Source organism: Mustela erminea, chromosome X (genome assembly GCF_009829155.1).
Source record: "Mustela erminea isolate mMusErm1 chromosome X, mMusErm1.Pri, whole genome shotgun sequence".
Lineage (NCBI taxonomy): Eukaryota > Metazoa > Chordata > Mammalia > Carnivora > Mustelidae > Mustela > Mustela erminea.
The window spans coordinates 19,491,132-19,635,310 of NC_045635.1; the positions used below are offsets into that span (position 1 = coordinate 19,491,132).

At 39.6% G+C, this 144,179-nt stretch overlaps 1 protein-coding gene and 2 non-coding genes across 13 annotated transcripts; 1 reads left to right on the forward strand and 2 right to left on the reverse strand.

The window, feature by feature from the left end:
• Window positions 1–37,116: 37,116 nt before the first annotated feature.
• LOC116583778 lies at window positions 37,117–37,224 on the reverse strand. The gene has a single exon (XR_004282890.1). It is a non-coding gene; the product is annotated as a U6 spliceosomal RNA (small nuclear RNA).
• Window positions 37,225–43,354: 6,130 nt separating this feature from the next.
• On the reverse strand, window positions 43,355–43,456 carry LOC116583781. The gene has a single exon (XR_004282892.1). It is a non-coding gene; the product is annotated as a U6 spliceosomal RNA (small nuclear RNA).
• Window positions 43,457–53,056: 9,600 nt separating this feature from the next.
• Window positions 53,057–109,110, forward strand: ZFX (zinc finger protein X-linked). Of its 11 annotated transcripts, XM_032329775.1 has the most exons (10): window positions 53,206–53,724; window positions 54,902–55,198; window positions 69,230–69,255; window positions 76,722–76,810; window positions 79,729–80,298; window positions 102,575–102,724; window positions 102,944–103,087; window positions 103,462–103,614; window positions 104,148–104,288; window positions 105,150–106,333. In XM_032329775.1, the coding sequence occupies exons 4-10, from the start codon at window positions 76,750–76,752 to the stop codon at window positions 106,331–106,333; spliced, it is 2,403 nt and encodes an 800-aa protein (XP_032185666.1). In that variant the 5' UTR covers window positions 53,206–53,724; window positions 54,902–55,198; window positions 69,230–69,255; window positions 76,722–76,749. The 11 variants fall into 11 exon arrangements, with proteins under 11 accessions (XP_032185670.1, XP_032185674.1, XP_032185666.1 ...); XM_032329774.1 differs by lacking the exon at window positions 69,230–69,255; XM_032329776.1 differs by lacking the exon at window positions 54,902–55,198.
• The last annotated feature ends 35,069 nt before the right edge of the window (window positions 109,111–144,179 follow it).

The following is a 144,179-nucleotide window of genomic DNA, read 5'->3' on the forward strand; positions in this document are numbered from 1 at the left end:
CAGTGCATTGATTCTTAGCAACAGCTGTACCTGCTTGAGAATCTGCCTGTAATGCAGTGTTACTGATGAAAGTACATTGTATGGATACTTCCTCTTGACTCACCTGTCAAGATATTTTTGGACTCTGACCAGTTCTCATCCCTTCTACTGTTAATGATAGAGTTGACACCACCATGGGCTATCACCTACAACAGCAGTGCACACATAACTCTTCTGTGCTTCCACACTTGCCCCACTGCAGTCTCTTGTCAACACAGCCAGTGTTACTCTTTTTATAAGAGAATGCTTTTTGTACCACTGTATGGTAAGTTTTAAAGTCTCACAGAAATGGGGGTTATGAGAGCAATCTAGCTCTGACATGCAAATGATTTCTAGGTTGCCATAGAAAGTTCTCTCTGTTACATAACCTCCAAAAATTATGTGTGTGTGTTTGGGTTTTGCAGAGGAAAAATAATTTTCTTTGATAAGAGTACATATAGCTGCACTCTTAAGATTTTGTTTTTATTTGACAGAGACCACAAGTAGGAAGAGAGGCAGGCAGAGAGAGAGGGAAGCAGTCTCCCCGCTGAGCAGAGAGCCCGATGTGGGGATCGATCCCAGGACCCTGGGATCATGACGTGAGCCGAAGGCAGAGGCTTTAACCCACTGAGCCACCCAGGTGCCCCCTATAGCTGCATTCTTAATAAAACTTCTGAAATCTTATTTCTAGAAAAATTTAATATGGAGGAGCATTCATTGAAATGGATGCTTTTCTAGAAATACATTAATTTTTTTTTAATATTTTATTTATTTGTCAGAGAGAAGGAGAGCGAGAGAGAGCACACAAGCAGGCAGAGAGGCAGGCAGAGGCGGAGAGAGAAGCAGGCTCCCTGCCCAGCAAGGAGCCCATGCGGGACTCGATCCCAGGACTCTGGGATCATGACCTGAGCCGAAGGCAGCGGCTTAACCCACTGAGCCACGCAGGCGTCCCTAGAAATACATTAATTTTTAAGGAATTAAAAGAAATGAAGCCAGTACCCTTAATATACTTATAATCAAGAAACTTGGCTTACTAAAAAATTACCCCTGCAAGGATGCCTGGGTGGCTCAGTTGGTTAAGCTTCTGCCTTCAGCTTGGATCATGATCCCGGGGTCTTAGGATCGAGTCCTGGATCCACCTCTTTGCTCAGTGGGGAGTCTTTCTACCTCTGCCACTCCTCCCACTCATTCTCTCTCACTCTCTTGCTCTCTTGCACACTCCGTTAGATTAATAAATCAAATTTTTGAAAAAACCATTACCTCTGCAGAAGTTTCCACAAACAATATACATTCTGCCAAATTTCAAAGATTAGGTAATTTCTGTTTAAGCTGTTTCAGAATATGGGAAATGAAAAGACAAAAAAGGAGACCTCATAACTCATTGTTCAAAGTTCTATCCCTGCTGCTAAACTTGGAGAAAATACTACCAAAAGCAAAAAACCAAATCACTGAAACGTATTTTCACCAAGTTACAAAATCCATGCTAAAATAGTAAATGCCGGCAAAATTATATTAAAAGAATAATGCATTCTTTTTTTTTTTTTAAGATTTTATTTATTTATTTGACAGGCAGAGATCACAAGTAGGCAGAGAGGCAGGCAGAGAGAGGAGGAAGCAGGCTCCCTGCTGAGCAGAGAGCCCGATGCGGGGCTTGATCCCAGGACCCTGGGATCATGACCTGAGCCGAAGGCAGAGGATTTAACCCACTGAGCCACCCAGGCGCCTTTGCCATTTTTTTTTTTTTTTTTTTTTTTTTTTTTTTTGCTAATCTGAGTAGGTTTCAATAAAACTTAAAAGAACTTGTCCAGCTGATAAAGATTTGGAAAAGTAAATTCACAAGAATAGTAAACTTTCGGAAAAGAGTTACAGGAGAGTCGACTCACCATGTTTTAGATCATGGAGAGCCACAGTATAAGAAGTATGGTATTGATGCAAAAATAGATCATTGGAACAAACATAACCATATATAAAAATTTAATAATAAATGCTATAGGCTGCGTTTTATGTCTGTGAAGAAAAGGAAAGACTTTTTTAGTCCAAATGACTAGCCATTTGGAGGTAAAAGATCTTTTATTTAAAGTCTTATTTAACGGGTTCCTGGGTGGCTCAGTTGATTAAGCGTCTGCCTTTGGCTCAGGTCATGGTCCTGGGATTGAGTCGTGTGTTGGATTCCTTGCGCAGTGAGGAGTCTGCTTCTCACTCTCCTCCCCACCCCTGCTCTCTCTCATGATCTCTGTCTCAAGTAAATAGATAAAATCTTTAAAAAAAAAAAATGTCTTATTTAAGGTTTCATTTTATTGAGACAAAATTTGGAACAAAGAAAAAGACTGGTTTAATAATTTGGGTGAGGAATGCAAAACAAACCCAAAAACCGTAAAGGAGAGGTTGGCAGATCTAATATCTAAAAAGTTCGGAACAGGGCCGAAGATGTCACATATGTAAAAGATGATAGATTGAGAGAAAATACTTAAGACTTACATGACATGTGAAAGATTAATATTCCTAAAACAAATCCATAAGATAAAAAACAGAAATGGGACAAAATATTTATTGCAACCCTTTCAGTGAACTAAAGACAGGAAGAGAGGTGGTGTTGACTCGGGAGCATGCTGATTGGACTTGGGCGAAGACCTCTGTTAGTGGCAGTCAAGTGATCCCTCAGGCAGGAGCAGAATGTGACATCTCCATGGAGTTTTCTCCATGCCTCAGACTTAACAGGGAGGGGCTCTACTGCTGCCAGTGACCTCCTTGTAAGGTCAGTTCTTGCTGAATCAGAGAAAATGAGTATTGTCCTGAGCCATTGTGCCGTTGTGTTTTTTTCTTTTTTTCTTTTTAAAGATTTTATTTATTTATTTGACAGACAGAGATCACAAGTAGGCAGAGAGGCAGGCAGAGAGAGAGAGAGAAGCAGGCTCCCTGCTGAACAGAGAGCCCGACGTGGGGCTCGATCCCAGAACTCTGGGATCATGACCTGAGCCGAAGGCAGAGGCTTTAACCCACTGAGCCACCCAGGCGCCCCTCTTTTTTCTTTTTAAGATTTGTTTATTTTAAAGCATGTGAGTACAGGAGGGAGGGGCAGAGGGAAAAGAGAATCTGAAGTAGACTTCGTGTTGAGCTTGGAGCCCAGTGCAGACCTTGATATGGACCTCAATCTCATGATGCTAAGATCATGACCTGAGCCAAAACCAAAAGTCAGAGGCTTAACCAGCTGAGCCACTCAGGTGCTCCCTGGGCCAGTGTACTTTTATACTCTGGGATTGTATCACTGTTGAGGAAGAACTTAGACAAATACTTAATGCTTTCATTTAAGGGAATGTTCACAAACATTGGGCTTCAGGGAAATAACTGCATTCTGGGAGATAGAGCACTGCTGTTGAACAGTGTGTCTAACTGAAGCTTTTGGCAACAGGGGAAGTCCATCTTGCAAATGTGTATGGGCTAAATTTATATACAAGAAATAATATAATACCCAATACACGTTTGTAAAGTGCTGAGCCCATCGAGTAATAAGAAACGTGTAAACAATGTGATTCATTTTCACTGATTAAAATTTGCGAAAATTGTGTCACCTATACTCAAAAAAATTGGCAAAAATTGAAAAGATTTATAGCAGTCAGTGTTGGTGAGGATACATTATTGGTGGGAAGTATAAACTGGAATGTTTTTTGAAGAGGACAGTTTGATTATATCTATCCAGATTTAAAATATCTCAGCTTTTGACCCAGAATTCCTTATTTGGGAATGCATCTTAAATAAGTATCTGCTCATGTTCACAAAGATCTACATAGAATGTTTATTCCAGCACTGTTTATTATGGTAACGGTTGTAAGACACCTAAATGTTAGAAGGGAGTGATTAAATACATTTGGTGGTACATTTATTCTATTATGAAAACTATAATAAAACTATAAGCCACCCCTGATTCAGCCTTGGTTAAAATTAAAGGTGAAACTATTGGTCCTACATGTTTCATGAAAACCCTTGAGAGGAAGTAATGTCTTTGACTTAAAGTGCTTTGAGAATTCATAATGCACTATTGGTTGTTGTTCCCTTCAGCAGAAAGAATGAATGTCAAAGGAATAAGCTCTATGTCAGTGTTAGCGTTGACTCTTAGAATCACAGGGTCTTTTTCTCTAACAAGTTTATGGGGAGAAAGCCAAGGCCAGCAAGTGAATTCATGCCACTTACACAGTAGTAAAATTACACATTCAAGTTGATTACTGTCGTACTGGTATATTTATTACTATCTATATTCCTACAATAAATATTAATAAATATGATTTCCTATTACAATCATACAGTGAGTAATTCTCACAACAAATGTATAAAAATTTACCAGGAATCATAACTTTAAGTATCATACTCCAAAAGAGTCAACAATAAATCCTGTATAGATAATATGTATGTCAAGAATGTCACAGCGGACAGGAACCAGGAACACATTTTAGAGATGGCAAGATACTGAATATAGCTGGAACTCAAGACCTTTATTCCTTGAGAATAAACTTTAACTTTCTCCAAAAGGATTGTAAAACTGCAAGAAAACCCATTAGCCCAGTGGTTTGTATTCTCAAACTCATTCAACAGTCTTTTGCACTATCAGTCTTTTGTCTTAAAGTTTCTCATCAACTACTGTTGTGATTCATAGCCTTTCTTTTTTTTTTTCAAAAGACCATTTCTTGGGGCGCCTGGGTAGCTCAGTGGGTTAAAGCCTCTGCCTTCGGTTCAGGCCATGATCCCAGGGTCCTGGGATAGAGCCCGGGATCGGGCTCTCTGCTCAGTGGGGAGCCTGCTTCCTCCTCTCTCTCTGCCTGCTTCTCTGCCTACTTGTGATCTCTGTCTGTCAAATAAATAAATAAAATCCTAAAAAAAAAAAAGACCATATCTTGGCTTTCTGAGTCTCTTGTTTTTATTTCATTGATTTCGTACATTTATTATTTTCTTTATTTTACTTTCTTTGGCTTTATTTTTTTGTTTTGTTTTTACTAAGTGCTTAATTTTCTTTCTGCCTTTCTCATTTCTAATATAAATACTGAAGGCTCCCACTTGGGACTTTAACAGCAGAATCAAACAAGGGGTTACTCATTTATTTAGATATAATCTGCATTCAGCAAAATGCACAAATCTTGTGTGTTCAGTTTGATGAGTTGTAGTTATTCTGTATACCCGTGTATCTATCAGCCCAAATAAGATATAGGACATTCCCATCACTCCAGAAAAGTCCTTCTTGCCCCTATAATACGTAGTCTTTCACCAACTGAATTCTTCCACATAAGATGTTTTTGAGATTCATTCATGTTGTAACATGTATCAATGGTTTGTTTTTATTGCTGAATAATAATCTGTAAAGGTACACCACGTTTTGTTTATCCATTCACCAGTTGACGGACATTTGGATTGTTTCCACTTTTTGGCTATTAAGAATAATGGTGCTGTGAACATTAGCATTCGGGTTTGTGTAGACACGTTTTCATTTCTCTCAAGTAGATTCCTAGGAGTGCAATGAATGTTTGGTTGTACGATAAGCCTATGTTCCACTTTTTAAGAACCTTCTACCTGTTTTCCAAAGGGGCTGTGCCATTTTATATTCCCATCAACAATGTGGGAGGATTCCAGTTTTTCCACATCCTTCTCAACACTTGGTACTGTCTCTTTTTATAACAGTCATTTTAGTGGATATAGAGGGCTATCTCATATGGTTTTTTTTTTTTTTAAAGATTTTATTTATTTATTTGACAGACAGAGATCACAAGTAGGCAGAGAGGCAGGCAGAGAGGAGGAAGCAGGCTCCCCGCAGAGCAGAGAGCCCGATGCGGGGCTTGATCCCAGGACCCTGAGATCATGACCTGAGCCGAAGGCAGCGGCTTAACCCACTGAGCCACCCAGGCGCCCCCTCTCATATGGTTTTAATTTGCATTTTCCTAATGACTAATGATGTTAAGCATCTTTTCACATGCTTATTAACCATATTTCTTTGGTGAAATGGTATTCAAGTTTTTTTACCCATTTTTTGAACTGGGTTATTTGTTCTATTACTGAGTTGTAGGAGTTCTGTATATATTCTCAGTATAAGCCTCTTAACAGATATATGATTTGCAGATATTTTCTCCTGTTATGTGGCTTGTGTTTTTATTTTCTCAGTGATATCTTTTGAAATGCAATCTTTATGGTAAAGTCCAATCTATCTTTTTTCTTGTTTATGGATTATGCTTTTGGAGTTCTGTCTCAGAACTCTGCCTACTCCAGGGTCACAAAGGTTTTCTCCTTTGTTCTAGAAGTTGTATAGTTTTAGCTCCTACATTTAGACCTATGATCTATTTTGAGTTAATAATTTTGTTCCAGAAACTTTTATTTTTATTTTTTAAAATTTTAATTCCAGTATAGTTAACATATGGTATAATATTAGTTTCAGGGATATAGTACAGTGATTCGACACTTCCAAACATCACCTGGTGCTTATCACAAGTGCTCTCCTTAATCCTCTTCACCTGTTTCACCCCCCCCCCATCTCCCCTCTGATAGCCATTAGTTTGTTCTCAAACCATTTTTGGTTTGCCTCTCTCTCCCTCTTTCCCTTTGCTCATTTGTTTTGTTTCTTATTCCGTATATGAGTGAAATCATATGGTATTTGTCTTTCCTTACCTTATTTTGTGTAGCATAAAACTGTCTAGCTCCATCTGTGGTGTTGCAAATGGTAAGATTTCATTCTTTTTTATGGCTGAATAATATTCCATTTTGTATATACACCACATTTTATCCACTCATCTATCAGTGGACACTTAGACTGCTTCCATAATTTGGCTATTGTAAATAATGCTGCAATAAACATAGGGATGCATGTATCCCTTTAAATTAGTGTTTTTGTATTTTGGGGGTAAGTATCCAGTAGTACGATTACTGGGTTGTAGAGTAGTTCTCCTTTTAGCTTTTTAAGAAATCACCATACTGTTTTCCAGAGTGGCTGCACAATTTTGCCTTCCCACCAATGGTGCAGGAGGGTTCCTTTTTTTCCACAGTATCGCCAAAACTTGTTTCTTGTGTTTTTGATTTACCTGTTCTGACCAGTGTGAGGTGATAGCTCATTGTGGCTTGATTTGCGTTTCTCTGATGATGAATGATGTGGAGCATCTTTTCATGTGTCTGTTGGCCATTTATCTTCTTTGGAGAAATGTCTATTCATGTCTTCTGCGTGTTTTTGAATTGGATTATTTGTTTTTTGGATTGTATTTTTTTAGTTAACTTTTTATGGTGTAGGTAAAGGCCTAATTTTTTTTCCTATATCGATATCCACTTGTCCCAAACCATTTGTTGAAAAGACTATCCTTTTTCCAGTGAATTGTGTTGGCACTTTAAAACAAAATTTCATTTATTTAAAAAAAAAGATTTATTTATTTGACAGAGAGAGTGAAAGAGCACGAGTTGCGGGGGCAAAGAGAGAGGGAGAAGTAGGCTGGAATATATCTATAACAAGAAATTGAACTAGTATTTTAAAATCTTCCCCCAAAAGATTCCTGGAAGCAGGAATCCAGACATGGGGCTTGATCCCAGGACCTTGAGATCGTGACCTGAGCTGAAGGCAGATGCCTAAGTGACTGGGCCACCCAGGCACCACCCCTGTCTTGGCACTTTTCTTGAAAATCAGCTGTCACAAGTGTGAAAATTAATGTATTGAATTCTTTCTATTGATCTTTATGCCACACTGTCTTGATTACTGTGGCTTTACAGTACTTTTAAATAGGGAAAAAAATACTCCAACTTTTTTTTTCCTCAAAATTGTTTTGACTATTCTAAAGTCCTTTGAATTTCCATAAAAGTTTTAGGTTCAGCTTGTCAATTTCCCCAAAAAAAGCCTACTGAAATTTTGATAGAAATTGTATTTGTAAATGCAGTGTGGAGGAAATAACTTTTTGACAATATTGATGCTTCCAGTTCATAAATATGGAATGTCTTTGCATTTATTTAGATTTTCTTTAATTTCTTTCAGTAATGTTGGTTTCCAGTGTATAAATCTTACCCTTTTTTGTTAATTTTTTTCTAATTATTTAGTTATTTTTGATGCTACTGTGAATAGAATTGTTTTCTTAATTTTAGTTTTGGATTGTTTGTTGCTCCTATGTAAAAGTGTAATTGATTTTCATATATTGGTCTTATGTCCTATGGCCTTGACAAACTAATTTATTTCTTCTAGTCATTTTTCTGTGTGTGAATTCCTTGGTATTTTCTATATATAAGATCATGTCATCTGCAAATAAAGACAGTTTTACATTTGGCTTTCTAATTTGGCTGCCTTTAACTTTTCTATTCTTTTTTTTTTAAGATTTTGTTTATTTATTTGACAGAGAGAAATCACAAGCAGGCAGAGAGGCAGGCGGGGGGGGGGGGGAGCAGGCTCCCCGCTGAGCAGAGAGCCCGATGTGGGGCTCGATCCCAGGACTCTGAGATCATGACCTGAGCCGAAGGCTGTGGCTTAACCCACTGAGCCACCCAGGCGCCCCTAACTTTTCTATTCTTTATTATACTGGATAAAAACCTCCAGAACAGTGGAGACTAGAAGTGGCAATAGCAGACATCTTTGCTTTGTTCCTAATTTTAAGAAAGCATTCAGTCTATTACTATGAAGTATGATGTTAACTTTGGGATTTTTAGGTTAAGTCCCCTTCAGTTCCTTGTTTGTTGAGAGTTTTTATAATGGGTGGCTGATGGATTTTGTGAAACTTTTTTTCCTGCATCTATAGAAATGAACATGGTTTTTTTTCATTTATTCTTTATAAACACAGTATATTACATTAATTGATTTTGGGGATGTTATATCAACCCTATATTCCCAGAATAAATCATAGCATATGATCCTTTTTAATATATTACTTAATTCAGTTAGTTTATACTTTGTTAAGGATTCCAAGGATATTTATGTTTAGTTTTCTTGTGTTGGCTTTGTCTGGTAGTGGTATGAGATAATACTAGTCTCAAAGAATTATTTGGGCAGTGTTCTATCTTACTTTATTTTCTGAAAGATTTGTGAAGGATTGGTAATATTTCTTTAAGTGTTTGATAGACTTTACCAGTTTACCAATGAAGCCACCTGGACCTGAGCTATTCTTTTGGGGAAGATTTTAAAATACTAGTTCAATTTCTTGTTATAGATATATTCAGATTTTTTGTTGCTTATTGGCTTAATTTTTATAATTTCTGTTTTTTCAGGAATTTGTCCATTTCCATCTAAGTTATCTAATGTGTGGGCATAAAATTGTTAATATAATCCCTTCTAATCCTTTTAATTTCTGTAGCATGGGTAATAATGTCTTCTCTTTAATTCCTGATTTTGGTTATTTGTAACCTCCCTCTCTCTCTTTCCCTCTCTCTATCTCTCTCTCTTTTTTTCTTTATGGTCAATCCAGCTAAAGACTTGTCTGTTTTATTGATCTTTTCAAAGAACCAACTTTTACTTTCTTTGATTTTCTCTATTGTTTTTCTGTTTTCTGTTCCACTGATTTCAGTTCTAATTTTTATTATTTCTTTTACTTGCTTTGGGTATAGTTTTCTCTTCTTTTTCTAGTTTCTTAAAATAGAAGTGTAGGTTATTGATTTTTTTCAATCTTTTTTCTTATATAAATATTTAAAGCTACAAATTTCCTTCCATGCACCATTTTCTCTGTATCCCATCCTGTTGGTTTTTTTTTTATTTTAAATGATTTTACTTACTGATTTATTTGGGAAAGAGAGAGTGTGCACCCATGCACAGAAGGAAGGGCAGAGAGGGAGGGAAAGATAGAATTTCAAGTGGACTCTGTGCTGAGCCTGAATGGGGCTCAGTCTCGTGACCCTGGGATCATGGCTTGAGCCAAAGCGAGAGTCAGATGCTTAACTGGCTGAGCCACCCAGGCGCCCGTCCCACCCTGTTTTTAAAATTAAACTTTTTAATTTTCATTTTATTGTTTTTTTAAGATTTTATTTATTTGTCAGAGAGAGAGAGTGCGCACAAGCAGGGGGAGTAGCAGGCAGAGGGAGAAGCAGGCTCCCAGCTGAGCAAGGAGCCCAATGCAGGACTTGATCCCAGGACCCTGGGATCATAACCTGAGGTAAAGGCAGACACTTAACACTTAACCAACTGACCCACCAAAGCATCCCCAAACTAAACTTTTTTGAGAAAGATTTATTTAAGGGCGCCTGGGTGGCTCAGTTGGTTGGGCGACTGCCTTTGGCTCAGGTCATAATCCCAGGGTCCTGGGATTGAGCCCCGCATAAGTCTCCCTGCTCAGCGGGGAGCCTGCTTCTCCTTCTCCCTCTGCTGCTCTGCCTGCTTGTGCTCTCTCGCTCTCTCTGTCACATAAATAAATAAAAATCTTCTAAAATTTTTAAAAAGACTTATTTATTTATTACAGAGAGCACAAGCAAGGGTGGTGGGCAGGAGGAGAGAGAGAAAAAGTCCCAAGCAGATCTGTGCTGAGCACAGAGCCCTGTGTAGGGCTTGATCTCAATCCTGAGATCATGACCTGAGCTGAAACCCAGAGTCGAATGCTTAACCAACTTCACCACCCAGGCACTGCAAAATTAAACTTTTATTATGAGATAATTGTGAATTCACACGCTGTCATTCCTAGGAAATGACACACAGAAATCCCATGTATCCTTTATGCAGTGTCCCCCACTAGTAATATCTTATAAAAATATAGTAGCATGTCACAACCAAGATACGGACATTGATACAGTCAAGATACAGGACTTTCCCATCACCAAGGATCCCTTTTGTTGCCCTCATATAGCTACACCTGCTTTCCTCCTGCCCACCCCTCACCCTCGCTTCCCCTCAGTCTTTAACCCCTAGCAACTGCCAATCATTTCTCCATTTCCATAATTGTGTCATTTCAAGAATATTATATAAATGAATCAATTTTTGGCCTATGAATATTCAATTGACCCAGCACCATTTGACAGAAAGTCTCTCCTTCCTCCATTGAATTACGTTTTGCACCTTTGTCAGAAGTCAGTTGGGCATATTTGTGTGAGTCTGTTTCTGGGTTCTCTAATCTCTTCATTAATCTACATAGATTTCCCTGCAAATATCACATAATCTGATTTACTATAGCTATATAATTAATCATGAAATCAGGTGCAGTGATTCTTTGCACTTTATTCTTTTTTTCAAAATTACTTTAGAAAATCTAGTTCCTTTTTCTTTCCATATAAATTTTAGGATAAGCTTATCTATATCTGTAAAAAATATTGCTGGGATTTTGATAGGAATTTGATTAAACCTGTATTTGAATTGGAGGAGAATTGATATCTTTTTATGTTGAGTCTTCCAGTTAATGAGCACAGAATATCTCTCCATTTATTTAGAAATTCTTGTATTTCTTTCATCATTGTTTTGGAGTTTCTAGCAAATAATTCCTATACATGTTTTGTTAGATTTACATTTAAGTATTTCTCTTTTTTTTTTTTTAAGATTATTTATTTGACAGAGAGAGATGACAAGCAGGCAGAGAGGCAGGCAGAGAGAGAGGAGGAAGCAGGCTCCCTGCTAAGCAGAGAGCCCGATGCGGGGCTCGATCCCACAACCCTGGGATCATGACCCATGACCCGAGCCAAAGGCAGCGGCTTAACCCACTAAGCCACCCAGGCGCCCCTAGTATTTCTCTTTTTTTGACTGATAGTAAATGGTATTGTATTTTAAAATTTGATGTCCTCATGCTCGCTTCAGCAGCACATATACTAATATTGGAACGATAAAATTTGATGTCCTTGTGTTCACACAGTCGATTGCATATGTTTATCTTATATCCTGCAGCCTTGCTGAAATAACATAGTAGTTCTAGTTCTTTTATGGATTTTTTACATATACATTCATTTCATTCAAAAATAGGAACAGTTTTATTTCTTTTTTTCCAGTCAAGATACCTTTTATTTCCTTTTTTTTTTGGCCTTGTTTCACTGGCTATGACATCCACTACCATGTTTATTATTATTTTTTGAAGATTTTATTTATTTATTTTTTGACAGAGACACAGCAAGAAAGGGAACAGAAGTAGGGTGAGTGGGAGAGGGAGAACAGGCTTCCTGCTGAGCAGGGAGCCTGATTCGGGGCTTGATCCCAGGACTCTGGGATCATGACCGGAGCCAAAGGCAGACACTTGATAACTGAGCCACCCAGGTGCCACTCCCCTACTATGTTTAATAAGGTGATGAGAGTAGACATCATTGCCTTGTTCCTGTTTTTAGGAGGAAAGTAGTCTTTCACCAATAAGTATAATGTTGGCTGTAAAGTTTTTCTGTAGATTTTATTTATTTTTTATTTTTTTAAAAGATTTTATTTGAGGGGCACCTAGGTGGCTCAGTGGGTAAAGCCTCTGCCTTCGGCTTGGGTCATGATCCCAGGGTCTTGGGATCGAGCCCCGCATCGGGCTCTCTGCTCCGCAGGGAGCCTGCTTCCCCCCTCCCTTCTCTCTGCCTGCTTCTCAGCCTCCTTGTGATCTCTGTCTGTGAAATAAATAAATAAATAAAATCTTAAAAAAAAAAAAGATTTTATTTATTTGAGAGAGAGAGACAGAGATAGCGAGAGAGAGCACAAATGAGGGAGGAGAGGGGGAAGCAGACTCTGCGCTGAGCAGGGAGCCTGATGTGAGGCTCAGTCCCAGGACCCCAGGATCATGACCTGAGTAGGAGGCAGATGCTTAACTGACGGAACCACCCAGGCATCTTTTTCTTACAGATTTAAAAAATCAAGTTAAAGTAACCTTCTATCCCTAGTTTTCTGAGAATTTTTATTGGGCATGGGTGTTGAATTTCGTCAAATGCTTTATCTGCATCTGTTTGATATGATTATGTGATTTTTTTTTTCTTTAGTCGATGGGAGTTTTGAATATTTAACTAGATTTTTATCCAGAGGAAAAAACCTCATTTGGCCCTGGTGTATGATTCTTTTAAGAAAAATTTATTGTGGTAAAATACACATAGCATAAAATTGACCATTTTAGCCTTTTGAAAATGTACAATTGTCACTAAGTACATTCACAGTGTTGTGCAACCATAACCACTAATTCCAGAACATTTTCATCACCCCAGAAGGGAACCTCATACTCATTAAGCAATCATTCCACATTCCCATTCCCCTCAGCCCCTGTCAACCACTAATCTGTTTTTTGTTTCTTTGGATTTGCCAATTCTGCATATTTCATATAAATGGAATTATACACTGTGTGGCCTTTTGTGTCTGGTTTCTTTCACTTAGCATAATGTTTTCAAGGTTCATCCATGTCATAGCATGTGTCAGTGCTTCTTTCCTTTCTATGACTAAATAATATGCCATATTTTGTTTATGCATTCATCTGTTGCTAGACATTTGGGTTGTTTCCTCTTTTTTTCACGATTGTGAACATACAAGTTTTGGTTTAAGCACCTGTTTTCAATTCTTTTGTGTATATACCTAGAAGTGGAATTAATGGGTCATACGGCAATTCAGTGTTTTAACTTAAAAAAAAATTTTTTTAAGAGAGGAAGTGGAGAGAGAATGGGGAACGGAAGAGGGAGAGGGAGAAAGAAAATAAGCAGGCTCCATGCCCGCGCAGAGCCTGACATGGGGCTCAATCTCACAACCCTGAGATCATAACCTGAGCCAAAATTAAGAATCAGATGCTTAACCTACTGAGCCATGCAGGCGCCCCGCAGCGTTTTAACTTTTTGAAGAACCGCCAAACTCTTTTCCAAAGTAGCTAAGCCAGCGGGTATAGCTCAGTGGTAAGAGCATTTGACTGCAAAGTAGCTATGCCATTTTACATTCCCACCAGTTTCTTCATATCTTCGTCAATACTTATATTTTACATTTTTTTTCAGATGCATCTTCTCTCTATTTCCGCAAGTCTACACACTTGTATACGCTTACATGACCAATCAGTGAGCATATATTTTACATTTTGTTGATGTTGTTATGGCCATCCAAGTGGGTGTAAAGTGGTATCTCATTGTGGTCTTGATCCGCAAGTCCGTAATGATTGATGATGTTGAGAATCTTTTCATGTGCTTGTTGGCCATCCATATATCTTCTTTGCAGAAAGGTCTATTCATGTCTTTGCTCATTTTTAAAGTGGGTTGTTTGCCTTTTGTTACTGAGTTGTAGACTATAATACACACACACACACACACACACAGATATATATATGTAAATAATACTGGAATTCTTTTTACTGAATTTTACTGGAATTCTTTTTAATAATTCTTTTTACATACTGTTGAATTATATTTGCTAAGCATTTTACATGCACTAGGGATATTGGCTGTAATTTTCATTTTTTTCTATTGCCTTTGGTTTTAGTCAGGGAAATGCTAGCTTCAAAATGAATTGGGAAGTGTTCCCTCTTCTCTTTTCTGGAAAAGATTGTAATTCTCCACTGGAAGCCTTGTGGACCTGGAGATTTCTTTTTGGGAGAATTTTAAAAATAAAAATTCAATTTCCTTAAGAGTTAGAGGGCTATTTGAATTATGTATTTCATATTGGATGCATTGTGGGAGTTTGTGGCCGAAGGCAGAGGCTTTAACCCACTGAGCCACCCAGGCGCCCCAAGGGAGTTTGTGTTTTTTAAAGAATTGGTGTATTCATCTTAGTTTTCAAGTTTTCATGTGTAGAGTTGTTTGTAATATTCCTTTATTATCCTTACTATTTCTATAGGGTCCATAGTGATATGTCCTGTTCCATTCATGGGAGTGGTAGTTTGTGTTCTCTTTCTCCTCACCTCAGTTGATTTCTAGAACACCGACATGGTTGTTTTTGTCACTTTTATCCAAATTTATAATTACTTTTTAGGGACATAATTTGTCTTCCATTTTCCCGGAAAGTCTTGCCTCCTCAGTGTGGTTTTTTTAATGACTCTTTTTTTCAAGGCTAAGGAAGTGTCCCTTTAAGTCTAATTATCTTAAGGGTTTTACTCTTTTTTGTCTTGTTTTAAATAATGAATAAATGATCATCATCTTTTCTGTATCTTGTGTGATGATTATATTTTTTCCTTTAATCTATAAAATGTTAGATTGCTAGATTTTCTAATGTTGAACTCGGTGCATTCTTCAGAAAGTCCTACTTGGTTGTATCACATTATTCTTTTTAAATACCCTGCTTAAGTTAGGGTTATTATTTTATTTAGAAGATTTGCATGCATATTAATAAGTGAGATTGATCTAAAATGTTACTTTCTTTTGCCTCTTAGTGAGTTTGTTTTGAAGTTTATATTAGCCCGAAAATGGGCTGAGTAACTTTTACACTTCTTCTATTTTTTGAAAGATATTGTTTAATAAAGAAAGATTATCTTTCTTTGCAAGACTTGATCAAACTCTTTTTTTAAAAAAAAATTTATTTATTTATTTGACAGAGACAGAGAAATCACAAGTAGGCAGAGAGGCAGGCAGAGAGAGAGAGGGGGAAGCAGGCTCCCCACTGAGCAGAGAGCCTGATGTGAGGCTCCATCCCAGGATCCTGAGATCATGACCTGAGCCAAAGGCAGAGGCTTAATCCACTGAGCCACCCAGGCACCTATTGATCAAACTCTTTAGTAGACAATGGACTTTTTTTTTTTTATCATGAGCAACATTTGATTATCAGTTCCTATTTTGGTAATTTGTACTTCACTTGAAATCTTTCCGTGTGTTCTGGGTTTTCAGATGTCCTGGAATAAACTTGTTCATAGTATTCTCACATGTTATTAAAAATTTCTGCTCTTATTGTTTATTATATTTCCTTTTCTGTTTCTAATGTTCTCTTTCTCTGTCTCTCTTGCTTCCTCTCTCTCTCTCTCTCTTATGCTCTCTCTTTTTTCCTTTATTTTTCTAACAGACTTGATGGAGTTTTTTTTTTCTGTTTTAATAGTTTTGTCATGGAACACCATTTTGGTTTTGTTGATTATTGTTTTGTTTTGTTTTCTGTCACTAATTTATGTGCTTTTCTATTTTAACACCTGTATTTCTACCTCTTTGGGGTTTACCTTTTTCACCTTAGGGTCCTGAACTGAATATGTAACTCATTTATTTTCAACCTTTCCTATTTTTGTTTTTGCAACTTTTTTTTTTTTAAATCAAGCCCTTTTTCCAGAAGCAGCTGCTGGGCCCATCTGTTTCTTGAAGCTCAGGATGTTGTTTACTTTATTTTTTATTGAGGTATAATTCATATATTGTTAAGTTCACCAATTTAACATACATGATTCAGTGGGTTTTAGTATATTCATAAAGTTGTGCAACCATCACCCCACTAATTCCAAAACCTGAAACCCCCATACCCATTAAGCAGTCATTTCCAGCCCCAGCCCCTGGCAAGCATTAACCTGATTCGTGTCTCTATGGATTTGCCTATTTTAAACATTTAATAGATATGGAATCATACAACATATGGCCTTTTGCCCTTGGCTTCTTTTATTTAGCATGCTTTCAAGGTTCATTGATGTTGTAGCATCTATTAATACTTCATTCCTCTTTATTGCTGAAAAATATTGTATGAATAGACCACATTTTGTTTATTCATTTGTTCCTTGATGGGCATTTATGTTTTCACCTTTTGGTTACTGTGAATAATGCTGTTATAAACATTTGTGTGCAAGTTTTTGTGTGGACATATGTTTCATTTCTCTTCAGTATATATCTAAGAGGAGAATCACTGGATCTTATGTTAACTTTATATTTGATCATTTGAAGAAATGCCAGACTGAGTTTCAAAGTGGCTGTGTCATTTTAATTCCCACCAGCAATATGTTAGGGTCCTGTTTCTTCACATCTCACCAACACCTGTTGCTATGGCTTTTTTTTCTCCTTTGGCTATGTTCTTTTTTAGCTGATATTGTTTACAACAGGTGTGTGTTCTTTTTTAAACTAGAGTTCATGATTTACATTAGGATTGACTCTTTATGTTGTACCTTCTCTAGGCTTTGATAGTTGTATAATTACATATATTCACCATTACACTATCATACAAAATAGTTTCAATGCCCTAAAAGTCCCCTTGCTCTACCTACTCATATCTTTCTTTCTTCCTACCATTAAACTCCTGACAACCACTATTCTTTTTTACTGTCTCCATAGTTTTGCCTTCCCCAGAATGTCATACCATTGGAATCACACTATATGTAGCTTTTTCAGGTTGGCTTCTTTCACTCAATGATATGCATTTAAAGTCCCTCAGGGTCTTTCTGGCTTGAGAGCTCATTTATTTTTACCACTGAGTAATATTCCATTTATGAATGTACCACCGTTTGCTTTTCAGGAAAAAAAAAAAAACCAGTTTGATTGTTTCTAATTCTGGTGGTTAAGAATAAAGCTGTAATAAACATCTGTGTGCAGATTTTTGTGTGGACGTAACTTTTCAATTCATTTGAGTAAATACCAAGGACAGTGATTGTAAGATCATATGGTAAGAGAGTATGTTTAGTTTTGTATGAAACTGCCAAACTGTTTTCCAAAGTGGCTGTACATTTTGCATTTTCATCAGTAACGAGTGACGGTTCCTGTTGCTTATTATGACTTTTTGATTCTAGTCATCCTAGTGTGTGTGAAGTGGTGTCTCATTATCCTTTTGATTTGCATTTTCCTGATGGCTAATGGTGCTGAATGTTGTTTCATGTGCTTACTGGCTATTTGTACATCTTCCTTGGAGAAATGTGTATTCAGATCCTTTACTCATTTTTACAGCTGGTTTGTCTTTCTATTATTGTGGTGTAAGAATTTTTTGTATATTCTAAATACAAATCTCTTATTGGATTTATGTTTGGCAAATGTGTTCTCCCACTCTGTGGGTCTTCTGTGCACTTTCTTGATGGTGTCTTTTGAAGCCCAAGAGTTTTTCATTTTGATGAAATCCAGTATATCTGTTTTCTTTTGTTGCTGGTGCTTTGGGTATCATATTTCAGAATGCTTTGCAAAATCATGATTTGCAAAAAAAAAAAAAAAATCACGATTTGCTCTTAAATCCATAAGTTATTTAGTAGCATTTTTATTGTTCCTTTTTTTTTTAAAGATTTTATTTATTTATTTATTTGTTTGTTTGTCAGAGAGAGAGAGAGAGGGAGAAAGAGAGTGCAAGCAGGCAGAGTGGCAGGCAGAGGCAGAGAAAAGCAGGCTCCCTGCTGAACAAGGAACCTGATGTGGGACTTGATCCCAGGACCCTGGGATCATGACCTGAGCGGAAGGCAGCAGCTTAACTGACTGAGCCACCCAGGCATCCCTGTTCTTTTCTTTTTCTTTTTTTTTTTTCTTATTAAAGATTTTATTTATTTGAGAGAGTGAGAGAGAGCATGAGCAGTGGGGGTGTGGAGGTGGGGGGAGATGCAGAGGTAGAGGGAGATGGAGAAGCAGACTCCCCACTGAGCAGGGAGCCCAGTGCACAGCTTGATCCCAGGACCCCAAGATCATGACCTGAGGCAAAGGCAGATGCTTAGCCAACTGAGCCACCCAGGGGCCTTGCATTTTATTGTTCTAAACATTTTTCAGCTTTACTGAAGTATAATTAGCTAAACATTTATTTTTTAAAAAATATTTTTATTCTTTTCTCTCAGAGACTGATGTCTGGTTAATACTGATTTTTTAATATTTATTGAAACTGTCACTTATGTTTGGTCAGTTTTTATTATTGCATCATATGTAATTGAGAAGAATGAACAAATTTTTCTTGTTGGTGAGCTTATCTTGTTTTGAGTTTGCTGATCTTGACTATAGAGACATAACTTTCTCCAAATTTGGAAAATTTGCAGTCATGATTTCTTCAAATTTTTTTTTCTGCACTACTCTCTGATTTCCTGGGACTCTAATGGCACAAATGGTTGATGTTTTCATATTTTTTCATAGACCTGAAGTTCTGTTAAATTTATTCACTCTCTTTTCTTTCTATTCTTTAGATTGAATAATTTCCATTGATCTGTCTTCAAGCTTACTCTTTCCCTGTCATCTGTGATGGTTACTTTTCTTTGTCAACTTGGCTTAGGTTATGATCCCTAGTGTTTCATCAAACAGTGGCCTATATATTGCTGTGAAGGTATTTTTTAGATGTGATTAGCATGTGAATCAGTAGATTTTGAGGATCTTCTATAATGTGGGTATGCCTTATTTAATCATTATAGGGCTTAAGAAAAAAAGATTGACCTGCTGTGAGGAAGAAAAATTTCTGCTTCCAGACCGCCTTTAGACTCAAGACTGCAACATCAGTTTTTCCCTGGGTTTCCAGCCAACTGGCCTGCCCTGAGGATTTTAAGTTTTCCATCCCCTACAATCACATTAGACAAATCCTTACTCTCTCCCATTCTCCCTGCCTTCCTTTGTATGTATATTCTCTTTATCATTGGTAATTTGCAGTTCCATTCCAATGTGTCCCAAAAAAGTACACACACGAACTTCCAATATGCTCCCTAGAGGGCACTGTTGTTTCTTTTACACCATAACACTTGAGAGACTATTGCCACCTCTCTTGAGTAAGCTTGCTGTTTGGCCAGAGACCGGCTGTGTTGTGAGACCTGGGGTGTAGATCTCCAACTTCTCATGATCTTCAAGGCTAGACTAATCCCCTTTCTAGAGACAAAATGACATGGATTCCAAAGTTTTAAAGTAGGAGTTGTGACTGCAGTCCTCATAATCCTCATATTTACCTACCATATATGGTTATATATCATATAAAATGATGGCTTTCAATACATTATACATACATGTTACATGTATACTTCTGCTATTGAGCTCTTCTAGTGAATTTTTTATTTCATATATTACAGTTTTATCCTCTAAAATCTCCCATTTGGTTATTTTTTTATAGTTTCTTTTTACTCTGCTGAGAAGTATCTTTTCACTTATTTAAAGGGTATGTTTAACTCACAGGGTGTAATTATAGAAGCCTTGAAGTTTTTGTCTATAAATTTCAGTAGCTGAGTCATCTTGGGTTTGGCATCTGTTGAATGTCTTTTCCCTTGGGAATTAGTCACATTTTCTTGATTCTTTGTATGTCAAGTAATTTTGGATTCTATACTGGATATTTAAAATCTTATGTTGTAAGAATCTGAGTCCTGTCATAAAGTCCTCTGGCGGATGTGATTTTTTAAAAAGCAGGTAGGCCATCAACCTGGTTGGGTTCAGACTATAAATTCCCAGCTCACTTTCTGTATGCATTAGTCCCAATATCAGTTCCCTTTTCAAAGCCTTTGCTCTGATACTTTGGGCTTATCCCACATACTGTCTACTCAGGGGCTAGTTTGAATGGTGTTTTGTATCACCGTTCAGTTCTCAAAGTCTTTGTTTGCTATATTGCTTTGGGTGTGTCCCATGCATGCTCATCAGAGGTGAGCTTGGGATTGTGCTGGTTCATACACGGAATTAAAGGATCGTCTTCTCCAGTTCTCTTCTTTAAAATGTACTCATTCTAATAGCAACATTTTGAATAATTTTTGTAAAAGAAAAATTGCACCAGACCAGTTGAAAAGTCAAGGAAAACTATTCAAAACTACTGCAGGGGCACCTGGGTGGCTCAGTCAGTTGAATATCTGACTCTTGATTTTGGCTCAGGTCATGAACTCAAGGCTGTGAGACTAAGCTCTGCATCAGACTCTGTGCTCAGTAGGGAGTCTGCTTGAGAGTCTTTCTCTCCCTCTCCTTCTGTCCCTCCCCACGCTGGGTTGCATGCTGTCTCTCAAACAAATAAATAATCTTTTTTTTTCCTTAAAATAATCTTTAAAAAAAATAACTATTGCAATGGGGGAGTGATTGAACTCACCTCTAAAATTTAAGCATTGAGGTGAGCTAGTGCAAAAGTACTGGAGAACTGGGGGCACCTGGGTGGCTCAGTGGGTTAAAGCCTCTGCCTTCGGCTCAGGTCATGATCCCAGGGTCCTGGGATCGAGCCCCGCATCGGGCTCTCTGCTCAGCGGGGAGCCTGCTTCCCCCTCTCTCTCTGCCTTCCTCTCTGTCTGTTTGTGATCTCTGTCAAATAAATAAATAAAATCTTTAAAAAAAAGTACTGGAGGACATTAGGGGAAGGTTGGTCTATGTGATGAGGCTGGCTGTACTTGCTAATTGGTGCTTATCAAAGTTAGGCTTCAACTCTTTCACTGAGACTGGGAAATAGGGGTGATATCTTTCTTGATAGTTACATTTCTTTTCTAGAGCATAAAACACTAAGTTAAGTAAGTCAGAGAGGGACAAATACTATATGATTTCAGTCATATGTCAAATTTAAGAAACAATACAAAGATACAAAGCAAAAAGACAACCCCAAAAGCAGAGTCTTAAGTATAGAGAACAAACTGATGGTTACCAGAGGAGTGGCGGTTGGGGAATGGGGGGAAATAGGTAATGGGGATTAAGAGGAAACTTATCATGATGAGCACTGGGCAATGCATGGAAGTGTGGAATCACTATAATGTACACCTGAAACTAATGTAACTATAATTCCAGTAACTATACTGGAATTAAAAATTTTAAAACACAGTATTTCTTTTCATAAGGTCTGTGAGTGGGAAACTACTTTTCTTTCTGTGAATGTCCCTATTTTGTTTTACTCTAGAATGGTAATTTAACCTGGGTATAAAATTCTATGTTGCTAATAATTTCTCTTTTTTACTGGAAAATATTATTCCACTGTCTTTTGGTATCAGTTGATGCAAAGTCTGATGACAGTCTAATTTTCATTTTTTAATGGTAGTGCCTTTTCTTCTTGTGGCCTTAAAGACTCCCTTTATCATTGATGTTTTTTGCAGTTTCACTCCAGCATGTCCAAAAAAGTGCACAAACTTCCCAAAGTACTCCATAGAGGACAATTTTGTCCCTATTACTTCAAGGCAATTGCTGTCTATTTTGGCTTGAGGTTGCCCTTTGGCCAAAGCCTGGCAGATTGTGAGGTCTGTGCCATAGCTCTCTAAGAGCAGACTAATTCCACTGCCCCCTACCCTTTTTGTAAAAAGATTTTATTTATTTGAGAGAGAGACAGAGACAGAGAGAGAGACAGAGAGCCTGCATGTGTGGATGAGTGGGAGGAGGGGCACAGGGAGAGGGAGAAGCAAACTCCCCAGAGCAGGGAGCCTGGTGTGGGCCTCGATCCCAGAACCCCAAGATCATGACCTAAACTGAAGGCAGATGCTTAACCAACTGAGCCACCCAGGTGCCCCTAAACCCCTTTTTAGACAAAATGACATGGATTCCAAAACTTAAAGTAGGGATTGTACCTGCTATCCACATAATCCTCATTTCTGGGTTTATAGCCTATTAATATGCATTTATTGGATTTTTAAAAATTATTACTATTATTAATTTTTATTTTTAATAGAAGTACAGTTGACATACAATATATTAATGTTTTAAGTGTACTATATCTTGATTTAACACATAAGTATTACAAAATGCTCACTATAATAACTATAGTTACCGTCTGTTGCCATACTAAGTTATTACACTATTATCAATTCAGGCTGTACTTTTCATCTCCATGACTTATTTATTTTATAATTGTAAGTTTATACCTCTTAATCCCCTGCACTAGTTCATCCATCCTTCCAGCCCTCCCCTTTGGCAACCAGCAGTTTGTTCTCTGTATTTATGAATCTCTTTCTGGCTTTGTTTTTTAGATTTCAGTTATAGGTGAAATCATAGTATTTGTCTTTCTCTGTATGACTCATTTCACTTAGCATAATACCTTCTAGGTCCATTCATGTTGTGGTGAGTGGCAAGCTTTCATTCCTTTTCATGGCTGGGTAATAAATATGGATATAATACATATCCATTGCATATGTATACTATGTCTTCTTGATCCATTCATCTATTGTTGGACACTAAAGTTGCTTTAGTCAATATATTGACTATTATAAATAATGCTGCAGGGCACTTGGGTGGCTCAGTGGGTTAAAGCCTCTGCCTTCGGCTCAGGTCATGATCCCAGGGTCCTGGGATCGAGCCCCACATTGGGCTCTCTGCTCAGCAGGGGGCCTGCTTCCCCCTCTCTGCCTGCCTCTCTGCCTACATGTGATCTCTGTCAAATAAATAAATAAAAATCTTTAAGAAAAATTTTTTTAAATGCTGCAATAAACACAGGGGTACATACATCTTTTCGGGTTAATGTTTTCTTTTTCTTTGCATAAATACCCCCAAGTGGAATTACTGAATTGTATGGTATTAAAAATAGAAATACCATACAGTACATTACACTACATACTGTTGCCGCAGTGGTTGCACCTATTTACATTCCCACCAACAGTGCATGAGGGTCCCCTTTTCTCTACATTTTCACCAACACTTAATTCTTTTCTTTTTGATTCTAGCCATTCTGAGTGGTGTGAGGTGATATCTCATTTTCATTTTGATTTGCATTTCCCTGATGATTAGTGATCTGGAACATGTTTTCTTGTGTCTTTTGGCTCTCTGTATGTCTTCTTTTTTTTTTTAAGATTTTATTTATTTACTTATTTGACAGAGAGAATGAGAGAGAGAGCACAGGCAGTCATAGTAACAGGCAGAGGCAGAGGGAGAAGCAGGCTCCCTGCGGAGCAAGGAGCCCAACGCGGGACTCAATCCCAGGACGCTGGGATCATGACCCAAGCCGAAGGCAGCTGCTTAACCAACTGAGCCACCCAGGCATCCCTCTGTATGTCTTCTTTGGGAAAGTGTCTATTCACTTGCTCTGTCCATTTTTTATTGGATTTTTGTTTTTTTTTTATGTTGAGTTGTACAAGTTCTTCATATATTTTGGTTATTAACCCCTTATCAGATATATCATTTATAAATATCTTATCCCACTCAGTAGGTTGCCTTTCCATTTTGTTGATGGTTTCCTTCACTGTGCAAAAGTTTTTTTAGTTTGGGGTGCTTGACTGGCTCAGTTGGTAGAGCATTCGACTCTTGATCTCGAGGTTTTAAGTTTGAGCTCCATATTGAGTGTAGAGATTACTTAAAACAATTTTTAAAAATCTTAAAAAAAATTTTTTTGGTTGATGTAGTCCCAGTGATTTATTTTTGCTGTTGTTTCTCTTACTTGCAGAGATAGATTAAAAATAATTATTGCTAAGGCCGATATCGAAGAGTTTACTGTCTATATTTTCTTTAGGAGTTTATGGTTTCAGAGCTCAAATTTAGGTCTTTAATCCATTTTGAATCTATTTTGTGTAGGGTATAAAAGAGTGGTCTACTTTCATTCTTTTGCAAGTAGCTATACAGTTTTCCACACCATTTATTAAAGAGGTTGTCTTTTCCCCATTTTATATGCTTGCTTCCTTTGTCATAAATTAATTAACAATAAAAGTGTGAGTTTACTTTTGGGCTCTCTATCCTCTTCTATTGATCTATGTGTCTTTTTTTGTGCCAATACCATACCATTTTGATTACTATAGCTTTGTAGTGTAGTTTGATCCTGAGATTGTGATACCTCCTGCTTTGTTATTCTTTCTCAAGCTTTCGTTGGCTATCCACAGTCTTTGGTGGTTCCATTTTAATTTTAGGATTATTTGTTCTAGTTTTATGAAAAATGTGGTTATTTTGCTAGAGATTGCACTGAATCTATAGATTGCTTTGGGTAGTATGGACATATTAATTCTAACCCATGAGCATGATATATCTTTCCATTTGTTTGTGTCATCTTCAATTCCTTTCATCAGTATCTTATAGTTTTCACTGTATAGGTCTTCTACCTCTCTGTTTTTGTTTTTGTTTCAATTTTTATTTAAATTCTAGGGGCACCTGGGTGGCTCAGTGGGTTAAGCCTTTGCCTTTGGCTTGGATCATGATCTCAGGGTCCTGGGATCAAAGCCTGCATCAGGCTCTCTGCTTGGTGGGGAGGCTGCTTTCCCCTCTCTCTCTGCCTGCCTCTCTGCCTACTTGTGATCTCTCTCTGTCAAATAAATAAATAAAATCTTTTTAAAAAATTATAAATTCTAGTTATTTTACATACAGTGCAATATTTATTTCAGGAGTAGAATTCAGTGGTTCATCACTTACATACAACACCCAGTACTCATCATAACAAGTGCCCTCCTTAATACCCATCACCCATCTAGCCCATCCCCCACTCTTCTCCCTCCATCAACCTTCAGTTTGTTATCTGTCCTTAAGTCTCTTATGGTTTGTTTCCCTCTCCCCCCACTAACCATATGTTCATCTGTTCTGTTTCTTAAATTCCACATATGAATGAAATCCTATGGTATTTGTCTTCTCTGACTGACTTATTTCACTTAGCATAATACACTCTAACTCCATCCACATCATTGCAAATGACAAGATTTCATTCTTTTTGATGGCTGAGTAATATTATATATATATATATGTATATATATATATTAATTCTTCTTTAAGAATATGTATATACACATACATACATATCAAATCTTCTTTATCCATTCATCAGTCAGTGGACATTTGGGCTCTTTCCATAGTTTGGCTGTTGTTCATAATGCTGCTATCAACATCAGAATACATGTACCACTTCGAATCTATATTTTTATATCCTTTGGGTAAATACCTAGTGGTACAATTGCTGGGTTGTAGGGTAGTTCCATTTTTAACTTTTTGAGAAACCTCCTTATCATTTTTCAGAGTGGCTGCACCAGTTTGCATTCCCCTTTTTGTCATATACTTGCCAACACCTGTTGTTTCTTGTGTTGTTACTTTTAGCTGTTCTGACAGGTGTGAGGTGGCATCTCATTGTGGTTTTGATTTGTATTTCCCTGATGATAAATGATCTTATCTTTCATGTGTCTGTTAGCCATCTGGAAGTCTTCTTTGGGAAAATGTCGATTCATGCCTTCTGCCATTCCTTAACTGGATTATTTGTTTTTTGGGTGTTGAGTTTGATAAGTTATTTGTAAATTTTGGATACTAACCCTTTATCAGTTCTGTCATTTGCAAATATCTTCTCCCTTTCCGTAGGCTGCCTTTTAGTTGTGTTGATTATTTCCTTTGCTGTGCAGAAACTTTTTATTTTGATGAAGTCCCAATAGTTCATTTTTGCTTTTGTTTCCCTTGCCTCCAGAGCCATGTTGAGTAAGAATTTGCCATGGCTGAAGTCAAAGAAGCTGCTGGCTCTGCTCTCCTCTAGGATTTTGATGGTTTCCTGTCTCACATTTAGGTCTTTCATCCATTTTTAATTTATTTTTGTGTATGGTATAAGAAAATGGTCATTTCCTTCTCCTGCATGTTGCTGCCCAGTTTTCCCAACGTCATTTGTTGAAGAGACTGTCATTTTTCCATTGGATATTCTTTCCTGGTTTGTTGATTAGTTGACCATGTAGTTCGGTCCATTTCTGGGTTTTCTGTTCTGTTCCATTGATCTCTATGTCTGTTTTTGTGCCTGTACCATACTGTCTTAATGACTATAGCTTTGTAATGCAGCTCAAAGTCTGGAATAGTGATGCCTCTAGCTTTGCTTTTCTTTTTTAGGGTTGTTTTGGCTATTTTGTGGTTCCATACAAATTTTAGGATTTTTTTTTCTAGCTTTGTGAACAATGTTGTTGATATTTTGATAGGGATTACATTAAATATGTAGATTGCTTTGGGTAGTATAGATGTTTTAACAATGTTTGTGCTTCCAACCCATGAACATGGAATGTATTTTCATTTCTTTGTGTGCTCTTCAGTTTTTTTCATAAGTGTTTTATAGTTCACAAGATATAGATCATTTACCTCTTTGGTTAAGTTTATTCCTAGGTATCTTACGTTTTTTGGTGCAGTTGTAAATGGGACTGATTCCTTCATTTCTTTTCCAGTTGCTTCATTATTGGTGTCTAGAAATGCAACAGATCTCTCTATGTTGATTTTATATCCCATGCCTTTGCTGAATTCATGTATTAGTTCTGCCGCTTTTTTTTGGTGGAGTCTTTAGGGTTTTCTACATAGAGTAACAGGTGGTCTGCAAAGAGTGAAAGTTTGACTTCTTTCTTGCCAATATGTATGCCTTTTATTTCTTCTTGTTGTCTGATTGGTGAGGCTAAGACTTCCAGTACTATGTTAAAAAGTAACGGTGGTCTCCCGCCTCTTTGGTTAAATTCATTCGTAGGCATTTTATTCTTCTTTTTGTAAGATTTTATTTATTTATTTGACAGGCAGAGATCACAAGTAGGCAGAGAGGCCGGCAGAGAGAGAGGGGAAGGCAGGCTCCCCGCGGAGCAGAGTACCCAATGCGGGGCTCTATCCCAGGGCCCTGAGATCATGACCTGAGCTGTAGGCAGAGGCTTTAACCCACTGAGCCACCCAAGCACCCCTCATTTCTTTTTCTTGTCTGATTTCTGTGGCTAGAATTTCCAGTACTATGTTAAATAAAAATGGGGAGAGTGGACAACCTTGTCTTTTTCCTGATTTTAGAGGAAAAACTTTTTGCTTTTCATCATAGAGTATGACGTTAGCTGTAGCTTTGTCATATGTGACCTTTATTTTGTTTAGGTGTGTTCCCTCTATACCTACTTTGTTGAAAGCTTTTATTGGCATAGATGTTAAATTTTGTCAAATGATTTTTCTACATCTATTGAGTTGGTTATTATTTTTATCCTTAATTTTTTTAAATGTGGTATATCATGTGGATTGAGTTGTAGATATTGAGTCATCCTTGCATCCTGGAATAAACCCCCTCTGGATCATGGTGAATGATTCTTTTAGTGTATTGTTGAATTTGATTTGCTAATATTTTGTTGAGGATTTTTGCATCTGTGTTCATTAGGGATATTCTTCAATCTTTTTCTCTTCTTTTTTATTGTCTTTGTCCAGTTAGGCTATCAGGGTAATAGTAGCCTCATAGAATGAATTTTGAAATATTCCTTCTTCTGTTTTTTAGAATAGTTTGAGAAGGATAGATATTAATTCTTCTTTAAACTTTTTATAGAATTCACCTGTGAATCCATCTGGTCCTGAACTTTTGTTTGTTGGGAGTTTTCTGATTATTAACCCAATTTTGTTACTAATAATCAGTCTGTTTAGATTTTTCTATTTCTTCCGATTCAGGTTGTTCAATTTGTTAGTATATAATTTTTCATAGTAGTCTGTTATAATCCTTTGTATTTCTGTAGTATCAGTTGTAACTTTTTCTTTTCTGGTTTGATTTATTTGAGTCCTCTCCCTTTTTTCTTGAGTCTGGCTAATGGTTTATCAATTTTGTTTATCTTTTCAAAGAACCAGGTCTTAATTTCATTGATTTGTTTTTTTTAAATTTCTATTTCACTTATTTCCACTCTGATCTTTATTATTTTCTTCTATCAACTTTAGGCTTTGTTTGTTCTTCTTTTTCTAATTCCTTTAGGTGTAAAGTTAGAGTGTGTATTTAAGGTTTTTCTTGTTTCTCACTTATGGCTATAAATTCTGTTAGAACTGCTTTCGCTATGTCCCGAGATTTTGAACCATTGTGCTTTTGTTTTCATTTGTCTCCAGGTATTCTTATATTTCTTTCATTGACCCATTGGTTGTTAAGTACCGTGTTGTTTAGGTTCCATTTGTTTGTATTTTTTCCAATTTTCTTCTTGTAATTGATTTCTAGTTTCATAGCATTGTAGTTGGAAAAGATGCTTGATATGATTTCATTTTTCTTAAATTTATTGAAACTTATTTTGTGGCGTAATATGCGATCTATCCTGGAAAATGTTCTATGTGCACTTGAAAAGAATGTGAATTTTGCTGTTTTGGGATGGAATGTTCTGTAATATATTTCTTAAGTCTATCTGGTCTGATATGTCATTCAAAGCCACTGTTTACTTATGATTTTCTCCCTGGATGATCTATCCATTGGTGTAAGTGGAGTGTTAAAGTCCCCACTATTATCGTATTACTGTCAGTTTCTCCCTTTGTATCTGTTAATTTTTTTTATGTACTTAGGTTGTGCTGTGTTGTGTGTATAGATATTTACAATTGTTAGCCTCTTGTTGGATTGATCCCTTTATCAGTATGTAATAACCTTCTTTGTCTCTTGTTACATTCTGTTTTAATGTCTATTTTGCCCTATTTAAGTATTTCTGCCCCAGCCTTTTTTTTTTTGCCTTCATTTGCATGGAATATGTTTTTCCATCCCTTCATTTTCAGTCTGTATGTCTCTTTAAGTCTGAAGTGAGTTTCTTGTAGGCAGCATACATATATATATACATACATATATATATATATACACATACATATATATGTATGTATATATATATGTATGCTGCCTACAAGAAACTCATATATGTATGTGTATATATATATATATGGGTCTTGTTGTTGTTATTATTTTTATCCATTCATTCACTCTCTGTCTTTTAATGGCATCATTTAGTCCACTTACATTTAAAGTAATTATTGATAGAAATGTACTTACTGACCTTTTGTTAATTGTTTTCTGGTTGTTTTGTAGTTCTCTATTCTTCTCTTGTTCACTTCCCTTATGACTATGTAACTTTCTTTAGTATTATGCTTGGCTTTCTTTCTCTTTATTTTTTGTGTATTATAGGTTTTTGATCTGTGGCTCTATAAGATTCATATATAACATCCAATGTATATAGCAATCTCTATTAGGTGGATGGCTGCTTAAATTTGAACACATTCTAAAAGCACAGCATTTCTACTCCCCCATCCACATTTTAGGTATATAATGTCATATTTCACATCTTTATATTTTGTCTATCTCTTAAAAATCTTTGTAGATAGAATTGATTGTACTTATTTTGTCTTTTAACCTTTACATTAACTTTATAACTGATTGATCTACTACCTTTACTATATATTTGCTTTTACCAGTGAAATTGTGTTCTTTCATTAGTCTATCACTTCTAGTTTTATGGCCTTTTCTTTTCTTCTCTTTTTAAAATTTTTAAAATATTTATTTATTTGAGAGAGAGTGAGTGAGAGAGCACAAGCAGGGGAGCGACAGAGGGAGAGGAAGAAACAGGCTCCCCATTGATCAGGGAGCCCACTGCAGGGCTTGTTCCCAGGACCCCAAGATCATGACCTGAGCTGAGGATAGACACTTAACCGACTGAGCCACTCAGGCACCCCTGACCTTTTCTGCTTTACCGTTTCTTCTAAGTCCAGTTGAATGGTGATGAACTCCTTTAACTTTTATTTATCTAGGAAACTCTTGATCTCTCCTGCATTTCTGAATGATAACCTTGCTGGTTGTATGTTTTTTGCCTTTTAGGACTTTGAATATATCACGCCCCTCCCTTTTGGCCTACAAAGTTTCTGCTGAAAAAAAATCAGCTGATAACCCTATAGGGTTTTTCTTGTACATAACTATTTGCTTTTTTCTTGCTGCTTTTGAGATTATCTTTAATTTTTGAGATATTAATTATGTGTCTTGGTGTGGACCTCCTCAGGTTCATCTTGTTTGGGGTTTTCTGTGCTTCCTGGACCTGGAGGTCTGTTTCCTTTCCCAGGTTAGGGAATTTTTCAGCTATTATTTCTTCAAATAATTTTTTTACCTCTGTATCTCTCGTCTTCTGGGGCCCCTGTAATGTGAATGTTAGCACACTTGATGATGTTGTGGAGATCCCTTAATCTATCATCATTTTTAAAAAAGATTTTACTTTTTTATTTGAGACAGAGAGATTGCAAGCACAAGCTGGGGAAGGGACAGAAGGAGAAGGACAAGCAAACACCCTGCTGAGAGCAGACCCTGACTCAAGGTGGAGGGGGATCGATCCCAGGACCCTGAGATCGTGACTCGAGCCAAAGTCAGATGCTTAACTGACTGAGCCACCCAGGTGGCATCATTATTAAAAATTACCTCTTCTTTTTGCTATTCAGCTTAGATGCTTTCCATTGCCTTATCTTCCAGAGCGCTGATCTGTTCCTCTGCATACCATAATCTGCTGTTGATTCCCTGTACTGTGTTTTTCATTTCAGTTGCTGTATTCTTCAGTTTTGATTGGTTCTATTTTATATTTCCTATCACTTTTTTGAAGCTCTCACTCTTCTGTCAAGCCCAGTGAATATCTTTATGACCATTACTTTGAACACTTTATAAGGTAGCTTGCTTATCTCTATTTTGTTTAGCTCTTTTTCTGAGATTTTTGTCTTGTTCCTTTGTTTGGAAAATATTCCTCTGTCTCCTCATTTTGTCTCACTCTTTGTATTTCTTTCTATGTATTAAGTAAGTAGGTCAGCTACGTCTCCTAGTCTTGAAGGTAGTGGCCTTATTTAGAAGTTGTCCTGTAGGGCCTACTAATCCAGTCTCCCCTGGTTACCAGAACCAGGCTACAACTGCTATGATTGTGCTAGTGGGCAGGACTGACACCCCCTCTCTGATTTCTCAAGGCAGGAGTCATTTTGGAGGGGTGGAGTACCACCAGGGCTGCCTGCCAGGTGTAGTTGGCTGATAGCTGCTTTGGGGGGATTCCAGTCCCAGCTGGGGGTGCCCACCAGATATGGAAGGACAGAAGTTGCCTTGGAGAGGCACCTGTCATGGCAGGTCTGCAGGTGAATGCCATTGTGGGGTAATAGGTGCTTGCAAGGTAGGTGGAGAGTATCAGAACTGACTCCCAAAAGCTTCTTGCTAGCTACACTGAGGGAGGGTAAGACAAATAGTGCCTCCCAAAACTTCCATTTCCAGAGAAATTTCCTAAAGATCCTTTCTCCTCGAAAACATCCCCTAAAATAAATCTTTATGTATAACCCATGTGCTTGTCACACGTTGCATCCTTGCTGGGTCTTGACCAAGTGTCACAGTGTACTGGCTCTTTAAGAGTGGAGACTCAGTTTCCTATAGTCTTCTACTCTCACAGAGGTAAGCCCTGCTGATTTTCAAAGTCAGACATTCTGGGGGCTCATATTCCCAGTGCAGGTCCCCAGGGCTGGAAGTGCCCAATGTGGGTCTTGGTCCCTTGCTCCTCAGAGATAACTTCTGTGTCTGTAATGTCTCTCGCTCTTGTGGGTCACCATGTCAAATATCTGATTCTCAGTTGTGTCTCTGCCCCTCCTACTCTTCTTGATGTGGTCTTCTTTTTTTGGTCTTTAGCTATGGAAGATCTGTTCTTCCAAACTTCAGGTGATTTTCAGAGTGAGTTGCATTATATGTATTTATGGCTTTGTTGTATCTGTGGGAAGAGGGGAGCTGAGAATCCTACTCTCCCATCTTCTGGGGATCCTCCTACTAATACCTATTTCTTTCATTGATTCATGGAAATCTGCAGCTTTCACTAAGGTTTTGGTTAACTTTTTTCAGTTTTTCATAATTTTATATTTCTTTATTCATTTAAAAACATTTAAATATATTTCACAGTAACTTAAAGGCATTAAGGCCATCTCACTTGATGCTTCACACCCTTTCCTTCCTTCCTCCAATTACTCATTCACTTATTTAACATTAATTGAGTTAATATGCCAGGTTTTATACTAGACCCGAGGACAGAAAAAGAAATAAAACCTAGACCTATTTCTCAAGATTCCTTCAATCTCTTTAATACTTTACTAATCTAGAAAAAAGAGTTTCATGACATGGAACAGAGTTTTAAAGAATGTGTGAAGCTGTGCCAGAAAAGTCTTTGAATTAAGTAACTTAATTTCTTTTTTAGTGGATATGCTAATTTTGGTCAAGAGAACCTACCTATTGTCCTCAAGCTTCTGTAAGGCCAGCCTTGCTGCCTTCTATAAAATACATTATAGTATACTTGTTGACTCATGAGCAGGGTGATTGTAAGAAACATTACAATATTTATTGTCAAGTCTCATTCAAAAGAGAAATTGTTACTGGAAGTAGTACTTTTGAGAAATGGTTTTTGTCTGGCTGAATTATTTGTTCTATAACATCTTGTGCTAAACCTGAAAGTAATAGATTAGTATTCAAAGTGAATCTAAGTATTTTTTTCTTTTATCAATATTAATGACATTACTCCCTGTGGGTATTTGAAAACATTTAACTTTTTACCATAAATAATAGAAATATAGATTTATTTATATAATTTAAAAAACTGTGGGGTGCCTGGGTGGCTCAATGGGTTAAAGCCTCTGCCTTCAGCTCAGGTCATGATCTCAGGGTCCTGGGATCAAGTCCCATGTCTGGCTTTCTGCTCAGCGGGGAGCCTGCTTCCTCCTCTCTCTCTGCCTGCCTCTCTATCTACTTATGATCTTTGTCTGTCAAATAAATAAATAAATAAAATAAAAAATAAAAAACTAGATAAATGTTCGTTACTAAATATTAAAAGAAGGAAGTAGTTATTTTAATTAGGGACATCTTTGTTCACCATAAGTGGTTGTCCAGAGCTTGCACTTTGAATTTCTATTTCATATGAATATGAAGAAGGAAACTATGTATTCTTTTCAAAAAAACATTTAAAAAGCATAGATATGCCTTGTTCAGGGAAATAAGCATAGTTAGTGAAAAGCAAGTAATTTGTGTGATAATTGTGTCTAAACTTCTGTTAATTGAACTCCATTCCAAAATTTATTAGAGAAACTTTGACATGAAAAAAAATTAGTTTTAAACCATGGAATACTATATTAATAGGAAATGTTATACTTCATAATAACAATTTAAGGAATTTTAGGGCTAAAATTATTATAAAGTGATTTCCTGACTTAGTTAACTTAAATGAGCAAGACTGTAAATGAAAAAATATGAATGAATAAATGCTGTCCTTCAAAGAGAGGAAGAATGGAAAAACAGAAAGAAAAGATCCCTCATTTTCAGTTTTTTCTTACCATTTGGTGTGCAGTCCTCTGGGGGCTAGGATCAATAGTCCCATTATTTTAATGAGATTATTAATATAAAATTCTGGGAAATTAAGAAAAACACTGTAATGTTAAAACTGAATTTAAAAATTCATATATGCCCATGATTAAATAGTGTATTAGTTATCTATTGCTACATGATATTACCACGTAGTTAGAGGCTTAATACAGGACACATTTATTATTTCACATTTTCTGTGGGTCAGGAGTCTGGGCGTGGCTTAGCTAAATGCTCTGCTTTAGGGACTCACAGAGGTTCCATCAATGTGTCACTCAAGGCTGTGCTCGCATCTGTTCCCAAGCGCTGTGGTTATTGGCAGTTTTTCATTCCTTGCAGGCTGCTGGACTGAGGGTCTCAGTTTCTTGCTGGCTATTAGCCAGAGGCTGCCCTTAGTTCTTTTTCAAGTGGCTCTCTCCATAAGTGGTTCCCAGCCTGGCAGCTGGCTTCTTTAGAGCTAGCAAGGGTGATACTCTAAGACTGGCATCAGTCATACATACATATGCATCCTGTTGTCTTTGCCATACACTACTGACTAGAAGCATGTCATGATTCCTTCCACTTTCAGGAGGGGAGCACACAGGGACACGAACACCAGGAGGTAAGGATCATGGGGGCCACCCTAGAGCCTGTCTGCCTCAATATGTATATTTTTATAGCTCTATCCATTGAAATGGCCTAAAAGCAGTGTCACCTCAGTTATGATGAATGCCCCTGAGTGCTCAGGTTGTGGTCTGGAAACCATTCCCCATTAAAGTGCAACTGGGCCTTTTGGAGAAATAGCTTATTCCAAGGCTGCAACAGGGAAAATACAAGGAAAGCCAGGGAAATTTTGTTGTGCTGGAAATAAATGAAGTTTTTAAAGATTACTGGGGTTACGTTCCACTGGCCATTATCATGACATTTAGAGCATTATAAAGACTATGGTGACAATGAGTTCAAACAGATGGACTCGAAAAGGCACCATTTGAGAAAACTGTTGAATCAACTACCTACTATGAAAATTGGTAATTATGGGGCACCTTGGTAGCTCAGTTGTTAAGTGTCTGCCTTGGGCTCAGGTCATGATCCTGGGGTTCTGGGATCGAGCCCTGCATTGGGCTCCTTGCTCGACGGGAAGCCTGCTTTTCCTTCTTCCACTCCCCCTGCTTATGTTCCCTCTCTTGCTCTCTCTGTCAAAATAAATAAATAAAATCTTTTAAAAAAGGAAATTGGTAATTAGTGGTAAAAAAAAAAAAAGCATTTTATCCTGCCTTTCCAGTAGAATTTGTATTTCATGTAACCAAATATCTCCCCAAATGAAGGAAAGATTTACTTCACAGGTGAATGCTAATTAGTAAATGTAGAAGAGGTGATAGATTTTGAAAAGTATCACAATCTTGAATGAAATTACCGTGATACTTATAATGATCATAACACCACACCTATAGGTATTAAAATGATTAATGGGAACTGGATTTTTTTAAAACAGATTTTATTTTTAAGTAATCTCTATACCTAGTGTAGGACTTGAACTTACATCCCCAACATCAAAAGTCACATACTCTACCAACTGAACCAGCCAAGTACCCTGGAACTGGATATTTTTAAAATGCAAAAAGAACAATGGTCACTTCTAGTTTCAGGGCAAAAATATAACTGTAAAATGGAATGAATAGGCAATCATCACCGTAATCCTTTGGTCAGTCTTAACATCATTAATGGATTAACCATATATTACATGTTTTCTGATATGATTCGGCCTGAATGCCCATCACCTACAGAGAATTCTAGCCAAAAATGTTTAGGAAAAATGTTACAGCAAATACAGGGATAAAAGGACAAACTAAAAAGCACCAGAGGTAGAAATTAAATGAACCAAAAGGTGGCACATTCTTCAAAGCAGCTGTAGAACTGCCTCTTTAATAGTCAACATCGTAACAAAAGGGACCTAAAAATCAGATGCTATGTGTGGTCCTCAAACAGATTCTGTTATGGACCAAACAACTGTTCGGGGCATTTTGTGTCATTTGGGAAATTTTTAATGTAGTCTAGAGATTTGATGAAATGGACATATGGAGTTTGTAGACTTAAAAAAGCAGGTTATAAAATAGCGTGTGATCCAACTGTAATTCATTTTTGTAAGAAGTACGCACACATGCACAGACACATATAACGGTATAGGAAAAGATCCCGACGTACAGGTACCAAGGTGTTAACAATGGTGGATATCTCAGTGGGGGCAGGGGTAGGAATGTTTATGAGCTTCCTATTGTTGTTGTAACAAATTACAACAAATGTGGTGCCCTAAAACACCACCAATTTGTTCTCTTACAGTTTTGAAGGTCAGAAATAGGAAGAGGCTTGTGGGACTAAAATCAAGGCATCTTCAGGGTTGGTTCCTTTTGGAAGTTCTAAGAGAGAATGCATTGCTTGTGTCTTCCGTTTTTTGAAGCTGAGGCTGCCTTAATTCCTTGACTCTGGTTGCATTACTCCAATATATGTTCTTATTGTCACATCACTCTCTCTGTCTTCTGACCCTTCTGTTTCCCTTTCCTAAGGACTCCTGTGATTATATTGGGCCCACTTGGATAATCCAGGATAATCTACCCATTTCAAGAACCTTCACTTAGTCACATCTGCAAAGTCCCCTTTGCCGTGTAAGTTAACATTCACAGGTTCCAGGAAATCAGGTCGTGGACATATCTGAGGGGAGCCATTATTCTGTCTACTATAGAATGTGATGTTTTTATTCTTTACTTTTGTTTATATTTTAAAATATATTTTGTTTTTATGTATTTTATTTTATATATATTTTGTTTATATTTTATATTTAGTATTTTTATGTCATGTGGATGTATTACTTAAAATATATTAGTTAAAAGTAAAAAAAGTTATAGTTTAGTATCAGGTGATATGAAATGTGGTTATTTATAAACTTTAATCTGGCTCCATGTGAAGTTTGAGCTTCATGTTCAGTTATTTTCTTACTTTGTATTTATACAAAATCAGAAAATTTAAATTCACAAGTATACATTGCCAGAAATGGCAGCAAGTCTTTGGTAACTGGGTGAGAGACTTTTGTATGTTGGATTGAACAAGAATCCATAAATTGAGAAGTAATTTCTTCTGTTGAGTGTTGCCTCCAGATGCTAAGTGGATGAAATATCAAACTCAGATTCTACAAGGATGAATGTTTCACCTTAGTAGAGTATCACAAGGGGCAGTACCATCCAAGGGTATGCTTTGAAAACACGTGGGGCTACTATGGTTGTTGCAGTGATTGATGGGAACCCCCTGGCTGGGGATTAGTTAGTTGGGCAGAAGCCAAGAATGTCATATGTCCTTCAATGCATGTGACTTTCTTACAAGGATGAATTTTCCTACATCTTATGTAATTTTCAAACACCCCCTAGGCATTCATGTATATGAAAAGCTTATTTGTAATTATCTGAACCTAAACCTGACTTTATTTTGCATATAAACTCAATGTACTTTTTTCTCTTTCTGAAATTTATTTTTGAAAATATGGGGTGCTTTTTACAAATCTGCATGTCATTCCAGTAGTGCAGGGGCCACACTAATCTTCTCTGTATAATTTCAACTTTAGTATATTGCTGCTGAAGTGAGCATAACTCAAAGTATTTTTTGCATGGTTTTAATATCCTGGAATTTTCCAGGAACGGAACTACTGTGTAAATTGAAAAGAGCGTGCTGTTTCATTTGGAACTTTCCCAAGAATGGCTTAATGTTTTAGAAAATCGTGCCACTGACATCAATGCCATTTATGGGCTGGGCTAGATATCTTCCATTTGCCCTTCCAGATTCACTCCACCCCCTCTACCTGCTCTGTGCCATGGGAAGGGGCCGTATCAATTGTTTTCTTTGCACTCCAGCTTCTGGATAGTTTCAATCCATGGAAATCTGGAAGGTTAAAGAGTAAGTTGTGCTGTGTGAAATGACCATCAGGAAGTGAGTGTCATCTGATCCATGGAAACACTAAAACTGGATGTGACAACAGTATTCCAGTAGAAAATGGTAACACTGTACATACATGACTGAGTCCAAACGGGTCAGAAGGCACAAGTAAAGTGCATGAAGCGATGTTTTAAACTCCCATGGTACTGGCTTCTACTGATTTACATCTCCCTTAACCCACATTTATGACTTCCCAGAGAGTTCTCTATGATTGGTTAACAGAGAAAAAGCACAGGCCTGGTTACCTAAGCACGGTTTGTTGGCACCAGCTTTAAAAATGGTTACATTCTAGTCCCTGAAAGATGGTGGTGAAGGAAAATATTCTGGGAGCAAAACTTTGGGCAGGACCTCTTATTTTCCGCTTCATGTGGAAGGATAGAGAGCCTGCTTTCTCTCTGGGCGTGCTGTTGTTGGAAGATGCTGTCCGTCGCAGCCCAGAGCCACACTGCCTGTTCTTCCATGTGCCTGGAACACGAGACCCAGACTGCTCTTTACCTGAGCCCTTTGCCAGGGCTTTGTTTGTAGGGAGCTGCCTTGAAGGATGAAGTGATTATCTCCTTCTGAACAAATAGGAGGCTTGCTCTAAAAGATGTGAATCCCCACAAGGCCAGCGTTCCTTGGCTGTAATGCAAAAGTACATGAAACACACAGTTTGTCCCCTGGGTCCCTCTGCATGGCCCCTGTGGGACTTGGGTAGGGGGGAAACCACACAAATATACTGCTTACCATGCTGCTGGCATCCAGGAAATGGTCACAGGCTAATTTGTTAGCATGTAAGCAGGAGAAAAAAAAAATTCTCAAACCCTAGCAAATACTTATTAAACACTTTGCAGTTAGTTCTATAAACCTTTTGGATAGTATGTGACTTGTACCTGATTTTGCATTGAAGGGTACAACTCCGAATTATTCCTGTGTAGTTGGGTCCCTTAGAGAAAAATTTTGTGACTTTTATGTTTGAATGACTTATTTTTTGTTTCGTTCAGGCAAAACTCCCCTGACAGAGGTGTCACAGCGTATCTGTTGGAAAAAACAGGTACGTTTTAATGACTTCATGAAATTATTTGAAAAAGTTTCATGGCAACAGTGCTAAAGACTAGAGGCAAATGGATTGTCAATATAATAAATCAGAAATTCAGATATTGTCAGTTTTTGCTGTTCACACTGTAGGATGGATAACATTCCATGCGAATATTCCAATTGTTTATAATTCTATTTAGCCCTTTTCCTTTCCATCGTTAAGTGTTAATCTTCCTAGATCTGTCTTTAATTCTTTTCATTTCTAAATAATGGAATTTCAGCATTTGGTCTGGAAAACCGCAGGCTGTCCTAACTGCCAGTATAAGAAATCTCTGCAACAGAATAAGACAATTTTCTGGTTTCTTAATATGTCCTTGAAAATGTTATTACTAACAAAGAGGTCTTGTAAGATATCTGGAACTCAAAACTTCTGGCTTGTTTTGTGAACGTAACTTTGGCCTTAAAAATCCCATAATTCTTTTTTTTTAAGATTTTATTTATTTATTTGAGAGAGAGCATGAGAGGGGAGAGGGTTAGAGGGAGAAGCAGACTCCCCGCCAAGCAGGGAGCCTGATGTGGGGCTCTATCTGAGGACTCCAGGATCACGACCTGAGCTGAAGGGAGTTGCTTAACCACCTGAGCCACCCAGGCACCCGTCTTTTTGTTTGTATTACTTAATAATGTGTTTCCCTGGTAATGATATTTAAATTGCCATCCTCATGTCCTAAAAGCTCTGAATACCTATGAGTTTTCTTTAATAGCTAAGTTAATGGAAAATTTGTGTGCACACACGAACTTGTATGCAAATGTTCATAGCGGCTCTATTCAGAAACTAACAGATGTCCTTCAACAGGTGAATGGATAACAAACTGGCACATGCGTACAGTGGAGTATTAGTCAGTGATAAGAAGGAAAAAATCTATTGATTCACTCGACATGAATGAATCTCTTTTCTTAGTGGTGAAATATATATAACATCAACATGGATGGATTGTAAATGCATTTTGCCAAGTGAAGGAAGCCAGGTTCTAAGACCCAAAAGTATTGTATAGTGCCATTCATAGGACATTCTGGAAAAGGCGAAACTATAGGGGGATGTATTAGTTTCCTACTGTTTCTGTAAAACAATAATACAAACTTGGTGGCTGACAACAACACAGATTTATTCTCTTACAGTTCTGGCGGCCAGAAGTAAAAAATTTGTTTCACTATGCTAAAGTCAAGGTGCTACAGGACTGGTTCCTTCAGGAGGCTCTAAGGGAGAATGCATTTCCTTGACTTTCCTGGCTTCTGGAGGCTGCCGGGATTACTTAGTTTGTAATCCCTTCCTCACATCACTCCAACCTCTTGCTTCCATCCTTATGGCTCCTACTACCTACTTTGACTGTCCTGCTGCTCCCTTGTGATTCCATTTAGGGCTCACCTGGATAATCCAGGATAATCTCCCCATCACCAAATTCTTAATCCCATCTGCAAAGTCCCTTTTGCCATGTAATGTAACATTCACAGGTTGGAGGGATTAGGACTTGCATATTTTTTCAGGTGGTTATTCAGTCTACCACAGGATGGAAAGCAGAGCAGTGGTTACCAGGGATTGTGAGAGAGGGAAGGGTCGAGTACATCATGGGCTGTACCAGGGCAGGGTGGCTATATATGACTCTACAGTTGTCAAAAACCCATAGACTGTTACACCACCAAGAATGAACTTTACTGTTAGCAATTTTTAAAAAATCCATCTGATTGTCAGTGAGCCTAGGATGGAATGCAGCCTGTGACAAAAGAATCTAATTGTATTAAAATTGTAGGGCATAACCTTGCTAAAGAGGGCAAGGGGAAATGTTAAATAACTTTGAAACACTGTTTTTAAGTTTATGGACACAGAGAATAGATTGGTGGTAGCCAAAGGATAGGGGTGAAATGTGGGTAAAAGGGAGTCAAAAAGTGCAAACTTCCAGTTATAAAATAAATAAGTCATGGGGATATCATGTGCAGCATGGTGACTATAGTTAATAAATACTATATTGCATATTTGAATGTTGCCAAGATAGGAAGTCTTTTAAGTTCTCATTACAAGAAATGGGTATATGGGGCACCTGGGTGGCTCAGTGGGTTAAGCCTCTGCCTTCGGTTCGGGTCATGATCTCAGGGTCCTGGGATCGAGCCCCACATTGGGCTCTATGCTCAGCGGGGAGCCTGCTTCCCCCTCCCCCTCTCCCTCCCCCTCTGCCTGCCTCTTGGCCTACTTGTGATCTCTCTCTCTCTCTCTCTGTTAAATAAATAAATAAAATCTTTAAAAAAATAAATGGGTATATGGTAATAAATGTTAACTGGACTTATTGGGGTAATCATTTTGCATCATGTACAAATATTGAATTTTATGTTGTACACCCGTAACTAAAAAATGTTGTATGTCAACTATACTTCAATTTTAAAAAAGAAGAAAATGGTGTTTTGACTAGATATTGTAAGGCTAACAATAAAAAGAACTGTAACATAAGTGTATGTACCAAGTCTAGTTGGTAGATATATACAGAAATATAGACATATACATATATACCTAGGGTGGTATACTTAGATATATTTTCTGGCTCTGGCTTCTGAAATGGTCTAGAAGCCATGTTACCCCAGCAGCAATGAGCACACCTAGCACCCAGATCTGTGTTCCTAAATATCATTCTTCAATAAACGGAACCAGGGCTCCTTAAAGAAATGGCTGATTCTAGGGTTGGGGCAGGGAAGATATAAGATGAGCGCAGAACATCTCTTAGGACCCGAAGAAGAGGACAATAGGAGCCTGCACCTGGCCTCTCCAGACCTCTGCTATGACTCATATGCTGTGATGTATATTCTGACTTTTGTGCTGTTTCTATAGCATGTCCTTTTCCTATAATAGACTACATTTGTAAGCCATGTCCTCTTGGGTCCTGTGTGTCTTCTTTAGCATTTGAACCCTACTTACATGCCACTGTTAGTAGAGCTATATATTCAGTTTTTGTAAAGGCTACATGACACTAGGAAAAAAAAAGTATATTATTGGGGCACCTAGGTGGCTCAGTCGGTTAAGCAGCTGCCTTCAGCTCAGGTCATGATCCCACGGTTCTGGGATGGAGGCCTGCCTTGGGCTCCCTGCTGGGAGAAAAGCCTGCTTCTCCCTCTCCCTGCCACTTGCCTACTTGTGCTCTCTCTCTCTCTCCATCTCTCTGTCAAGTAAATAAATACAATTTTAAAAAAAAAAACCCAGCATATTATCTAGTATTCAATACCTGTTTCTTTCCAGGAAGCTGTTAAGGAAGACTTAAGCTGTTAAGGAAGAACATCAGTAAGTTGTATTAAGTGATATTATATCCTTCTTCATATTTTGGCTTTATAAATTCCAATGTCATTTTTTAAATGTCAAATTGTGCTAATGTTTTTCATCTTTGATTTCTTTTCATTTGCATTTCTTTTATGTATTTCCTCTTCTTTTACATTAATCTTTTTGATTCATTTTGTGTTTCATTTAAATAACATAAAATAGAATTCTTTTTTTTAAAATTTATTTATTTGACAGATAGAGATCACAAGCAGGCAGGGAGGCAAGCAAAGAGAGAGAGGGGTGGGGAAGGAGGCTCTCCACTGAGCAGAGAGCCCAATGTGGGGCTCAATCCCAAGACCCTGGGATCATGACCTGAGCCAAAGGCAGAGGCTTTAACCCACTGAGCCACCCAGGTACCCCCATAAAACAGAATTCTTAATCCAATTTGTGAATCCTAATTTTTATATTTTTTAAGATTTTATTTTTTTAAAAGATTTTATTTATTTATTTGACAGAGAGAGATCACAAGTAGGCAGAGAGTCAGGCAGAGAGAGGGAGGGGGAAGGGCCCTTAGATCATGACTGCTTAACCCACTGAGCCACACAGGTGCCCCAAGATTTTATTTTTAAGTAATTTCTACACCCCATGCAGGGGTTCAACTTATAACCCCAAGACCAAGAGTCACATGCTCTACCAACTTTGTCAGCCAGGCACCCCTGTGAATCTTAATTGTTTTACTTTTGAATCTTAATTTTTTTTTAAGATTTTATTTATTTATTTGACAGAGAGTGATCACAAGTAGGTAGAGAGGCAGGCAGAGAAAGAGAGAGAGAGGGAAGCAGGCTCCCTGCCGAATGGAGAGCCGGATACGGGACTCGATCCCAGGACCCTGAGACCACGCCCCGAGCCGAAGGCAGCGGCCCAACCCACTGAGCCACCCAGGCGCCCCTTGAATCTTAATTTTTAATAGGGGTGTGGATTCCAATATATTTATCATGATGACTAATACATTTTTTATTATTCATGTCCTATTTTTTATGCTTTCTTTAAAAAAAAAAGATTTATTTGAGCGAAAGAGAGAGCATGAGCAGGAGGAACAGAGAGAATCTCAAGCAGACTCCATGCTGAACGTGAAGCCCAACCTGGGGCTTGATCTCAGGGCTCTGAGATCACCACCTGAGCCAAAACCCAGTCAGACACTTAACCAACTGGGCCACCCAGGCATCCCTTTTTATTCTATCTTTAATGTTTCCTTATTTTTTAAATTTCTGTACATTATTGAGTACTTATTAAGATAAGTGTACTCTTAATCCCCTTCACCTATTTAACCCATGTCCCTCTCACCTCCCCTCTAGTAGCCATCCGTATGTTCTCTATTGTTAAAAGGCTGGTTTTTGGCTTGTCTCTTTTTTTTCCTTGTTCATTTCTTTCATTTCTTAAGTCTTACACATGAGTGAAATCATACGGCATCTAAAAATATGGAACGCTGCATGAATCTGTGTCATCCTTGCACAGGGACCGTGCTAATCTCTGTATCATTCCAATTTTAGTATTTGTACTGCTGAAGCAAGTAGAATGTACACAGTATTTTAACAGCAAGGAAGCTTTCAACAACTGCTAAGAACATGCCAAAAGGACTTAGGAACCAACCTAGAGAAGTTTCCCCTAGTCCCATTTGGGATAATTTGAACATCAGTAAGAATAACTGCAGTGGATTGAAACACGTGGAGTATATTTTTGAATCATGAGTTTATAATACTATAAAACAAACTTATTTTTCACCTTTAAAAAAAAAACCTGATTGAAATATGGACTTCCAAAATGGTGGGGTAAGGTCGGTAGACATCCTCCCCAGTGAAACAACCATTTAACTGACAAAAATTATTTAAAAAACCCAACCATTTAAAGTCTCTGGGATTGTCCCAAGAACATACAGCAAATAGAGAAACATTTATCCAAGAAAATCTACTAGTAAACCTTAATAAGAACCATGAACTTGTTACTTAAATGGGAGACTGTGACATTTGAGCCATGAACTGCTTCCCACTGCGCAGCTGAGTCTGATGGATTCCATTTCCTCCCGGCACCCAGTCGAGGGCTATGGTTTCACTCCAGGAAGGGCAGGCCATCAGCATCTCTCAGTCCCCCAACTCTGGGTTGCAGAAGCCATACCCGGGTAGGTTCAAGGCAGAGGACTGGAGGTCCCATTCCTGTCCAGCCTCCACTGTGGGACAGAAGTTCTACTGCATGAGCAGTAGGCTGCAGTACAGGGACCTGATCTCTCCTGCTCCAGCTTGCTCACAGGCAGAGGTTCCACGGCCGGAGGAGCAGGACAAGAAGGCTAGGGGCCACTGTCCCCAGAAGAGAGACTCTCTCTTTCTTCCGGAGGGGACTGGGCTGCGATGCCGTGAGCGCGGAGCTGCGTGTGCCCATGTGGAAGGAGGCCGTCCGCTACAGCGTGGGATGCAAGAGAGCTGAGGCCGCTGGAGGGTAAAGGCGGCCTGGCCACATCCATGGAGTTCCTGAACGCAGTCAAGCCCAAGGCCCGCACCATGGCTTTCCCGGGAGCGCCGTGAACTTCAGATGAGAGCGCTCACGGGAAGCACCAAGCAGCGTGCAGAGCACAAGGGGAGCCCTCAAGAATGGACGGGTTTGCTCCTGTCGTCACGACTGCAGGGCTTTCTGCCGTGGAGAGTGGTCGTTCGAAACTGTCGCCCAGCTGTGTCGGTGCCTTGGGAGGTAATTCTCCCCGAGGTGTGGGGAGCTCTTCCAGTTTGCAGGTAGAGATGTGCCTCAGGCTTCAAAACCTTTTCTGCAGAAGCTCCTTCCTGAGCGCCTCTCTGGGCTGGGAGCAGCGGGTACCTGTCCGCCTCGGCGCCGGCCGTCCGATCTCTGCGGCCCCGTCCCTCTCCTCCACCTGCGCACGTCGGGTCCCCGGGGGGCGCGGGCGCGGGGGCCGGTCCTCCCCTCCCCCGCGGTTGCCCCCCTGCCCTTCCCTCAGCCCTCCTGGGCCGCGTGTGAGGCTCGGGGGGAATAAAGGACTCTGAGCCCCCGGCTGCCCCCCGCCCGGCGGCGCAGGCCGTGGGTTCCCGCCCCTTCCCGCTGCCACCGTCCTTCTAGCGGCAGCGCGGGCGGCTGCGTGCGTGTGCTGCGTGGCTTGCAGGCCACCGGCTGGAAGCCGAGCCCGCGGGAGGAGCCCCCGCGCGGCCCCGGGATCCCGGGAACCCCCGCTGCTCGGCGCCGAGGCCTGGCCCGGGAGCTGGTTGGAAATGCAGAGTCTCGGGCCGTCCTGGCCCCCGCCGCTACCGCAGAAGAGCCTGTTCACAGCACCCCCGGGGGTCGGGGGCCGGGGTTGTGTGCGCTTGAAGTTCCAGAAGCTCTGCTCCAGAGCCCGGCTCACCGCCCTGTAGCCCTTGTATAACGAATCCGTCGGTTGTGGCTGCTCACGGCGCCATTCTTTACAGCGAAGGGCGTCCCAGACTCCTCACCAGACCACCTCGTGCCAGGCCCCGGCTTGACCTCTCACTTCATTTTCATGTGAATTTTTCCTCGACGTCGTGTCTTCACCGTCGAGTGGGGACCGCATTGCCGGCCACCTGAGTTCTTACGCGCACACCTCACACTTGAAACCTGAATTTCACTCGATCAGATTCCTGCTGTGTCCTTGGCTTACTTCACCTTTTCAAGAATTACGAAACTTTCCACATTTCTGCCAGCTGCTCCTTCCTGTTTTGTTCTCAATTTGGGGTGTTTGTTTCTATTTGCTTTATGTCTGTGTGCAAAAACAAGCAAAACACATTTGTGGTTCATGTAAACATAGAGCACAATTCAAACTTGTTCCATATGAGATTCTCTGATGAGAATTTCTTATATTCTGTAATTGGTGAGAATATGTTGCTTTAAACTGTAATGTTGAATTATCACTTCTTTTGTCATATTTATTTAATGTATTTTGAGGTGAAAAGTCATTATGTCGTGAAAAAGGAGTCTTTGTTCAAAATGTGGCAGATTTTTCAAGAGCTGCTTTAGCAAATGTTGCTAACTGAAAGATCATTCTGTAAGGTAGTTAGTTATGTTCTTGGCAAAAGTTAAAAAGTATGAGCACATCAAGAGTTAGCCAAGAAATGAGGATTTGGGAATTCTCGTCTTCTGCTGGAAGGAATATATATTAGCATAGTCATTTTGGAGAGTAATATTGAAAATGTGCCATATCCAGCAACGCCTTTTCCAGCAATTTTACTTCTTTATACTCCAAGAGAAACTCTTATAAATGTGGGCAAAGAGACATTTACCGGGGTGTACTAATGTTTCTTAAAGTGTATTGCTGTGTGGCCAGGTTGTCTATATATCACCTGGGCCTCTGGTTAAACTGCAGATTCCTTAGCTCTAGTGCCTAGCTACTAAAAATTAGTATTTCTCGGAAGTGAGAGCCAGCAGCCTGCCTCTTTAGCAAGATATTCCCTTGCAAATTTGTAAACCATTGCTGTTTTCTTAATCATAAGTGGTCTGGTTTTATTTATTCCATTTTTAATTATGCTAATTCTTTTAAAAATAAGTGCTATTATATTGTTCAGAGGGAAGTGAGAGGGAGGCAATCGAGTGTCTGTAATTCTTGCCCCACTCCAAAGATTCTGGGAAATGTAAAGGTAATGTTTTCTTCGTATGTTTATTTTTGTTTGTTTTTTAAACTTGCTATGGAAAATTTCAAATATATACACAATGAAAATAATGCATCCAACCCCAACGTGCCCATCGTCCAGAATCAATATTTGTCCTTTCATGGCCAATTCTGTTTCATTTATATCCCCCACCCACTTCACCCTCAACCTCCCTCATTAGTTTGAAGGTCATCTCTGATAGCATATCATTCTCTTTATGAAGTATAGTCGACATACAGTATTACACTAGTTTTAGGTGTACAACATAGTGTTTCAGTGGTTCTATACATTATGAAGTGCTCATGACCACAGTAAGCGTAGTCTGTACCTGTCACCTTGTCATGTTATTACGTTATTATTGACTATATCCCCTGTGTTGTACTTTTCATCTCTGTGACTTATTTATTTTATAACTGGAAGTTTTACCTCTTAATCCCCTTCACCTACTATGCCCATGCCCCCACCCACTTTCTTTCTGGCAACTACCAGTTTGTTCTCTGTTACTTATGAGTCTCTTTTTGCTTTTTGTTTGTTCATTTCTTTTGTTTTTTAGATTCCGCCTGTAAGTGAAATCATGTGATATTTATTTCTCTCTGTCTGACTTATTTCACTTAACACAATACCCTCTAGGTCCCATCCATGTTGCTGCAATGGCAAAAAAATCTCATTCTTTTTTATGGCTGAGTAATATTCCATAATAGATACATACTCTATCTATCTATCTATCTATCTATCTATCTATCTCCTGCATCTTCTTTACACTTTGATCTATCAGTGGACACTTAGGTTGCTTCCATACCTTGACTATTATAAATAATGCTGCAGGGGCTCCTGACTGGCTCAATCAGCAGAGCATGTGACTCTTGATCTCAGGGCCATGAGTTTGCGTCCCCATATTGGGTGTAGAGCTTGCTTAAAATAAATAAACAAAATTTTTTTAAAAAAAATAAATAATGCTGCATTAAACATAGAGGTGCATATATCTTTTCAAACTAGTGTTTTCATTTCCTTTAGGTAAATACCCAAAAGTGGTATTACTGGATCATATGCGATTTGTATTTTTAATTTTTTGAGCAACCTCCATACTCTCCGTCACAGGGGTTGCACTAATTCACAGTCCCACCAACAGGGCACAAAAGGGTTCCCTTTTCTTCACGTCCTTGCCAACATTTGTTGTTTTTTGTCTTTTGGGTACTAGCCATTCTGATAGATATAAGGTATCTCATTGTGGTTTTGATTTGCATTTCTCTGATGATCAGTAATGTGGAGCATCTTTTCATGTGGCTGTTGGCCATCTATAAGTCTTCTTTGGGAAAATGTTTGTTCAGGTCCTCTGTTCATTTTTTAATGGGATTGTTTATTTTGTTGGTCTTGAGTTTATATAAGTTCTTTATATAATTTGGATAAGAACCTTTTATCAGATATATCATTTGCAAATATCTTCTTCTATTCATTTGGATGCCTTCTTGACTTGTTGAAGGTTTCTTTTGCTGTGCAAAATCTTTTTATTTTGTTGTAGTCCCAATAGTTTATTTTTTTATTTTGCTTCCCTTACCTCAGGAAATACTATCTATAAATATGTTGCTTAGGTTAATGTTGAAGAGATTATTGCCTATATTTTCTTTTAAGAGTTTTATTGGTTTAGGTCTTACGTTTAAGTCTTTGGTCCATTTTGAGTTTATTTTTGTATATGGCATAAAAAAGTGGTCCAGTTTCATTCTTTCACATGTCGCTGTCTAGTTTTCCCAACACCATTTATTGAAGAAATTGTCTTTTTCCCATTATTTATTGTGCTTTTATGTGCTTGCCTCCTTTGTCTTAGATTAATTGACCATGTAAGCACGGGTTTATTTCTGGGCTCTCTATCCTGTTCCATTAATCTATGTGTCTTTTTTGGGTGCCAGTATCATACTGTTTTGATTACTGTAGTTTTGTAGTACAGTCTGAAATCTGGGATTATGATACCTCCAGGTTTGTTCTTTTCAAAACTGGTTTGGCTACTTAGGATATTTTGTTGTTCCATACAAATTTTAGGATTATTTTTTCTGTTCTCTGAAAAATGCTATTGGTATTTTGATTGAGAATGCATTGAATCTGTACATTGCTTTGGGTAGTATCAACATTTTAACAATATTAACTCTTCCAACCCATAAGTACAATATATCTTTCCATTTGTTTGTGTCATCTTCAGTTTCTTTAATCAGTGTCTTACAGCTTTCTGAGTATAGGTCTTTCATCAGTACTATATCATTTTATCGAAAACATTTTGATAATGTATCTCTAAAAGATAAGGTATCTTTTAAGATTTAATCACATCAGGGGCATCTGGGTGTCTCAGTGGGTTAAGCCTCTGCCTTCAGCTCAGGTCATGATCTCAGGGTCCTGGGATCAAGCCCCGCATTGGGCTCTCTGCTCAGCGGGGAGCCTGCTTCCACCCTCTCTCTCTCTGCCTGCCTCTCTGCCTACTTGTGATTTCTGTCTGTCAAATAAATAAATAAAATCTTAAAAAAAAAGATTTAATCACATCGTCATTACACCTAAACCAAATTGACAATAAATTGTTTATATCCAGTTCATGTTGACAACAATTCGGTGTTCACATTTCTCTTACTTTTTTTTTTACACTTGTTTGTTTGAATCAAGATCGAAATAAAATTCATACAGTGCATTTTATTAATAATGTCGTTTAAGTCTTTTCTTATCTATTGGTTTCCCCTCGAATTTTTTGGTATAGTTTATTTGTTGAAGAAAGCAGGTCCTATAGTGTTTCCCACCATCTGAATTTTGTTGATTGCATCCCTGTGGTTCGTCGGTATGTTTCTCTGTTCCCTGTATTTCCTGTAAATTGGCAGTTAGAGCTAAAGAGTTGATCAGGTTCAGGTTTGATTTTTTTTAGTTGATGGCTCTGTGTACTTTTGTCACGAGGTATATGTCTAGTTGTCGTTCTGGTTAGCAGCCATTTCTGTTCGTTGCCTAGATCCATTAATTCACTTGGGGTTGCAAAATGGTTCTATTCTAATTCCATCAAGTCTTCTTCATGTATTTATAGAATTATTAAAAGAAAATCACCCCATCAGCTGTTTGTCTAGCCTGAGGAACATATCATACAGGATCAGTGCTTCATCTTTCCTTTTACTAGTTTTCAAAACAATAATTTGGTTCTCTACCATTCTGCAAAGGTGATCATTTTTTAAAAATTCAAAATATAAAACACATGCTATAAAATTCACTCTTTTAAATTGTACGATTTACCAGTCTCTAGTACATTCACAAAGCTGTGCAATAGATCATTTTTAAAAGTCTCATTATAAACTCACAAACATACTTGATGTGTTTCATTCCACAGCAGTTAATCCTTTGACATCCAAATTTTTTCATCTTTAGCCAACTAGAGCCTCTATAAACTGGTCCCTGAGACTCTCTGACACACCCCTAGTAAGCTTTGACATTTTTTTTTCTTGCTTTCTGTTATGAGGAGATATTCCTCGTTTGCTATGTACTTTTCTGCCTCAGCCCAGGAATCCGTCATTTCTTCCAGAAACCCTGGTTCCTTTAGTGGAAAATTGTACATAGAGGCCCAAGGCTGGGGACCTGGCAGGTCATTGTTTCTAGGCCTCACATATCGATTTTCACCTTTTTAGTGGAGGAATTTGTTTGTTGTGTTCTGTGATTTATAATCCATGAGAATTTGGCTATTGGTGACTTTCAGGAACTAAACAATGTCTTATTCAACTAATGACTTGTGTGAAAAAATACTGTTTGAAAATCACCTAATTGTCAGTCACTGTTTATTTAAAAATTATTTCCCTTGGGGAGGGTGTGTGGCTTAAAGGCTCAGATTAAAAATTCTTACTTGACGTTAATTATAGCCAGCTGAATTCCAACATGATGCAACTTGCTCATGTTAAGATAAGTATAACTTAAGTATCAAGTATCAGATAAATAGTTCATTTTTATAGGGCATGCTTAGTTCAACAAAACTAGGGCCTTTCTAGGGGAAAGTGAATAATTTTCAACCTTACGGATATAAAATAATGAATTACCACAACTTTATTCAAGAAGGTCTCTGTTTTCTAAGGCAATAATTTACTGTTTCCCATTTGGATTTCCATCAGTCAGTGACGTGGAATGAAAATCAACAGCTTCTTTTCTTCTTGTTGTTCTTTTCTTTTCTTTCTTTCTTTCTTTTTTTTTTTTTCTAACAGCTTCTTTTCTGACTAATCTTTCTCTGGAAAAGTGATTGAAAGGCCTGGTATTATTTCTGGCTCAAGGACCTATAAACATGTCAGGGATTTTAGTTAAGTTATTAAAACACTGTCAAAACCTTGAGTAGAAGCTTTTAACTATCTGATATACATTAACAGCTCTGAAGGAACAAATAAATTTTAGCACATAACCAAAATCCATTTGACTGCATTGAAAACATCTATTCTGTATTCACAGCATATGCCTCTGAAATATTCCGCTCTCCATGTACCTAAATAAAATTTCCTTTTACTGTGTGCTTATTTAAGCGAGAAAATGAAAGCACTTAAGAATGTTTTTATTCTACCACACACAGCCTCCTTATTTGCAGTTCCCCAAGGGCAAGCACCACATCTTTTTACTCTCTGTGCCCAGAATTCTATAGGTCCCAAATACCAAAACATTGAACAAAAGCAGCAATGCAAGATAGGCTGTCGTTCAGGGTAAGGTGTCAGGTCCTTAATCACTCACCGCTTGGTTACCAAATGCTTTCATTGATCTTAGGTGTCCTCCAGGTCCCAGTGTGAATATTTTCATAAACTATGTTTTGTGTGTTACTATAGGATTGAACAATTTCTGATCTCCGTTGCTTATACTTTCTTTGTTCCTTTATTTTATAATGAGTATTTTATATTGAGTGTACTGCTAGTAAAATGATCTTCATCATACACTGTTGTTTATGGCCTTCCATAAATGGATTTAAAGTACAAATTACTTTCCCTTTCTTGACAACTTACAGTTGAGCTCATCTGTATGATCAGCTATAGAATATTTGTTGTACCGCAAAAAAGTTTTATCTAATATAATCAATAGAACCAGGGCATTGTTTCCTTGTTTCCCAACGAAGTTAATAGTCTCTTATGTATGAAAAGTAATGGTAAAGGGCTTTTGAAAAATCTAAAGACCTAAACTACTTCCGGACTTCTAAATGAGGAAACATCTTTTTCTTTTATGATCTCCATACTGTTTTCTGAAGTGCTTTATATCAGTGTACTTAGAAGTATTTGATGGTAATTATGGAGGAACTAACAAGAATGCTGACTTTAGGTTTTTGTATTCATGCTGCTTGTAGCTACATGGTGATGAGGCCCCATTCTTGACATACCATAGCATTAAATGGAGGCCCTTGGAAAGTACTTAAAACACTGGTTATCAGTTTTTGAAGTTATTAGTATGCACACACAAGCTATTTCCCATATTTTACTTGAACAAGTATTAGTTTTATTTACCTTTCTGTGAATACGGTCTGTCTCACAACCTAATGCAATTTTCTAGAAATGGTGAAGACATGTTGTCATTCACCATTTTTGAAAGGAAATTTAATCTCTTGCAAAAAACCAAAGGTAAAGCCTGGAGAGTAAAATTACCCTCCAGTATGTCTTCAGAGATTTCTGGTTATTATACCTTTGTTTTTCCTTCTTGAAAGCATTTTATAATTGTAGAATTTCTGAGGGAAAGGACAACTTGCATTATGGGAGTTTTAAAGTTATGACAGGAACCTAAATACATGGCCTCTGTATTTGAAGAGACTTCACACCGGTATGCTATTTGTTTTATAACCGTTGTGTTCGTAACTGTTTAAAAATCTCTTTTTAACATTTAGTGAACTGAAGAAATAAAACGTCAGATTCTGGATTAATATAAGGATTACATCGCTTAACGTTTAACTAGTGACTTGTAAACATAGTTTGGGTCCCAAGTTCAGTATGGAAAGCATGAAAATTTAATGGAAATGCAAATATGCATTTTTGGAGTTCATAAATGCTTGTTTATCAAATACATATTTTTTTGCTCTTAAATATTTTTAAACTTTAAAAGGCTTGTTTTAGTTTGTAAAATAAAAAACCAACTATACTCAATTCTGCTACCTCTCTAAAGACTGAAAAACTCATTGTTTATCAAACAATTACACAAGGCTTAGGTTTCATAGGCTCCCAAACTCTGAAATAGATATGTAGAAAATATACATTAAAAATTCCTGTTCATTGCAATGTGCGAAACCAGTTTGAAAAGGCAGCGCTTTTCCTCATCTTTGTATCCTGCAAACTAATAAAATCAGGTCCTCTGACTAAATGCTTGTTAAAAGAAAAATTAAACGATTTGGTAGTAGCTGTAGGATAACCCTTCTCCCCCTCCTCGTGCCCACACACCCATTTAGACTGGCAAGCCTTTTTTCATTTTATTTCAGATTTTTTTTTTTTTTTTTTTTTTTTTTTTTTAAGCCAAGGCAGGGGACGGCGGGGATTGCTAAATTTATCTTCTCCAGCCACAGGGATGAAGAAAACACTTTTACTGCGGGCGGGGGTCTGAGGGCCTGCAAACAACTCGAGCAGGCGCCTCGGCCAAGACCGGCACGGAGAGGCGGTAGGTCTCCGGGGAGGGCCCGGGGGGCGGCCGAGGCCCACAGGAGATGGTAGCGCGGGGGGGGGGGGGGCGGCCAGGCCGGGTCGGGTGCGGGCCGCCCGCCTCTCCACGGGGTCGAAGGACCGCGGCCCGGCGCGGTCTTTACGGCCGAGGCGGCGGCAGCGGCGCGTGTGTAGCGGCGGCGGCGGCGGCGGGCGGGAGCGCGGAGGAGGTGGAAAGAAGGGGGGCGCTGTCACGGAGACTCCGGCCGCCGGAGACCCCGCCGCAGCGAGGCCACTGGGCTCCCCGGTCGCGGAGCGTGAGCGGTGCCAACCCGGGGCGCCGAGGGGACACACCGGGCGGAGGAGGGGGCCTATCTACCCTTCCGCATTTTCCTGGGTCTCTCTCCCGGGCGGTGACGTGACGTGCTGACGGCGGGCCCGTGCCGGGGAGCTGGGCCGCTTTTTGTCAGCTCCGAGCTCGGCCCCTCCTCCCTCCCTCCGCCCGCCCCACCAGCCGGAGCCCGGCCCAGTGCTCCAGAGAAAGGCCGGCCTGCAGCACCCGGCACCGTCGCCGACCGCCCGCACGCCCGTCCGGTGAGTTCCGGGCGCCGCCGCAGCCGTGGGGCCTAGCGCGCGCGCAGCGGCCTGGTCCCGGCCTGGTCGGCGGCCCGCGAGGCCCCCTTCCGCGCTAGGCCGGGCGGTGCGGCGCGTGGCGCCGAGCAGGCCCCGAGGAGGCCGCAGTTAGGCCCGGGGAGGAGCCCGGCTGCCCCGAGCGGCGGCGGAGGCGCGCTCCGTGAACGGGCGGGGGTTGGGGGAGGGTCGCCCGGTGGCCCGGGAGGCGGCGGAGGGGCGTCGGGTCGGCGCCGCGGCCTGCCCGGGGCACCGCGCGGGGGCGAGGCCTGGCAAGGAGTCGAAGGCTGCAGGCGTGAGGTGAAGGCCGCAGGCCGGCCGGGCCGATTTTCGCTATGTAAATATCGGCGAGGGGGGGGCGGAGGGACGGGGGACAAGATGGCGGCGGCTCGGCGCCTGCTGCAGGGGACGATTGAGGGGGTTGTCGGGAGGGGGAGCCGCCATCTTGAAGGCGGCGTCTGGAGAGAAAATTCCGCTACAGCCCGTGAGGGGGGGTCGGAGAGCGGGCGGCGGCGGCGGCGGCGGCTCCGGTGACGGGCCCCCGAGGCTTGGCACGGCAGCGTGTGCGCGCGGAGGGGGCGTGCTCGCTCCCCACAGCGGCCATTGCCCTTGCCGCCATGATGGGCGCTCAGTATCTAGGCGCTCGGCGGCAGCGCCACCTTGCTGCCCTCCCTCCCGCAGCCCCGTGACTGGCTGCTGCTTCCGCTGCATTTTAACTGAGCTGCCGCAGGCGGCCATCTCGTCCCTCAGCGTCCCTGGCTGCTCTTGTATGCTGCCCGAGGGCTGCCGGGACGGTTGGCAGCCCAGGCATCTAGGTTCACTACGGCAAATGGAACCCCACGACATTGTATTTTTAGCCAGCGTCGTACGTGGCTGTCATAGGGCCCTTGATGCGGTTTTCCAACACTCACTGCTTTCTCTAGTACCCGAATAAAGAAATACAAATAAAATTCGGTAGGAAAGAAGTTCTTGTCACTCCTTTATCCAACAGGGGGAAATGTGTAATTTGCACAGCACGAAAACGAATAAATTTTTAAAGGAGTCTTTTCCACTTATTTATTTGAGAACAACTTTCTTGAAAAGGTCCGTTTAAACTATTAGTGATCTGTTCGTATTAACTTTTTTTTTTTTTTTTTTTGAGGAGTAAGACGGGCAGAAAGTTTTATTTTCTTAGTGTTGCAGTACTGTTCTCTGCTTGCTATGATTTTTAGTTTATTTGATTTTAAAAATTCTTAGGTGGCATTCTGTCCCTTAAAGGACTTTTTGATTGCATACTGTACAACTCCCCCGCAAACTTGGAACCCAGTGTTACTGATGCACTGCGCTGGCTGATAAGAAAGAGTAGAAAGGTTCTTGTAATGCAGACGGTGGCTGCAAGAAGTTCGTTGTTCAGAGACGGAGGAGACGTGGTGGATTGCGCTCAAGTGCTGCGGGAAAGGTACAACCAATTACTGGGGTAGCAGAGGAAGGCAGAGTTTCTATTTGGAGCATGAGGAAAGGGTTTCTGAAGTAGGTGACATTTTGAGGTTACTTAAGGATGGGTAGAAATTTGTTAAGCAGAGGTGGGGGCTGGGGAAAGGACATTTCAAGGGTGAAGCTTCTTTACAAATTAGTATGTGGGGGGAAAAAAAACCAAAGCTAAAAACAAGCAATAAGTATTTGTAGTTTGGCAGGAGTCGATGGGGAAGGTAGGAGGGTGGTGGGAATCCTGGCTAGAAAAGATGGAAGAGCTTGCTTGCTGGGGGGGGGGGGGGGGTGCTTATATGATCCGGCTGCCCAGGGAAGCGCTCACGTAGAAGGATGGCGATACACCTGGGCTGGCGTTTATATTTACTTACCAGTTCCATTGGACCTAGGAAAAGTTTAAGCGTTGAGAAATAATGAGAGTAGCAAGTGGATCAGTGTTTTCACTACCTGAATGATTATCAAAACTGTTTGGAAGTTAAGCCAATTCTGCTATTTTTTCAATGATTGGTTTGTACTAACTTCTCCAAATAACGTTTAGTTCTGAGATGTAATTTCTGTAGTAAACAAAGAGTGAGAGGTTTCTAACTTTTCATTTACTATGGTTGAAAATTGCAGCCGTAGTGCTCTGGGTTACTTTGGAAGATGAGCAATGAACTTACTTCCTGCAGGTATTTTCATGGTGATTTTTTAAGAAGTCAGTTTGAAAAGTTAGAAGAAAGTTTACTGAAAAGGCAGCAGCCTTCAGATGGCCTTTGGCAGTCCCTGTTCTTAAGCCTGGTGAGAGTAACTACCCTTTTGTTTGAGAGGGGACTAAGGCCATTTGCTAAGCTAAACTTGCTCATGTTTTGATTAATACTTGACTGTCCTAGAGGGACGTGTGGGGAATGTGTTTCCTAGAATCCTATGATCTAAATCTGTAAGTAGCATAAGTATTCACTAGGAAGTTGTTTCAGTTTTTCCATTTTCCTGGACCGCCAGGAGTCGAGCACTGATGCTCCATAAGAGGACAGAAGGGAACTGAAGATTAAGATTCTCATGTTTATCATAAGGGGCCATGGTTTAGAAAAGTTGGAGAACACTGCATTGTAGGAGGCTGACTAGAAGCGAGTTGCTAAGCAAGTGGGCTGTGGTTGTTGAGGTGGTAAGGATAAACATAAACTTAGAAGAACCAGTTGCTTTCTATCTTGACAGCTGGGAAAGACGTAGAAGAGCTGTAAAAAAGCACTGTCTAGCTGCACACACAGTACAGCAGGAGTAGGTGGTTAACATTGAGATTCAACTTGTGTAGTCAAGAAGACAGATCATGTGTAGTTCAGAAGGATTTCTGTCGGATACCATTAAGTATAAAATGTTTTTGCCTGAAAGGGTAGACCTTGATGATCTGGAAAACTGGTGTAACACTTTACTACGCAACCATTTTGGATAAATGAGGTGTTCTTAATTTATGCGTATATTTCAGATAGGTTCAGGTTTCCTTTTTTTTTTTTTTTTTTAACAAAACATGCCCACAGTGCATTAAAAAAAATTTTGTCCCCCCAGATTGCTCTTTGTGAATGCTTCCTCTCTAACCCCATCGGGACTCGTAATTGTCATTGATGACCTTGCCTGTGTTATTTGTGTTTGTGTACACTGGCGATTCCAGACTATTTTTTGACTCTCAAACTCCTCCACCCGTCCTTGAAACCCCTCAGCCTCACAGAATTACCTAATCTCTTACTTAAACCAGAAAGATAGACAACAATCTGATCTAAGCATTTGAGTTTCCTTCCTTTCCCCTGTATACTCCTCCTCTCTCTCTACCTAGGCTTTCCTCCAGTTCTTTCGCTGCTGAAAGAATTGGCCTCCTTCAGGCCCACAACCATTCCGCCTACGAGGCTCTTTCAGTGATTCTGCTGCTTGCATCGTTGCCCCTATACCGGTGCCTTTCCTCCTCAGAAAGACTCCTAGGTTTGCTCATCTTACAAAAACCTCACTAGTCTTCTCGTTCCCTGCACCAATACTTTTATTTCTTTTCATTGCACTTACTCGTGAATCCACCATTTCCGAAATTGGGAAACTTTCAGAAGATGTCATTGGATGTATTAATAAAAGTGTTCTTTGTTTCAGAAATTTTCTGTGCCTTCTCCGTCTTCTGTCATGGGATTTCCCTCAAGCTCAATTCTCTGTCCTTTTTCTAGAGTCTTCTCCCTTGGTTTGAATGTCCCTTTACCATGCCCACCCTCTTCTAGTTTCTCATCTAGCATTTCCAGTTGCCTACTGACCATCTCTACCCAGGTGTGTTACTGTCTCAACATGGATGAAACCAAATTTATCTGGTATATTGTAGATGTTCAGTACTAGTTATAGTCTTTTTTCTTACTTGTTTTTTATCTCAGAGTCCCTCAAACAAATCTTGCTGTCTCACTTTCTTTTTGTTATTCGCACTGTTGTTTTTCCAGGCTCATTCTTCTTTGTCTCATATCAGTGTGGGCAACTTTAATTTAGCATTTGACCTATTATATTTTTAACTGTGTGTTTATATTTTTGTCATCTTTTCTGAACTCTGATTGTAGAGACAGGTTCTCTTTTATTATCCTCGAGCAGTACCTGGCACGTGGTCATTGTCTCTGAAAACAATGATCTCAGTTACTGGTTATAGAAAACTTTTTGTAGTTGATTAGTTTTCAGGTATTAAAGCATCTAATCTGTGTGTCCTTTGTCCAGGGAGTATACATATTAAGGCACATACATGAGCTGGGTATCCCCACCCCCACTGCTTAACTTTTTGGGGTCATTATGGCCAATCAGTTCTTATACTCCTCTCAAATTTTTCTTTTTCTTTTCTTTCTTTTTTTTTTCAAATTATTTTTCCAAACAACTTTTTACAGTAAAAACCCAGGTATCTCAGGGTGCCTGGGTGGCATAATCAGTTAATTGTCCGATTCGCTTTTGGCTGGGGTCATGGTCTCGTGATCCTGGGATCAATCCCTGCATTGGGCTCCGCGCTCAGTGTGGAGTCTGCTTGAGATTCTCTCCCTTTCCCCGTGCTCATCCCGCTAGGGTGTGCTTTCTCTCTAAAATAAATAAATCCTTTTTTTTTTTTTTTTGAGTATTTTTATTTGTTTGCGCGAGAGAGCGAGCGAACACGAGTGGGGGGAGAGGGAAGCAAGGGAGCCCGATGTGGGGCTGATCCCAGGATCCCCAGGTTGTGACATAAGCCAAAGGCAGATGCTCAACCTACTGAGCCACCTAGGCACCCCAAATAAATGGTTAAAAATCCAGGTATCTCATAACTATGTTTTATTCAGAGGAGGCGCACTTTAAGGAAAATTCGGTGAGACATAGGTATAGGATTTTTAAAAATATATTTAAAATTTTTAAATTGTGAAATATTTCAGAACTCCTGAAAAGCAAGGATCACCCAGAACTTAATAGTTTATTACATATTTGCTTCATAACTTTTTTTGTTTGTTTAAAGAAAGAAAATTTCACAAATCCATTTAAAGAGTGTCCCCCCCAGCCCATTCCTGTCTTTTCTTTGCAAGAAATAACAATTGTCCTAATACATATGTACCCAAACCATTATCAGGTATTGGTTTTTATGTTTGAACTTTACATAAATGGTATATACTGTGTGGGTCATCTCATGTATTTTTTTCACTTTAAATTGTGTTTTTGAGGTTTTTCCATTTTGTATGTGGATCTAGTTCAGGAGTTCTCAGAGTGTGCTCTGGGAATTCCTAGGGATCCAGAAAATTCTTTTCCCCACATTCTTGTGTGCTCTGTGTGAGTGCTGTACAGAGGCTACATGATACGTGATGTCATAATAGGTTGAACACAGAAGCATTTATGGGAATCCAGCTGTCCTCTCTCAAGCCTATCTTTAAAGAGATTTGAAGAAATGTAAAATAATACTCTCTTCACTTATTTTTTGTTTTGAAAAATTATTTTAAAATAAGTGTTTATGTACAGTTGGCTTGTTTTTAATGAATTAATATTTTTAAATGTCTCAGGTTTTATTTCTAATGTAAGTATCTATAGATAGAATACATATAAAGAAAAACTGTTTGGGGTCCTCAATTTTTAAAAATGTAAGGGGGTCCTGAGACCAAGAAGTTTGAAAACTACTGATTTAGTTCATTATACTTGTATTTCAATGTATAAATATACTGTGGTTTATTTATCTGTTCTTCAGAGGGGCCATTATGTTGTTTGTAGTTTTGTGCAGTTTCAAACAGTGCTGCTGTGAACATCCTTACACGGTGTTCTTCTCTCTTGAGATTATAGATGTAGAATTGCTACATTCAAGAGTGTGAGTTTGTCGACTTTACTGGGAATTGCCGAATCATCAAATTGTGTTCCATATGACACTCCCACCAGCTGCGTATGAGCCTCTATTTCTGGAGACTACTGCCAAAAGATTAGCTTTTACAATTTTTTCCAATCTGTTGAGTATAAATTGTATCTCATTGCTGTTTTCACTTTGCATTTCTTAGATTACTATTGAGGTTGAGCTTTTTTCCCCCTGTGTATTTATTGACCATTTGAATTTTCTGTGACTTGCTTATTTTTACCTTTGGGTCCATTTTTCTGTTGGGTTGTTTCTTTTTCTCATTGGTTGGTGGGTATTCTTTTTATATTCTGAATACTAATGATTTGTAATTATACATACTGAAAATACCATTTCCTAGCTTGTGGTTTATCTTTTAGCTTGTTTGTGTAGGATTTTTTAATGTGAAGGTAGCCAGTTTTCTCAGTTTTTTTTCATTGATGGCTTATGTCTTTTTGTATATGCAGGAAGTTCTTCCTTTACCCCAAGGTCATACTGATACTTTTTAATATTTGGGTCATTAATTCATCTGAAGTTTCTTCTCTGTTGTATGATGTGGGGATCTAATTTTATTTTTTTTATATGGATTCATCAAGTAATTCAGCCATTCTCTGCACTGACTTGTAATGAAACTCCTGAGGTTTATTGTATTCTCATATATACACATCTGTTTCTAGTTTCTGTCTTCTGATTCCATTGGCCTGTTTGACTCTCTGTACCACTCTGACTTAAAAGTGATAGCTTTATAACTAAATTTTTTTTTTTAATAATCTGTTCTTTTTCTTCAAAACTTTTAAAGCTATTTTCTTTTTTGGGGGGAGGTGTCAGTTTGTCAATGTCTATGGAAAAACTGTTGGACTTTTATTGTATTTGCATCAAATTTACAGAATAAATATATAGATGCATAGATACATGATAAGTAGTGGAGCTGGAATTTGAATCTGAGCATGCTCTGCTGCTTTTCATAAAGCTTTTGCACAACTTTGCTTTTTTGCTAGATACTATGCAATTGTTGTGAATAGGATTTTATTATTAGTTATTTTTATTTAGTTATTGCTAATGCATAGGGAATGTTATGGACTTACATATATTAATCATGTAAAGTTGCTGATCTTTGCTCTTACTGTATTTCATAGATTCTGAGATGCACCCCCCCCCCCGTATTTTAGAGTTTATAAAATCAAAATAGGTTTTTGGTAGGTCACCTTATAGTCACTGTCATTCAGGCAGCAGTCATGATGTAGTTCTCATTGCACACACTTGGTCAACACTCTTTGTTTTGTCATTACTTAAATGAGCATGTACATTGTTGTGTTGTTATTTCATGCCAAACACTACAGGTGAAGGCAGAAGAAATTGTGAAGTGAATGTCTGACTGGAAAGAAGATCCCACAGATAATAATGGAGCATCTTAAGAAATGCTGTGTCACCAAAACTCCTGTTGGCCGAGGACAGTATTGTTAAGAAAGATTGGATAGCTTTGAGTAGAAAAAAGCAATCCATAGTAGGACCTTGAATGTGAAGTTTTAGGAAAGTTATATAGGAAAGTTTTGCTTTTATTTTTCTTTCTGTATATGTGCAAGATATGATAAAATATGTATAAGTCTAAAAGAATGGTCTCAATCTAAAGTGAAAATTCTAGATAAAAAAGTATGGCATTGGTTTAATTAATTGGCAGTGTTTTTTCGTAGTTTTATGTAAAACAACGGTGTATCTTATAGTTGGTAGTATCTTTAGATTGAATGAAACGTGCAGATAATAGTTTATAATTCTTTTGTATTTTCTAAGTAGTTGAGTGTGATTAGTGGAGGTTTTATTTCTTATTTACCATTAGATTTTGCACCCTGTTTCATTATTTTCTTCTGAAACTGCATTGACTAATCATTTATTAGCACAGTGTTGAATGGAAACACTGGTATCAGGCATCCTTCTCTAGGTACTTTAATGGAGTGCTTCTAATATTTTGTCATTGCATATCATGCTGTAGTGGGGTTTTTTTTTTTTTGGAGGGAATAGATATTATTTATTTTCTACTGATCATTTTAGAATTTTCGTCTTGAACAATTGATTTTTGTGTGTGTGTGTGCCTTTGCTGCATCTGTTGGTGTGATGAATTGCATTAATATATTTTTTTTGTGTAGGCTCCATGCCCAGTGTGGAGCCCACCACAGGGCTTGAACTCAAGACCCTGAGATCAAGACCTGAGCTGAGATAAAGAGTCAGACCCTTAACCAATTGAGCCACCCAGAGATCCCTAGATTTTCTGTTTTAAACTGTGTTTGGATGCCCTGGATATTTGCATTCCTTTGTTATTACCAAGTACTTTTCCTTTTTGGTGTAGTCTTAGTTTTGTTTCCATAGCAAGCTTATGCTAACTTCATAAGATGGGTTATATTTTGAGACAAATTGTATTTAATGGAGATGCTCTGTTTCTTGAAAGTTAGAATTCATCTTTGAAACTGGTGTTTTTTGTGATTTGATTTTTGATATAGTTTCATGATGATAAGACTTTTTGGCTTTTCTTGTTTCTTGTTACACAAAAGGAACAATATTTTAGAAGAATATAAAATTTCAAATATATTGGTATAAAGTACAGGCTTCTTTAATGACTTTAAAATATTTATTTCATTAATTTGTTTCTTTTTTTCCTGACCAATACTACCAGTAACTTGTCTATGTTATTAAGGCTTTCCAAATAGCACTTTTGTTGATCCTTTCTGTTCCTACTGATATGAGTAATATTTCTTTCCTTCTACTTTATTTGCATTTATTCTGATATTTAAAAATTTTTAATTTGAAGGTTTAGCTTATTAATATTTAATCTCTGCTCTTATTATGCCTTTAAAACTATAAATTTTCTGTAAACTCTGACTCGATGCTGTGATTTTGACATTAATTCATTTTTATTTAGTTCTAAATATACTGTGATTTTCATAACTTCAGTGAATTATTTAGAAATTTGTTTTTAAATCTATGGGATTTTTTTTTCTCTTGTCTCTGTGACATTTATTTCTGTATTATTGCATTATAGTTGTTAGTACTGATTGATATGTAAAAATAAACCGTATTTCTCTATACTGACAATAAACAATGAAAATCAAATTTAAGAGCCAGTACTTATTACTCAGCCATCAAAAAGAATGACATCTTGTCATTTTCAACGACATGGATAGAGCTAGAGAGTATTAAGGTAAATGAAATAAGTCAGAGAAAGACAAATACCATACAATTTCACTCATACGTAGAATTTTAAGAAGCAAAGGCGCAGAGGGGGAAAAGAGGCAAACCAAGAAATAGAGTCTTAACTGTAGACAATAAATTGAGGGTTACCAGAGGGGAGGTGGGTGGCGGGGACAAGCTAAACAGGTGATGGGGATTAAGGATTGCACTTGTGTTGAGTACCCGGTGTTGTATGGAAATGTTGAATGACTGTATTGTGTACCTGAAACTAATATTGCACTATGTGTTAACTGGAATGTAAGTAAAAACATACTAAGACCTTTAGTAAAAGCTTTACAGAGAAATAGAAGAATAACTAAGTTAGTGGGGAGAGATACATCCATGGACTGGAAGTACCAGCATTACGAACAGGTCAGTTGTGATAGGTAGGGATTCGATGCAATGCCAAGCAAAACCCCAACAGGACTTCTTTTTTTTTGATCAATTCTCAAATTTATATGGAAATGCAAAGGGCCTGGAATTGCGAAGGCAATCTTGAAAAAAATTTGGAAGACTTACAGTACTATATATCAAACCTCATTATAAAGTTAGATTGATTAAAACAGCGGGCACAAAGCCAGATTGATCAGTAGACTGGAACAGTCTGAGAGAAGACCTACATAGAGAAGGTCAGCTGATTTACAACAAAAGTGTGTTGGGATTTTGATTGAATGTAGAGGTTAAGGGAGAATTGATACTATTCAACATATTAAAGAACAAGACTTTTTAAAAAGTTTTTATTCAAATTCCAGTTAGGTAACATGCAGTGTAATAATAGTTTCATATGTACTATATGGTGATTCAGCACTTCCATATAACACCTGGTGCTCATCACAGCAAGAACACTGCATACTCCCCAACACTTACTTAACCCATCCCCCCACCCACCTCCCGTCTGGTAACCATCAGTTTTTTCTGTATAGTTAAGAGTCTGTTTCCTGGGGCAGCTGGGTGGCTGAATCATTTGGGCGTCTGACTCTTGGTTTTGGCTCAGGTCATGATCTAAGGGTTGTGAGATTAAGACCCACGTCAGCCTCCACACTCAGCAGGGAGTCTACTTGGGATTCTCTCTCTCCCTCTCCCTCTTCCTCTGTGCCCTGCGCCCATGCCCTCCCCCCTGCCCATGCTCCGTGCTCCCTTGGGTTCTTTCTTTCAAAATAAATACATACATACATATGTACATAAATCTTTTTAACATCTGTTTCTTTGTTTGCCTCTCTTCTTCCCCTTTGCTGTTTTCTTTATGTCTTAAATTCCACATATGAGTGAAATGGTATTGATCTTTCTCTGACCTATTTCGCATAGCACAGTACTCTAGCTCTATCCGTGTCATTGCAAATGACAAGATGTCATTCTTTTTTATAGCCGAGTAATATTCCACTATGTATATATACCACATCCATTCATCAGTTGATGGACACTTGGGCTGTGTCCAAAATTTGGTTATTGTAGATAATGCTGCTATAAACATTGGAATGCATGTATACCTTTGAATTATTATTTTTGTATTTGGGTAAATAACTTATTGCAATCGCCAGATCATAGCATAGTTCTGTTTTTTAACTTTTTGAGAAACCTCCATACTGTTTTCCACTGTGGCTGTACCAGTTTGTATTCCCACCAACAGGGCAAAGAGGGTTCCCCTTTCTCCACATCCGCACCAATACCTGTTGTTTCTTCTGTTGTTGATTTTATCCATTCTGACAGATGTGAGGTGATATCTCATTGTAGTTTTGATTTGTATTTTTCCTGATGATCAGTGATGTTGAGAATCTTTTGATGTATCTATTCTCCATCTGTATGTTTTCTTTGGAAAAGTGTCTCTTTGTGTCTTCTGCCCATTATTTAATTGGATTATTTCTGTTTTGGGCGTTGAGGTTTTATAAATTCTTTATATATTTTAGATACCCTTTATCAAACATGTTATTTGCAAATGTCTTCTCTCATTCTGTAGTTTGCCTTTTAGCTTTGTTGATTGTTTCCTTTGCTATGCAAGAGCTTTTTATTTGATCATGTCCCAACAGTTTACTTTTGCTGTTGTTTCCCTTGCCTCGGGAGACGTACCTAGAAAGAAGTTGCTGTTGCCTATGTCGAAGAAGTTATTTGCTTGTGTTTTCTTCTAGGATTTTAATGTTTTCATTTCTCACATTTAAGTCTTAAGTCCATTTTGAATTTGTTTTTGTGTGTGGTGTAAGAAAGTGGTCCAGTTTTCATTCTTCTGCATGTAACTGTCCCAATTTTCCCAACCCCATTTATTAGAGAGACTTTTTTCCTATTGCATATTCTTTCCCACTTTGTCAAAGATTAATTGACTATATAGTTGTGGGTTTGAAGAGCAAGATTAATTTATCTATATATTTGTGTTTTTTAATCACACTTAGAGTTTTCAAGTATTTTTATCAATGGGATTTAAATGTGTTACGTAAGAAAACTTTTGTCTTCAAGTCTATTAATTTTGTACCATCACACTATAAAACTATACTGATGGTAGTTTTTCATTTGATTCGTTTGGACTGCATAGTTATATCATATATAAATAAGTATAATTTCTTTTAAATAATTGTGGTTTGCATCGTATTATCTTACCTAATTACGTTGGCTATAAATTCTCATGTAATCTTAATAATACTGTTATTGGGTGTACTTGTCTTTTGAGAGTGTTAGGGAGTTGGTGGGGCGGGACAGAGGGAGAGGGAGATAGATGATCTTAAGCAGGCTGCATGCCCAGTGCTGAGCTCTGTGCTGGGCTCAGACTCATGACTCTGAGATCATGACCTGAGGCAAAATTATGAGTCCGTTACTTAAGGGACTGAGCCATCCAGGCACCCCAGGGTGTCCTTGTTTTCATTGACTTTAGAAGGAATACTTTTAATGTTTTACCTTAATTGAATCGATGTCTTTTTTTGTTATAAGTTGATACATCATTCTCCTATTCAAAAACATGTTGTGTAACATGCACTAGTTTAAGATTTGCTTATACTTGTGTTTTTTATAATTTATAAAATTGTTATAAAATTCACCCTTTAAAAATGTACAATTCAATGGTTTTTAGTAAATTCAGAGTTGTGCAACCATCACCACTAATTATAGGGCATTTTATCACCCCCAAAAGGAACCCTGTGTCCATTAGCAATCATGGTCACTAACTCCCACCCCTCACAACCACTAATCTACTTTCTATCTGTATGTATTTGCCTATTCTTGACATTTAATACATGATCTTTTCTTTCTGGCTTCTGTCACTTAGCATATTCTTTCCAAGGATCATCCATGTTGTAGCATGTATTTGTGTTTCATTCCTGTTGTGTTTTTTAAAAAAGATTTTATTTATTTGAGAGAGACACCCCATGTGCACAAGTGAGCATGAGCTGGGGGAGGGGCAGAGGGACAAGGAGACTCCCTGCTGAGCACAGAACCTGGATCCCAAGGTGGGGTGATGTGGGCTCTCTTCTATAGGCTCAATCCCAGTACCCTGAGATTATGACCTGAGCCAAAGTCAAATGTTTAATGGACTGAGCAACCCGGGCCCTCCATTCTTGTTGTATTTTTGTTTTTTGGTTTTAGATTTTATTTATTTATTTGACAGACGGAGATCACAAGTAGGCAGAGAGGCAGGTGGGTGCGAGGAGTAGAGAGAAGCAGGCTCCCTGTGGAGCAGAGAGCCTGATGTGGGACTTGATCCCAGGACCCTGGGATCATGACCTGAGCTGAAGGCAGAGAGGTTTGAACCCACTGAGCCACCTAGGCGCCCCTGTATTTTGTAACTGTTAGGAAAATAACCTTTCTGGGCTACCTGGCTGGCTCAGTAGGTACAGCATTGTGACTCTTGATCTTGGAATTGTGAGTTTGAGCACCATGTTGGGTACAGAGATTACTTAAAAATAAAACCTTTTAAAAAAATCTTTATATTACAGTGTAACAGAGTATTTTTTTTTTAAATATATTTTTAAAGTTTTATTCCACAAGTGAGCAGGAGCAGGAGGATAGGCAGAGGGAGAAGGAGAAGCAGACTCCTCGCCAAGCCAGGAAACCCCATGTAGGGATGTGGGGCCTGATCTCAAGACCCAAGGAGAAGGCAGATACCTAACCCACTGAGCTACCCTGGCGCCTCCTGAGTAGTTTGTTTTAAATAAAAAAGTAAATGTTCCAGAGTATGGGAAATGAAAAGCGGACAAAAAAGGAGACATCCTGACTAATTGTTAAATTATGACTCTGCCCAAACCTGGAGAGAATACTGCTAAAAACGACATATAACAGAAATAGATGTTGAATTTCAACTTTTTTGGCATCTATTGAGAGTATTAGGATTTTCCTTTTTTGACCCATTAATTTGGGCCATTATTTGGCTCCATCCTTGAATTCTGGAATAACCATAGTTTGTCAAGGTCTGTGTGTGTCTGTGTACATGCTTTTTACATGATGGATCACATTTGCAAACACTTCACTTTGGATTCATAATTAATCAAGTTTGTGGTTTGATTACATTATTTTAGTTAGGTTTTTTTAAAAATGGCAAGATTTTATAAAAGAAAGAGAAAGCTTTTCTCCTCTGTTCTGGCACTTTTTCCTTTATTCAAAAAAATTTTCCCACAATTTCATGGTGATTAGGTTTTCCTTTAATGAATTAATAATGTTTTACACATTTCTCATTAATGTGCTAACACAGAATTATAGGCTATTTTCTTACAGGATTTAAAATTTTTTTGTGTGTTTATCATTTCAAATTATATGTTTGTGCTTTCTCTCAGTCTCTGCCCCATTTTAGATTATTATCTAGTAGTATTTTGCTATCTCCCCAAACTCCTGAAAAGAGCCAGGTTTGGATTTTTTTGGTGAGGTATAAATTGACTGGCTCCCTAACTTTGCCCCAGAGAATGATGGTGGAATTAATGCTGCTGATACTTAACCTGGAGCTGATACTCAGTGGAGCATGCCACTGTTAGTCATATAAGAAGCAGGTGATCCCTCAACACAGGGTTTATAAAAAAAAAAAAAAGAAAAAGAGGAGAAAGCAGGTATGTTGCAAACCAATCCCTGTGGTGTCTAGCCTGGTCTTTTTTTTTTTTTTTTCGTCTTTTTAATTATGAAAGGATTTAACAAGTTAGAGGTACAAAATATACTACTAATTGCTTTAGCAAAAAATCAGTATAAAAACATTCCATGATTCTGCAACTGTGAATTTACAAATTTTGTTATGGGGCACCTGGGTGGCTTAGTTGGTGAAGCGGTTGCCTTCAGCTTAGGTCATGATCCCAGGGTCCTGGGATGGAACCCCACATCAAGTTCCCTGCTCAGTGGAGAACCTGCTTCTCCCTGTCCCTCTGCCTGCTGCCCCCCACCCCCGCTTGTACTGTCTCTGCCAAAGAAATAAAATCCTAAAAAATTTTTTTTTTGTTACAGTTGTTGAAAAGCCTGGCATTATATTTTTTGCCAGTGTTTAACACATACAGAGAACATTGTTAGTGTCAGTAGAACCTTGTAAACCCAAAGTCCTGTATTTAGGAAAAGCCATAATAAGCAGCATGTGGTCATGTAGGTAAGGGAAAAAGTAGGGTCAGTATTAGTTAAGTTATTGTGTTGGTGATCTGGCAAGACAGTAATTTTAAGACGTTTCGTAGTTTAAGAATATTTAAAATAGCTTAAAAACTCTAAATCTGGGGGTGCCTGGGTGGCTCAGTGGGTTAAGCCGCTGCCTTCGGCTCAGGTCATGATCTTAGGGTCCTGGGATCGAGTCCCGCGTCGGGCTCTCTGCTCGGCAGGGAGCCTGCTTCCTCCTCTCTCTCTGCCTGCCTCTCTGCCTACTTGTGATCTCTCTCTGTCGAATAAATAAATAAAATCTTTAAAAAAAAAAAAAACCTCTAAATCTGTAATACATGGTTTATATAACTAGTTGCCAGAAAACTAAGAAAAGCACTAGCTTGAATGAAGTAACATGAAAACAAGAATGCTTTAATCTAAAAAAAAAAAAAAAGACCACCCAAATTCTAATGCATTATCAGAAAGATTTTCAAATATAAGGAGACATTACTCATTAAGAAGGAATTTGATAAGAAAAGTACTTAGTTAGTTAACTATGGGAATAATCAGTTCAAGAGATGAATTAAATGCCCAGTTTTGGGAAAGATGGCAACTACAAGAAAAAGGAAAAGGGGAGGAACAGAGTTTCTAATAATACCAGTCTGTCTTCATCATGTACTGTATTTAACAGAGATTGACCTTTTAAAAATGCTGCCCCTCCACATGCATTTTATTTCCATTAACTATTTCATGTACAATGTAGTTTAAATTAATCTCGCGTTCATATTATGTCAGGAACCTGCTTTTATCCTTCGGTCACATCAAGTATTTGACATTTTCCCACTCCAGTACACCTGCAACTAAAGGCAGAATACTTCATTAGAGGAAATATGGGAGTAGGATTTCTGTTGAAAATCTCAATAAAGACTAATAAACTATTTAAAAATTATTTTTCAGGACAAAATCAAGAAGAGTGATCCAAAGTGAGTTTTTATACATTATTTTTTTTTAACTGAAGTGTAGATGACATACAGTGTTACTAGTTCCAGTGTATTATATATTATTGTATAGTATATGTGGTACAGTATATTCAGTATATTAAAATGTGGTGACTCAACATTTATATACCTTATGAAGTAATCACCATGATAAATTTAGCTACTATCTGTCACTGTACAAAGTTTTTACAGATCATTAACTGAATTCCCTATTCTGTACATTTTACCTATCTTACTTAATTTATAACTAAAAGTTTGTACCTTTTACATCCCTTCCATTTTGTCCATCCTTCTACCCCCCTACGGGTAGATTGTTGTGTGATGAACCTGGATTGACATATTATTAAGTGAATTAAATAGCAATATTTTCATATGCTTTACATATGAAAAACTAGTTAGAAAGGAGATGCATTTCCTAACATCAAGCTACAGACTTAAAGGCATTTAAAAACTCCAGTGCTTGGTGTTGACGGCACATCAGTGAGTGCGTCTAGGTTCAGAGGGTCCTTTGGCAGCTCGAAGTCGGAGCATGAATAAGGGCTTTGGAAAAATAAGGCATTAAGAAGACTTGTCATTTTAGGACCAGATTTTAATAGATTTTGCAAGTTCAAACTCTTAGACTTTAAACAAAACAGTGAAGTTATTGATTGGCTCGGTTTGGTTCTATGGAAAAAACTGGTCTGTAACAAAAGCTTGGCATTGAGATTTTGAGCAAGTGTACAAAAGTTCCGAGTAGGGCAAGGCAAGGAAGGATGACGGGATTCGGGTATTCACAGCAGTAAGCATTTCTCTTCCTCCTCGTATCACAGAGGGTGGGCAAGGTTGTTTGAAAATAAAATATATTATTCTTCAGGAATGGAATTTGAGATAAAGCTATTAGATTAATATTGTTAATTATTTACATCTCTTTCCTTAGTTTTTTTTTTTTTTTTAAGATTTTATTTATTTTAGAGAGAGCACTCACAGGAGAGCAGGGTGAGAGGGAGAGTGGGGAGAGAGAACCCCAAGCAGACTCTGAACTGAGGGTGTGGAGCCCAAGGTGGGGCTGGCTTGATGTCACGACCCTGAGATCGTGACCTGAGCTGAAACCAACAGTTGGATGCTTAACTGACTGTGCCACCCAGGCACCCCTCCTTAGTTTTTGAGTATTTGATCTGTCAAGTGTTGGTAAGAGTTGTAACTTGCCACTACTATTAATTTTTTCTTTCTGTCTCATAGTTTTATTGTTTTTTATATTTTCATGTTTTATTTGACACATGCAAATTCTTAATGATTTCAAATTCAAGATAGACTAGAGAACACACACATTTTACTCCCCCCCCCCTTTGAAAATCATATTGAAGAAGCAGAAAAATCCAGAGAAATAAAAAAAAATCTGACAGGTATGCCACTTGTCATCCAGAATATGACAAATTTCTGGTTGAATAAAGCAATTGAGAATCAAAAAATGGCAGTACCATAGGGAGCTTAGTGAACCTGTAGCCTTTTTCAAAAAGTTGGAAGGACCATCCAGAAATTTCATTCTGCATTATTCCTAATCTCAGAAGCAGGGATGTCTGAAAGAGCAAGCTGAGGTCACAGCCAGTTAATTAAAGATATGGAAAGCTAAATCATTTACCTATGAGTATAGATGTCTTCTCATGTGGTTTTCCTCCTGAGATAATGCCAGAAATTCAGCACTCTGATTTACAGATTGTCCATAGGAAATTCCAATGTGTGTGTACTGTGGGGAGAAAGGGGGACAGTGCTTTAGGTAGCTTGTAGTTAATCTGAGGGTTATTGGACCTCCCGTACCTGGAAGATGGGATGCTTGTCCCTCATTAAAGGAAAGCCTGGCTGTTTACATGGTTCTTTTCTCTCGCTTGGCCTCATCCTTCTAGACTATAGAGCTCTCAATGTGGTCATAATTTAGATTCATTGCTAGGCATATAGGGATTCTCACTTGAGCTGAGGAAATACAATCCAGTTATCAGAATGTAACTTTAGTCTTGACCTTCATCTACAGATATTAATTGACAATCTAGAAGAATCATGCTTTTGAGGAAAATCAGTCTGAAAGAGGCACCAAATCTAAACACTTAAATAATGAGACAGCAGAGGAGACAGTTTAATTTAGAATATAGAGTTAACTTCAGATCTTCAGAGATATTTGGGAAGATACTGTATCCACCAAAAAAAAAAAAGAGAAAAGATTGCTGTGAAAAAGAAGCTAAGTCTATTTTGATCTTAGAATATGACCTAAAAACTCAGTTGATGGAGTAAAGATCAAATTAGCTAGCTTAGAGAAAAGAGTTTAGGGGTTTTTAGAATGTAGTTGAAAGAAAATAAAGAAAAAGCAACATGGAGGCTAGATTTAGGAGTCCTTACATCATATAATAGAAATTCTAATATGAATGAATAGAGAAGATGGGAGGAAATACAAAAACAACAGAAGAAAATTCCTTGAGTTCAAGAAGGGCTCAGGGTTTTTTTTTTTTTTCTTTTGAAGCGATCTCTGTGTCCAACACCGGGCTCGAACTCATGACCCTGTGATCAAGAGTCCCACATGTTAAGACTGAGCCAGCTCAGTGCCCCCCAGAAGGGCTCAAGTCTTTTAATTGGAAAGGCCCCATTGGGTTCTGGATGTAAGAAATCAGAGCTTTGTAGAGAGGTAGCAGTGAAAATAAAAAGGACTTGACAAAAATTTAAGAGTGGCTAGCTTAGAGGCAAACTTAATTTAAGGGCTGAATTGGTAAGAAAAGTGAAATATAATTCCATTAGGTATCTGAAGAAATAATGGCCCACTTCAAACAACATGGGGTAAAAATTAGAAATGTAGCTTAAGAGGGAAGATATCAATTAGGCTTTAAATGTAAATTTTCACCAGTTCCACTTTTGCTCTGAGAAAAATATCAAGAGTATGTGACTTGATTTCAGGGTCTCAAGTTCGAGCCCCATTTGGGGGTAGAGTTTACTTAAGAGAAAGAAGAGTTCTCTTAGAAACAGATCTGCTTTTTGCCTTTCTTGCAGCTTGAGCAATTCCATTTGCTGTGTACAGTACAGTTTGGTTCTCTGAGTTTGACTTAGGGAGAGGAACTAGGGTTGAGCCATAAAATTAAAAGGCAGTGAGTTTTGGGGAGGCCAAAAGCAGAAAAGTAATTTTTGTATGTGTAATAGCTGCAGAAAGCAAAGTGAATATGTAAGAACCCTGTTAACTTGCTCAAGAAGGGAGATCATTACAATGTCTAGGTATCAAGAGATCCAAGATGGAAATATATTCTTTACCCTAATTTAAGATAGATAAATGCCCTTGCTATACCTGTTAACTTGGTATGGTATTTTTACTGCTTTATTTTAAAGAATGGAAGAAAGTTTTTGTGAATTTTTTGAGTTTTGCTCAACCCATTATTTCCCTTAAAACTGTGTTTTTCTCTTGTGAATCCTTCCACACCATGGTTAGGATCATGATTTTTGCAAGTGGGAAGGTACTGTTTTATTGACCTTGAGAGGAGAATGGGGTCACAGAAGTATTTTTGAGGACATTTGGTAATCAGACAAAATTTTAGTATGTGTTCACCTAAACGGTTAAGAGTATTGGTTCTCTGAACCATTCTGCTTATTTGCCTCCAGATTCAACTCTGGGCTTGGTTTTTGCAGCAGTGGCAGGGGCAATTTCAGTTATGTTATTAGTGCACATTTCCCCACTCTTAGTTTTTCCTAATCCTGAGAACTCTTCTAAGTAGTTTCTGTTCTAAGAACATTGGTTTCATTCTGATTATCAGAATTACTTCTAACCACTCAGGGGTTACAAAGTTGAAGGATAGTCCTCTCCGCTTGAAGGTACAAAACGTGTTTTTTCCTGATGTGAATTTTGTAATGACAAAATAGAATGAAAAATAATCAGTCAAAACTGTTTAATAATTACTGCTCACCTATGTCAAAAATAAGTTGAGTGGATACCCACCACTTGGGCCAGTATATCTGTTAGAAAATAAATGGATAGGATGTAAAATGATGGGAATAATGCCTAATAAGTCTGTTGTGATGGCTGGGGTTAATATTTTCAAGCAGCTGGCATGTTGGGGAACTGCAGGCTTTCTGAGCAAGGGTCAAAGCGGTGCTTGGGAGGATCAGTGTGCAGCAGATGTGACTTGCAGGACCGCCTCCTCAGGACTTGGCCCCAGCCCTCACACGGAACATGCTTCCTCGTCATTTGTTGTGGGAGTGGCAGAAAGGCCAGTGGAAAGACTATTTTCATCCCCGTTCCCGGGGCGGGGGCGGGGCACGGTGGGGGTGGGTGGTGGGAATCAGGAAATAGGAAGCTCAGAGTAAGCGGTGACGCTGGAAATAGAGAGGGACAGATTCCTGAGAAGTTGTGGAGAAGAAACGGAGAAGGTCTGACAACCTGATTGAAATTAAGCAGGGAAGAAGGAAAAGGCCATAGTGGTCATGTCAGGAGAAAGCAGGGTTCTGTCCTGATGAAAATGTTCCGCAGGCAGTCTGGTGGAAGTAAGTGTTAGGGCTACCCTGAGTATGTGGATTTGGGGACTCATCTTTGTGTACATGGCAGTTGAAACCGTGGAATAAAAAGAATAAAAGAGGGCTGATCTTTTGGGGGCAAGGCTGCAGTAAGGAGTGGGGAGGCAGAGTAACCAGCAGTTGGCAAGGTGGGAAGAGAAATGAGAGAAGGAGAGAATTCTGGAATCCAGGGGAGTGATTATCTGTCAAATGGAAAAGCCAAGGAGGATGAATACCCAGCAAAAGAATTTTTAGTGTGCGGGTTTAGAATTCTTAGAGCTTGATGGGATTGGGTTTTGTAGGGAAACTGGAGAGAGGGCCTTAATACCCTAACCTATTTATTGGCCTCTTAATTGGCTTAATTTTGGAAAGTAGTATGCCATTATGTTTAGAAGATTAATTTACTGTTTATCATTTTGTAATTACATTTTTAAGGGGGGGAGAAGAGAAAACATTATGGTCAGAGATGATTTTATTATATTTATTTATTTTTATTTTCTAAAGAATTTATTTATTTTTGAGAAAGTGAGAGACACGAGTGGGGGGCCAGAGGGAGAGGGAGAAGCAGACTTCCCACTGAGCAGGAAGCCTGACAGGGGGCTTGATTCCAGGACCCAGGACCAACTGAGCCACCCAGATGCCCTGCCAGAGGTGATTTTAATGCGGAGAGAGCAGTTGACAAATTATTTAAAGCGTGTATATTTTCCATTTTTCATAGTTGAAAATATTTTGTTCCTTTTAATTCGAAGCAGTTTGAATAAATAACACAAAACAGGTCCTTCTTTGAAAATGACTATGTCTCAGAGATGACATGTTGAAAATCATTTGTTATATTAATGTTATTTCAGTTTTTCATGGATGTTTAAGAACTATTTATATGTATGTTTAACATCTGAAAATAAGTTATATAAAAATAAATATTGCAGCAAGTAAAATCAGAGTAAAAGGATAAAAGTGCTGTAGAAATTGAGAGGAAGGAGAGATTATTTTCGCGCGCGCACGCGCGCATGTGTGTGTGTGTGTGTGTTTGTTTGAGGCGATTTGGGGAAAAGGTCTAAGCAGAGTTAATAAGGGAAAGGAGTGCCAGGTAGAGGCAACCCTGAGCTCAGTGTAGAGCTGGGATCTTAGTGGGGACATGGGACATTTTTGTTTGGCTGAAGTGTGTTCCTGAAGTCCTCGGGGAAGGTAGGGGAGAGAATGATGGAAAGATAGTTTGGGGCTGGAATTCAGAAGGTGGCAGGAGTATGAACTTTATTTGGAAGCAGCCCGAAGCCATTAAATATTTTTCAACAGAAGAGTGACATCATCTAGGTGAATCTTTAGAAAAATGACTTGGGGCACCTGGCTGGCTCATTCACCGTGTGGGACTCATAATCTGGGGGTTGTGACTTTGAGCCGCGTGTTGGTTATAGAGATTACTAAAATAATAAACTTGAAAAATTTTGTACTTTCTCTTATTTGGAATTTTAGTAAGAGGCATTCAGTCCTTATATCACCAGCAAAAAGTGATAAATGTAAAAGAAAAATGCATCTAAATAGTACCATTTAGGCTGGATTAGAAAGTGAGAAAGTAGATAAGGAAACCAACGAGGGAGGAGGTTTATGCAGTATTTACAACATGAATAAACCACAATCCTTTATTAGTAATTAGTATTAAATGTGTAGTATTTAATTAGTTAAGATTTTCAGTTTTTAAAGATTTACTTATTTAGAGAGAGTGAGAGCGTCTGTGCGTGAGCAGTGAGAGGGGCAGAGGGAGAGGGAATCCTCCAGCTGACTTCCCTGCTAAGTGCAGAGGAGCCCAGTGCAGGGCTTGATCCCACAACCCCAAGATCATGACCTGAGTAGAAACCAAGAGTCAGCTGCTCAATCGACTGAGCTACTTAGGCGCCCCAAGTTTTTTTGTTTTTGTAAGTTTGGGCTTAAGTAGAAAAAAGGGAGCATTAAGGTCATTGGGTTGTCATGTAAAAACCCAAGGCAAGTAAGGTTCTTTAGCTGGGTTTCAGAAAGGTCTAGAACCAGGAGCTAAAAAGCTTTTGGTAAACCTCCCCTCCCTACTCCCTCTACTTTATTTCTCCAGGCATTCCGTGGATTCTTTTTTTAATTTTTTTATATGTAAAACCTGTCTCACTAATCTAACCTGAAGTTGGAAAATGGCCTTCCTCATGTCCTGTGTTACAGCCAGGGTTGGTAGTGGTGGGGAGAAGACCTTTGTTCATGGTTTCAGATTGTCAGGGATAAGACTTTGATTTTATTATGCTCACAGATGAACTTGTGTTTACTTTTTTTTACCTAGTGCCAGTCACATGTGGCCTGGAGAGCATAAGTACACTGTGGGAATTTACTTCTCTAGATTGGAGGGTCAGTTAAGAGGGGTCAGCGTAAGTTAGGCAGCATGCCCAAGGGGTGGTTTTTTTTTTTTTTAAGATTTTATTTATTTATTTGACAGAGATCACAGGTAGGCGGAGAGGCAGGCAGAGAGAGAGGGGGGGAAGCAGGCTCCCCGCTGAGCAGAGAGCCAGATGTGGGGCTTGATCCCAGGACCCTGAAATCATGACCTGAGCTGAAGGCAGAGGCTTAACCCACTGAGCCACTCAGGCATCCCGGATAAAATTTTTTTTTTTTAAAGATTTTATGTATTTATCAGAGAGAGAGAGGGGGGAGAGAGCGAGCACAGGCAGACAGAATGGCAGGCAGAGGCAGAGGGAGAAGCAGGCTCCCCGCCGAGCAAGGAGCCCGATGTGGGACTCGATCCCAGGACGCTGGGATCATGACCTGAGCCGAAGGCAGCTGCTTAACCAACTGAGCCACCCAGGCGTCCCCCGGATAAATTTTTGATAGGTGTTCATCTCTCATGTAATTTCGAATGTTTCAGAAATGTAAATGTCATGATGAGATTTTTAATACATGATATTAAAAAAGTAATGCTTGGTTTACTTTTTTTTTCTGATTAGGAACTGTGACTGATGAGAATTAAAGGCCATGGATGAAGATGGACTTGAATTACAACCACAAGAGCCAAACTCATTTTTTGATGCAACAGGTATAACTTGGGTTGTTGTGCTTCCCAACTACCAGATTTGGAGTTGGCTATCAAGTGGACAAATTGCTAGACTCTCACATTGATACTCACACTTGGGTATATTTTTATCCTGTTACGCCTACATTTGTTAAAATGAGCACATCATTATTCCTGTCCTTAAAAATGTCCTCACAACCAGCATTCGTGTTCTTCTCCATAACAGCAGCAGTATCAAAACGTGGGTGCTCCCTTTAGTTACTCGCATCTTGCCGAGTTACAGTGCTGAGTCCGGTTATTTCTCCCTTTGAAAATGTTCCTTGCTTACATCTCTTCATTTGACTCCCTCCCCCATAGACATTCTCTGTTGTCTCATTCTTAGTCTTTAGTAACTTTTAAATTCTTTTCCTTACCCTTAGTCTCTTTTGTCCAGCCCACCAATTAGAATACTGATCAAAAAACTAACATGTGGATTGTATCCTTTCTCTGTTTTCCATTACCCTGAAGGTAAAATATAAGCCCCAGGCCCTTCACGTTCTGACCCTATCCTGCTTTTACAACCGTGTCTCTCACAGGGTGACAAAAGGAGCCCTCTGCTTCAGGAAGATGGAGTCTTCCCTCACTCTCCAAACTCCAAGGACGATGAAATTCATGAAGTTCTAAAAATAGGAAAAAAAAATGTATTTACAGTTTCAGGTTACCCATGATTGCAGTTGTGTAGCATTGTACAATGATTATGCTAGGTTTTATAATGTAAAATGGTTTTTTATCCCACTAGCTAGCCACCCTTTTAAATAAAATGTTGACTGGTTTTCCATTGGACTTAAAATGGTCATATTGCAGTATATTAAATAGTGATTCAGTTTATCAGGAAGTTAAATATTAATAATTTTAAATTTTAATTTTTCCTTCAATCCTCTTTAATCTCTAAATCCAGTGGGGGTATATTTATTTTTCTTAGAATAGTCTTTTAACTTACATTTGGTAACTTCAGTTTGATAATGATAAATGCAAAGGTATAATTCTCTCTTCATTAGAACATGAAGTAGAATTAATGTGCTTGAAAGAGAGACTAAGCTCTTTGGAGAAAAACACACACTATTTAGTAGCTTAATCTTGCCACAAGTGAGCCTGGGTCATTGGCTAAGTGGTAGATTGAAGGACTGTTGCATTTCAGCCCTGATTGTTAACACTTACGGTGTTTGTTTATCTTTGAGCAAGTCACTTAATCTGTCAGGGCCTCCATTTTCATGTCCTAATAATAATGAAACCTCTCATTACAGTTTTTCAGAATACTTCCCATACATTCCCATTTGATCATCACAACAGTCCTGTGAGGTATGCATGGCAGATACTACTGTCCTCATTTGACTGATGAGGAAACCGAAACTCAGAGGTTAAATGACTTGCCCAAGGTCACAAAATGAACAAGTGTCCAAACTGTATTCTCTGATTTAGATTTTATAACCAGTCTTGCCACCAAATGCTCTCATCTTCATGTCTGTGAAATGGAGATTACAATGATCTTTTGCTGATGTTAATATTGAGAATATGGAATATAAATGAGAATAAAGCATTTTGTAGAAGTTCTATAGAAATTAAAGCAAACGTACTCTGTATTATTTCTAGATGTGATTAAAATGGATATTAACTGGCTGTAAGATTTCCTACATCTTTTTAATGATTTTTTTTTGGCCCTTGTTAGTAATTCTTTGTTAAACAAAGCCATATGTCTCTGAGGACCTGGCCAGTGACACACAATTGTTGAGTTAGGCAGCTGCTTGGACTCAGCCTGGTTTGAGTCACTTCCAGAAGCACCAATCAACAGAGTAGCATTTTAGGTTAAGACTTTTATAAAACTTTGCTTTTCTCTAGACCAGGATCCAAGATACTGGATTTGTTTTCTTTTATCCTATGTTTTTGGCATGGATATTTGATTTTGATTCCCATTTGTGGCATTCGTTCAGATTAATATTTACAGCGCACCATAATTGTGCACACTGTGTGATCTTGGTGAAGTCATTTAATCTCAGCGGGGCTTCAGTTGATTCAACCCTCTACCTTTATTCCTTAATTGCAGAGTGGACTAGAGTAAGGTTTCTTATATTTTGAGGAGCTGCCTGGGGGATTGGGTTATGGGGGGACAGGAGGAAGCTGGGCGGAGACCGAATACCCTGGTGAAGTTGGGGCAGGCACCGTTCCAACTAACTTTGGCCTCCACCACTCCACAGCAGCTGCACTTTTATGCATCTCATCTGTCCACAGAGACTCCTTAGCCAGTTGTCTTTTCTCTGTAACTGTGGCCTCCTAGCCCTCTTCTCATTTATGCCCTGATCCTTTTATAGCCTAGATTCAGAGGATAATTTCTAAATTTCCACAGTCATAAATGGAGGGTATTGGTGAGATACTGTTCTAGAACAAAGGGGGATAAAAATGGAAGGGGTGAAAATAAAAGAGATACATGGGAGAGGTGGAAAGATGAAAAAATATGAGCTGAGGAGAAAGAGATGGAACAAGAAGGAAAAATAAATGAAAACATATATAATGAAGGAAAATGGTGTATTTGTCGCCTGAACTTGCATTACTTATTTTTATAATCATCCCTTAAGTACCATTGTATATGGGATTAGCTTTAGTGAGCCTAGAATTTTACTTTGATGATTTTCTGTGTGTGTGTGTGAGACTGTCTCGGGTGCCTTGTTTTCCTGTATTTCCTTATGTGTCAATTGATTTGGGATGAGAGTAAAAGTTCTTGTATTAAAAATTTATGTTTCTGGTATGATTCAAAAATAGATTCCCTCTTTGATCTGTATTAGTGTTTGAGAAAACTGAGGAGCTAGTCTGTTTTACTGGTAGGAATTAAATAGTTTCTACATTATTTGAGGTAGTCATGCACACCTACATGTAATTTGTGATTTCAGTTTTGTTTTTTTTTTTTTAAGGAGCTGATGCTGCACACATGGACGGTGATCAGATTGTTGTGGAAGTACAAGAAACTGTTTTTGTTTCAGATGTTGTGGATTCAGACATAACTGTGCATAACTTTGTTCCTGATGACCCAGACTCAGTTGTGATCCAGGATGTTATTGAGGATGTTGTTATAGAAGATGTTCAGTGCCCTGATATCATGGAAGAAGCAGATGTGTCTGAAACGGTCATCATTCCTGAGCAAGTGCTGGACTCAGATGTAACTGAAGAAGTTTCTTTAGCACATTGCACAGTCCCAGATGATGTTTTAGCTTCCGACATTACTTCAGCCTCAATGTCTATGCCAGAACACGTCTTGACGAGTGAATCCATACATGTGTCTGATGTTGGACATGTTGAACATGTGGTTCATGACAGTGTAGTGGAAGCAGAAATCGTCACCGACCCTCTGACAACGGACGTCGTTTCAGAAGAAGTACTGGTAGCAGATTGTGCCTCTGAAGCAGTCATAGATGCCAATGGGATCCCTGTGGACCAGCAAGATGATGACAAAAGCAACTGTGAGGACTACCTTATGATTTCCTGTAAGTCTTGGGGTACCGTGATTGTCAAAGGTATTTTTGAAGGCTGTCTTTCCTAACTTACATCAGGGGTGAAATTTTTCTTGACTTCTATAAAATTAAAGTAAATCTCATAGATCTACCTGCATTGTTTCAGTTTGGAGCCTATAAGATAACCCAAAATTAAGAAAAGTGAAATGGTGCAGTGTAAAGAGGCGTTTCTCTATAAGGACACAATAGAAAGATGAGATTTCTTCAGTCTAGAAAGACAAAGATGGAAAGGAGTAGAACTGAACTTTCTGAAATCATGAAGGATGTGATTAGGCTGTTATGAGCCTTTATTAGAATTAGGAATCCTCTTGAAACTAAAAAGGAGTTCAACTTGGAAAAAAGTGTATAATCAAACTAACATTCTTGTATATGGATGCACAGTGCTACTTATGTACTACTTACGTACTTACCCTACTTACATGTGAAATGCTATTTCTGTAACAGCATGGAAAAGAGCTCTGGCATAGTATTGAAACTTTAAATGATTCCAAAACGTGATTTCAAGTATGATGGACTCATAGTAGGTTATTGAAGAAAGTAAGGTGTTTCGGAATACACTTGAACATTTCTAACTTAACGTCTGGAAGGATAGCTGTATCTTTTACAACCTGTTTCTTGGTACCACTTTCAAAGATAAAATCCTCAATTGGATAGACCACAGTTCTGACCCAGTATGGGGATTCTTGTGCCTTTAGGAACTAAACGTCAAACAAAGACTCACAGACTATTTGCTTATATAAATTCACAAGACTGTTTGCTTTGCTTGAATACCTGTTACAATAGAGGAATTTCACATAACATATATTGGAGTCCACCAGCATTTTAAGAAATACTTTTTAAAAGCTCCCGATTTTGGAAATTGAGAATTCTTTGTGTGAAGAGGAAGAAAAACGCCTTCATTGAACACAAGTGTTTGGTTTCCCTACTCTGTGTTAGACATTGTTGTAAGTAGTGCAGATATGGATAGGTGATAAATAAAAAAAATACATAAAACCACTGTTGCTAGAGAGCTCACAGCCTATTGTAGGAGAGAAAGAGAGATTGCCCTGTGATGCAGAGACATGACCAAGTTGCTGTGGAGACAAGGTGGAGTTGCTGACCTGAGCTCAAGGACGAGTTCTTGAAGAAGGGCATGAGTTGGGAGACATTCGAGGCAAATTGTATAGTATGTTTAAAAGAAAAAAAAAAAAATGTCCTGGCTGTTGCTGGGAATGATGGGAACTTTAGGAGGTACTTGTATATCTTTGGGTACTTCTTGGTGAATTCATTAGAACAAATTTCTTGAAACAGAATTGCTAGATCAGAGGATATACACATTTATAAGTCTGGTGATATTGCCTCAATATTCTGCCCAATAATAATTCCCCCACCAGGTTTATGAGAAGATCCATTTCCCTACACAACTGACCAACACGGTATTATTTTCCTTTTTAGTTTCTGCCAATCTCACAGGGAAAAATATGATAGCCATTTGAAGTTTGAGTTTATTTTAGCAAGATAATTTTGATAGTGATACAGAATAAGAATAGATGAGGGAGAGACTGGTGGTGGAGGTTAGTTGAAATGGTTCATTTATGAGATAAAGAAGATCCTAAGTGCCTTCATAGGAATGGGGATGAAAGGGGGAACTGGATTCAAGAGTTCAGGAAGTAAAATGAATGGGATTTGGTGACAGATATAATAGGGGTGGGGAGCTGAGGGAGAAAAAAATTCATGGAGGAGCCTAAGATTTCTGCCTTGGGGAATTGGGTGCCTGGGCATGCTGTTACCTGAGAGGTAGAGAGAACATGATTTAGGACCTGTTAGAAGTTAGAGTTGCTCGCTGGGGTCAATCTAATGGATGTTTTTTCTAAGCAGTTGCTAATAGGATTTGCTGCCTTTTTTTTTTTTTTTTTTTTTTTAAGATTTTATTTTTTTATTTGAGAGAGAGAGATCTCAAGTAGGCAGAGAGGCAGGTGGAGAGAGAGGGGGAAATAGGCTCCCCGCTTAGCAGGGAGCCCGATTTGGGGCTCTATCCCAGGACCCTGAGACCATGACTTGAGCTGAAGGCAGAGGCTTTAACCCACTGAGCTACCCAGGTGCCCCTGGAATTTGCTGCTTTTGAGAGGGTTTGTGGCTAGAGGAAGAAATTTGGGACAACAAAATACAGAGGGTATCCCGTATGGAAATGGTTGGTGGTTCCTCAGAGAGTGCTTGCAGAATAACAAGTATGGGTCCTTTAGATATTCAGTAAGTATATGGAGAGGTGCGCATGAAAATCAGAAGGTTTGGGGAAGTAGAGGAGAAAATCTTTAGACCTTTTTAATACTGTTAAAGATGAAAAGAATTTCTAGAATGTCATCACTGAAAGGAGATAGTGGACCTGTTTCTTTGAGCAATTAGGAGGTCATTTGTATCTTAATTAAAATAGTTTCAATACAGCATGGGGCAATGGAGAGGAAATAGAAGAGCTGAACGGTAATGGATTGAGAAGTTGGTGGAAGTGAAGTAGGTGAAGTGATTTGTATAAATGGCCGTTTTGGTCCAGGAAGGGACAGAAGAAGCAAGAGTATAGCTTTTGATGTTTGGCTGGATAGGGAAAGTGTGTTGAGCATATGTATTGTCTTATATGTGCAGGATACAAACCATTGGATAGAGAGACTAAAGATAAGGGAAGGGTTACCAGGGGTTACCAGATGGAGCAATTCCAGAGAAGGGGGAGGGAATGAGGTCCAGGGTAGCGGTGGAAGGCTGCTGGGTGAGGTCTAGAGAGGAAGAGGGACTACCTTCTCTGAGACAGGCAGTAAAAGGAGCTTTAGAATATTGGGAACAGGTGCCTGGCTGGCTCAGTTGGTAAAGCATGTAAATTTTTTTTTTTTTTTTTAAATCATGTAGCTCTTAATCTCAGGGTTGTGAGTTTGAGCCCCACAATGGGTGTAGAGATTACTTAAAAATAAAATCTTTTAAAAAGGTAAATAAAGGGATGCACGGGTGGCACAGTCAGTTGGACATCTGCCTTCCACTCAGGTCATGATCCCAGGGTCCTGGGATTGAGTCCTGCTTTGGGCTCCTTGCTCAGCGGTGAGCCTGCTTCTCCCTCTGCCTACCACTCTCTCTGCTCGCTCTCTCTGACAAGTAAATAAATTTTAAAAATAATTTAAATAAATAAATTAAAATGTTGAGAGCTATTTTCTTTGTGCGGCAAATTCATCTGCCAATATGGGATGTACAGAGATTGGGTGGAAGGCTGAAGGATAGAGGTGACAAGTTGAAAAGCCTTAGTCTTAAAGGGAGGGACCAGGGCAGGAAGTTTAAGAACTTACAGGATAGATTATTTAGCCGCGTCGAGGGGCTGGCTGAGATTGGGAGTCTTTAGTTTGTATGTCAGATGTGCCATTCAGTGTGAAAACACCATTTTGAAATACCACTACCAGATTTTCTGTTGTAAGACCAGGCAACCCAGAGGCAAGGCTGAAGAAAGTAAGGAGTTGGGTTCATCGTACTTTATGAGGGCAAAGGGCTAAAAGGATCTGGTGAAATATTTAGGAGACAGCACTCTTGGTTCTCCTTGACTTCCCTTTTCATTGAAACTTGTTTGCTAAGGAGTAAAATGTATAACATTGGTTTGACCTGTAGCTTCATACTACCTCTTACCTTCATTCCTCTTTCAGGAAGTTCAGCCCTCCAGGAATGTCATTAAAAAAACCTCCCAAAAGTTGATTTAGTAAGGGTTGACATAGTATACTAGATTCTTTTTTTCTTTATTAAGATTTTATTTATTGAGAGAGCACATGAGTAGGGGGAGGGGCAGAGGGAGAAGCAGACTCTCCACTGAGCAGGGAGCTGGACACAGGGCTCATTCCAGGACCCTGAGATCACGACTGAGCTAAAGGCGGATGCTTAACCAGCTGAGCCACCCAGAGACCCCAGTATACTAGAATACACCGTATTACAGAGTCCAGACTTACAGAATTTTTATTAAAAATCTTACAGTCCTCTTTCTTTTGGTCCCTGGGTTTCTGCTATTTTATATAGATTTTAATGTTCCTTAAAAAGCAAATAAGGATGGATACAAACTGTTATTGTTATGTATTTTTATATATTTTATGTATGTATATAAGTTAACAATACAGTGATAGTTTTTTCTTTTCTTTTTTTTTAAAGATTGATTTATTTACTTTAGAGATAAAGAGAGTATGCGAGTGGTGGGGGGTGGGCAGAGGGAGAGAGAGAATTCTTAAGCAGACTCCCTGCTGAGCACAGAGCCTGATATGGGGCTCAGTCCCAGGACCCTGAGATCATGACCTGAGCCAGAATCCAGAGTTGGCCACTTAACCGACTGACTGACCCACCCAGGTGCCCCTATTCCTTTCCTTTTAAAATAGAATGTCACATCCAAGCTCAAAGAATACAGAACACACACACACACACACACACACACACACACACACACGTGTGCATGCATAACCTAATTCCCCTATATTATTATAATGAAAAGGTTTGATTACTTTTATTTAAAAAAAATTTTTTAAAGCACTATTTATTTATTTTTGGGAGAGAGAGAGAGAAAGAGAAAGCATGAGTGGAGGGGCTGAGGGAGACGGAGAGAGAATCCCAAGCAGACTCCATGCCAGGCCGGGAACTCGACACAGGGCTTGATCTAACGACCTTGAAATAATGACCTGAGCTGAAACCAAAGTCGGATGCTTAGCTAGCTGCGCCATCCAGGTGCCCCTGATTGCTTTTAAGTTGGGGTTTAGGGATGGGGACTTTGGAGGGGGTGATGGTGCCTTTTGGTAGTATCTGTTGTTCTTTTGCAGATACTTCATTCATTTTTCCTCCATTCCATACCACCATCCCTTTTCCTTTCAAAGTATAGTCATGTTAAAAATTTTAATTTACTACTGGCTTTGGAACAAACCAGTTGAATGCTTTGGAATTAACATTTCTCCTGTTTCTGCCTCCCAGTACTGCATTTCAGCTTAAAACCAAAATTGATTTCAGAAGTTTAGGATTGAAAAAGGCTTTGTGGTAAGCATATAGGGGAACTATGGTCTGATTTTCTCCATGATAGAGAACGCAGAGATGCTGTTACTAGCAGTCAACTTCAGTGCATTTCATAAAATGATGAGAGATAGTAGTAGTATCTCTGAATTCCTATGATACTTATTTACCTCATTGGTCAGAGAACATGAACAGACATCTAAATACTTTTCAAAAATTTCAGTAAGTCATTAGATCTAAGAGCCTAATAAACAGCTTTTAATAAAGTCTTTAGTGTCTACCCTGGCAGATTTCTTCCCTCTGAAGGTCTCATTTAAAATGATGACAAAGGGGTACATGGGTGGCTCAGTCGTTAAGCATCTGCCTTTGGCTCAGGTCATGATCCCAGCGTCCTGGGATCAAGCTCTGCATCGGGCTCCCTGCTCAGCGGGAAGCTTGCTTTTCCCTTTCCCACTCCCCTGTTTGTGTTCCCTCTCTCGCTGTGTCTCTTTCTGTCATATAAATAAAAATATTTTTCAAAAACTAAAATGATGAGGAAGTAGCAATCCTCATTCTTTACAGTGTCCTGATGGTGTATATAGACACAAATGTTCTTTGTCACACTAGAGCTGCCTTTGAGGCCAGGATGACCTCCTTATGCCATCTCTGTAGTCTAGACGTTAAGATTGCTTCTGAATTTGATGGTCTTTGTCTTGAAAATAGGAAGTACCCACTGCCTCTTAGCTATTGATACATCATCTTCATCAAACCTTATGCCTGTTAGTGTGAAATAAATATTAGTTGAATATACGAAGGCTATAGCTGCAAGTCTGTAGGCATTGTGCCACACTGAAGGTATTAATAATTCATTTCTTCCCTATCAAAAGCTGTTGGTTCTCACTTGGTTCTGGTTAGGCTAGATACGGTGGTACTGCTTTAGAGCACTTAGCTTTCTGGGTCTCTGAGGTGGAATGTTTGAGTCATCCATGTGTTAACCAAGTTGTTTTTTAGTTCTCTTTTAATCTGAGACAGCTGCCAGACATCCCTGATTTCTTTGCAGTGGTCTCCAGCCTCCTGGAGTTTCACTTTGCAGCTGTGTAGTCAAGATGCTATTTTGTCCAACATCAATTTGTACAATAGGGAAAGCTGGAGAAGATCTGGTGATGATGAGTCAGGTGCTGCCTTACGACAGCTGCGCGCAGCCAAGTATTCTCTGGGTGCCTCTGGTATTACCATGAGCGATGAGAAGTCACTCTTTCGATCTTGTTGACATGTCCCATGTCTTTTAATTAGAACAGTTAGAAGAGGAACAGGAGCTAGGTATTCTTTCTAATCCTAGATTCAACTTAAGTGTTGAAGTAAACTTTTTTTGGTAACTGCTTTGACACATGTAACAGCATGTAACACGTGCCAGACTGTTTGCCCATTGGAAGTGTGCAATTCGGTGGTTTTTAGTGTGTTCACTCACTTGTGCAGCCGTCATCAGACTTTAGTAACTTGTAGTTACCCCAAGGAGAAACTTCATACCCTTTAGCTATCACTCCCATCAACCCTCTCTGCCCCTTCCATATCTAAGCAACCCCTAATCTGCTTTCTGCCTGGATAGATTTGCCTGTTAGGGGTATTTCCTATAAACAGAATCCTGTAATACATGATCTTTATGACTGGCTCTTTTCACTTAGCAGAAGGTTCTCAGCATTCATCCGTGTTGCAGCAGGTGTCAGTGCTTCATTCCTTTTTATTACTGAAGATTATTCCCATCTTTCTCAGTGTACGGGGTATATGTTTTAGTCCATTTGTAAGTTGTTTCTACTTTTTTGCTGTTGTAGCTATGACTTTAACATTTGTATTCAAGTTTTTGTGGACATACATTTCATATGTGGAATTGCTGGGTCATATGGTAACTCTTATGTTTACTCTTTTAAGGAAGTGCCAGCGTGTTTTCCAAAGGGGCTACACCATTTTACATTCCCACCAGTAGTGTACAAGGGTTCCAGTGTCTCCACACCCTTTGTAGCACTTGTGAATACTGTCTTTTTTTTTTTTTTTTTTTAATCCTAGCCATCCTGGTGGATGGGAAGCAATATCCTGTTGTGGTTTTGATTTGCATTTCTGTGATGGTTAATGATGTCAAGCAGTTTTTCATGTGCTTATTGACCATTTGGATATATTCTTTGAAGAAATGTCTGTTCAGATGCCTTGCTCATTTTTAAATTGAGTTACTTGCCTTTTTATTATTGAGTTGAAAGAATTTTTTGTATATTCTAGTTACAAGTTCCTTACAAGATAAATGATTTACAGGTATGTTGTCCCATTCTGTTCGTAGTCTCCACTTCCTTGATAGTGTCCTTTGATGTACAAAAGCTTTAAATAATGATAAGTCCAATTTTTTTTTTAAAGATTTTATTTATTTATTTGTCAGAGAGAGCGAGCGAGAGCGAGCATAGGCAGACAGAGTGGAAGGCAGAGTCAGAGGGAGAAGCAGGCTCCCTGCGGAGCAAGGAGCCCGATGTGGGACTCCATCCCAGGACGCTGGGATCATGACCTGAGCCAAAGGCAGCTGCTTAACCAACTGAGCCACCCAGGTGTCCCGATAAAGTCCAATTTATATATTTTTCTGTTGCTGTGCTTTTGGTCTCATATTTAAGAAACTGTTTCCTCTTCCAAGGTTATGAAGATTTACACCTGTGTTTCCTTTTAAGAGTTTTATAGCTTTGGTTCTTGCATTTAGGCCTTTGATCCATTTTGGGTTTATTTTTGTGTATGATGTGAGGTAGATAAGGAGCTAACTTCATTCTTTGGCATGTAGATATTCAGTTGTCCCAGCACCATTTGTTGAAAAAACAATTCTTTCCCCATTGAATGTCCTTGGCACTCTTGTTGAAAATAATTGACTGTAAATGTGAGGGGTTTATTTTTTGGACTTTTAACTCTGTTCCTTATACTAGTTCCTTATACTATGCTTATACTAGTTCCATGCTGTCAGGAGTGCCTTGTGAATTTGCAAAATTTAGTATACCCTCAATGTTAAAGTTTAAATTTTTAAGTCCAGGCAAAAATGCATAATTCAGTTTTAAAAGGTGTAACACAATAAGTGATGGCGACATTGTATGTTCTTACGGAAAACACTGGTGCTTTGGGCATGTTTGCCTGTCTTACAGTAACATCAGGGGAAACAACTAATACACTTCTACAGCATGCGGTCCTTCTAGTAAAAAATTGAACACTTAGCCATAGAGCCTCTTTTCTAATGTCAACCTATATGATGGTTTCATTTCATTTCTATATATTTTAATAAAATATGTGCTCTCGGTTATTTTAAGCAGTTAAAATAGATGAATTAAGAAAAATTATAGCAAATAATTAATACTTAGAACCCTTTAAACTAGTTTGGTTAAAGTATGTCATAATTTTTAACATGTGGATTATAAAATTGGAAATTTTTACTTTGTTCCGACCATAAGCTTAATAAAAGTTATGACAGTGAGTGTGGAGTAATAATACAGCTGTCTTCTCTCCATTTAGTTGGTTTTATACACTAAGGCTAAAGACGTTTTCACTAAGATAAAGTTGATTTCGAAATACTGTTTTCTACAATATGTAACTGCTTGTATAAAAGCTGAGTGATAATAAATCATTAGATTGGTTAGTTCTTAACTAATGCTTCTTAAGCTCTTTTGGTTTGGTGGCATTCATATAATTTAAGTCCATTTGAGTTAGTATTTCAAGAAGAGCTCGGGTGCTAATGTGTGGAACATGTTCAACAGACCTATTTTTTAAATGACCCTTGAGTCAGTTTGCAGGTTTATTGTTAATAAAGGTCACTTTTCAAGGGGAAAATATTTATGACTATATTTGTGGTTTGATTGTTACCAAGTCAAAATGGACAATTAAGAAAAAATTTTTTGACTTAAGCTGTTTTATCCCAGGAAAGATTGTAGATTTGTAACAAGTTGGTAACAATAAAAATAGGTAAGAGTAAACCTTCAATAAATAGTATTTGTGTGCCAGAACTTAGTGTATATTATTTTCTTTACACAACCTTATAAATGTTGGTGTTATCACTCTTCTTAACTTCCTGGGAAAGAGGATCAGTTTAAGTAACTTGACCAAAGTTATACATCCAGCTGGCATTAGATTGAGGATGTGGAATCAAGTGGTTTTATTCCAGTGTTTGCTCTCTACTCTCATATTGCCTTTCTTCGTGTGTGTGTGTGTGTGTGTGTATTTATATACATCGAGTATAAAGCTCCTACTACAAAGCAGTAGAGTTTGGCTTAAATACTGCTTATAGGTGGGTGGAGGAGGCAACTAGAATTCAGTGGTTCTTAAAATTTATATTATTTAAAAAATTTTTAAAATTTACAGTATTATTGAATACCCAGTTTCAGCAGTGTTAGGAAATAATTTAAGGGACTTAAACATTTTCTTTCTTAACTCATAGCAGAAGCCACCAAGACGGCCTCCAAACCCTATTCTGTTGTTTTTCTATCTAAAAAATAGATTTTTTTCAAATTTATGTTTAAATGAGAAAAAGAAATCATCCATAAACTGTTATTTTTACTTTTGCCGATATTTACTTTCCTTGCAGCTTCATTCATTCAGAAACATTTCTTGACCAGCCACAATAAGCTAGGGACCTTGGTAGCTGTTAGAGATAAACAGTGCAAGTCTCTGGCTTTTTAGAGTCCAGCACACAATCCTAGAGGGAAGACAAACAGAAACAGATCATTACAGTGGATTGTGAAAAGATACAAAACTGAAAATACGAAGTATTTTGGAAGCGTTAAGGGCGGAAATGGGGTTGTGTGTGGATTTTTGGTATACTTCTGTGCGCTACGTGCTGTGAAAGCATTACAAACCAGAGTTCTTTGGACGCTTGGTTGAAGACCTGAATCTCTGTATTTCATCTCTACTCCTAACCATTTCCTTCCCGCTCATAATTATTTTGGAGCAGATTCCATTCATCATTTCATTCATAGGTAGTTTAGTATATATATCTGAAGGACAATTTTTTTTTTAATGAAACAATATCATGGTCACATCTTTAAAACAATCATTGGAGGTGAATTCATTTGAAAGACGAGTGGGTGGGTAAGGCGGGAGGGAGGACGGCCTATTTAAAGGAAAAGGCAAGGAGATGTGAAAGATCTTGGAGTGGTCAGAGACTTACTTGTTGGCGTGCAAATAATATCTTTGGCGAAGAAAATGGAGGAAATGGTGAGAAATAAGATAGACAAAACAGGCAGGGCCCAAATCATAAAGGCCCTTGAAGGCACTAAGAGGCCCATTTTACCTTGTCAATGTGGGAAGCTGTTAAAGGGTTGTAAGCAGATTAATAATATGGTTAGGCTGTTGGTTTGGAAAGATCATCCTCAGGGCAGTGTTGAGAGCAGACAAGGTAAGAGTAAAATCAGAAACAAAAAGGGCACTGTGGGAGGTTTTAGTAGTTCAGGTAAGAAACTGATGGTAGTTTGAAATAGCTCTATCAGTAGAGTTTGGCAGAAACTGCTTCACGACATGTTTAGGAAGTAGAATTTGGATTAAATTTAGGCTTGAGGGAGAGGGAGAGTTCAAAGCTCCCTTCCTGGTTTCTGGCTCGTGGGGCTGGGCAGATGGCGAAACCATTACCAGAGGAGGAGCATGTTTGGACACGCCGCAGATCACGTCCACCACGTGGACTGCCTGCGTCCGTCCACGTGGTGCCCCTGGCCTTCCAGCTGAGGTGTTCTGACCAGATGGTCTGATGTTAGCTCCTAGTTAAGCACAACTTTTGGTCATAATGGATAGCTAATAAAAATGGTTCTGGGGGAGGGGAGCGCCTGGGTGGCTCAGTGGGTTAAAGCCTCTGCCTTTGGCTCAGCTCATGATCCAGGGTCCTGGGATCGAGCCCCGCATCGGGCTCTCTGCTCGGCGGGGAGCCTGCTTCCCCCTCTCTCTCTGCCTGCCTCTCTGCCTACTTGTGATCTCTGTCTGTCAAATAAATAAATAAAATCTAAAAAAAAAAAGGTTCTGGGGGAAGGGAGCACCTGGGTGGTTCAGTCGGTAAAGTGTCCAACTTGATTTTGGCTCAGGTCCTGACCTCATGGTTGTAAGATTGAGCCCTGTGCTGGGGCTTAGGATTCTCATTCTCCCTCTCCCTCTGCACCTCCTCCCACAAAAGTCCTTCTGGCAATGATTGAGGAAATAAATCCAAACTTCTATGTTTAATGCATAAACTCTGAGGGTTAATAAAATCTAGTGGTTTATTTACTGATTCTCAGGGCTGTTAGTGTAGGCGACATGGTAAAATATTTGTTTTATTCCTTTGTTCTGTGGGCAGATTGTTGGATGTTTCTGTATCTTACCATTATTTTTATTTACTCTGTCAATTTTGTTTCTTAATGTTTAGTAAACCACAGTATACAATTTTAGAGTTTAAAAAATATATATCCTCATGGGAATGTTTCTGAAATGTGAGAAAAGTCTTATTTAGGGAAGACATATTGAATAAGCTTTAAGCTTGTTCTGATGAAATTCAAAAAGATTTCTGTTAATCCGTCTAAAATTATTGTCTTTATTGTGGGCACTCTGAATTATCAGTTTAATGTTCAGTGTGGATGTCAGTTGGATTTGTACCAAGGGTGAAGCAGTCAAGTAAGGCACATGTATTGTTGTCCTCTCCTCTCCCCACCAAAAATAAGATTGGGTTAAAAAGTCTGTATCTTGAAGGCCTTAGAAGCAGTTGGAGCTTCAGATGAGCCTTGTGACTCATATTTACTGTTCATCTGCTTGTGACCTAGACAAAATTGTCCAACAGCTTGCCCTTTGAACAGATCTGTGATTACTTTGTGGGATAATGGGGGCTGGGCAGGGGAGAGAGAAATGAGGAGAGAGGGAAAGAAAGAACATGCTTCAAGAAATTCTTCAGTGTATGGCAACAGTGTTCGAGTGAGCCAGCTTTCCATTTGGATGCCAGCCCAGCTGGTCATTAGCTGTATGATTCCGAGCAAACTTACTGATTTCTCTTTGGCCTTTGTTTTTTTATTTGTAAGATGGCAGTCCTTCTACCTGGCCTGTGGACTGGTTGGGAGAATTAGAGATCCTATGCAGCAGGCACCCAGGGCAGAGCCTGCCTGTCGGTAATGGCTAGTCATTATTGTCCACACAGAGTCTCTCCATTAGTGGCATCACTAACTCTGGACTGGCTTCACTTAAGACCTTCCTGTTGTCTGATCAGGGAATCCTTTGCTAAAGGCCCGCACAGGGTGAGATTGTGATAGTCGTTCCTTTCTTTTTCCCCTGAATTTATAGTATTAAGAAATCCATTCTTGGCTAACTAGATTTGGTTAGCTATGTTTTAGACCAGTTTGGCAAATATTTTTCATAAGTTCTGTCGCTGACATCATGCTAGAGCTCACTGTAACTTAGATCAGACACTTGAATGGCTCTGATCCTTTAATTCCCCTTCTATAGAATACACTAATTTCATTAAATCTTTTAATGTCTCCAGGAAAGCTTCAAGAGGTAAAGGAGATAGATTATAACTAATCCTCTGAAATCTTTTATACGCTATATAATGAAAATAAGATGGAATTTTAACCACAAAAAGAGGGTTCCAAAGGAGGAAGCTAAGAAAGGGAGGCCCCAAAGTGAACTTGTAAGTATATTTATCTGCTAGAACATCTGCTTACTCAGCAGAATGCTTCCTGCAGGTTACTTAGTCTTAAGTGCTCAGGTTTCACATCTGTAAAGTGGAGATAAAACACCTAAGTCATGGAGCTATTGTCATTGATACCATGATAAAATAGAGGGATACCACTGACTACAGTGTCTAGGACATAACAGTTGCTCAGGAGCTCAGGTATCCTTTTAAGGGGAGCTGCCCATGTGTGGTTATTTTTTTTTTTTCCTAGATTTTATTTACTTGTGAGAGAGAGAGAGAACGAGCCCAAGCAGGGGGAGCAGCAGGCAGAGGGAGAAGCAGGCTCCACAACGAGCAGGGAGCCCAATGCGGGACTTGATTCCAGGACCCTGGGATCGTGACCTGAGCCGAAGGCCAATGCTTAACTGACTGAGGCATTCAGGTGTCCTTTGGTATTTTTACCTGCTCACACAGGAAACCTTAAGACATTAAATAATACCAAGTTTTTAACTCTGTAGTTTTTTTTTTTCTTTTGATTGGATTTTGGGTTTAGAGGTTTAAAGATTGAAATGATTAAGTAGTGGTAAGATGATTGGGCTTATCAGAGTAAGTTAGAACAGGTTCTTGGTTCAGAGAACCAAATTCTTTTTTTTTTTTTTTAATTTAATTATATTTTATTTATTTATTTGACAGAGAGAGATCACAGGTAGGTAGAGAGACCGGCAGAGAGAGAGAGAGAGAGAGAGAGCGAGCGGAAAGCAGGCTCCCTGCTGAGCAGAGAGCCCGATGCGGGACTCGATCCCAGGACCCCGAGATCATGACCTGAGCCGAAGGCAGCGGCTTAACCCACTGAGCCACCCAGGTGCCCCCAGAGAACCAAATTCTTTCTTCAATAGCAAGACTGACTGTCGGGGTCTTCTGAAAAGGCCTGATTTCCCTCCATGATGTTAATCCTAACATTCACACTTGTTAAAACTTTAGAATAAAGATTTGTGTATTCAGACTGTCCCTTGAAATAAATTATTTAGGATATAAAATCATCTTTATTTTTCTTTCAAAATTAACCTGTTTTAAGATCTGTTAGGTGGCTAGCTTCTTGTTCTGCTCCATTCTGAAGTAGTTGCTTTCTAGGTTTAATGTAATACAGACATTTTTCTGAAATTTTCCGTCTCTTATTTCCCCAGATTAATCCACTGTTTTATGGATTCCCTTGCCATCTTCTTTCTTGATTTACTCCCTTATTGTACTGGACCACATATTGAAATAACTTCCTAAGGAGTATAGATTGTGTACTAAAATATTTTTATTCTACCCGTAAATGGGATTGATAATTTGGTTAAGTACAGAATTCTAGATTAAAGAGAATTTGCCTTGAGAACTTGTGTTGCTGTGTTTCAATGTCATCTAGCATCTAGTGTTACGGTTTAGGAGCTTGATGTCATCTTGACTCTCATTCCTAAGTGTTTCTTTTTATTCTGAAAGCTTTAAAGATCTTTTTATCCCTCCTGGTCTGAAATACCATACATTTGTGCTTAGCTAGGTATAGGTCTTTTCTTGCACTGTGTTTTCAATAATGGTGAGTTCTTTGAATCTAAAGAATCTTCAGGTTTCTGAAATATTTTTATTTATTAATACAATATATTAATTGCAAGAAGAATCTCTGAAAGAAATAGAATAAGTATATCCTAACAGTTGTCTGAACCTCTGTGTTCCATTATGATAGTCATTAGCCATGTGGCTCATTAAATTTAAGTTTAATTAAATGAAAAATAAAATTAGGTGTCTATTGCCTAAGTTGCACCAACCACATTTCAAGTGCTGAATAACCACATGTAGCTAGTGCAGAGAGAGATATAGAACATTTCCAACGTGATCTTTCTTAAAAGCCAAAGAGGAGATGCAGAAGTTCAAAGAATGTATTATAAGACAGTAGAGGCATCTAGAAAATAAACTAACAAAATTCAAAAAGAAGCTGAGGAGAAAAATAAAAATAGAATCAAAATAAAAGCCACCACAGAAGCAAATATAAGAATAAATATGCCTCAGTAAATAAGCATGGGCAGAGGATCCAGCTTTAGGAAATCACAAAAATGAAATGGTTAAGAAGGAAAAAGTGCAAAAAGGATTATGGAGAAGAAGGCTAGATACAGGAGACAGATAAAGGAGGTAGACACATAAGGGGAGTTCTCAAAGAAGGGAACAACCAATGAACTACAAAAATATTTATAGTGGAAGAAATTTTCCTGAAATAAAGATCAAATCTTTCTTGTTTCAGGAAATTGATAGAACGATAAAACCAGCAAGTCATAATCATAGTGATGTTTAGTGAAATTTAAGGATAAAGAGTTGTAGGGACATCTACACAGAAATACTCAGTGTTTGAAGGGAGTGGAACAACTCTTCAAAGTTCTGAGAAAACGTAACTAAGAATTTTATACCCAGGGCACCTGGGTGGCTCAGTTGGTTGAGCGACTGCCTTCAGCTCAGGTCATGATCCCCAAGTCCCGGGATTGAGTCCCACATCGGGCTCCCAGCTCCATGGGGAGTCTGCTTCTCCCTCTCACCTTCTTTCTCATGCTCTCTGTCACTCTTTCTCTCTCAAATAAATAAATAAAATAAAGAATTTTATACCCAGCCAATGTATTCTTCAAGTGAGGGCCACAGACTAACATTTTCATGTCAGCCCTATTTGGTAATCTAAGCAAACCAAGGGATCATTCAGTATAAAGAACTCTAGAATGGAGAAACTGATAAAAGAGTTGGTAGTGAGCATTGGCATTCCTTTAATATTTAAGTAACTATAAAATATTTGGGACAGGGAGGGGCACCTGGGAGGGCCCCACTCTCAATTTTGGCTCAGGTTATGATCTCACAGTCATGAGATTAAGCCTAGCATTGGGCTCCAAGCTAAGCATGGAGCCTGCTTAAGATTCTCCATCTCTCTCTGCTGACCCCCATCCCCTACAGGTGCATTCTCTCCTCTCTCTCAAAAAAGGGGGGGGGGGAATGGGAGGGTATTGATATGTTCATTTCCGTATCTTTCATAGTAGGATGGCAGTAGATACTGGCCGTAAAATTGACTCATGGGGCGCCTGGGTGGCTCAGTTGGTTAAGTGTCCAACTCTTGGATTTGGCTGAGGTCACGAGATTGAGCCCCGCATCAGGGTCTGCACTGGGTATGGAGCCTGCTTGAGATTCTCTCTGTCCCTCTCCCTCGGCCCCTCCTCCCCACTCTTGTGCATGCACTCTCACTCTCCTTTAAAAAAAAATGATTCATGTATTATAAGCAAAATATGGCTAAATGTTTTTGTAATATGTTTTTTCATCTTTAGAGGTCTAAGAACTAGTAACATAATGTCTGGCATTTACTTGAAGATCAGCATTCACATATTTAAGAAATGAATGTTAAATCTTTTCTGTATATCAGAGTGTATTGTAGACACTTGGGATGCGTCATTGAACAAAACAGTTGCCAGTGCTTTTCCCTCCCTTATGTTGTAGCAGAGGTACACAGACATAAATAAGTGATGTAATATATGTGATACCTTCTTGGGAAGAAAACAGAGGTATAAGGAGGATTCGGGGTTGCAGATGTGGGCAGGGTTTGCTAAGATGACATTTGAGCAGAGACTTAATTTTGAGATACCTGATAGACTTCAAAGATATGTACAAATCTGAGTTCAGTAAATAGGACTAGAATGGAGGTGCAAAATTGAGAGTTACTGGCACAGAGATGAGATTTAAGCTATATAACTGAATGACATTGCCAAAGGAGTGATTGTAAATAAACCAACACCAAAAGCCAAGCCTGAGGTTTGCAACATTAAGAGGCCGCTCCTGCAAAGGACTAAGGACGCAGGGCCGGTGAGGGAGGAGGAAGCCAAGAGCTTACATCCTGGACACCAAGTGCGGAAAGTGAATCAGAGTCAAAGGAATGCAGAGAATGGGCGACCTTGATGAACAGTTTTGGTGGAATCATGGGCGCAGTTGAAGTGAGTTTAGAAGATATGGAAAGACAATTGGAGAAGTGGGGAAAAGAGGTTTTATTATAAAAGGGGGAAAGAATAGTTTGTTTATATGCTGATGAAAGTGATCCAGTAGAGGGGGAGAGATGCTGGAACAATCCAGAGGGGGCAGGCTTTAGCTGGGAATGGAGGGGATTTGTCTTGATTACAGGCCGGGTTTGGCTGCTGGTGGGTGAGTAGAGCTGATGGTGAATCTTCTATTGTTTTCCCTTGTTCTCAGTGAAGTAAGAGGATTGTCAACTGGGAATGAGGATGGGGAGGTGAAATTAGAGATTTGAGCAGAGAGGATACTAGAAAATGAGAGAGCGAGAAAGTAGCAGAAACAGTTTGCTTCAGGTTTAGGGTCACGGATTTAAGGTGGGACCATCGGGGTGCATGCGTGTTTCTGGTCAGCTGGTACAGAGGCAGAGAGGAGAATTGAAATTAGGCAAGTCTGTGGTTCTCTCAAGCCAGTATGATGGAATGAAAGGAGGGAGAGGGCGGGGGATCAGAGAGCAAGGGAGTGAGATTCAGTGTGTAATTCAAGTTGAGTTCAAGTAAATGATAACATAGTGTTTTTTGTTTAAAAACGACATATTACGATATCCAGTTTTCATTAAAATATCTGTTCACTCTTCCTTTTATTTATAAATATGCATATTTATTTATAAAAATTTATAAATTTATAAATAATATTTATAAATATGTATATTTATTTATAAATATAAATATGTCTGAATAATTATCTGCAAATTGATAGTTCTAAGTGGTAGGATTTTGATCACATTTTAATTTCCTTTTATACTTTAAAAATACTTCTCTTTGGGGGGGCCTGGGTGACTCACTGGGTTAAGCAGCTACCTTCGGCTCAGGTCATGATCCCAGGGTCCTTAGATTGAACCCCGTGTCGGGCTCCCTACTGAGTGGGGAGCCTGCTTCTCCCTCTGTTTCTGCTGCTCTTCCTGCTTGTGCTCTCTTGCTCATGCTCTCTCTCTCTCAAATAAAAATAAAATCTTTAAAAATACTTTTTTTGAACAGTAAACTGCATGATTTCTACAACAAATAACATACAAGAAGCATAAAAGAATAAAAATAAAAATGTATTATTTAAGTTCAGGGCACACGGGTAGTCTAGGGCCTGATTGGGGAAACAGGATTGAAAGCAGAAAGCACTTTGGGGGGTGCCTGGGTGGCTCAGTGGGTTGGGCCGCTGCCTTCGGCTCAGGTCATGATCCCAGGGTCCTGGGATCGAGTCCCGCATCGGGCTATCTGCTCAGCGGGGAGCCTGCTTCCCCCTCTCTCTCTCTGCCTGCCTCTCTGCCTGCTTGTGATCTCTCTCTCTGTCAAATAAATAAATAAAAATATTTTTTAAAAAAAGAAAGCACTTTGGTCAGAGATTGCTAGACTGTGCAGTTTGTATTTTATTTGGTAGGAGATGGAGTACCATTCTGGGCCAGAGAGTAAGGTAACTGGATCTTTGTTTTAGGAAAGCTGACTGAGGCCTATGTCTAGGGGTATTTGGTAGGAATTGTAGGAAGAGAGAGATAAATGGTAAAGATCTTTTATTTTTATGATGTTCATTTGTACAGAATGCAATCCCATAACAATCCAGTATCATATATTTTTCTATCTTGGTAAAAATTATACTAAAATTTGTCTAGAAACTTAAGTGAAAGTAACAAAACAGTATTAAGTATTTCATAAGGTTTTCATGAGGAGTGAATGGTTACATTTTAAGGGCTTATCATCATGCTGGGCATATGAGGTATGTGGTGAGTAAATGTTACCATTATCCATCATGACCATCATCTTTCCTTGTTATATAAATTCTCCATCAGCTTAGTTTTACTGATCTTTTAATTAGATCAATGTTCGTTTAACCGTTTACTTGAGGGCACCTGGGTGGCTCAGTTAAGCATCCAACTCTTGATTTCAGCTAAGGTCTTGATGTCAGGATCGTGAGTTCAAAACCTGCGTTGGCCTCCAACTGTGTGTGGAGCCTACGTAAAGAAAAAGATGGGTGCCTGGGTGGCTCAGTCAGTTAAGCGACTGCCTCTTGATTTTGGCTTAGGTCCTGTTCTCAGGGTTGTGAGATTGAGCCCTGAGTCCTTTTCCCTGCCTTGGGCTCTGTGCTGGGCGTAGAGCCTGCTTAAGATTCTTGCTTTCCATCTCCCTCTGCCGCTTCCCCCACCCCGGTGCCCCCCACCAACACCGCCGCAGGTGGTTGTACACTCTCTCTCTTTAAAAACAAAAAAACCAATTTACTTGAAGTGATGTATTTCCTACCCCCACCCCAGTAATTTTTCTCTTACAGAAATTACTGGGTTTTTTGAGATATTAATGAACTATATTTTGGGACACCGTTATATCTGTAACATTGCAAATAAGTATCCCTCAATTTTTGGTCTTCGAAGAGAATTTACTGAAGCTCCTTTCAAGCAGTATAAAGTCCTGCCTATGTTTTGCTATAGTTTTGCTGTTACTAATGAGATCATGGGTAAGTCAGAGGTTTCTCAGTTCTGAAGTTTATAATACTGGATGAGTTGTAAAGCTTATTATTATGTAAGGCTTGAGGAAACTGATGCCAATTTTACTTTAACAAAAATAGAAAAACTGGGAAGAAAATTCACTAACATCATGAAGGAGTCTCTGGTTGGTGGGACTATTGGTGATTTTTTTAATTCTAAATTTTATACAGTAATCATACATTTTTTTAAAAACCAGAAGGTGAAAATAAAGGTCTGTGTTGTAAAGACAGGCACCTTTTCTCTCTCCCATCCCTCACTCATTGGTTCACTGACTTTGGGCAAGTCACATACCATCTCAGAGCCTTTATTTCTTTATCTGGAAAAGGTAAAGATCAAATAAAAGTACAGAGAAATGTTAAGGAAATAGCAGAATGCCATGCAAGATGGTGATCATTATTAGAAGTAGTCTTAATTTCCAGAAATTATGCTCTTCTATTTTGGAGAGGCCTTGTTCCAGAGCTCTAGGCCTTCATCACTACATTAGGAGAAGGCACTTAGGCAGAAATCATACGTATGATGACTCAGTTTTATCCAAGGCTTCTTTGTCTGTTTTTAGAAGTTCATTTTTAATGATAGCTTTAAAAGCACAGAGAAATTTTGAGTACTTATCAGGACCATCAAAGTGGGTTTTTTTTTTTTAAAGTCACTTTTGTAATTTTTCATATTCAGAGTAATTTCATAAGTTCAGTGTGGGGCAAATTCTCAAGGTGAAAACCCAAAGGTGAATTCTACTTTAGTCTAATAATAGAAAGCTTGGCTTGGCTCAGGTGAGCCCGTATATTTGAAATGTGTTTTCCCCACATATTTACCAAAGCAAGCCAAAAGGTCTTTTGCTCTAAATTATAGATAAATACATGACATTTTGCAGGCTCCAAAACGACTAGATTTTCTCCATCATCAAAGGCTTCATCTTATTAGTACCAACAAGCTAACATATGCTAGAACAGCCAGCCTGACCTTGTTCTTTGTAAACACAAGGACATTTGATTTTCCAGTACCTGTTAGAATCAGTTTTGCCAGACCTTGCCCCAAAAGGGCAAGCTTCATCAACAGTACCTAACTGTTCAGAGATGAGTTTTCTGAATATGTAACAACGGATTGAAGGAAGCCTCTGCAGCTAGTGTGCTGGGCTCTTCATCCTTGTAAACTCTATCTCACCTTGAAATTGCAGAGCTATCTTTAAGAAAACAGCCTTGGTTCAGTCAGCTGGGTATGTCCTAAAAATAAATATTTAGCTTTGAAAAAGGGTAAGTACATAGCAGGCCAGAAATAAGGACCTAATGCCAGTTCTTTCCCCCTACAAACCATTTTTATAAAGCATAGTCAAGATACTTGAATTTAGTTAGTCATGTGCAGAGTTCAGGGAACCTCTCTGTTTTTTCAAACCACAAAGAGTTTAACCACCTGGTCTCTGAACCTGCATATTGTGAAGCTTGTCCGGGATCAGCTCGTTTTCTCCAGCTCCTTACGCTCTTCACCCGGTTTGCCATTTTCTCCTGGTAACCCAAGCCCTTGCCTTCAGTTTCATATCCACGGTTGAAGCCAGCAGCCACCAGCTCCTCCAGCTCCCCGCGGGACAGCCTTCCCCCTTCACGCGGGGTGGCCGTGTTCGCATCCGCGTTTACCACCTTGAGTCCCAGAAGGGTAACACGTTGCTCCCCCTGTCTAAGGAGAATTTCGTCATCTTAGCCTCTTAATTTCATCTTCCCCTTTTCCTCTGAGATCTTGATCCGGAAGTTTTCCCATGTCTTCTGGCTTAAGCTTCTTCCCTTCTGTTGTATTTGCTCCCACAGACTGAATATGCTTAAGTATTCTTATCGATTAAATAGAAAAGTCCTTGACCCTGTGCTCCATTCTAGTTACTGCCCCTATGTTCTCCATTTTAAAACTGGACTTTCTGAAGAAATGCACACCGTCCATTCAGTCCTCACCCCACTTTAATCTGACCCCACATATGTATGTGTGTAGCCTTCACTACACTGCTTTTCACCAGGAGCCTCAGTGACTTCCAGGTGATCACAGTCCATACAGACATTTCTCCTTGACTTGGGTGTGTGCTGCATTATTACCGTGGGCCTTACTAGGTTTCCCAAACCTGTGTGTCGGCCTTCAGTTTCAGACTCAAATACCCAGCAACCATCTTCCTGTCTCATTCATCGAATTGTTGGCTCATCCGCATTCTGAGCATCTGCTGTCACCAGATTCTTGTCTTTAAAGACTGATGAGTAAAGTGACAGGTATCTGTCTGTGGGGAAGATGGGGGAAAGTCTCTGATAGTGACAGTACAGTGAACTGTGTACTTGGAGAGAAGCAAGCAAAGGGTGCTGCGAATATCGAAGAACTGGGACAGGCACCAGCCTGAGAGCTTTTAGGGATGTTAACTTTCAGCCCTTAAATTAATTAGCTATGTAGGAAGAGAGATCACCTAAATCAGAAACCCTATAGTTATTCTTGGCTCCTTTGTTACGTTCAGTTTTCACTCTTGGATTCTACCATGAGTCCTGAGACAGGGCTCCAGTCCTGCCTTCTTCCCCATCCGTCCTCCTTCTGTCCTGATGTAAGGCCTTGTCCTCTGTTGCCTGCATTTGGGGGTGGGGAGGTGTTACCCGCATGTTTGCGGTAGACCCACGAGTGGTACCCTTGCTTTATGTCTCCATCCCTTGGCATCCACTTCTCTAAAGGTCAGCATGGTGTTAGCAAAAATGGCGATCTGCCATTCTCACTGCTCTCCTGAAAAGTCTCTGTTCAGAATCTCTAAATCTCTCCACGTATCTGGCTTCACCCCTACACATTCTAATTCTGTGGTGCTGGCGGGCTGGAGCCTGTGTTCTTTGGTTCCCTAAGAGATATTGACATCTGACCAGACTGAGAAACCTCTGACCTATCATTGTCAAGTCTGAACCCCTCTGCCTGGTTGCACAAGGGCCTCCATGACACCCCCCCCCCCCCAACACTTGGCTTAGCAGTCAACCTCATTTCCCACCATGCCCCGTGTGTCTACTGCTCTAGATAAAATCATCCCATTTTGTATGAATCCTGTTAGGGTATTTGTAAAAAGGACTTTTCAGAACACAACATTTTATTTAACTATCTGCTATTGTTATTTGTAATGTGTTTTCCTGCCTTTTCAGTGGATGATGCTGGCAAAATAGAACATGATGGTTCTTCTGGAATGACCATGGATGCAGAGTCGGAAATTGATCCTTGTAAGGTGGATGGCACTTGCCCTGAAGTCATCAAGGTGTACATTTTTAAAGCTGACCCCGGAGAGGATGACTTAGGTAAGAGGAAATCTTCACCGTATTATGCATCCTGATCAGGCACATCAACCTGATTTCTTTTGGCTGGTTGAGATTACAGACCTTTGAAATCTTGTCTGAAGATAACTTTTAAGCAAGGATTTTCATGCAGCTGTGGAAAAGGATATGAAATATACTAAGGCAAATGGGTGGAAATGAAGTTTTCAGATAAATTCTCAGAGCTGTCATCTTCCCTAATAGGTGGCACTGTAGACATTGTGGAGAGTGAGCCTGAGAATGACCACGGAGTTGAATTACTTGATCAGAATAGCAGTATTCGTGTGCCAAGGGAAAAGATGGTTTATATGACCGTCAACGACTCTCAGCAAGAAGATGAAGATTTAAGTAAGTAGGTGGCCTTTTTGTGGGCGAAAGTCTTATGTTTCTGTAGCTCTCTTTTTAAATACGGTCAGTATTCAAAGGAAAATAAGTGGCATTATTGTAGAGATTGTTATGCTACTGTGTGCCTCCAAGGGCAGTCTCAGTAACTCTTTGTGGATGCATAGAACGTTGCCTTACAGACACGTTAAGGTGAAAGCCAAGAAACAAATGATTCCGTTCAACAAATACTTGTTGCCTGCTTAGGACTCTGTAAAAGTTGTAGGTGTGTAACACTTGAACCTTCTTTCTACTCGTCTGTTACCTGAATTCAAATAAAAATGCCTTTCCTGTGATCTCTGTAAACATGGTCACAAAAGTTGATATAATTTCCTACTTAGATGTCGCGGAAATCGCTGATGAGGTGTATATGGAGGTGATCGTAGGGGAGGAGGATGCGGCGGCGGCGGCAGCAGCCGCTGCAGCGCACGAGCAGCAGATCGACGACAATGAAATCAAAACCTTCATGCCAATAGCCTGGGCAGCGGCTTACGGTAAGTCCCTTGGCGGCTCTTCAGACGGACTTGGCTCGCAAGTGGGACTTCATGATTGAAAACGGTGTCTGTGGCCTTAGGTTTCCGAAATAGGAAACACCACTACCCTGTAAGGGTTACTTGATTTGAACAGGAGGACAGTAAGATGATAAAGTCTACCTTCTGTGTTTATTATAACAGGAATTTCCTCTGTGTGTCTATTACATAGAAGGAAGTACTGCAAGAAGTACAGAGGCTTTCAAGCTGAACCTTTTCATCTTGATCGTATCTGGCCCATGACTTTACAGTTTGGGGAAACGACACGGGAATTCATGGGACAAAATGCTGACATGTGTTTTTTAGATTTGGAAGCAAGGCCTTTCCTGCTGTCTCACTATAATAAATGCGGTCCTAAAACCCATTACCTAGAATGGGGACTTTCTGTCATTCATGAGTATCATGGCTTACTTTTCGTTGTTATAGTTAATAAAGCATCCCTAATTTTTTATAGTTTATAATACTGTATGATTTTGTTTTTTAATGCGCATTGTTAGGTAATAATTCTGATGGAATTGAAACCCGGAATGGCACTGCAAGTGCCCTCTTGCACATAGATGAGTCTGCTGGGCTCGGCAGACTGGCTAAACAAAAACCAAAGAAAAGGAGAAGACCTGATTCCAGGCAGTACCAAACAGGTGAGGGCACACGAGTCCCACAGCGCAGCGTGCTTGGCGAGCTCTCAGATGAAACTCTAGTATGTATCCACAGAGGTGTTGTGATGGCATTTTAGCTGCTAGACCACATGTAGCTTTTGTGTGTGGAATTTGAAAATATAATTTGAAGAATTCAGTGATATTCATGAATGATTGCCTGGGATAAAAAGAAATAGGGAATGGATCAATCGTGGATGGGGAACAAAATTCAAAACTCGGGTGGTTTTTATGTGGAAATGAAAGAAATCCCTCAGACATGTTATAAGCATTAACTGTTTTAAAACCTAAATTAACGCAAAGAATTGGATCATGTTACCTTAAGGCAGGCTTAATTTACAGAGCAGTAGGACAAGTACCTCAGTTTACCTGACCCTATTCTTGTCTATTCGTGGATGGTGATTTGCATATTAAAATTTTCATAGATAGATTTAAGCTTTACTGTCGAGTGACACAAAATTAGGTTTTTCGGAATAACCAAAGCAGGAATTGTGATTACAAAACTTGATTTTTATGAAGAATTTTCTGCCGATTTCTAAATTGATAGAGCTTTGATCACTAGCTGGCAGAAATTAACGTATTTATTGATTGATTTTTTTTTTTTAACTGGAGGGACTGAGGTTGGTACTACCAGACTGAATGAAGTTTTCAGACCAGGGTTCTCTTTATGACAGGGTTGCTCTGCCTCTTATACTGAAAAAACAGTAGAAGGAATGTTACGTAGCAGATAGCTTAATGTGGGAATGCTTGCTTAATAACGTTCCGAACACACACTTGAAATGCTTGCAGAAACCCAAACGGAACCTGGTTTGATCACTCATGCTCCTTTTTTTTTTCCTTTCCTAGCAATAATTATTGGCCCTGATGGACATCCCTTGACTGTCTATCCTTGCATGATTTGTGGGAAAAAATTTAAGTCGAGAGGTTTTCTGAAAAGGCACATGAAAAACCATCCTGAACACCTTACCAAGAAGAAGTACCGCTGTACTGACTGTGATTACACTACCAACAAGAAGATAAGTTTACACAACCACCTGGAGAGCCACAAGCTGACCAGCAAGGCAGAGAAGGCCATCGAATGCGATGAGTGTGGGAAGCATTTCTCTCATGCTGGGGCTTTGTTTACTCACAAAATGGTGCATAAGGAGAAAGGAGCCAACAAAATGCACAAGTGTAAATTCTGTGAATATGAGACAGCTGAACAAGGCTTGTTGAATCGCCACCTTTTGGCGGTCCACAGCAAGAACTTTCCTCACATTTGTGTGGAGTGCGGGAAAGGTTTCCGTCATCCATCCGAGCTCAAAAAGCACATGCGCATCCATACCGGCGAGAAGCCGTACCAGTGCCAGTACTGCGAGTATCGGTCTGCAGACTCTTCTAACTTGAAAACACATGTAAAAACGAAGCATAGTAAAGAGATGCCGTTCAAGTGTGACATCTGCCTTCTGACTTTCTCAGATACCAAAGAGGTGCAGCAACATGCTCTTATCCACCAAGAAAGCAAAACACACCAGTGTTTGCACTGCGACCACAAGAGCTCGAACTCAAGTGATTTGAAACGACACATAATTTCGGTTCACACAAAGGACTACCCCCATAAGTGTGACATGTGTGATAAAGGCTTTCACAGGCCTTCCGAACTCAAGAAACACGTGGCTGCCCACAAGGGTAAAAAAATGCACCAGTGTAGACATTGTGACTTTAAGATCGCAGATCCGTTTGTCCTAAGTCGCCATATTCTCTCGGTTCACACGAAAGATCTTCCGTTCAGGTGTAAGAGATGTCGAAAGGGATTTCGGCAACAGAATGAGCTTAAAAAGCATATGAAGACACACAGTGGCAGGAAGGTGTACCAGTGTGAGTACTGTGAGTATAGCACTACAGACGCCTCGGGCTTTAAACGGCACGTCATCTCCATCCACACGAAAGACTATCCTCACCGGTGTGAGTACTGCAAGAAGGGCTTCCGCAGACCTTCGGAAAAGAACCAGCACATAATGCGACATCACAAAGAAGTGGGCCTGCCCTAACGGTCCCGCCACGGACATTTGTGGCAATGTTGGCCTTGAAGCAGAAATTTTATTTTAGAGCCAACTGGTCTCGTTCACATACAATACTGTATATTGATTATCCCGTGTACAAATAGAATTATTGCTTCTAGTTGAGTTGGTTTTTCGTTTTTCGTTTTTGTTTTTGTTTTTCATTTTGTTTAATAGTGTGTTCTGAATTCTATTCAGTTTGTTTAATAAATGGGGGAAAGCAGCAACAAGTAAGTTGCTTTTAATAAAATAATCCCTGGTTCTATACTGAATTTTTCTATCTTAGAAGTTTTATATTTATTTAAATATTTACCTTGCTTACCTTGATGGTACTCTTCTAAGACCATTTAACTTAAAGTTAAGGTAACTTTAGATTGGTAACTCTGAAAGGACTCATGTTGACTCAGTTTTTTTTCCCCCCATAAATTTCTCACAATAAAATTGTCAGAGACATCTACTAACATAAATGGGAGGTTTTTCCAGTCAGCTCTAATTATCCTAACATGGAAGTCATTTACTCGTCTTGCTTACTATTTTCAGACCACATGACAATGAAAGTTTCCATTTGAGCTTTTGCGTCCCTGGCATCGCTGAGGAGAGAACAGTGGCTGGGTTCGTGTTTCCTTTCCGTTTTGTTTAGCAGACAAACTGTACTTCTTTGGGGGCTTTCTTTGGTGTATTGACATCTTTTGTCAGCATAGCAAACTTTTAGAAGAACTTCCTTGACAAATTTTACTTGATGCTGTTGTATTTTGATTATTCCGTCTGTGCTGCTTTGTCTTGGAATGGTTGTGTGCTACAAATGAGATTATCGAGGACTGCATTTTGGAATCTCCTAGAGGTAATTCGTGGCTCGTAGGATCTTTTGCGACTTTATATATGTAAATGTACCCTGAATTATATATATGCACATATATAGAGAACATGTATCTGTGTGTATTGCTTATTTTACATATTTATACACACAACCCCAGTAGTAGTTAAGATCTATAATGAAAAGTATTAAATTTACAATAACATGAACGATGCAGGGATGCACGAGAGCATTTTGTGAATCATGCTCTTCAGAGAGACTACTCAGGTGAAGAATTAGAAGGAAAATAAGGACACTAGTATTTTTAAAGAGTAAAGGTATTTTCTTTTAAATATCTTTGGTAATTGAAAAAAATAGACGTTAAGATGTTTCTAGATAGAATGTTTTCATACAACTTCAGCTCCATGCCTTTATATTTTTCTGAAAAGCTAATGAGTATCCAGACATAACTCCCTCAGTTCTCTCTGGAGCCCGTGAGGGAACCTTGCGTCACCCAGTGAGGGGGATTAAGGAAACCACAGCTCCGTGTCCCAGAGATCGGGTGCTGATTATGACTCAAACTTGGCAGGTTCAGCCTGCCCTGTTACTTCTTAGTTACAGTTAGCAAACTTTTAAAAACTGAATGCTCAAATTGGCTTTGGTTAGAAGATAAAGGTGTGTTTAAGTGCATGAGGAAAAGCGGAGGCCTTATTTGGAACGTCACCAAGTCTTTCACAGTTTTGTTTTTCTTTGAGAGCCGACATTTTTTAAACAAGCAGTTCTGAATCAAGAGTCAGACATGCATAAAACTTGAACTTGGTTAATGAGAACTAGATTATGTTAAGATGGATCTTGGAAAATGAAAAACACTTTCTGGGGTCCTTTAAATTGGCTGTCAGCATAGAGTATCTGGCACATCGTAGGAGATTGAGGAATTTTCTTCCCACTTGATAGTTGCCTTGCCACTTCATTATGGTGCTTCATCCCCTCTGTGCTGTTAGGTCTCGACCTTTCGTCTTTCTCTTTGCCATTGATATTTGTATTCAAGAAGTATATTTATAGGGTTAGAAACCTAAATATTTGGTGGTTGGCAAGCCTCTGAAGTGCTAGATTGATTTCGTCCAGTTGTAAATCAAGTGCTTTAGGCTGGTATGAACTCCAACCTGAATGCCAGTTAAAGCCAAGGCATGGGCCTATCCTAGTGGGAGCTCCTGTGCCCTCTTGGCTCTCATACCTGCTTTTTTTTTTTTTTTTTTTTTTTTAATAACTTAAACAATTGTGTGGTTCATTGCCCTGCAGTACTATCCTTGAAAGCTCTGTCTGTTTTTTTGTGAGAACCTTTAAAATCTCCCTTCTTTTTTTCCCCAGAAATCATGTAAAAGAAGACACTTAAATGAAAGTGGAAATTTATTAACTTTAAAACATGGTGTAAAATTAGTACAGAAAATATAAATAATTGGTCATTTAACTATATTTTTTTAAATAAACTGAAAGATAAAGAACACAACACTCTACACACTTTATATTTCTCTTACATAGTCTGGAATCATACACAGTGTACTTTCTTTTTAAAGCACAATATTGAAACCTTTAAAAGGTATTTAAGGGTTTGGTCAAGTGAATATGATGAAATGTATTTGTCTGTATAAAGAGAAAATGAAATTGTAGTCACTGTTACGTACTGACATTAGTTACAACCTAGTTTTAATTCTTAAAACAATTTTGATTAGCAAAGCTAAAAAAAATGGATGTTTCAGTTAAATGTTTTAAAGAGGTACAGATTTTTACAAGGACATAATATAAGTTATTGTTCTGTAGAAATATCCTATTAAATATTGTATGTCCCTCCCTCTGTACACTTTGTAAAAAAAAAAGTAAAATACATAAAAAGAAAATCATATAGGGATGTGTGACATTGTAATTGTGTACTTGAGAATAACGTGCAAAAATAAAAATCAGAATATTTTCCTGTTAATGGATGTTTAGTCTATTTGATACCAGTACTAAGTTAATGCTTTTTCTTAAGGAAAAAAATGTACAGTTTTTGTAAAACCTAATAAACATCAAAAACAGTGGATTATTTTCATTTCCCCATTTCTTAATTCCTTTTATGCAGCAGTGGATTGCAAAATGCTTGATTGCTTTGAATTTTGTGACTCGATGCAAATACTCCTCATAGTTCAGCCCTTCAAATTTACAAGTCATATATCAGAGAGCCTAAGAGATGATGGGTGAGTCCTTTGATGAACATGTCCTTGAAGTTCCTTTTTTCCCTTTTATCTTCATAAGGGATTTGTTTTATTAGCATCTCCAGTTCCCCTGAGACGAATTTGCCATGCGTAATGGTTTCTGAGAACCCTGAAGGTTCATTTCAGTATCACTGCATAGCACACTTAATCAGGGGGTGTTGTCCCCACCTCCACAGCAGAAGCCCCCCCCCCCCCCAGAGTAATGCCTCTGTGGCCACATTTGGAGGGTTTTCATTTCATAGACGCTAACTCGCTGGAGAGTGGCCACAGTTAGAAAAATCGAAAGTTAGGTAGAAGTGACCAGGAGTCAAAAGAGAGTAACATTGATCTGAGCCATCTTTGATTTTTAAAGATGAGATCCTCAGATCTTCAGCTATATAGGAACAAGTGTGTGTTTGCCTAATAGTTGAAACAGTAAATAATCAAAACTTGGGGTCAGCAGTCAAGGGAACACGGTGAGTGTCACTGCCCAGAGCCATAAACCACACAAAAGCGGAGCGTGTGAAACCGTTCGTTGTAACAGAATGCCTGGTAGACAGCCTCTTACTGCTCGGATCCCAGGCAGGCAGGTAAGGTCCAGTTCTGTTCTCTGGGAATCTCGGTATTACCAGTTTGGTTGCCCACAAATGCTAGGGTTCGTGAAGGAAAAGTGGGACCAGTCCAAACGTTCATAGGGTGATATTTTAGAGCTGTGGTTTTCACAGTGTGGTCTGCAACAGTGGCAGCAGCATCCCCTGGAAGTTGGTTAAAGATATAAATTCTTGGTCACACGCCTCACCCACCGAATCGGGCAGCTGGGCACAAGACCAGGTGATCTGTGTCTTAACATGTCCTCTGCGGGCTTCTGATGCACGCACAGGTTTGGGAAACCGTTTCAGAGCACCCGGGAAACCGAAAAGATCACTGGTGCAGCATTTTGTCTGGTAGACAAGAAAATCTTTCTCTATCTCTCTGTCTCTCTCTCTCTCACACACACACACACACACACACACACACACACACAACCCCAGAAATAAGCTGTGAGGGTGAAACGGGACTTAGTTAACACCTTTGGTTTACCTTTTTTAAAGTAGCCCTCCAGACAAGAAGCGTATCCTTTCTAGTATACATTAAGTGGCCTGTATTTCATCAGTCTTGAATGGCCTCTAAGTTATATTCCCCAGAGGTTAATGGGATTCAGAGGAAGATTCAGCAAGTAAAGGAGAAAAGCTGAAAAGTGTCTTTGATTGGCCCATCATTACTTACGTAATTCATATCTGAAAAATCATTTTGCCATATTCCGGTGCTCTTCAGATCAAGTCAAAATTAAGTTTGCCCTTTTGGATTTTGTTTTCTTTCGTGTATATATTGTTTGCCTTTTTGATAAAATAAGTCTTGGATTTGTTATATATCGTTTCTGTTACTTTTGACATCTTTGCTATTGTAAATAAATTCCTATTTTGTTTTAAGTTACCCTAGTGGAGTGTTGGCTATAGACAAGGCATACGCATGCAAACACACACATAAACACATACACCCACAGACACACAGAAGTGAAGTGCTTTAAATCACAAAGTTAATAAACCCCCAACAAAGTATAAACTGGGTGATGTGATCCCTTCATTTCCAGCATTTCCAGCATCAGTGGAAATACCACTGTAGCATCTGCTCCTAACTCTGACTTGAAAATCATTTTCATGACTTCTGAGGGAAATTCTTAGTTTGCCAAGTTTGAGGTCAACATCAAGAATTACCTTATTTAGATTTTTCTGTCCCTTTGGGCTCGTGTTACTTGTATTGCTGGTATTGGTGAGCACAAAGGATTTGGTGTTTGTGACCTGCTGCTAGAGTAAAGCCACTATGATGATACTTTGCTACAGAAAACCTGCGAAGGACTTTAGATGGCATTTCTTCTTTCATGATGTGGATTATCACAGAAAAATCCGAACGCATTGACGAAAACAGAATAGTTAACAAAACCTACGTTATTTTGCCTTCTAAGAGAGGCGGGTTTCTGCTTTTCCTGTATGGTTATGCTTGGCTTTAAATTCAGAAGCCATTTCTTTTTGTCTGAGCTGCTTTGAAATAAGGAGAGGTATGGCACAGACATCTGTTGGGGTTTTGCGGGTTCTAATTCCACCTGTTCTCCTCTTTGGGTTCTAACCACATTGGAAATAGACAGGAACCACCAGTTGAATGTGAGACTTCTAGTAAAGTTGAATTGGGAGACCCAGAAGCCAAATCTCTCTCCCCCTAGTCGAGGCCTTGACTGATGCAGCCAGTCACTCGAAGTCCCTCTGAGCCATTGAGACCACTCGGTCTCCCACCAGAGAAATGGAGCAAGTGGGGGAGAATGGCTGCGGTATCCTTGCCAGCCCTCGCAGGCCAGGACTCCGGGAAGGCGGAGAAGACTTGCCTCCTGCCATCTTCGTAAAATAGTAAGGTTAAGTCCAATTCCGGGTTGCCCCCTGCCATTAGCCCCATGGCAAAACGTGAGGTTTTTACTGTAGCCTTAAATATTTGCTGTTTTTCCGCAATTCACTTCTATTTGTCCCCCCTTGAGGTGGTGGTTGTGACAGACTTTTAAAGGTTTAGTTCCTGGGGTGCCGGCATGGTGCAGTTGGTTGAGCATCCAACTCTTGGTTTTGGTTCAGGTGATCTCTGGGTCAGGAGATCAAGTTCCACCTCGGGCTCTGTGTTAAGTACAGAGTCTCCTGAAGACTCTGCCTCTGCACCTTCCCCCCAGCCCCCGACCCCTGGTCTCTCTCTCAAATAAATCTTCAAAAAAAAAGGTTTTAGGGGCACCTGGGTGGCTCAGTCATTAAGCGTCTGCCTTCGGCTCGGATCATGATCCCAGGATCCTGGGATCGAGTCCGGCTCCCTGCTCAGCGGGGAGCCTGCTTCTCCCACTCCCACTTCCTCTGCTTGTGTTCCCCCTCTCTCTCTCTGTCAAATAAAATCTTTTAAAAAATTAAAAAAAAAAAGGTTTAGTTCCTGTTTCTTCTGGTACGGTATGCTTTAGTTTTTCTTGAGAAAAACAACTTTTCAAGGGCAAATTTACTTATATTTAAAGCTGATAACTTTGCGAGTTACTTTTATTACATATTTTTGTAACAAAATTTAGAAAAATGATCACCCACAATGCTACTTGCTTTATTCAAGGAGTTCATCTTTGTTCATCTTCTGGTCTTCATCCGTACACGTAAATCTTTTATCTGTCTTGTTACCATAGCATCGGTTTTAAGTTAAGGAATTTTCATTTCAAGCATCAACTATTTCCCTATCTACTGGCTGTCTTTTAAAAGTTTTTAATGCACATTCTTTTTGGAGAGAATATGGAAAATTCGGAATGGTACTGAGAAGAAAGTAAACTGCCTTTTTTCAATCCCATTACCTAGAACATACTATCTTCTTTTTTCTTTCTAAAAAAGCTTTATTTAAATTCCAGTTAGTTAACATACAGTGTAATGCTAGTTTCAGGTGTACAACACTTCCGTACATCACCTGGTGCTCATCATGACACGTGCCCTCCTTAATCCCCATCACCTGTTTCCCCCATCCCCCACCCCTCTGGTAGCCATCAGCGTGTTCCCTAGAGTTAAGACTGTTTCTTGGTTTGTCTCTCTCTTCCGCCCCTTAGCTCATTTGCTTGTTTCCTAAATTCCACATGAATGAAGTCATATGGTATTTTTCTTTCTCTGACTGACTCATTTCACTCAATATAGTGCTCTCTAGCTCCAGCTCTGTCATTGCAAATGGCAAGAGTTCATCGTTTTATGGCTGAATAATATTCTTTTTTACACACACACACACACACACACACACACACACACACACACACATCTTTATCCATCTGTCAGTTGATGGACACTTGGGTTGCTGCCATACATTGGCTATTGTATAAATAATCCTGCTATAAACATTGGGATGCAGGTATCCCTTTGCATTAGTGTTTTTGTGTTCTTTGACTAAATACCTAGTAGTGCAATTGCTGGATCGTAGGGTAGCTTTATTTTCAACTTTTTGAGGAACCTCCACGCTGTTCTTCACAGTGGCTATACCAGCTTGCATTCCCACCAACAGTACAAGAGGGTTCCCCTTTCTCCACATCCTCGCCAACACCTGTTGGTTCCTGTATTGTTGATTTCAGCCATCCTGCCAGGTGTGAGGTGAGATCTCATTGTAGCTTTGATTTGCATTTCCCTGATGATGAATGATGTTGAGCATCTTTTCATGTGTCTGTTGGCCACCTGGATATCTTCTTTGGAAAAATGTTCATGCCTTCTGCCCATTTTTTAATTGGATTATTTGGTTTTTGTGTGAGTTTGATTAAGTCTTTATATACTTTGGATAGTAACCCTTTATATCAGATACGTTATTTGCAAATATCTTCTATTCCGTAGGCTCCCTTTTAGCTTTGTTGATTGTTTCCTTCGCTGTGCAGAAGCTTTTTATTTTGATGAAGTCCCAATAGTTCATTTTTGTTTCATTTCCTTCCCTCAGGAGACCTATCTAGACGAACATATTATCTTTTTAAGACTATCTTTACTGAGTTTCAATTTTATTAGGTTTTTTAGTTGTAAAATACACGTTATTGGAACAAGTGTTGTACAATACAAAATAAGTATAAAGACAAGCTTGAGGGGTGCCTGGGTGGCTCAGTAGGTTAAAGCTTCTGCCTTTGGCTCAGGTCATGATCCCAGAGTCTTGGGATCAAGCCCTGTATCGGGCTTTCTGCTCCGCAGGGAGCCTGCTTCCTCCTCTCTCTCTGCCTGCCTCTCTGCCTACTTGTGATCTCTGTCTATTAAGTAAATAAATTCCTCTCCTCGTGGTCATCATCATTAACAGACTGTGTGTTTCCCTCCATACTCATACAAACCCGTACAAAGATAGGTAACGGAGAGTATGAGGAAGCTGGGAAAACAGGGGAGGCAGAAATTTCACGTTTTTTTTGACCAAAGTCTGATTATGTATCTTTGCAAGTCGTTTAATATATTGTGTGCATCTCTCTGGGACAGGAGACAGAGCTCTGTTTCATTCTGATCGCTGAATAACTTTCCAGATACTGAACCCACCATAATTTGGTCAACCATTCCCCTTTTAATGGACATCTAGGTTGTTTCCAGTTTCCTGCCACTACAGGAATACTGAGATAATTGTCCTTGTGCCTATAATTCTCACATACTTGGGCTTCGACTTCTGTAGGATGGATTCCCCTATGATGTGATTGCTAAGTGAGAGGATATGTGCTATTTTGAAAATGTCACTCGATATTAGCAAGTTATTTTTTGGTTGGAATGTCAGTTCCAGGAGCACAGGGATTCCTGTCTGCTCTGTTCATTGCAGTTCACCTAGAACAGCATGGTGTGTAGTGGATACTAAAGAGATATTTGTTGGACGTTGAGGTTTTCAGGGTTGTAGCTACTCCCCTCAGTCTTCCAAACAGTGGCTGTGATATTGGGCCAATATCACAGATAAAATTATATGTATTTCTGTATGCCATAATTGTTCCAGTCTGCCTTGACCTGCCTGCTGGTGGGGTTAAATAATACTTTCCCATGGCTAAGAGCCCTTTGAGTTTTCTTTTTAGTCCTTTGACCATCTGGCCTAGTAGCTTTTTAATACACTTGCTGCACAGTTTTTCAGTCTATCGTTTATCTTGCTACTGTTTACATTCTCTTTACATACATAAAAATCTGTAATATTTGTGTAATCAGATATGTTTATTTTCCTCCTTTATGATTCCTAACGTTTCTTGTCCTACTTATAAAGGCCTTTTCTACCCCACGTTTCTACAAATACACACGTAGATTTTCTTGTGATGTTTTGATTTTGTTTGGATTTGTATACAGTTAGAGTTATTTGGGTATATGTTATTGGGTAAAGGGCCTAGTTTCCCTTTTCTCTTGGATAGAGAGCCACTTATTATGGTAAGTCATCCTTGATCGTGAGGAACCGAAATTACACTTTTATGTACCAAGTTCATAACTTAACTTTGGATTCATTTATGAAGCGCATTCTGTTTCAGTGATCTATTTGCTGTTCTTATGCCAAAGCCATATTGTTTTACTCACAGTACTCTGTGCTGAACTTTAGTATCAAAAGGGAAGGCCTTTTCTTTTTCACTATCTCTTCGACATTTATTCTTTCATAGGAACAGTAAGATCATTTCAACTGGTTTCCCTTAGAAGACCCATTGGGATTTTTTATTACTCCAAATTGCTTGAGTTTTCAATATTAAATTGAGCCTGATATGTGTATCACATTGTCTTCACGTCCATGTTCCTCCATTTATTCTGATTTTGTTTTACATTCTTTCATAAGATATTACTGCTTTCTTCATATAGGTCATATTTGTCATAAGTACATTATAAATTTTTGGCTACCTAGAGGTTGCTAGAGTGTAGAGAAAAGCTATTGGTTTTTTTTATATATTCTTATGTACCCAATGGTTTACCGCATTATCGTCCCAATTCCAGTTGTGCTTTGGTCGTCTCTTGAATTTCTGTGTATGTAGTCGCCACAGAAAGGTGTCAATTATTTCATTTTTGCATCTTATCTTAGCTAGAAATTCTAAAACAATGTTGAAGAATACAGATTGTAGCAGACATTTCTGTGTTATCCCTTTGGATGGCCATCCTTCAGTATTTAACCCCTTGGTATAATGTTGGTTTTGGAAAGTAGCATAAATGCTAGTTGCTTTCCATTATTATTTGACTTAGAGATTTTGTTAGGAAAGGCTAATAATATCGCATACCTTTTAGCCTCCTATTGATAATAAGTACTTGATTTTTCTCTTTTTATTTGTTATGTCATGAAGTACACTGAATTACACTGATAGATTTTTTTTAAGATTATTTTAATTTATTTATTTGACAGAGAGAGATCACAAGTAGGCAGAGAGGCAGGCAGAGAGAGAGAGGAGGAAGCAGGCTCCCCGCCAAGCAGAGAGCCCAATGCGGGACTCGATCCCAGGACCCTGAGATCATGACCTGAGCTGAAGGCAGCGGCTTAACCCACTGAGCCACCCAGGCACCCCATACACTGATAGATTTTTTTAAAGTTAAACTGTACTCGAATTTCTAGGGTGAAAGTATCTTACTTAGGCGATTTTTGTTGTTCTTTATACTGTCGCTTTAACTGGCTAGTATTTTATTTAGAATTTTTGTATCTGTGTTCATAATTGTTGCATTTTCTTGTTTGGAACTATTGTCATCAGGTTTGAATGTTCATGTAACACTAGCTGCGTAAGATAAACTTGGAAACTTTTCTATAGTCGAGAAGGGTTTAAAAACCGAAGGCATTATCTAATTTTTAAGGATTAGCTAGATCTCAATTGTGAAAGAATTTGGGTCTGATACTTTTCTTTTTTTTTTAATGTTCATCATTTTGGGGGGTACCTGGGTGGCGCAGTCGTTAAGCATCTGCCTTCGGCTCAGATAATGATCCCTGGGTCCTGGGATCAAGCCCCGCATCTGGCTCCCTGCTCTGTGGAGAGCCTGCTTCTCCCTCTCCCACTCCCCCTGCTTGTGTTTCCGCTCCCACTGTCTCTCTCTCTCTTTCTGTGTCAAATAAATAAATAAATAAATAAATCTTTGAATCGTCATCATTTTTAAAAAATTTATTTATTTATTTATTTGAGACGGAGAGAGTTAGCAGGTGGAGGGGCAGAGGCAGAGGGAGAGAGAATCTCAGTGGACTCCCCAGTGAGCATAGAGCCTGACTCGGGGCTCTCAGCCTCACAACCCTGGGATCGGGACCTGAGTGGGAATCAAGAGTTGGACGCCCAGTGAGCCCGCTGGGTCACCCAGGCACCCTGGGTCTGATGTCTCTATAAATGGTATCTCTCCTGTACCTCTGGGACAAACAATACATTATACGTTAATAAGAAAAAATATATAAATACATAAGCAAAACCAAAAACAAACAAATGGGAGATCTTCACTTTTCTGATCTCTTCTATATTAATTATTAAATTAATTAATTAATCCATCAGGTTTTCTTCTCAAATAAATTTCCATGTCTCTATTTCCCTTGGAAATTGTCCATGTTCTCCATCAGTACATCTCATATGGTTTTTTTTTTCTTTTTTTAAGATTTTATTCATCTATTTGACAGAGAGAGAGAATGGGAGCACAAGCAGGGGGAGTGGCGGGCAGAAGGAGAGGGAAGTAGGTTCCCTGCAGAGCAAGGGAAGCCCAATATGGGACTGGACCCCGGGACTCCAGGATCATGACCTGAGTCATGAAGGCAGTGGCTTGACCAACTGAGCCACCCAGCCGCCCCTACATTTCATATGTTAATGTGCGTCCGCATCACCTGCGAGATGCCATGAAAATGCTCATCCTGATTCTGCACGTCTGGGGCCCAAGATTCTGCATTTCTTTTTGTTTGATTTTGTTTTTCGTGTTTTTTTTTTTTTTTTTTTCCCTTAGATTCTGAGTTTCTTACAAGCTCCCTGGAGAGGCTGATGCTGCTGGTTCACGGAGCACATGGCTCAAGCCCTGTAAGGATTTAGTGGTTCTAGATTTGGGGGGAACACGAGAATCACGTGGCCCAGCCTTCATCTTTCTCGTGCTCTGACCAGTTAAATTAGAACCTCTGGGGCGGGCTCAGTCATCAGTAGCTTTGCAAACGCAGGTGATTATAAGGCATAGCTGAGGTTGAGAGCTAGTCTTCCAGATTTTTAATTTATTGCCCTGAAGATAGACACAGTATTCTTATGATTAATTCTCTTGCACTAAGGGTTTTATTTCCTGTTGCATCCTGGATATTATATATTTTGCTTTGTCTGTTTTTTAAAAAGATTTTATTTTTAACTAATTTTTACAGCCAACGTGGGGCTTGAAACCACAACCCCTAAATCAAGAGTCACACACTCCTCTGACTGAGCCTGCCAGGTGCCCCTTCTGTTTTTCTTTAAGCCGGCTTTCAGAGGTTTGGCTATTTATAGATATTATCAAAGAAATGGCTTTTAATTTTGTTTATTCCTTATATGTTTCGGTTTTCTATTTAATTTCCTCTTACATTATTATTGGTTTTCTTTTCCTATTTTCTTTTGATTTATTTTGTTATCTAATTGAAATGTGTTATGTTTCAGATTTCATTTATTTTTGTTTCCGACTAAATGAACTCCTTGAAAGCTATGCGTTTTATTCGGTATATGACTTTAGCTATGCCCCATTGCATATTAATTGTTCTTTTTCATAATTTTCTAGATAGTTCTACATGAGAGTTTTGATTTCCTCTTTACAATAGTGTTTAACTTCTAAATAGTATAAGTTTTTATTAATTTCTCAAGTGTTGATCTCTAGTTTTATTGGTTTGGGTTTAAAGTATGGCATGTATAACCTCCACATTTGGGGGAAATGTTTAAAGTTTTCTTTTTGGGAGAGGCACAATAAGGTTTTTCAGAAATAAAACACAGACACATTAGTATGTTTACTTTTCCATATCTGGTATAAACTTATAAATAAAATCTAGCTTCTTGATGATATTTTCAAATCCTTTATATCCTTGCTAATTTTTGACTACTTAATTCTTTTTTAGATTTTATTTATTTATTTGAGAGAGATCACAAGTAGGCAGGCGGGGGAGAGGGGGAAGCAGGCTCCCCACTGAGCAGAGAGCCCAACGTGGGGCTCGATCCCAGGACCTTGAGAACATGACCTGAGCCAAAGGCAGAGGTTTAATCCATTGAGCCACCCAGGCGCCCCTAAATTTTTTAATTTTGAAAAAATATTAAAATCTTTCCCCATAAGCGTGTTTTAGGCAGTTTCCTTGTGTTTCAAGTTTTGCTTTATATATTCGGTGTCTGGATAGATTTTTGTTGCATAGATGTGTGACTTCTTCATGATTGTGCCTTTTACAGAGCATCATTTTCGTCCTCTTTAACGTATTGGGTCCCGAATTCTGCTTTGTCTGGTACGTTTTCTATTTCAACAGTCTTTTCTTATCTCTTCTATTACAGACCTCAGTTGTGTTATCATAATCAATTGAGATGTAAGTGTGCACTGCAGGATTTATTGTCATGGCTGCTTCTCAGTCATTTTCTCTCTCCCCATTTGCCATCTGCACGCCGAGGAGACTGTCGTGTGACTGACGCATAGATCATGTGTGCTCTCTCGTGTCTGCAGTGTGGGTGTATATTCTTCTTGAGGCCTCAACTACCCCCAAAATATCTCCTTTGCTTTGACAAATGGTATCTTACTGGGGAGGTCACAGCTTCAGGTCACAGTCCCTTTTCTTTGACAGTTCATAGATGTCTCACTGTTTTCCAGCGTCAGTGTTCTGAGAAGTCTGATGCTGGTGTGGCAGTTTGTTTTTGTTTTTGTTTTTGTTTTTTATTTTTTATTTTTTTTGTTTTGTTTTTTTAAAGATTTTATTTATTTATTTGACAGACAGAGATCACAAGTAGGCAGAGAGGCAGGCAGAGAGAGAGGAGGAAGCAGACTCCCCGCAGAGCAGAGAGCCCGATGTGGGGCTCGATCCCAGGACCCTGAGATCATGACCTGAGCCGAAGGCAGCGGCTTAACCCACTGAGCCACCCAGGTGCCCCTGTTTTTGTTTTTTAAATATGTTTCCTATTCTTTTGTTGCCTGAAGGTTATGGGATTTATTTTTCTTTATCTTTGGAATTTAGAAAGTTTACCAGGATCTCTCCTGTGTGTATGTGTGTGTATGTCCTGATCATGTCTGGGGCTTATTTGCTGAGTCCTTTCTTCCTGACGAGTCAAATCCCCATTCAGGGGAAGGAAATTTTCTCATGCTTGTATTTATTACTTCTCTGATCGATGTTTTGCTACTTTGGGCATTCCTATCACTCACAGCCAAGGTCTCCTGGATTTGTCTCATCATCCTACAACGGCACCGACAGGAAAAATCCCTTTATTCCCACACCTCACTGTGTGATCGCTCTTGTACCGAAAAACTGCAGTGTTTGAAACCCAGTGTCTCTTGAAGAAAGAAGCCAGGGAACAGTACTACTTGTCCATGTGTACCTTCTCGTGATGGAGGAAGAGTGCTCCTGGGATATTTTTCTTTAGTAGAAGCAACTTTAGCCGGAAGTTTCTCGTCAAAGAATAACAGCATTCTGGGCACCCCTTTCGACTCAACTTTATTTTTTTATTTTTATTTTTAAAAACATTTTATTTATTTATTTGACAGAGATCACAGGTAGGCAGAGAGAAAGGGGGAAGCAGGCTCCCCACTGAGCAAAGAACCCAATGCAGGGCTCGATCCCAGGACCCTGGGATCATGACCTGAGCCAAAGGCAGAGGCTTTAACCCACTGAGCCACCCAGGCGCCCCTTGCCTCAACTTTAAAGAAGCGTGTGAAACAGTCTTAACTTAATGCTTAGCATATAGGCAGTGCTGGCTCCGAGTTCCCACACTTTTCTCTGCTGGAATGCTGTACGTCCTGTTAAGCCGGCGAGAATGAGAGAGAAAATAACTGGGGCCAATGACTTATTCAAATTGCGCATGCAACGCCAAGCTCTGTTTCAAACCGGACCAATTTACACATCTTACCAGCAAAATCTGAAAATTCAGTTTTGGTGAAGATGGGCAGCATCGTGTGAAAATTCTCAGTGTTATGCACTCTCACCAAAGTGTAGTACTTTCAGACTTTTTAGTTTTGGTACTTTTATGCGTGTTAAAAAAAAAAAAACTAGTTCATTGAGGCTTTAATTAGCATATCCCAACAATGAATAATATTGAGTATCTTCTCATATGTTTGTTGATGCTTTGTGTTTCCTCTTTTGTGACATGGCTGTATAGGGTTTTTTTGGTCCATTTTCTGTTGGCTTGTTTGCCTTTTCCTTGTTGATTCATAAACATCCTTTATATATTCTTGGTATTAGTCCTTGATGTTTAACAATCCCTGGACACATTTTCTCTCGGATCCGTGACTTACCTTAAGGCTCTTTCTATTGTGTTTCTTGAGGAACAGTTCTTCATTTTAAAGTAGTGAACTTGAGGGGTCCCTGGCTGGCTCAGTCAGTGGGGTGTGTGACTCTTGAACTTGGGGTTGGGTTTGAGCCCCATTTTGGGTGTAGAGATTACTTACACATTTTTTAAAAATAAAAAATAAATAAGTAAAATTGAGATATTTTCTTTCTTTTTTTTTTTTTAAAGATTTCATTTATTTATTTGACAGACAGAGATCACAAGTGGGTAGAGAGGCAGGCAGAGAGAGGAGGAAGCACCCCCCCCCCCCACAGCAGAGAGCCCATCAGGGGCTCCGTCAGGAGCTCGATCCCAGGACCCTGGGATCATGACCTGAGCCGAAGGCAGAGGGTTTAACCCACTGAGCCACCCAGGCACCCCTAGATACTTTCATTATGATTAGCACTTAATGTGTCTGAGGAAAGGCTTCCCTTCTCTACAATAAGGAAGATATTCTCTAATACCATCTTCTAAAAGCTCTGTAGTTTGACTTCCCTTATTGAAGTCTTTACAGTTGGTTTTAGGAAATATATGAGTTAGGCATCCAATTTAGGTTTTTTTCAATTCCAAACTGGTACCATTTGAATTCCATCAAAAAACTCCAATACTCCTCCCACTGATTTGTGGAACCAGCGGTATAATAGGAATAATATTCCTACATATGTGGGTCTTTTTCTCTGTTTTTGTTCCATTTGTCATTTGTCTTTTTCTGTAAATATACCACACTGTTTGACTTATTTTTTTTAAAGATTTATTTATTTATTTGATAGACAGAGATCACAAATAGGCAGAGAGGCAGAGAGAGAGAGAGAGAGAGAGAGAGAGGAGGAAGCAGGCTCCCCGCTGAGCAGAGAGCCCGATGCGGGACTCGATCCCAGGACCCTGAGATCATGACCTGAGCCAGAGGCAAAGGCTTTAACCCACTGACACACACAGGAGCCCCTGTTTGACTGAATTTAAAAAAAAAAAAATTTTTATTGAGATAGAATTCACATCTCTAAGATCTACCCATTTAAAGTGTACAATTCAAAGAGTTCCCAACCATCACCAAGATCTAAGTTTAAATGATTTCATCACTTCAGAAGAAACCCCATACTTACTAGCAGTCACTCTGTAATGCCCGCCCTCCTTCCAGCCTCTGGCAACCCCTAAGCTCCTTTCATTCTCCATAAGTTTGCTATTCTGGTCATTTAAAAGAAATGGAATTTTACACTGTGTCTACTACCCATATATCTGTTTTAGTGTCAGTTAATGCATTTTGCCCATTTTTAAAGGAGTTGTTTTTTCTTCCTTTTGGGTTCTGAGTTTCTTTATATATTCTGGATATAAGGCCTTTGTTGGGCTTGTGACTTTCAAATATTTTCTTCTGGTCTATAGCTTATCTTTTTATTTGATGTATTCACATCATCTTTTGCAGATCAGAAGTTTTAAATTTTTTACAAAGTCCAATATTTCATTTTTTTCTTTTTATGGATTATGCTTCTGGCATCATACCTAAGAACTCTAACCCTAGATCAAGATATTTTATTTTACATCTTGTTTTACAATTGAGATTTAGATTTATGATGCATTTAAAAAAATATTTTAATGTATTTATTTGACAGAGAGAGAGATCACAAGTAGGCAGAGAGGCAGGCAGAGAGAGGGAGGGGGAAGCAGGCTGAGCAGAGAGCCAGACATGGGGCTTGATCCCAGGATCCTGAGATCATGACCTGAGCTGAAGGCAGAGGCTTAACCCACTGAGCCACCCAGGCACCCCTGATTTATGATCCTTTTCGAGTGAATTTTTGTACAAGGTTTGATGTTAAAGTTGAGGCGCTTCTTTTTTTGGGGGGGGGACATATGGATATCCATTTGTTCCAGCATCATTGGTTGAAAGCACTATCTTTTCTTCATTGAATTGACTTTGCAGCTTTGTCAAAAATCAATTTACCATATTTCTATAGTTCTCTTTCTGGACTGTCAGTTCTGCCCCATTAATCTATGTGTCTATCCCTCTCTAATACCACATTGTCTTGATTACTGTAGCTTCATAGTAAGTCCTACCATTGGGTAGTCTGTGTCCTGCAACTTTATTTCAAAATTGTTCTGACTATTCCAGTTCCTTTGCATTTCCATATAAATTTTAGAAAAAGTTTGTCTCTATCTTCAAAAATTTCCCCTGGATTTTGATTGGAGTTGCATTAGATCTGTAGAGCGATTTGATGAGAATTGCCATCTTAGTTTTACTGAGTCTTTCAATCCAAGAACATGGCATGTCTCCCCTTCTTTTACTAGCATTTTGTAATTTTTAGCACCCATAACTTGTACGTGTTTTGTTAGATTTATACCTAAGTACTTAATTTGGGAATTGTTGTGGTGATATTGGGTTTTTAATTTCTGCTCCCAGTAATTGTTCATTATTATCATATAGAAATACAATTAACTTTTGTATCTTGACCTTGAAACTTGCTACTTTTATATATTTGCTTATTAGGTCTAGGAGCTTTTCGTTGTTGAGTCACTGGGATTTTCTACATAGACAATCATGTCATCTGTGACATGTTTTTACTTGTTACATTCCCATCTTACGAAATTTCTTTTCCTGGCCTTATTAGAAATCCTTGCCTTTTTCTGCTCTTTGGGGTAAAGCCTTCAGTCTTTCAGTCATAAGTATTATTTTAGCTCTGGATTTTTTTTTTGTAGAAGTCCTTTCCTTTTTATATATTGTTGAATTCACATTACCAAGTTTTTGTTTAGAATTTTCTTTTGAACTACAGTACCCCTTCATATGCGTTAAGAAATTCCTGGAATATTTACAGTTAACATCAGTGCTTCTATTGCCTTGGGTTTGTAACCCCAGGGTGTAGGCTTGGGTCCTGGGGACACACACAGTTCCAAAAGATACGACTTGTTTGCATCAACCCTGGATCACTCCGGTTTTCTGAAATTTGGGGAAATCTCATGTTACTGACAAAGGGAAACAAATAGGAAATCATTGCAGTGAAAGGCACAGGAAGCCGTCCTCTGGGGCGGGGCCATGATATTAAGCATATGAATGTGTAAGTTTTTCAGGGCCATCAGCAACCCTGATGTTCTTTGACAGGAAGGAAATAATTTTCACTTGGGTGGGAAGGGAGGTATTATCAGGTGAAAATGTCTTTCTCACTGAGTAGAAATTCCTGTGGGGCATTACGGAGCTCCTCTCTCCACCCGCAACCCAGGCTGAGTGGGCCTGGCCTTTAGTCCTTAACACTCACCAGGGCATTACCCACTGAGGCTGCTTTAAATGGACCTGCTCTTGTTCACACACAGGACCCTGGATTGCCTGCCGACTCCTGGATTTGCCTCAAACACCTATCAGTTACTCCCCCACTGCTCCCCACTACCTCTGATTCTTCAGCTTCCTCTTAACTTGGTGCATGCTTCCCCCTGAGATCTTGCCTCAGACGCCTGAGAATGCCACCGCCCACGGTGAACCCATGGGCTCAATTGATCCTGTTCTTGGTATTTGGACTTTCTAGTTACACAAGCCAATAAATGTCTTTTTTTATGCGTAAATTCTTCTGAATTGGACTTTTAATCTTTCAAAACATAAAGAGCCCTGGTTAATACAGAAATATTTTATAAAGTGTATTGAATGCCAGCCTAAGCAGTTTGATTCAATAGTCAATAGGGACAGGGAGCCCTTGAAAACTTCTGAGTAGACAAGTGGCATCCTTCTGTTTATTTAGTCAATCAAATGTTTATTGAGTGCTACCTTGTACACCATGTTGGATCACGACTGTCCATCGGTAAACAACATGATCCACACCCTGAGGAACTCACTGTTCATTTCATGCGGCAAGTAATGTTTGAGTGCTGATTATGTATTAAACACTGTGGTTAGTGCTTGTTGACACAAGGCATTTAGTTCAAGGTGTTAGCAAAGATGGTGCTGCTGGAAGGTCGATCCGGTTTGTACCAGTGTGCAGGTGTTCTGCACGGACTGGACCCAGAAGAGGATGCCATTCAAGGGCTGAGGCAAGAGTTCAGTTGTGAGATAGGAAGGACCTGAGCTACAGCAGGGACCTGAGCTAGAGCAGGGATGGTAGGAAAGGAAAGGGGGGGGGACAACGTTGAAACCAGTGAGTGGGGAAGGAAAATTAAAGACAAGTTGATTGATTGCATGTGGAAGCAGAGATAAAGAGAAGTAGAAAATGGGTTTTGAGGATGACTCGAATGGTGATGCACAACTATTGGCAGAGCTATGGGGAGGAGAAGCTGGTTTGAGGGATGGTGAGAATTTTTGTAGCTATGTTCATGATGCATGCTGGTTTGTGGTTTTCATATCTTGTGATGATTTCTTCTTCTTTTCCCTAACCCATCTGGTTAGAGGTTTATCAGATTTATTAAAATTCTCCAAGGGGCAGCATTTGGTTTCATTTATTTTCTTGGATTTTTGTGGGTTTTTTGGCATTGATTTCTGCTCTGCTCTTTGTATCATCTTCCTTCTGATTAATTTGGGTTTAATTTCCTCTTCTTTCTCTAGTTTCTTTAGGTGGAAGCTGAAGTCATTGATTTGAGTCCTCCTTCTTTTCTAATTTAGTTCTTTAGTCCTAAACATTTCCCATCTCAGTACTACTTTAGTGTCATCTTACAAATTTTGAAATGCTCTATTTTTTTTTTCATTTAGTTCAGTTTACTTTTTAATTTCCTTTTTGACCTGTGAATTATAGAGAAGTGTGTTATTTAGTAACCAAATATTTGAAAAGAATGTGTACTCTGTTCTTGTTGGGGGAGTATTCTTTAAGTGTCAATTAGTTAGGTCCAGGTGTTGGGTAGTTTTGTTCAAATTTTCTATATCCTTTCTGATTTTCTGCCTACTTCTATTATAAATTACTTAGAGGGATATTGAAATCTCTGACCACAGTTGTGGATTTGTCTTTCTCTGTGCAGTTCTTTTAGTTTTTATTTCGTGTATTTTGGAGTTCTGTTAGTAGATTCATAAATGTTTAGGATTTTCATGCTGTTTTGATTAATTCACCCCTTTATCATTATGAAATACTCTTTATTGCTTATAATAGTCTTTGCTGTGAAATAGGCTTTGTCTGAAATTAGTATAGCCACTCCAGCTTTCTTATTAGTTTTAGAATGGTATATCTTTTCCATCATTTTATTTTTAACCAAGTTTCTTTATAATTAAGGTCCCTTTCTTATAGTTAGGTTATCCTTATTGGTAATCTAAATTGACAATCTCTTCCTTTCTAATGGGGTGTTTAGACCACTTACATTTAATATGAATATTGATGTGATTAGGTTTACGTCTGTCATTTTTTTGCTAGTTTTCTGTTCATCCTATCTGTTCTTTGTTCCCCTTGTTCTCCATCCCCCAGCTTTATTGAGGTATGACTGACAAATGTTTAAGGTGTAAAATGTAATGTTTTGATCTACATGTACACCCTGAAGTGATTACCACATTCAGGCTAGTTAACATATCTATTGCCCCACATAGTTACCTTTTGTGTGTGTGTGGCAAAGACACTTAAGACTTACTATTTTAGCAAATTTCAAATATTCAGTACAGTATTATTAACTATAGTCACTATGTTGTACATTATATCTTCAGAACTTATTCATCCTACATAACTGAAACTTTGTACCCTATGACCAAAATTTTCCTATTTCCTCCACCTCTTAGTCCTTGACAACCACCATTCTACTCTCTGATTTTATGCATTCAACTTTTTTAGATTACACATACAAGTGAGATCATGCAGTGTTTGTTTTTCCATGTCTGGCTTATTTCACTTAGCATAATGTCCTCCAGGTTCATCCACGTTGTTACAAATGACAGAATTTCCTTTTTTTTTTTTCCCTTCAAAGGCTGAATAATGTTCTAGTGCTTGTGTGTATACGGTGTGTGTGTGTATGTGTATATGTGTGTATATATGTGTACATGTGTATACTTATGCTACATTTTTTAAAAAGATTTTATTTATTTGACAGAGATCACAAGTAGGCTGGAGGCAGGCAGAGAGAGGAGGAAGCAGGCTCCCCGCTGAGCAGAGAGCCTGGCTCAGGGCTCAGTCCCAGGACCCTGAAATCATGATCTGAGCCAAGGCCAGAGGCTTCAACCCACTGAGCCACCCAGGTGCCCCTTATGCTACATTTTCTTTAGCCATTAATTCATTACAGGCTCTTAGGTTGTTTCTGTATCTTGACTATTGTGACTAATGCTGAAGTGAACATGGGAATGCAGGTATCTCTTTGAGATCCCGTTTTCCCAACATCGTTTATGAAGAGACTATCCTTTCCCCACCGTGTGATGACTTCTTTCAGCTTTTGTAAGTTTGAAAAAGTCTTTATTTCCCTTCATTATGAAAGATTTTCACTTGGCACAGAATTCTAGGTGGACATTTATTCTTTTAATACACTAAAGTAGTGTCTTCACTGACTTCTTGCTTGCATCATTCCAAAGAGAAATATGCTGTGTAACGTGTTTTTTGATTATCTGGATGCTTCTAAGATTTTTCTCTTTATCCCTGGTTTTGAGCAATATGATTAAGATGTGTCTTGTAATGGTTTTCTTCATGGTTTAGTGTGTGTGTGTGTGTGTGTGTGTGTGTGTGTGCGTGTGCGTGCCTGGATGTCACTGACCTTCTTAAATCTGTGAATTTATAGTTTTCTTCATTTTTGGAATTTTTTGGCTATTACTAATCTGTTATTAATATCCAGTGTAGTTTCATTTCAGACATTATAGTTTTCATCTCTTGAAGCTTGATTTTTTTTTTTTTATATAACGTCCATGTCTTAACTTTTTGAACGTATGACATACTGTTACAACTCTTAATGTTCTTGCTTACTAATTCTCACATCTGTGTCATTTTAGGTTGGTTTCATTGATTTATTCCTACCTACCACCTCATTTTAGTTTGCATTTTCCTGCCTCTCTGCATGCCTAGTAATTTTTTAATTGGACGCCAGACATTGTGAATTTTACCTTGTTGAGTGCTGGATAATTTTGTGATCCTATAAACACTCTTGAGTCTTATTCTGTGACACAGTTAAGTCACTTGGAAACAATTTGATCCTTTCAGATCTTGCTTTTAAGATCTGTTAGACAGGACCAGAACAGTGTTTAGTCTAGGGTTAATTATCTCCACAACTGACCCAAGATTCTTCTGAGTACTCTGCCAAATTCCCTGTGAATTTTGAAGTTGTCCAGTCTGGTTACTGGGAACAGGCAGTGTTGTTGGCCTTGTGTAAGCCTGAGTACTGTTCCCTCTTCATTTACTTTTTCCCCTGGCCTTGGGCAGCTTGCTAACATACTTGTGCTGATTAGCACTCTGCTGAATACTCAGGAGGCCCTCTGTAGATAGTTGGAGTTCTCTCTGTGTCTTTGCAGTTTTTTTTTTTCCTCTCTGGAACTCATTCCAGCAGATTCCACCATTTTGAACTCCCTAGATCTTCGGCTCTGTCTCTTCAACTTGGAGAGGTTGCCAGGCTATGCCTGAATTCTTTCCTGCCCTGGGAGCCCAAAACTCAAGGTAGTGATGTGGGGCAGTCCTAGGGGTCACCTTTTTTATTTCTCAGTTCTCCCCATCACTGCCATTTGTTGCTTAAAGATCATGTCTTGTAACCTAGTTTTTCCTTTTTTTTTTTTTTTTTCTCCCCTCTCTTTTGGTTGTTTCAGATGGGAAGGTAAATCCAATCCTCTTACTCCATCTTGGCCAGAATCCTTCTAATAATGTTTGATGGAATGTTTGACATTGTGTATGAAAAATTATAGAGACAACTTGATTCACTGTAGTGAATTCTTACGGAACAGCTTTTTTGTTTGTTTGTTTGTTTTTTAGCTTCAGGCTAGAAGCTGAAAGGGACACAATTCTCCTTAATATAATCAGGGATTAAACTGATTTGAATCTAGGAGTAAGCCTTTTTGAGGGCTTACTCATTTCTGATTCATTCATATCCCTAATGTGTGGTCTGTCAGAGATTTCAGCTGAAAACATGAAGTATTTATCAGTGTCCCTCCTCCTTAGTGGACCCTAAACTCTTTAATTTCCCCCCATCCCTTAGAGACTATTGGAAGCACCGCTCAGTTCCACAGTTTATGAGTCATTGCATTTGCTAAGCTTTTCAGACTTTCAGCTGCTTTTTTAGAATCAGTAAATGCCTCAAAGGGATTTACTCAAAGAAGTCAGTGCTGCTTGTTGGTCTCATCTTTGTATGTTTCTCATCTCTGTTTTATCTTGGCTCTCAAGTCCTCATTGCATTGGCCCTGATACCCTCCAACAGATTTTGAAAAATGTCTTGCCTAGTGTTTCTGGCCATACTTCGTGAAAGAGCTTGTATACAATAAGTTAGTTTACTCTTGCCCAAAATAGAAAATATACTGTCCATTTTTTATGGGTTATTTTTTTTTTTTTACTTCATTAAGGTGTTTGAAATTTGCATTCTATTCTATAAACATAATTTCTAGTTTAGTGTTAATTCTAAATTTATATTTAATGTCCCTCACCCGTCGTTTTACCACAGCAGTGCCATTTTTGAGCTCTTTATTTTAATTCTGCATTTGTATGGTTGGGTTTATTCACAATTTTTCCCCCCTCTGGGATCCTCCTTCCCCCGTTTTAACTGGGTCTGGTTTCTCTCTAGGTCTCTTTGTGCAGCTCCTGTTCTTGAATTATTTCTATTTGTTTTCCTGGTCATATTTACTGTTTCTTTAATAGTTTGTCTTTCTCTTTCTAGACTTACACAATCGCATGCTGGAACACATCCTCTAAATTCCTGAAAAGGGTTTGGGAAGGTAAACCTGGAGTCCTTGCATGTCTGAATATGTCTATCCTGTTCTCACTCTTGAGAGTTGAAGCTGTATTATTTCCTTTCTTATGGTATTTAGAGGCTGTGATGAGAATCTGACAATAATATTATTCTGGTTCTTTTGAAGGCAGTATGATTTTCCTGTTTGGGAATTTAAAGGACTTTTTTTCCCCTTTATTCTCAGTGTTCTGATATTTCATCATAATAGATCCAGATAAATAATTTAAAAATCATCTTCCTTGGCATTTGATTGACTTTTAAAATCTGAAATCCAGTGTCTCTTTCTCACATCTGGGGCATTTTCATCTCATTTCTTTTGTTATATCCTCCCCTCTATTCCCTTTAGCTACTCTGGAATTTTCATTACATCAGTGCGGATACTTCTAAATTTGTCCTTGTTCTCTTTTCTTTCACATTTTTACCTCTTTTGTTCCCCTTTTGCACTGTGTTCTGAGAAAATCCCTCAGAAAAACTTGTTCTTCAGCCAGAGTGTTTTCTGATATTCAAATTTTTATTTTCCAGTCTTTAATTGGTTTATTTCTTAACAGCCAGTTCTTGTTTTATGAATGTGATAGCCTCTCTAATCTTTCTCCTGATATTAATAGTTAATTCCAAGTCTAATAATTTTAATTTGCCGGGACTTCATGTGATCCATTTATTGCAAGGCATCCAGCCGGGACTTCCTGTGATCCATTTATGCAAGGCATCTAGCCAAAGAAATCTAGGTCAGCAACCCACATTCACCATGAGTAATTTACAGCTTTACTTGGTCTCTTGGGAAAAACCAAAGAGAAAATGCATTTTTAATGCCTACCAACATATTAAATATTCCTTCTCCCTACTGCTGTTCTCTAATAAACTTTACACTGCTGGTGAGAGATCTCTGAAAATCTCTCCCATTGTCACTTTCCAACCTTCTCAAATCCCCTCAAATAACTAGTCCCTGTAGCTTGTTTTTCTCCCTCTTTGCTCCTCTTCCAACTTGGAATCTCTGTATTCTTTACTTTTTTTTTTTTTAAATCTCTTTGTGCCTTACCTGTGGATTCTCCTCAACAAAGGAAAGCCCCAGAGTTGCCACATGAAAAAAAACTCTTCCTCCCTTAGAAACTGAACTTAGTGAGGGATGATAGTTCATATTATCAAAAATGTTCGTACTATAAAACTGTTGTCCCTGTTACACTTTTCCTAAGGAAGTATTTGAAAGTTTCTGCAAAGAGAGGCCCAGAGTTTCATAGCGGCATCCAAAGAACACTCCTCGAGTTCAGCCTCCATCCTCCTGTTGCTAGGAGTTTAATGACTATTTTGGTTCTGTGGAGGCCAGGCCAGGCCGAGGCTGACTGCGTTCATCTGGATTTCTTCTCACGTACTTTAGAGCCAGAGAGAGGCACACGCCACAGTTTCTGCCCCGTGTGACGCGACAATGAGAAAACGTTCACCAAGTAGATCTCTTTGTGTTCGCAGGCTGCTCGCTGGTTGGCAGTCTTCCTTAACAACTCGAAACAAACCCAGGCCGTATAGAACATCCCAGTGTTTGGAGGCAGCATTTGAGGTTTCATTTATGTACACTTGTCTGAGTTTCCAAAATGCTAGGGGGTACGAATGGCTAAAAAACTCCCTGCCAGCCCTGTCATGATTCATCCCGTTCAGCTGAAAGCAAATTAGTGTGTAGAGTCTCCCAGCAGAACTCTGGGGAGGGAAGGGCCCTCCTCAGGTTTCAGACCCTGCTGTATCTAAAATTGTTTTTTTTTAAGATTTTATTTATTTATTTGACAGAGCGAGATCACAAGTAAGCAGAAAGGCAGGCAGAGAGAGAGGGGGAAGCAGGCTCCCCACTGAGCAGAGAGCCCGATGAGGGGCTCGATCTCAGGACCCTGAGATAATGTCCTGAGCCAAAAGCAGAGGCTTTAACCCACTGTGAGCCACCCAGGTGCCCCGACCCTGCTGTATCTAAATCACTGGGATCTTGCTTATCTTGGGTCCAATTTTGTATTTTGGGTCACTCCCCTCCCACCCCCCAACAGATCTACACCAGAATCTTCAGTCTGGGCTTGATTATTCACTCTTGCTTTTGGAGAACAGCTATGAATGACCTTTTTCTTCTCCTTAGATTAGCTTCACCAGCAGTGAGGATTCGGAAAATCATGCTGAAGCCAAGACAGCTTAATAAATCTTAGCTATAAATTAGGATTACAGGCTTTTCATCTGGATCAGAGGTTCTTGATGCGAGCGGCACATTAGACTCACCTGGTACCGTCTGAAAAAGTCCCTCCTCGCAGGACTCAGCCCCAGCTGGGAGACTGTGACTGTCTGCGGGAGGAATCAAGACACCGGTATTTTTAGAAAGCTCCCTCGGTGACTCAGCGTGTAGCCGAGGTTCAGAAGCTCTGCTCCTGGGGCTTCTGGCTCTTCCGGACTTGTGGTCTTCTTTCCCGGGAGAGGCTGGCTGTGACAGTCCAGAGAAGGGGGCAGTGTCCTGTCTTCTCACCAACACGTGCTAATAAATGGGGCCTGTGAATTGCCAGCATCGTCCATTCTGCTCTTCTCTCAAGGGCTGTGAGGCGGCTCTCAGAACAAACAGAAAATCATTTTGGTGACTTAGAGCCCACGAACCGCCCTAAGATGGGAGTCACTTGAGAGCTGCTCTGTTCGTATGCCTTCCACTCTGGTCCCCTTTCGCTGGCATCTCAAATCACAGATCAAAGTCTTTCGAAATACTTCTCGCAAACTGATCATGCTTCTGGTAGCAAGTATTTGATATCAGTGACCCTAAAGCATATGGTATCCCCAGCTTCCCGGGGGCTCCCGGGTCCCAGGGGGCTGGGGGCACTGGTGGGGCTTACGAGGGCCTGAGTGAATGCAAGCCTGTTGGTCACAAGACCTCGGTCCCCATCCAGGAACAACTTGAATTTCTTTGGAGATGAGACATCTGTGGAGGTTATGTTTGAAGTGACATCCGACTTACAACTTCAGACTTGCTCAGTTTGGGAGACTTACATAATGTGGCCTATGTTGGGTTTCTCTTTAATATATGCAGTTCCGACAACATAGTCTCCCCCAAATTTGCCACTTTGACTTCAAATCTCACAATGTCCCTTTCTGGGGGGCTATCTGGGGTGAAGGTCAGAGCTATTGCCATTTGGGTCGGGACAACTCCTATTCTTACTTTTTAAAAAAATATTATTTATTTATTCATTTGACAGAGAGAGAGAGAGAGAGAGAGAGAGATCACAAGTAGGCAGAGAGGCAGGCAGAGGGTGGGTGAGAAGCAGGCTCCCTGCTGAGCAGAGATTCCCGATGTGGGGCTCGATTCCAGGACCCTGGGATCATGACCTGAGCCGAAGGCAGAGGTTTAACCCACTGAGCCACCCAGGCGCCCCCATCCTGTTTTAAAGACTTATTTATTTATTTGAGAGAAGGAGAGAGAGTGTACAGTGGTGGCACAGAGAATCTCACGCAGACTCCTCTCCCGGCACCAAGCCCACGGGGCTCTCTCACAACCCACAAGGTCATGAAGTGAGTCGGATGTTTGACTGACTGAGCCGCCCAGGTGGCCCAACTCTTGTCCTTTAACATCATTGTTCCGACGGTCTGACATTTATGGTGAAAATGTGTTCTTGTTCAGGTTTAACACAAAAGTTTCGATCTAAAGTCCAGCTGAATATTACACCCTTAAACACAAGGACGGCTTACAGTGCCTCACAATGCAGTCTAGGCTTAGTGACTTTCACCTTGTTGGGGAAGGGGCAGGAGGGTCAATAACTACCCCGTACACGGCCCCTTCCTCTTTATCTTCTACTTGAGAGAAAGCAAACCTTTGTGAGTAGCTCGAGAGGTAAAGGATATAGCACACCCACACGCCAGCCTAGCAAACACACAACACTGGTTCTTCACTTCCTAATCCAAGCCATATGGGCTCAAAAGAAGAACCTGGCAGGTTGCCCTCATCCATCCAAACCATCTTGCGCGCTTGTGTCCCCTTGTCCCGCTAGGAGAGAGCAACCTCCCTGAACCATGCCCAACCCCTTGGCTTCTCCCCATATCCCCTGATCCCTTTATTACTTCTGATAACGGCTGTCAGCTACGGGGCACTCCATCCGGTTCCCCTCTTGGATGGAGGAGGACCAAATTTTAGCTCCTGCCGGTGGAAGGGTTTAGTGTGGTGAGATGACCTTCGCGAGAAATTGTTACAAAGCAGTCAGACGTTTCTGAGGAGGATAACTTCCTGTTGGTGTCTATTTTGAAGCTAATTATGCTGAAAGAGCTCATGACTCCTTTGCCTTTAATTACATTTCTAAAAAACCCTCTTCCTATTGTCCCAACTTGGAGATGTTTCAGACTCCTCCAGGTGGAGTGGAAAGAAGACACACATACACACGCGCGCGCGCGCGCACACGCACACACACGCACACACACACGCACACACACACAACTATCCCTCCATAAATACCAGAGGCAACTTTGGTATTTCTCGTGTCGGTTGAACTGGTGCCTGTCTTTCATGGTAGTGGATTCTCTCAAATGTTCCCTGAGTTTTCCGTGTTCGTGTTTGCATTTGAGAATTCCTATTGTGTGGCTGCGATGCTCATTCTGATTATGGAGTTGGTTTTGAGGATTATTGGGCCAGAGTGGGGGGGGGGGATGTTTCGTGGCCTCTGTGTCTGTTGGGGATTGCTGGCTTCCTGGGGTAGTTTGGGCAGAGAGTCTGTGTTGCTGCTGTCCAGTGCTCAGCACAAGCCCCTGGAGAACACAGGATGAGAGAGAGAGAGAGAGAGAGAGAGAGAGAGAAACAGAGACAGAAACAGAGAGAGAACACGAGCACTCCACAGGTAGTCTACAAATCAACCACCTAGAAGACCGCTCAGCCCCCATGGCAATGTCCCTTCTGATGCACTCATAAGTCGTCTTAGTATAGACTGAAAAACACTGCTGGATGACCCTTGATATCTATAATTACCCAGAGATTTTTATCCACGTGAAGAAAGATTAAAAGTTAATTGATGGGGGGCTCCTGGGTGGCTCAGTGGGTTAAGCCACTGAGGTCATGTCTTGATCAGGTCATGATCTCAGGGTCCTGGGATCGAGCCCTCTGCTCAGCAGGGAGCCTGCTTCCCCCTGCCTGCCTCTCTGACTACTTGTGATCTCTCTCTGTCAAATAAATAAATAAAATCTAAAAAAAAAAAAAGATAATCGACGGTATGGCCATTTTTCTGGCAGTACAGTACTTTGTTAGACACAAAGGGCCACAGCTTGCTGAATTTAGCAGTTGTGATGCTGAACTGGGGTACTTGCAGTTTAAAATGACTGCTCTCTCCGTACTAGTCAGATCCTGGCTCACATGCAAAAACTTTCCATGTCATTGTGACATAATTTGTCACCATACTGTCAAAAATGTGCAACAAAATTTTAAAAAGACGATCACAGAAATCACTTCAAATTATAGCAGAACCGTATTATTTTGCTCTGAAAACTGATCATCAATAGGTATAGATCATAATTCCCTGTTAACAAGATTATTTAATTGGCTGAGTAAATCTCTTTATTCCCAGGGTAGCTGTGTTAGAAGATGCTATTCTCAAGGGAGCGGGTGCGCGCTCACAGTGAGGGCTGCCATCTGCTGGACTTACTAGTAAATCTCTCTAACGCCAGCATCTGTCTTTCGGGACTCTTGGATACTAATATTTCTGCCATGCCTGGGGCAACCCCCGCCCCCCGCCGCCCCGGGCACCTTACTGGCCCCATCCTAACACAGCACAAACACAACACAGAATTCACAGGGGACGGTTGTCGCAGCCTCTGATCTGGATCCCAACGACGCCTGTCTCTCCTTGAGTGTGCTGCACTAGTCACTTGTTTCTAATGAATGGAATGCAACAAACGCAATGGGTTGTCCCTTTTAAGACCAGCTCACAAAAGACTGTGACTTCTGTCTGGGTCACAGCCGTCTCTCTGTCTGGTGCCTCTTACTTGCTCATTCTGATGAAGCCGGCTGCCGTGTTGTGATCTACTCCATGGAGAGGTCAGCATGGCAAGGGACTGAGGACAGTCTGTGGGCAAAAGCCAGTGAGAAACTAAGGCCCTCACCAGAACCAGGATTCTCAGTCCAACAGCTTGTGCGGAACACAGTCCTGCCAGCAACCCCCTGAGTGAGCTTGAAAGCAGACGCTTCCCCATGGAGCCCTCAGATGAGACCGTAGCCCCAGTCGACATCTTGACTGAAGCACTGTGGGAAAACCGAGTTCCTGGCCCACAGTAACTGTGAGGAAATAAATGCTGTTTTGAGCCATTAAGTTTTGAGACGATTCATTATGCAGCAGTAGCTGAGTCATTCGAGGGCCAAAGCTGGCTCGTTAGTTTTGGTGGATTTTCAAAAGTTTTGGAATCTTCCTTTTTAAATTTGAGTTAAGCCTCATAAAGAAGTTCTGCTGTGCCTGCCTGGTTAGCCCCTGAGACCTTGCATCTCCATGGGAGTACTGCTGGAAGCTTCTGCGGCCACTTGGTCTATGGTCCTACAAAAAGGCTGTTGCCAAAGGCAGGTCTTTATCATACACCAAATGAGTGAGCATTTTAAGGTAAGTAAACTTTCCAGAGTAACAAGCATTATTTTTATTACTAATTTTCATTTGTAAGAATAAAACATTCTCTGGATGAGAAAAAGTACATTATTAATAAAGATAAAGTCCTCTTTAACTGTAACCTGATCTAGGTCCCTCTCCTCCCCACCTCTCCACTCTTTATTACGGCTTGGGAATAAATCTTTATAGAACTTAAAAATATGTATATAAAAATGCATGTGCCTGTTTTTAGAAAGTTAATACTCTCCTGTAGTATCATTCATTGTTTGCAGTCCGCCTTACTTTTTTTTTTTTTTTTTTTTTTTTACTCAGCCATCGTATCCGGTTCTGAAATCCCTGTTAATACACGTGCATCTAGTTCATTCTGAGCTATGAAATGGTGAAAACACCACATTTCACTTATACTGACAACCTTTAGGTTGCATCCAGATTTTCACTCGTATACACAATGCCAAGGTGAACGTCTCCCATCTATCTATTCCAGGGTGTGTTTCCTAAAGCAGATGCCGAGTCATATAATGTGTACATATTTAGTCTTGGCGACACAACCGAATTGTTTGACAAAATGGCTGTGCCAATTTATACTTCCTGCAGTAACAAAAGTGCCTCTTTGCCCTAAACTTTGCCAAAATGTCATATTTTCCGGTCTGGTGGATGAAAAATTATTTCTTGTTATTTTGGTTGCATTCCCCTTTTTGTTAGTGAGGTTGAAAATCCTTTCATATATTTTTTTGGCAGTTTCCCCCCCTTTTTTATAGGGCGTCTATGAGAGCAGTTGTGTGGGGGTGTGGGCTGGCAGCATTAGGAGGATGTGGATTTGAACTTGGCTGCCAACTATCTAGGGGAGTTGCATACCCATTCTGAGAACATCAGCTGCCCATTGCTGATAGCACTGGGAGAGACTGCGAGCAACTGAGATCACGCGCAGCCTCCCCCTTTGTGGGGAGGAAGAGCCACTGGTTTTAGCTGGGACATTAATCCAGAGAGCCGATAGGCTCATCTCATACATGAACTGCTTGTCCCTTTCAGATATGACTGTGTGCAGGCAAAACAAGGGGCTTATGATATTGGCTTGATTACTTGCTTCTGATCAATACAAAATTGGGAGCTGCCACACATGGGGGTAGGGTAGGGGATGGCTAGAACGCGGGGCTCCCCCAGGCAAATGGTAATGAAAGACTACTGGACTCCTAAACAGGCAGGACTGACTCAGAAATTCAAGTTTGGGACCCCGCACGCCAGCAAGGCAGGAGGAATTAGGGTTCTACAATGGAGGAGGGAAACTTCCAAACTGGTGGCAAAAACAAGACGCTTGCTGATTCTCAAATTGTCTTCCTTGCCAAATGCATATATTTATAAATTTTAAAGAATTTTTCGTCTCTTTGGCTGACTCCTTTCTCAGCATAGATGAAGATGGATAAACTTGTTCTTTAGACCACGGTTTACAGAATTATGCTGGAATTAGAAGAGGAACAGATTTGATCCAAAGATCTTTATCTTGCAGCTGGAGGCAGAAACTGAGAATACTTCAGTGAGCCTCTCTTTGGGCGGTGTGAGCACATTTTATGTCGTAAGGGATAAAATCACATTATTTTGGACCACAGCATTGTGGGAAGTGTATATTGGGGCAGATGAGTTGTGTGAATAATGAGGGACCAAAAGGATAGATTGATGGGTGAGGGGAGGGGGCTCCAGCCCGCACTGATCCATCGTTCCTATACCAGCAAGCATGGTTACTCCTGGGCAATTCCCTAGGTGTGTACGATCTTGGTGAAATGACAAATTGAGGCTCTGGCAGAACTCCTGCTACAGAAACTAAGGGGCCCCTGAAGGCTCCATCTGCCAGATCCTTCCTCCCAAGTCTGCAGCAGAGCCAAAGTGTCAGCGTGTTGCCTAAAGTATGTGAGGGTGACTCATTCTCCTGGAACTTTTAATCCTTTAATCCTAAACCGGAGTGTAGGAAACCAATCCATTCATTCCAGTGGCTGTGCTGGGAAAGCTGGGCAGGCTGCTCCAGTTAGAGACTCCTTGGAACTCCCTGGTTCCGTTTTGTTGCCCTGGAGGAATATGCTTCACTTTCTTGCTCCATTCTCCATCAACAGCTGGGGCCATTGCAAATACCGCTACCGTGAACATTCTTACCCTTCTCCTTTGGTGCCCGCATGTGCACACAGTTCTCTTGGGTCTATACCCGGGAGTAAAGTTGCTGGGTGGTAGTTGTGAGAGAGATTAAACAGGCATCTTCCTTCATTAAGATCTAATGCTAGGGGCGCCTGGGTGGCTCAGTGGGTTAAAGCCTCTGCCTTCGGCGTGGGTCATGATCCCAGGGTCCTGGGATCGAGCCCCACATCAGGCTCTCTGTTCCGCAGAGAGCCTGCTTCCTCCTCTATCTCCCTGGCTGCCTCCCTGCCTACTTGGGATCTCTCTCCGTCAAATAAATAAATAAAATCTTAAAAAAAAAAAAAAAAAAGATCTAATGCTAAATGGCATTTCTGCCTGCTTCCAGGACCATGCAAGGACCTCGGAACCTTCCATTTATACCCTCTCCTGATCTATATGCCATTGTAGTTGTGTATGTTAAGCCTCCCCCAAATTATTATTATTGTATCGAACAGTCGATATCAGAACCTCCCACACAGTTACCCTTTCGCTTGTACCTCCTTCCTTTCTGCAAATCCAGATTTCCATCTGGGATCATTTTCCTTCGGCTTGAATGACACTCCTTATTATTTCCTTTAAGGAAATTCTGCTGGTGAGGAATTCCATCAACCTTTTGTCTGCAAATATTCTTTTTCACCTTCATTTCTGAAAGGTGTTTTCTTGACTATATAATTTGGGATGGGCAGCTCTTTGCTCTCAACACTTTGAAGATACCATTTCATTTTCTTCTTGCCGGTCCTGTTAAAAAATATTATTTGTCAGTCTTATAATTGTTCCTTTGAAGGTACTTGTCTTTTTTGCACGTCTTCTTTAAGATGTTTGTTTGGGGGCACCTGGGTGGCTCAGTCAGTTAAGCCTCTACCTTCGGCTCAGGTCATGATGCCGGGGTCCTGGGATCGAGTTGGGCGTCAGGCTCCTTACTCCGCGGTAAATCCATTTCTCCCTCTCCCTCTGCCCCTCCTGCTCGTGCACGTTCTCTCTCTCTCAAATAAATTAATTAATTTTAAAACAGATTTGCTTGTTTGCCTTCTGTTTTCAGCATTTTGGCTATGACGTGCCTAGGTGTGCTTTTCTTTGTGTTTGTCCCGCGTCACACTAACAGCACTTCATGAACACGTGGCTTGTATGTTTCATTAGTTTGGGGAAATTGCCAGTTATTATCTTTCTCAAATATCGATTCACTCCCATCTTGTCTCTTCTTCCCTTCTCGGACTTCTCTGACCCCGTTTGCTAGGTCTTTTCATTATAACTTATATGTCTCTTATTCTGTTTTCTGGATTTTCCTTTTTCCCCTCTACTTTTCCTCCAGGCTTATCTTCCAGCTCATCAATTATCTCTTTAGCTGTGTATAATAATGCCGTTAGGCCCATGGATTAAATTACTGATTTCAATTACTGTATTTTTGTTGTTGTTGTTCTGGATTCCCTTTCAATCCTATTTACCCTTTCTAATTTTGTTGCCAAAATTTTAAATCTTCTCTTTTGATTTTTTGAGCATATAAACCAATTATTTCATTTCATTTGAGAGTGAGAGAGCATATGTGCAGGAACGTGTGGAGGAGGTGGAAGGGGTAGGGGGAGAAACAGACACCCCACTGAGCAGGGAGAACAACCCAGGGCTCCATCCCAGAACCCTGGGATCACTACTTGAGCTGCAGTCAGACGCTCAACCTACTGAGCCACCTAGGTATCCCGTTAACCAATTACTTTTAAATTAATATCTAAAAACTTCATTATCTGGATTGCTGTGGCTCTGCTTCTCTTCTTTGTTATTTCACATTTATTCCTGAAAGACATTTTCACTGAGTGGGGATTGTTAAGGTTGGCTGTTAGTCTCTTTCAGCTCACTAAAATTACCTCTTTATTTTCTTCTGGCCTCCAGTGTTTCTGCGGCAAAGTCCACTGTCAGTCGGTTTCTTCTCTGCAGGTAAGAGATCGTTCTGCAATTTCTCTGGCAATGTCGACCTTGGTCACCTGGCTGAGATAGTGCTTACCAGCTTTACTTTCCTTCCTTTCAGCACTGTCCTTTTTCGGAAGCAAGACTCAAACACAGCCCACAAGGAAGGGGAGGTAAGCTTCCCCTCTTTGACAGGAGTATGCACAGACATTATGTGGAATTCTTCGGTACAGGAGATTTGTCTCTTCTCTCCCATTAGTCTTTCTTCAATTGTTTATATCATTAGGGACTCATGGATGTTTATTTTATAAACATAACTTTAGGTTATAATTCAATACTACATTATGTATTTTGTTTCTCTTGTCCAAATTGTCTCAGCTTTGGCCATTATTAGCTCCTTGAGGTTGTCTCCTGTGCTCCTTTGAGAGACTCCTATCATTTTGGTTTTTGAGCCCTTCCTTACTTTCTGGCACTTCAAGATGCTCCAGGCTCATCGTGTATCTTTCCTGCCCCAGTTCTAGATACAATCATTTCTCCAAGTAGCGCTGATTCCTTTTATTGGACAATAGCGTTAGAAACCAAGAAAGATCACTTTTTATAGTTTTTTTCTTTTTGTGGGTATTTTTAATCACGTATTTTATTTCTTTAAATGCAGTAAGGATTTTTTCCCCAATTAATCTCTGTCTGACATTTTGCTAAGTTTGATTCTGCAGTCTATTGTTTTATTGGGTTCCCACTCATGATGACTGGTTCTCCTGTATGTTTGGTTATTTTTTACTTGATGCTGATTACTTTATACGTGAAAAATTGTTTTGCTGGAGATTCACTGAAGTCCAGGATGAAGTTGATTTCTTGACAAAAAGTTCTTCATTTGCTCTTTCTTCTTGGGTTAGTCCCAATCTGGAACCACTTTAAATCAGGTACACAGCTCTAATTTCCCACAATGAACTACTCAGGCAGTGTGAACCTGAGCTGCAAGTTCATGGTCACAACTTCACAGGGCAGGATTTTTTTCTCCCTGCTCTAAACATCCCCAAGCCAATTGCATCCCAGCTTACCATGGGAAAGGCCTCCTGTTACTTTCTCTACCTTGGGCAGGCCCTGGCATTGTTTTATGTCCAAATTTTCCCATTAAGCTGCTAAAATCGAAGCACAAGTGTTCCTTATTAGCAAATCCCTTGGGGTAAAAGTGATTCTGTGCTTTGAAACTGTTTCTTTCTATAGGCTCCTGCTTCCTCTTGGATTTTGGCCTGGTATTTCCTTACTTTTTTATTCGTTTTTTAATGCTGTTAAGATTTTAAAAATTTTATCTGTAGTTTTAGTTGTTTTCGGTGGGATGCACGATACAAATAATACAGCTGATCTTCCCTGGAAATAATTTTTTCAATCTAGGGACTTTCAATCTAGGGTCTTTTTTCAGTTCTGGAAAATTCTCAAACATTATCTCCTTAAATATTGCGGCTTCCTGGTTCTTTCTCATTTCTCTCTCTGGAACTTTCATTAAATATGTGTCGGTGGCTCTCACTCTAATCCCCTTGCTATTAATTACTTTTTCATATTTTAAACCTTTTTTATTTTTTATTTATTTATTTATTTTTTAAAGATTTTATTTATTTATTTGACAGACAGAGATCACAAGTAGCAGAGAGGCAGGCAGAGAGAGAGAGAGGAGGAAGCAGGCTTCCTGCGGAGCAGAGAGCCCGATGCGGGGCTCGATCCCAGGACCCTGAGATCATGACCTGAGCCGAAGGCAGCAGCCCAAACCATTGAGCCACCCAGGCGCCCCTTAAACCTTTTTTTAAACCGTGCTGCCTCTGAGTGATTTCCTCATGAAATCATGAAATCCATCACAAAAATCTCGAATCCATTTTTGCCCCCATTCTCGCTGATCTCATTAGGTTGGGCATTTGTCGGCATATTCTCTGATTCATTCCCCACCCTACTCTGCCCTGTTCCATACTGCAGGGAACGATGTCCCCTGGGATCCCTTCTGGGTAGGTGTGGCGGATGGGAGGTATTGGCAGACGGCTTGAGGGAGAGGGATGGGAAAAACTGGGGTGCTCTCTTCTGTTTCCTTTTGGGCAGCATCTCTGGAAGTGGCTGTGTCTCCTTTGTGCTCCCGTCTTCCGTCAGGTAGCTGCACCTTCCACGGTGGCCGCTCCTGCTGTGGTTCTAGTTCTGGTCACGTGGCTTTACATGCTGGGTTCTGCTCGCACAACCGCCTCTGCTGTCGCTTGAGCCACAGGGGTGGTAGTGGCTTCCTGCTGATTCCCATCTCTGGGGGGCCTCACTAGCCTCTCTTGGCTTCTCAGTTCCTCTGTTACCTGAGTTAAGGCATTCCTTCTGTTAAGTTCCCGCTGTTGGAAATATCTAGAGATTTCTCTTTTTCTTACCGGACTTCGGCTAATAGACCATCTAAAAATTGTTTCAGGTTTTTTTTTTTTTTTAATTTTTAGCTTTTCATCTGTTCTTGATTCATAACCACCTGCTTTTGTTTGTTGATTTTAAATACACATTTGAAAATCCTTTCCAGATTGTTCTATTATTTCTACTTTGTTTTATGTGACTCTTTTTACATGTGGGCTTCCTTTTGTAGTGCTGGGTTTCATTGTGGCCTTTGTACATTTTTTCCAACGTTCATCTTTATGGAGGCTTTTTTGTTTTGTTTTGTTTTTTTGCCCACTCACTGTCCCCCACAGTGGGGTTAAGATTGCTTCAGCCCGGTGCCTTGGGGACAAAAGTCAGGGGCTCGGGGCTTTTGCGCTGTAGGTATCACAGCTCTTCCCCAGGAGCTCACACCAAATGTATTGTGCAACTCTCTGCTTTCTCGTCCTGTCCTCAGCGGGCCGCACATAACGGAGGGCTTGGTCGACTGCAGACGGAGCTGGGGCACAGGAGCTCAGGGCATCCGTTCCCCTACTGCGAACGGTGAGGGGAGGGTGCAATGGATCCTTAGTCCTTGGTTGGAGTTGAAATTCCAGATTTTATTGTCTGGGTCTGGGCCTTCTTGGTGTCCAAGGGCCCACACTCACGGCTGTGGGTTTCCACTTCATTTTTGGTCCGTGTTTTTTAAAACCATGCCCCTAAATATCTTCCGAAATGCTCTATCACTTTTACATTTTGAAACAGAATGAGGGAAGCTTAGCATCTGCTCACCCTGGGACAGCACAGCCCTTAGCCACGATACAGTCTAGAGCCTCGTGGCTCAAAATGGGGTCGGTGCCTTGTATTTTAAATGCAGAATCCCAGGCCCACCTAAGCCCCACTAAAGCAGAAAATGCTCTTTAACAAAATCCCCAGATGATTCATGTATGTATTAAAGCTGGAGCAGCTCTTGGCCAGAGGTCAGTTTGCTTCTGTATAATCAGCCTAGACAAATTAGACCCTTAGAAGCTCTTACTGCCCTCAGCTCCACCCCTGCCTCGCTCTCCTGTGACTTCCATGTTGATGCATCTTGAAT

Bases quoted from the DNA above. Each gene is read 5' to 3' on its own strand.
- ZFX (XM_032329779.1), top strand. From the start codon at position 76,750: ATGGATGAAGATGGACTTGAATTACAACCACAAGAGCCAAACTCATTT. The intron at 102,725-102,943 runs GTAAGAGGAAAT...CTTCCCTAATAG, and splicing joins CCCCGGAGAGGATGACTTAG to GTGGCACTGTAGACATTGTG. The intron at 103,615-104,147 runs GTAAGTCCCTTG...GCGCATTGTTAG, and splicing joins AGCCTGGGCAGCGGCTTACG to GTAATAATTCTGATGGAATT.